We start from the raw sequence: 137,062 nt of genomic DNA on the forward strand, positions 1-137,062 counted from the left end.
CTCATTATGGCCATATTTTCTTTTAATTCTTTGAACACATATTCTTTTAGATTTTTGAACATATTTATAATAATTTCCGTAAAGTCTTTGCTAAATCCAACATCTGGACCATCTTGAGGTCAGTTTCTATTGACTCTTGACACTTTGTTGTGGTTGTTTTTACTATGGGTTACATTTCCTTGTTGTTGTTGTTGTTTTTACATATGTAGGAATTTTAGATTGTTTAATGGACATTGTGGATGATACATTGTAGAGGCTCTAGATTCTGTTATCTGCTTGACTTCTGGTATCTATTTTACCCTCAACTCTGTAGCAGCCTCTCTGTGGAAAGCCTTGGGTGGTCTTCCCCTATACATGTGCATCCCGGCCCTGAGCCAAAGATTCACAAGGGGACCTCCCACATAGATTTTTGCCTCCCACACATGCAGCTGCATCCTCTCCAGTGCCATGACCTGTAGATTGCAGCTGCTTCAGCAGCCCTGAGCTCTGATCTCTGCCTCTTCCACACAGCAAGTCAGCCCTACTCTGCTAGAACTCCAGCTTGCTGTGCTATGGTTGGAAAACTGTTCCCCGGCAGAAAGCCAAAATAATTTGGGGCACATCTCATGAGTTCCCCTTCTCTCAAGGATCACTGTCATGTACTGCCTATTATCCAATGCCTGAGAATGGTTGCTCACATTTTTTTGTCCAGTTTTATGGTTGTTTATGGCAAGAAGGCCAATCTGGTCCCAAGGATTATATCATAGCTGGACCCCTTCCTTACCTGATATACTTTTATTTCTTTCTGTTATCCTCCCTTCCCCTCCTCTTCATCCACTTAAGCCAGTTTTGTGTTTATTGGTTCAGAGGAGAGATGAAGTGGTGATGAAAGTAGAAAAACAATAGTTCCAAAATATAATTCCAAAAACCTAAGCCTATTAAGAAGGTAGCGTTCTCTGAGGAGACTGGATAAAAGCCCCTTAAGCAAGGAGACAGAGAAATGAAAGATTGATTTCTAATAGCAGTGATGAAGTGGGTTCAAGAAAGAACGGCCTGGGGCCCTGCTTCCTGGGCAGCATCCCTGGGAACATGATCGTAGAGATGGCACTACTGTCTAGGGTGTCCAGGCAAGCCATGTCCCAGCCTGTCCAAGATTTCCATGCCCTTGTTTGGCAATGAAGCAGCAGAAAGATTCCCATGGCCCCCAAACTGGGAATGGAAGTTGAGGACAGAGTCCACTGACCTGAAGTAGGTGCAGGAACAAGGTACTCCTCTGTGACTGATGAGGAAAGATCCAACCCATACCTTGCACAATGTGAGCCCCTAGAACTTAGACGCCATCCAGCAGAAAGGAAAGAAACCTCAAATTACCGAGATTAACTTGCTGCCACTCTAGCAGATTGCGAGCTCAAAAAATAAATTATTATATAAAAATAAAATACTATTTATGGTACACCTGAGTTAGTAAACTGAGATTCCTGCTATAATAGTAAAGGGCACCATTATATCTCTTTATGGAGAGCTTTACATCCATTATCTCATTTAAGCTCATCTCATTGAATGAAAGTCCATTACCTCATACTCCCTCTGATGATTCTTCTGACATACAGATGTACCTGCCTGAGGAAAAAATGATAATAAAAATGTACATTTACTCTGTGCCAGGCATTATTATGCTAAGGGCCTTCTGTCACTTAATCCTCATACTAGAGCTATGAGATATATATTATTACCTCCATTTTACAAATGTGGAAGCTGAATTTCAGAGTTAGACAATGATTGTGGTTTTTAGATTCAAACCCACTAGAAGCTTTACTTTGTATTTCTTGCAATCCGTGGGAGAAAACTAGATCCAAGAGTCTAATAGGAGCATCAGCAATATGATTTACAAAGTGAGCTTACTTACAATTTAAATAAACAAATTCCCTTATATCTGCTACAACAAACATTCTAAGATGAAATGAATAATCTTCTTGGCTAAATATTGTATTCTGGGGAGACATCAAACAAAAACTTTGTAGTTAACATTGTTCTTTCTATTCCTTTACCTTTCTGTACTTTAGTTTGGGTATTTTCTATTGGCCCATCTTCAAGTTTACGAATCTCTTGCCTCTGCTGTGTCTAGTCTGCTGCTCAGCCCATCTGAATGCTTCCTTTCAGATATTCTATCTGTTCATCCTAGAATGTTCATTTGGCTAATTCTCTGTTGAAATTCCACATTTTGTCACCATTTGTTCATTGTTCCTAGTACTGTTAAATGGTTATTTTATTTTTAAATTTTATTTTATTGAAGTATAGTTGACTTATGTGTTAATTTCTACTGTACAGCAAAGTGATTCTGTTATACATATATATATACATTCTTTTTCATATTCTCTTCCATCATGGTTTATCACAGGATATTGAATATAGTTCCCTGTGGTACACAGTAGGATCTTGATGTTTATCCATTCTATATAATAGTTTGCATCTGCTAACCCCAAACTCCCAATCCATCTGTCTCCTACCCTCCCCTCACTCATGACAACCACATGTTTGCTCTCTATGTCTGTGAGCCTGTTTCTATTCAATAAAAGTTCATTTGTGTCATATTTTACGTTCCACATATAAGTGATATCATATGGTATTTGTCTTTCTCTTTCTGACTTACTTCACTTAGTATGATAATCTCCAGGTCCATCCATGTTTCTGCAAATCGCATCATTTCATTCTTTTTTATGGCTGAGTAATATTCCATTGTATATATGTACCACATCTTCTTTATCCATTCATCTGTCAGTGGGCATTTAGGTTGCTTCCATGTCTTGGCTATTGTAAATAGTGCTGCAATTAACATCAGGGTACATATATATTTTTGAATTATATATTTTTCCTGGATATATGCCCAAGAGAGTGATTGCAGAATCATATGGCAACTCTATTTTTAGTTTTTGGAGGAACTTCCATACTGTTTTCCATAGTGGCTGCACCAGTTTACATTCCCTTAAATGGTTATTTTAAAGTCCTTGACATCCAAATCAGGTATGGGTCTGCTTCTATTGTCTCATTTTTTTCTCTTGATTATCAGTCACATTGTCCTGTTGTATTAGTTTCCTACTACTGCTATAATAAATTACCACAAATTTAGGGGTCTCAGACAACACTGATTTATTATCTTACAGTTCTGGAGGTCAGAAGTCCAAAATCAGTCTCACTGGGCTAAAGTCAAGGTGTCAGCAGAGTGGGTTCCTTCTGAAAGCTGTAGGGAAGAATCCTTTTCCTTGTCTTTTTCAGCTCTAAAGGCCACCGGCATTCTTTAGCTTGTGACCCCTTCTTCACATAACTCCTACCTCTCATTTCCATCCTTACATCTACTACTAACTCTGACCTTCCTGCCTCCCTCTCATAAGGACCCTTGTGATTTTATTGGGCCCACCTGGATAAGCCAGGATACTCTCTCCATCTCAGATCCTTAATCACATCTGCAAAGTCACTACATTCACAGGTTCCAGGAATTAGGACAGACACATCTTTGGGAGGATATTGTTCAGGCTACCATACCTGCTTTTTCTATGACTTGTAATTTTTTATCATATGCCAAATATTGTGTATAAAAGAATCACAGATGTTGAGGTTAGTCATATTTTCCCCTAGAGGGTTTACTTATCCTCTGTTAGACATATATCTTAAAGGGATGATGCCTCAATCCAATCAGGAATTGAGCTGAGTTGAGGTGAGTTGCAGCTTTAGTTGGACTCAGTACACCTCTGTTTTTAGTTATCTTGAGAGTGAGATCTATCTTGTGTTTTTGCAGGCCCTTCTCCCCAGTGAGACTCCATCCTCCAAACACCAGAAGATGTAGATCTTGTGCTGCCTTTCCAGCCCAGGCCCCCAGACAGGCCCTACCCGCCTCCATCACCACCCCTCAGTCTACCCCAGCACTTAGCAAGTATCCCATAGGAAAAATGAGCCTCGCATCTAGATTCTAGTCTATAATGGCAGCTTGAGTGGCCTCAACAGTTTCTGTAAACTAAGCTCAATCTTCAGCCTATGCCCAGACTTCACAAATGACCCAAGGAAAAAATGACCAACAATCTCAGCTCACCTTGAATGAGCTCTTCCTTCTCTGCTCCCACTGCTCTCTGATGTTCTTTAAAATATGGTTTTTGTAATTTATCCCTTTTTTCCCCCAATTGTTGCAGCACAAATGAAGACCTACTGATACTGACTACATCCTACCCAGAAGCAGAAGTTCTTTATGGATTACATTGAATGTTCTAGAAAGAACTTTGTAGTTAACACTGGATATCTCAGAAAGCTTCTTGCATCTTCTTAGCAAACATAACAAAAGACAGACTATGCATAACTTTAAATTTAATTGAGATCTTTTCCCATCTACCTGGTCTCTTGACTGTGTTCTGTTTACTTTGCTCCTGAGTGGTTACGAGTGTAAATATACTTATCTTACATACTTTGAAAATTTAATGTATTTGGTATAATAGGATTTTTTCTTACTAAGGCTTATAAAATACCATTGCAACCTCTAGTGTTTTGTATTTTTAAAATTATGTGGGACTTCCCTGGTGGCGCAGTGGTTAAGAATCTGCCTGCCAATGCAGGGGACATGGGTTCGAGTCCTGGTCCAGGAAGATCCCACATGCTGGGGAGCAACTAAGCCCACGTGCCACAACTACTGAAGCCCATGTGCCTAGAGCCCGTGCTTCACAACAAGAGAAGCCACTGCGATGAGAAGTCCAGTCCATGCACTGCAACGAAGAGTAGCCCCCACTCGCAGCAACTAGAGAAAGCCCGCACGCAGCAACAAAGACCCAATGTAGCCAAAAATAAATAAATAAATAAAAATTTTTTAAATTATGTAATTAATACTGTGAATAGGTAACAATCCCAAATGTGCAAATGTAAAAAGATATAAAAGGATATATAGTGAAGTCATTCCCATGACTTCTTCCCCCATCCACCGGTTTCCATTTCCCAACAGGTATCCATGATTATTAGTTTCTTACTTATCAGAAAAGTTCAAATGCATACACAAGCAGATACATATAAACACAATTTCCCCCTCCTTTTCTACACAAACAGTAGTATAATATGCCTACTATTTTTTTTAATTGGTCCACCTAAATTCTTTTTTTTAATTAATTTATTTATTTATTTATTTTTGGCTGTGTTGGGTCTTCGTTTCTGTGCGAGGGCTTTCTCTAGTTGCGGCGAGCGGGGGCCACTCTTCATGGCGGTGCGCGGGCCTCCCACCATCGCGGCCTCTCCTATTGCGGAGCACAGGCTCCAGACGCGCAGGCTCAGTAGTTGTGGCTCACGGGCCCAGTTGCTCCGCGGCATGTGGGATCTTCCCAGACCAGGGCTCGAACCCGTGTCCCCTGCATTGGCAGGCGGATTCTCAACCACTGCACCACCAGGGAAACCCTATGCCTACTATTTTACACTTTGCAATTTTTTTTTTTCAAACATGAAAGGGAATTTGTCAGCTCGTGTAACTGAAAAGTCCATGGCTGATAGCACTGCAGTATCCAGGGCCTCAGACAATCATATCACAACCCAGCTTCTTTCCCAGTCTTGCCTGCACTCTCCTCTGTGGTGGCTTCACTCTCAGGCTAGCACCCACCCCTCTTCCACATGGTGCTTCCCTCCCAGTCCCAGCTTCAGGATGACATCCTGACAGTTTGATAACCCCACCAAATAAGGCGTACCGGCCATGTTCCCAGTGAACCCTAGCAAAAGTCTTAGGGAGAGCTACCATTGGACTAGCTGGAATCACAGACCCATCTCTGAACCAATCACTGAGGCCAGGCTGGGAGGGTGGTGCTGATTGGCCAGGCCCAAGTCACATGACCACCTCTGGATTCCCTAGGCTGAGAGAAGTCAGTCCGACAATGGCGTGAGTCACATGGACCAGGAGTTGGGAAGCAGGGTGGTTCTCCAAAGGGATATCAAGGTGCTATGAGTGGAAGGTCCTTCACAGCTGAAAGCAGCAGATGTCTACTGCAAAAGGTGCTCTTTTGTTGTTTTTGTTTTTTTGGCTCTTTCATGCCTGGAAGCTGCTATTTTATGCCTAACACGTGTATAGCTGAGGCCACACATGGCTCCTAGCACTGGCCAATTGGAAAATGCCGCAAGGTGAAGAGGGACTGCTCTGTTTTCTTAGATTCTGTATTTGTCTATTTAATGTCTATTAACCACAGGGCCAAACTAACAGCCAAAGTTCTTTACATCTGCCCTGGGATCCTGCTTTTGCGAGCAGGTAAAGTTGTATAACAAATCCTCCAACCAATTCCGGATCCATTCCCACAACTACCTCCTTTATGTAATCCCCCACACCATGTCAATATTTCCCCTTCCCTGAGTCAACCCAGGGCCAGGTACCCTAGACATCTAGGGACACCCCTACACCCCAAATCCTGCTGGAATTATTCAAACCAGGAGTTTATCAGGTAAACACTCAAAAAAAGTGGGGGAAATGGTCAGAGACAGGAGACAAAGAAAAGCGTGGCGAGTGGGACTTTATCCACCTAAAGATACAGCTGTTCAGCTGTTCTAAAAGATTTTGTTTAAGAGGGGAAAAAAGTGGGGGGTGTTGAGAAGGGGACAGAGGAGGCTGCTGTCTAGGGGCACTGGGCCCTTTCCCTCCCTCTTTCCCCTTAAAGCAGAAACTAAAACCCACTGGCTTCAGGGAGCTAAAAGCCTAAAACAGGAGAAAAAAGGGTGAGCAGGGAATAGAGAAAAGAAAACAAAACCCTAGACAACAGGAGGAGAAAATTAAAGATTACTAAAAAATTTTTGTATATATATATATATATATATATATATATATAATATTTTAACTAATACATAATAGATATATATGTATATATGATATCTAACTAAATTAAAACAGGTCTTTAATTTGACTCAATTGGAAATCCAAAATTTATATATAAAAATGTATATATTAAAAGAATTTATCACAAAAAGATAAAAAAGGGTGCTGATTGGCTTTTGTGCATCTGCAACCTTGGTTCTAAATTAACTTTAGCATTTGCTAAAAGGTATCAACTGAGAAAACTTTATAGACTTAATCAGTACTGGGGCTCAAATTATACCTGGGGAATCCCACTAAATTTCAACATTGTACCCCCTATAATCTTAGAAAAGGGACTAAACATAAAATAGAGAAAAAAATAGCCTTTAACTACAGCCTTACCCAAGTTTCCCATAGTCATAATACCTATTGCTCTAAAAATATCTCGCATTGGGGACACACACTCTAACACAATGAATACTGAATTAAAATTAAATCTTTGGCCATTGCACATTGGCTTGATACAATGGGACTCCACAGACCCCTTAGTTAAAATAGTTAATATGGCCCATTGTAAGTTAAAAGAGGGCCTTCAAGGATTAAAAATTATTATATAAAACCTAATTAATAAATATGTGATTGTTCTCACTGCTTTTCCGTTTGATAGCCCGACTTTGCCTGTTCTGCTGGGAAAAAATAAAGGATGCTGTACTAGTTAGCTTGGGTTGTCAAGACAAAATACCACAGACTGGGTGACTTAGACAACAGAAAATTATTTTCTCAAAATTGTAGAGGCTGGTGCCAATGCAGGGGACACGGGTTTGAGCCCTGGTCCAGGGTGATACCACATGCCATGGAGCAACTAAGCCCATGCACCACAACTACTGAGCCTGCACTCTAGAGCCTGTGAGTCACTACTACTGAGCCCGTGTGCCACAACTACTGAAGCCTGTGTGCCTAGAGCCCGTGCTCTGCAACAAGAGAAGCCACCACAATGAGAAGCCCATGTACCACAACAAAAAGTAGCCCCTGCTCGCTGCAGCTAGAGAAAGCCCATGCGCAGCAACAAAGACCCAACCCAGCCAAAAATAAATAAATTAAAAAAAAAAATTCTAGAGGCTGGGAAGTCAAGGGTTAAGGTGCTGGCTGATTCAATTTCTGGTGAGGCCTCTCTTTCTGGCTTGTAGATAGCAGCCTTCTTGCCGTGACTGCACATGGTTGACAGAGGAAGAGGTATTTCTCTCTTCCTTTTCTTCTAAAGTCACCAGTCCTTTTGGATTAGGGGCCCACCCTTACGCCCTCATTTAACCTTAGTTACCTTCATAAAGGCCCTATCTCCAAGTACAGTCATATTGACGGTTGTGGCTTCAACATGTAAATCTGGGGAGGACACAAACGCTCAGTCCATAACAGGTGCCTCATGGTGGATTACTACAACATTAATGCTCTGGTCCCAGCCATGAGGGCCCCCATACCCAATATCTGATACTATTAAAATTACAGACTCTATCCAGCTAATAAATATTTTGCTCTTATAAATTTGGTTAAAAGCATTCTCTTGCATGCCTGTTTCAACAGCCTTTCAGCTGCAGTTTGCCTTCACTTCTGAAAGGACACAAGATACCTTTTCCAGGCATGGGGTACCTCAGCAGTTTTGCCACCACATACAATCTTTGCAACACGATCTTCACTGTGTTCACCTTTCTCCAGGAGCACAGGTATGGCATTATATTGATGACATCCTCCTTCAATGAGACTCATTTAACACACTGTTTATGGACATACAAGTGCAACATTTTTTAGTCCTCTTTGCGTCTGGTGGCAGTGTATTTACAAATTTTACTTCCAAATCAGCAGACACTTCCATTAGTGCCCTCAGAAACTCCTTCACTGTAGTCTTTGGCAACCTCTTCTCATGTCTCCTGGTGTCTCTACACCACTTTTTTTTTTTTAATTGGAGTATATTTGCTTTACGATGCTGTAAACTTTGCTGTGTTAGTTTCTACTGTACAGCAAAGTGAATCAGCTCTATGTATACATATATCACATCTTTTTTGGATTTCCTTCCCATTTAGGTCACTACAGAGCAATGAGTAGAGTTCCCTGTGCTATACAGTAGGTTCTCATTAGTTATCTATTTTATACGTAGTTGTATATATATATGTCAATGCCAGCCTCCCAATTCATCCCACCCCTGCTTCCTCCCTTGGTGTCCATACGTTTGTCCTCTACGTCTGTGTCTCTATTTCTGCTTTGCAAATAGGTTCATCTGTATCTACACCACTTTTGATGGCCGTAAGTTGCCCGAGAGTTTGCAATGCAAGAAACTACCCGTCTTAGCCTCATGCTGTACACTATTAAAACAACAAATAGCAGGCTACATACTGGGCTCTCCTGGAACTAGAGGCTCTCACAGACCCCCAAGACCATGACCCTCTGTACGCAGCTACCCATTATGCTTTGGGTCATGGACACTGCATCCCACAAGCTCAGCACAGCTAGAGTCCTCCCTAAGACAGGATGGAACCAAACGTGCGCTGTCTGGCATATTCCACCTGCAGGGGGTTGGGGGTGTCTTCCCCTGTCTTCAGTCCCTTGCCAGATGCCATTGTGCTGAAGGAAGTCTCCCCACTCTGAGACCCCTTGGCTCCCTGAGAAGCCCATTGGCATTAACTGAGTGAACAGCAATGCGAGTTTGTAGACGATGCGAATGGCACTGCTAACCATCATATGTGATGGAGCTCCATGGAATATTGCTGCTTTCCATTCCTTAACCTGGATGTGCCTGATGAAGGACGGGACCCAAAGGTCAACACAGTTGGCCAAACTTTAGGCAGTCATCTTCACACTGGATGCTCTGGCCAACAAATGATCCCACCTTCACATTTATTATAAACTATTTGGCTATTACGTAAAAACTGTCCCTTCCAAGGTAAAAGACTCTGGGAATCTCTTACCTCATAGATACCCAAAATATAAATCAAAATCACACATGTCTCTACATGTATTGAGGCTGCAATACAAGGCCTTGTCAGGACCCTCCTTATTCCCTTTGGGGTTACAGACGTTACTGGTAGTAACCAAGACACACATTTCACTTTTCAAAATACACAATGCTTGGCTCTTGGACAAGGCATTCAATAGAACTGCATGTCCTTAATAGGACCTAAATAGCCAGTTTAACTGAGAGAACTAATGGTCTCTTAAAATAACTCAAGATTCCAGCCCAGGAAATAAACCTCTAAATGTGTCTCTATGTTGCCCCTGGCCTTTAACCTATCTGCAAATTTTCAATCCTGTCTCCATTCCATAAGTGCTGGAGGCCAGATCTAGGCTCATACTCTGCTGAGACCCATTAACTATAGATTGTCCCATGGGCCAGGCAGCTGCTTGCCTGATATGGGACCCAGCTGAACCTAAACTTCCACCATAAACAAAGCTAAACAAACAAGTGCAGCTGTACACTTTCTGTTGATTACAGAAAGTTGGGGCACTTTCATTCGTTTACAATCCATGGGCCAAATTCTCCAAGCTCCATTGTTTCAACCAAGTGTGGCAAATGCTAAGATCCACACTAACCTGAGTGGATGCCCACTTAAAAAGGATACCCAAGTCCCATATCCCAGATGACATTGCCCTGGCCCAGGAGTTCACCACTGGAGATGCCGTCACCCCAACTGAAGACCTCACCTTTGGAAATGATTTGCCCTCCTGTGCCAGAGATGACTTCACCTGGACACTGAAACCTCCACCCCAGTGATGCCCATGGATGGCCTCTCCTAAGGTAAAAATTGGACACAGGACAGTTTTGCTTTTCTTCCTTTGATATTAGATATTCTGTTTCTGAGCTTGCTGTCTGCTTAGCCTGTGACTCTGGTATATCCCTTGCTCTCTGCCAAAACATACATCCCTAAACTCCCATGCCTAAAGGGAAATTTGGTGGAGATTATTACTATCTGTGCCATTCTAAAAATTATTAGAGATTATTACTTTCCCCAGAAGGCACCTGCCTCATGTCAGTCAACCCGTTGACCCCTTGGGGAGAGGACCACTCACTCCCCAGTGCTGTCTCCTACTTGTGCTCTGCATCTGGAACATGACCTCTCCTTCCCCTTGGTTACACACAATACCACTAATCTTTACATATACTTTGCTAAATTATCAGCTCATACACTCCCACAACATAACTGCCTGACCCAAGAAATACACCAAGATGTTATTGTCACTCATACTTTTAACATACTGTACAACTCCACCAAAATATTATTAGAGACTCCTGAAATTTCAGATCTATTTTCTTGTCTAATGCCATATAAATGGAAAACCAGTTTTTCCAGTCAGTTGTGGACTGACCTAGAAGCACTCCTTATACTTCTACCTGTGTTCCTCCTTTTTACTTTCATAATAAAATGTTTCCTATATCGTTTAGGACATCCTATGCCTTACTCCCTAAAAGTCTCCTTATAATCACCCCAAAGTTTCTTAAAGTGATGCCAGATAACCACAGGGCCAATTGTTTTGTGTTTTCTTAGATTCTGTATTTAGCCTTTTGACATCTATTAACCACAGGGCCAAATTAATAACCAAAGTTGTTTACATCTCCCCTGCAATCCTGCTTTTGTGAGCATGCAAGTCATATTACAAACTCTCCAACCAATCTCGAGTTCATATCCACAGCCACCTCCTTTATCTAATCCCACACAACATGTCAATATTTCCCCTGCCCTAAATCAACCCAAGGCCAGGTACCAGACATCCAGGAACAGTTCCTGTGCCCCACAGTTCAAAAGAATTATTTAAACTAGCCGATCCTAAGCTATTTTCCCTGCTATAGCTTGCCTTTCCTGCAGAAACCCCAGTAAAGGCTCTGACTTTGGCTTTCCCCTTGCTCATTTCTGCCTCCTGACCAAACCTGATGCTTCGCCATGTGGCCACATGTGGTGTGCCTCCTCTTCTTGGGAAACACAAGTAATAAATTCTTCTTTCAATGGCATCACTTTTCTCCGTGCTGTCACTCAGTCACTTGCCTAAATTAAAATTCTGCAGTTACAGTTGAGACAGGAGCTGCCACTGCTGAGTTCTCAGAACTGGGACACCAGGTTTGTGCATGTATGTGCATCTGTGTGTGTGTGTTAAAGTGTATGTGATATAAATTTTACCATTTTAACCATTTCTAAATGTATGGTTCAGTGGCATTAATTACATTCACATTGTTATGCAACCATCATCACTATCCATCTCAAGAACTTTTTCATCACCCCAAACAGAAACACTACCTATTAAACAGTAACTCCTTATGACACCCCCTCACTCTCAAATCCTAGTAACCATTATTCTGCATTCTCTCTCTGAATTCTAGTTACCTCATATAAGTAGAATCATAAAATATTTGTCTTTTTGTGACTGGCTTATTTCATTTAGCATAATGTCTTCAAAGTTAATTCATGTTGTGGCATATATTTCATTCCTTTTTAAGACCAAATAATATTCCATTGCATGTATATACCACATTTGTTTATCCACTCATCTGCACTTGGTTTCTTTCCACATTTTGACTATTGTGAATAATGCTGCTATGAACTTTGGTGTACAAATATCATTCTCTACATAATAGCCAGAAAGAGCTTTCTGTTCAGTCCCTTCCCTCATAAAAACCTATGGTAAATTAAACCACAATGAGATACCATAGAGTATCTACAGATAGCTAAAATGGAAAAGATTGACAATTCCAAGTGTTGGCAAGGATGCAGAAAATAAGAAACTCATACAGTGTTGGTAGGAGTGTAAAATGGTACAATCACTTTGAAAACAAGTCCATTTTTATCAGTTACCCTATGACCCAGAAATCCCATTCCTAGATACTTACCCAAGAAAAATTAATGCATATATTCACAAAACGACCTATACAAAAATGTCCATAGCGGCTTTATAATAGGCAAAGGGAAAAAACTCAAATGCCCATCAGTAGATGAATGGATTAATAAACTGTGGTGTGTTCATACAATTGCATAATCTTGTTAAAGAATAATTTTAAAAATCTAGTATAATCATGACTCACACAGATATAAAATGAATGTGTCAAAGGTTTTATTTAAGTCATTAATTAATGAGAGACCCAGAAAGATATTACAGAGTTCAGAGGAAAATTCAAAGTACCGCACGCACATATATATTCAAATGAGGAATAACGAAATGCTTTACAAATAGATGCAAAACCTGGCAGAACTGATCAAACCCACAGTGCAATAATAAAATACATCCCCTTGAACACAATTTGCATTTCTATACACAAGAATAGGTCTTTTAAAAAACTAACAGTGTTATTGCTGAGCCTGCGCGTCTGGAGCCTGTGCTCCGCAACAAGAGAGGCCGCGATAGTGAGAGGCCTGCGCACCGCGATGAAGAGTGGCCCCCGCTCGCTGCAACTAGAGAAAGCCCTCGCACAGAAATGAAGACCCAACACAGCCATAAAATAAATAAATAAATTAACTAATTAAAAAAAAAAAAAAAAAAGAAACAAAATGAACTAATTATAAAAAAAAAAAAAAAACTAACAGTGTTATTCTTTACCTCAAAGACAATGAAAGGTATGGAGCCCTCATAGAATCAGATATCCCAGAAGGGTGTGCTAGACAGCGCCTTGTTTTTCACTGGATACTCAGTAATGTTTTTTAGACCATTTTAAAGTTTTTCACAGTTTTCCTCTACATTACACAGTAATAAAAGAGAATGAACTACTGGTACACAAACAGATGAAGCTCACAGATACTATGTTCAGGGTAAAAAAAGGCAGACAAAAAAGAGTATATACTGTATGATACCAGCTTACTCTGGGGGCAGAGGTAGACTCCACAAAGGAAGCTCCACAAGAGAATCTTATGGGGTGCTGGAAATGGTATATAACTTGATTTGGGTGGTGGAGATACATATATATATGGCATATATATATAGTATATGTAAAATCATTGATTTTACTTAAGATAGTACACAAGACTCTCCCTATCCCACTTGCCCCTAAATCCAACAATTGCCATTTACCTTCAGAGTGAAGTCCAAACTTGAGGTCTATTGTCTGTTTCCTCTCGTGTACCATTTCTATTTCCCCTTTTCCTGACAGTTTCTCAAAAGTACCTTACTTAGTCTTACCAGTTTCATGGCCTTTGCCTTCAAATCATACCTGTTATTTATCTCGCAGGTATCAGGACACCTTCTGAAAGCCTTACCTTACTAAGTCTATCTAGTCTATCTCTACCCCCAGAGTAACCTGGTATCATACAGTATATACTCTTTTTTGTCTGCCTTTCCTTACCCTGAACATAGTATCTGTGAGCTTCATCTGTTTGTGTACCAGTAGTTCATTCTCTTTTTTTTTTTTTTTTAATTTTTTATTTATTTATTCATTTATTTTTGGCTGTGTTGGGTCTTCGTTTCTGTGCGAGGGCTTTCTCTAGTTGCGGCAAGCGGGGGCCACTCTTCATCGCGGTGCGCGGGCCTCTCACTATCGCGGCCTCTCTTGTTGCGGAGCACAGGCTCCAGACGCGCAGGCTCAGTAATTGTGGCTCATGGGCCTAGTTGCTCCGCGGCATGTGGGATCTTCCCAGACCAGGGCTCGAACCCGTGTCCCCTGCATTGGCAGGCAGATTCTCAACCACTGCGCCACCAGGGAAGCCCTCATTCTCTTTTATTACTGTGTAATGTAGAGGAAAACTGTGAAAAACTTTGAAATAATCTAAAAAACATTACTGAGTGTCCAGTGAAAAAACAAGGTGCTGTCTAGCACACCCTTCTGGAATATCTGATTCTTTTGGGCTCCATACCTTTCATTGTGTGTGTGCAAATCTGCCATCCTAGGTGCCTCCATAACATGGGTCAGCATTCTTATAGCTTGTGTACCCTTTGAGTCTAAATGTTAGCGGCTTTATTCTTTTGGTAAATTATTCACACCTGGGCTTTGTCCCTATCCTGCTTCCTATGTGGCCTTTTTTGCTATTAAAAGTCTGCTTAACTTACTCTGCTTTTGCTTTTTCCTACAGAGAGTAATTTAACAGCGATGCGTTTTGTTTGGCTGCACCGTGCGGTTTTGTTTTTGTAACATTTTTTAAAAAGGCAGATATCACACACAAAACAGGGCAGAAGCAGATTTTAAGTTTTTCTTAAAAGAGAAATAAATGAAGGAAGAAAAGAAAGATCTGGCATCACAGGGCCCACAGTCCCTCGTGGGAACAATCAGCTGGAACCTCAGGTACTGCACACGTCCCTAGAGGCATCTGAGTTTGATACCCCTTTCTCCGTCAATGACAATTTCCAGTTGCTCATTTAGAAGAGAATGGGTGGGGCAGAGGCCAGCGTTACCAGGAGGGTGGAGAGGACAGACAGCCAAAGCCTCAGAGACAGACGGTCAGAACCAAAGAGATCGGGGTGTAGAGCCTTGGCCTGGTCTGTGGGAACTAGTAAATCTCAGGCTCGCTTTAACTCCGGGGTTTTCAATCCCGCCACGGTCCGGTTCCAGGTACGTGCTTTACTTAAGTCTTTACCGACACCACGTAACATACTGAAAACAAAGCAGCCCAGCAGCCCGGGAAGCCCTGGGTTCAACCGTAGTCATCTGACCTTGCATTCCAGGCTCTGATTGGGCTTTGGGAATACGTGCCCTTCCTTCTCAGACCCTTACGGGGACCTCGTCCCAGCAGCCCACGGGGGCGGGGAAAGGTGCCACGGGGCGACGGTATTGGTCGGCTTCTTCAGGACGCAGCCAATCGGAATCTGCCGACTTCCGGCGTGAAGTGAGCTGGCGCGCGGCGTCGGGGCGCGGTTGCGGCGCGGGGAGTTTGGATAGTGGTTCCGCCCGCTTCGAGACTGTGGAAGAGGTGAGTGCTGGCGCACGCTGACTTACGGGCCCGTCCGCCTGTCTCAGACTCGCTCCTGGCCACGCGGCCCGGGGCCGGAGAGGAAGGCCTCTCCGGTGCCTCCCTTTGCCCACCTCGGTTCGGCTAGGCCCGCTGAGTCCTCTCGTCTGGCGAGCAGCATGGGAGGAGAGCACAGACGCACATAGATCCTCAGAAGGGGAAGCAGAGGCCCGGGGGCGGGGGCGAGCTTTCCCAGGCTTTCCCAGGGCGTCGGTGGCAGAACCGGCCTAGCACCCAGTATGTTCTTGTTCGTGTACTCCAGTGCCTACCAAGATGCCTGGCACAGAACAGTCACTTCCCAGATTTCTGGCACTACCCCCATTTCCCTCCCGAGGGATAACCAAAATTCTGTACTTTTTCTATGGCTTTCCACAATCATGAGCCAGGCTGCGTGTATTCTTAGTATCTACTGTGTGCCACGTGCCCAGCACCCCTTTACCTTACAGTTGTAGCTTCACAATGCCGCAGCAAAGGGAAATGGTTAAGGACACAGACTGTATCAGATTGCCTGAGTTCGGAAGCCGGCTCCTGCACGTACTAGCTATGTGACTATCCAGCTGTTATTTAAAGTGCCTCAGTTTCCTTTTGTCAAATGAGGGAAATGACCTATTCTACCTCCTGGAGTTTTTCTTATTACTGAACGACTTAATATATGCAGTAAGTGCTTCAAAGGGTACTTGACAACATAGTAAGGGTTCTGTTATAACCACCCAGAGAACTAGATAAGGTTGTCCTCATTTTATACATGGAGACTCTGAAGCACAAACAATTGTCTCTGTGATGAAAGGGCATTTGATGATTAAATGCTAGAAATAGGATTTGAACTGAGAACTGCCTGACTCCAAAACATCTTGCACAACATGGGGATTTCACCCATACCCCTCACCTGCCCTTAGGTTACTTGGCACTTTGGACACCTAGTGGCCTGAGATGGAGCGGGTACCTGACAGCTCCTGGTGCCACCAACGTGGGTAAATGGCACTCCTGTGCCCCTGTCAAGATGAAGGGGCAGTAATGAGAGAGACTGGGTGAGAGACCAGAAATTGGAGAAGGTGGGAGATAGAGTATTCTGTGTGAGGAATAGTAAATAGTATTAAATTGAGCCAACATTTAGTTAGCCAGGCTGCTATCAGAAAGTAGCTTGTAGTCTAGTAGGAGAAATATGGTGCATGTATCTTTTTGAATTCGTGTTTTCATTTTTTCTGGATATATACCCAGAAGTGCCAATTTCTGGATCAAATGGTAGTTCAATTGTCAGTTTTTGAGGAACATCCATATTGTTTTCCATAGTGGCTGCACCATTCCCATTAATAGTGTACAAGGGTTCCCTTTTCTCCACTTCCTCTCCAACATTTGTTATTTGTTTTTTGGGTTTTTTTTTTTTTGGCTGCACCCCACGGCTTGTGGGATCTTAGTTCCCTGACCAGGGATCGAACCTGTGCCCCCTGCAATGGAAGCGTGGAGTCCTAACCACTGGACACACCCCCCCCCCCCAGGGAATTCCCCAGCATTTGTTATTTGTAGGCTTTTTGATGACAGCCATTCTGACAGATGTGAGGTGATATCTCATTGTTGTTTTGATTTGCATTTCTCTAATAATTAGCAGTGTTAAGCATCTTTTCATGTACCTGTTAGCCATCTGTATGTCTTCTGGGAAAAATGTCTATTTAGATCTTCTGCTCATTTTTTGATTGGGTTTTTTGTTTACCAGCACCACTTGTTGAAGAGACTGTCCTTTCTCCATTATATATTCTTGCCTTCTTTATTGTAGATTAATTGACCATAGGTGTGTGGGTTTTATTTCTGGACTCTCTATTCTGTTGCATTGATCTATGTGTCTGTTCTTGTGCCAGTACCATGCTGTTTTGATTACTGTAGCTTTGTAGTATAGTCTGACGTCTGGGAGGGCAGTACCTCCAGCTTTGTTCTTTTTTCTCAAGATTGCTTTGGCACTTCGGGGTCTTTCATGATTCCATGTGAATTTCAGGATTATTTGTTTCAATTCTGTGAAAAATGTTGTGGGATTGCATTACATCTGTATATTGCTTTGTGTTATATTCTGTATATATTCCTTTTAAGGGAAGGAAAGGTAGAAAAAGAGATCCAGTGTAATTGTAGAATATTTGGGGGAGCTAAATGCCAAAAACGCCTGTGGGTCTCCATTGCCTGTAGCATAATACATGAGGCCTTTGAGCAGTCTCCTCTAACCACCTGCTAGTCTACCTCAGTCTTTGCATGAATAGTGCGTAGACTACCTTTCACAACCTCCACCCTGTTTGGAAGGTTCCAGTTGTCCTTCAAGATCCAATTCAGTGTTCTTTGGAAAACTGCTCTATGATTTTCCTGAGCTTTACCTTCATCTGGGAAGCCATAAGACTTTTAAGAAAAGACTTTATTGTAGGACTTATCCCATTTCATTGTAATTTTTTATTGACATGTCTATTTCCTGCTAGTCTAGAAGCTCATTGAAGGAAGTAATTATGTCTTGCTTATCTCTGTCCTCTAGTGCCTCCTACGATCCCTGGCACAGAGTGAAAATACAAGTCAAAATCAACTAATGGAAGTTCTTGGTGTTATGACATATAGACTTTGTTCTCTAGAATGGCAAGGAACTATTGAGTTTACTTTGTCTAAAAAGTCCTATATCTTAATGAACCATATTCTCAATGTCAAGAAAAATATTGCAGTCATAATCCTGTCTTCCAAACACTTCAGCTATTTTTATTTTTTCATGAAATTTAAATTTTAAATTTTCTAAATTTTAACTATACAAATTTCTTACTGTAACCCTAATATACTCATAATTTACTGAGTTTTTTTCAGTTTTAAATTATTCCATGCAGCTTCTCAGTCTCCATGGTAGTCATTTATCTTGTAAATTATCACATTATTCCACTCTCCTTCGTGGTTTAATAGGTGTGAAATGTTGCTTCATGCTATTAATTATTAGAAAAATTGAACATTTTTCCGTGAGGTTATTTTGTCTGTGTATATTCTGGTGAACTATGTGTTTATACTCCCTGATCATTTGTTCATAGGAACTTTATGTGTTTTTAATATTAATCCTTTATTTGTTATTTGTTGCTAATTTTCTTTTTAAAAAAATTTCGTATGTGAAAGTAGATACATTTTTAAAACTACGTAGTGTGTGTGTGTATATATATATATATATATATATATATATATATATATATAAACAATTACAAAGAAAAATTATAAAGTTTAATTTTACATTAAAATTATATAAATGTAAAGAATAATTATAAAATTATAATTACATGTAACTGTCATCCAAATCAAGAAATCTGGGGTACTTAATAGTACTCCAAAAGTATGCTTCCCTCATCATGACCCCCTCCCTACACTAGAGATAACTGTTTTCCTGTTTTTTTGTAGTAATAATTCTCTTGTCTTCTTAATTTACGCATATATGCAACCTGTAAGTAATGTAGTGCAGTTTTGCTTGGTTTTGAACTCTATAAATGGGATGGTAGTTTGTGTATTCTACGTTGTCTTTCTCATTTAGTTCAACATTATGTTTGTGAGATTCTTCTGTATTGTGGATACAGGTTTTTTAAATTTTTAAATAATTTTATAATTGTTAATAAAAATTTATTTTGTTGCCATAGAATATTCCATTGTATGATTGTGCCACAGTTTATCCATCCTGCTTTTGATGACATTTAGGTTGGTTTCAGATTTGAGCTATTAATGTTGCTGTGAATGTTCTTGTTCATATTCACTGCTGCACATGTTAATAAGTTTGTATATAACTAAGAGTAAAACTGTTGGGTCTAAGGATATGTATAGGTTTTACTTTTCAATCTAATGCCAAATTTTCTTCAAAAGTGGTTGCACTCCTACCAGTGTTTGTTTATTTATTTTATTTTATTTTTATATTTTGGCTGCGTTGGGTCTTCATTGCTGCATGGGCTTTCTAGTTGCAGTGAGCAAGGGCTCCTCTTCATTGAGGTGCACGGGCTTCTCATTGCGTTGGCTTCTCTTGTTGCGGAGCACGGGCTCTAGGCGCACGGGCTCAGGAGTTGCGGCATGCAGGACCTAGAACACGCAGGCTTCAGTAGTTGCAGCGCGTGGGCTCAGTAGTTGTGGTGCATGGGCTCTAGGGTGCACCGGCTTCAGTAGTTGTGGCACATGGGCTCAGTAATTGTGGCTCGTGGGCTCTAGAGTGCAGGCTCAGTAGTTGTGGCACACGGGCTTAGTTGCTCTGCGACATGTGGGATCTTCCCAGATCAGGGATCGAACCCGTGTCCCCTGCATTGGCAGGTGGATTCTTAACCACTGTGCCACCAGGGAAGTCCCTTACCAGTGTTATTAGACTTTCCATTGCTCCACATCCTTTCTAATATTTGATAGTGTGTATTTAATTTTTGCCTATCAGGTAGGTGTATGTATTTTCTTATGATTTTAATTCCCTGGATTATTAATGAAGTCTAGCACCTTGTATTTATGGACTGTTTCCTCTTTTTAAAAGTGTCTCTTCAAGTTTTCTGTCTTTTCCATGGAGTTGTCTATCGTTTTCTTATTTTGTAGGAATTATTTTTTCATTCCACATGGTGGTTATTTATTTGTTAGTTATATATATTGCAAATATCTTCTACTCCGTGGCTTTTAAAAGTGGATTTAATATAATTTTAGTCAACTATTTTTAAACACTTATTGTGAAATATTTTTTTACCTTTTTATTTTATATTGGAGTATAGTTGATTAACAATGTTGTGATGGCTTCAGGTGTATACCAAAGTGATTCAGTTATACATATACGTGTATCTGTTCTTTTTCAAATTCTTTTCCCATTTAGGTTGTCACATAATACTGAGCAGAGTTACCTGTGTTATACACTAGGTCCTTGTTGGTTATCCATTTTAAATATAGCAGTGTGTACATGTCAATCCCAAACTCCCTAATTATCCCTTCCCCCCACCCTGTTGTGAAATATTATATATTTCATAGAGAAAAGTGCAGAAAATATCTATATAAGCTGTGCAGGAATGGGTTAACATAGTAGGCCTGGGAACTTGGGTTTTGAAACCTTTCCTAAGGTGATAAGGTTCTTTTGCCCACCTGTGGCACTAACACTTGCTTTCATTCTGAGAATCTGAAATTTTGGTGTTAAAGTGTTCCTCTGTGACCAGCCCCAGATAAAAACCCTAGACAATGCATCTCTGGTGGGTTTCCTAGGGCAAAAACATTGCGCACGTGTAGCTGCACTTTTCTTGAGAGAGAATGTGCTCTCTGGGAGGTAGGGAGCATGTAGAAGCCAGCACATGGATTCCTACAGACTGATGTGTCTTTTCCTCTTGTTGCTCTGTTGGTGTGTCCTTACTGTCTGTTGATGTAATAAAACTTAGCTGTGAGTTAGGACGGTATGCCTGTGGTCGTTCATCACTGAACATGAGGGAGTGGTCTTTGGGGACCCCGGAAACAGCAGTTTAATGACATGTATCAAAGCAAACACCTCTGTACCTATGTCCCAGGTAAGAAACAGAACATTGCTAACACCCTTAGAAGCCTCCTGTCTGTTAACACATATATGTGGAATCTGAAGAAATTGGTATAGACGATCTTATTTACAAAGCAGAAATAGAGACACAGACGTAAACAAACGTATGGATACCAAGGGGAAAGGGGGGGTGGAATGAATTGGAAGACTGGTATTGACATATATACACTATTGATACTATGCATAAAATAGATAACTAATGAGAACCTACTGTATAGCACAGGGAACTCTACTCAGTGCTCTGTGGTGACCTAAATGGGAAGGAAATCCAAAAAAGAGGGGATAAATGTATATGTATAGCTGATTCACTTTGCTGTACAGTAGAAACCAATACAACATTGTAAAGCGACTATACTTCAATAAAAATTAAAAAAATTTTAAAAAAAGGAAGCCTCCTGTCTGCCCCTGTCTTATCCTGTACCCCAAAGATAACTATTATCCTGACTTTTGTGCTAATCAGTACATTGCTTTTCTTTATATTCAGGTGTCTCAAGTCTTAGTGCTGTTTTAGCTAGTTGGCACACGAAAGATTCTCAATTAAAATGCAATTCAGTTTTTCTAATCTTTTTCTTTTTTGTTAGTGCTGTTTGTATCTTGTTTGAGAACTCTCTTGGAGGTTATAAAATTATTCTTCTGTATTATTTTCCAGAAACTTTATTGTTTTGCCCTTTACATTTAGATCTGCAGCTCACTTGAAAATGATGTGTATGGAGTGAAGTAGGATTTAAATTTCATTTCTTCCCATGTAGATATCCGATGTTCTAGCACGATTTACTGAAAAGACTCCTTCCGTAGTGTTCTGCAATGCTACTTTTGTCATAAATTAAGTGTCTTTATATTGGCTTGCTTGTGGGTTCTTTATTCTCTTCCACTGGTGTTTGCCTATCCTAGCATCAATATCTCACTGTTTTTAAAGTAGTTTTTTAATAAGTCTTTATATGTCTGCCAGAGCAAGTCTTCTCATCCTATAGGTATTCAAGAGTATCTTGGCTAATTTTGGAATTTTGCATCTCCATATAAACTTTACACTCAGCTATTAAGTTCCTCCAGGGGGAAAAAATAGAATTTTTATTAGAATTGCATGAAGTTATAGATCAATTTGGAGAGAATTGGCATCTTGACAGTATTGTTGTCTTCCAGTCATGATTATGGTACAAATATTTGTTTGATTACTCCTTAATTTCTCTTAATAATTATTTATAATTTTCTTAATAGAATCATAGACATAGTTTGGTAGATTTATTTTTTTGATATTTAAATTTTTATGCCATTGTGAATGGTAAGTTTTCTGAAATTTCATTGTCTAACGGTTTATTGGTGGTTCATAAAGATAGAATTAATTTTTGTATATTGACCTCATATCCGGCAGTCTACCTAAACTCACTCCATTAGTTTTCTGCTGTAACAGATTACTACAGATTCAATGGCTTAAATCAACACAGATTTATTATCTTACCGTTCTGTACTTCCAAAGTTGAATGAGTCTCATTGGGCTAAAAATCAAGGTGCTGGCAATGGCATTCTTCACAGAATTAGGACAAACAATTTTACAATTTGTGTGGAAACACAAAAGACCCCAAATAGCCAAAGCAATCTTGAGAAAGAAAAACGGAGCTGGAGGAATCAGGCTCCCTGACTTCAAACTATACTACAAAGCTACAGTAATCAAGACAGTATGGTACGGGCACAAAAACAGAAATATAGATCAATGGTACAGGATAGAAAGCCCAGAGATAAATGCATGCACATATGGCCACCTAATTTATGACAAAGGAGGCAAGAACATACGATGGAGAAAAGACAGCCTCTTCAGTAAGTGGTGCTGGGAAAACTGGACAGCTACACGTAAAAGAATGAAATTAGAACACTACCTAACACCATACACAAAAATAAACTCAAATTGGATTAAAGACCTAAATATAGGACCGGACACTGTAAAACTCTTAGAGGAAAACATAGGAAAAACACTCTTTGACATAAACCACAGCAAGATCTTTTTTGACCCACCTCCTAGAGTAATGAAAATAAACACAAAAATAAACAAATGGGACCTAATGAAAGTTCAAACCTTTTGCACAGCAAAGGAAACCATAAACAAGATGAAAAGACAGCCCTCAGAATGGGGGAAAATATTTACAAACAAAGCAATGGACAGAGGTTTAATCTCCAAAATATACAAACAGCTTAATATAAAAAAAAAAACCCAATTAAAAGATGGGCAGAAGACCTAAATAGACGTTTCACCAAAGAAAACCTACAGATGGCCAAGAGGCACATGAAAAGATGCTCAACATCACGAATTATTAGAGAAATGAAAATCAAAACTACAATGAGGTATCACCTCACACCAGTCAGGATGACCATCATCAAAAAATCTACAAACAATAAATGCTGGAGCAGGTGTGGAGAAAAGGGAACCCTTTTGCACTGTTGGTGGGAACGTAAACTGATATAGCCACTATGGAGAACAGTTTTGGAGGTTCCTTAAAAAATTAAAAATAGAACTGCCATATGACCCAGCAATCCCATTAGTGGGCATATATCTGGAGGAAAACATAATTCAAAAGAACACATGTACCCCAATGTTCATTGCAGCACTGTTTACAATAGCCAGGACATGGAAACAACCTAAATGTCCAGTGTCATGAATGAATAAAGAATACGTGGTACATATATACAATGGAATATTACTCAGCCATAAAAAGGAATGAAATTGTAGAGATGTGGATGGACCTAGAGTCTGTCTTACAGAGTGAAGCCAGAAAGGGAAAAACAAATATCGTATATTAATACATATGTGTGGAATCTAGAAAAATGGTACAGATGAATGTATTTACAAGACAGTAATAGAGACAGATGTAGAGAACAGACATGTGGACACAGTGGGGGAAGGGGAGGGTGGGATGAATTGGGAGATTAGATTTGACATAAATACACTACCATGTGTAAAATAGGTAGCTAGTGGGAACCTGCTGTATAGCACAGGGAGCTCAGCTCGGTGCTCTGTGACTACCTAGATGGGTGGGATGGTGGGGGGGTGTTGGGAGGGAGGTCCAAGAGGGAGGGGATATAGGTATATATATATAGCTGATTCACTTCATTGTACAGCAGAAACTAACACAACATTGTAAAGCAATTATACTCCAATTTAAAAAAATTTTTTTAAATAAGTAAATTACCACAAATTCAGTGGCTTAAAACAACACAGATTTATTATCTTATGGTTCTGTAGTTCTGAAGTTGAATGAGTCTCATTGGGCTAAAAATCAGGGTGTTGGCAAGGCTGTGTTCCTTTCTGGAAGCTCTAGGGAAGAATCTGCTTCCTTGCCCTTTACAGCTTCTTGAGGCTTTCCTCCTCCATTCATCTGAAGAGTCTTTTAGTTGTTCTATATACACAGTTGTATCATTTGTGAACGTTAATGTTCTTGCTTCTTTCCAGTTTATTTACTGTTCTTGCTTTATTGCTCTGGCTTAAATTTCCAGTGCACATCATATGGAAGTGGTGAGAGTGGGCATCCTTGTACTGTTCCTGATCTAAAAGGAAAAGCTTTCTAAATATCACCTTATTGGAGGTTTGTTTATTTTTTAATTATATATCCCCTCTGTAGGGTTAAGGAAGTTCCCTTTTATTCCTTGTTTGATAAGAGTTTTCATAATGAATGGATTTCATTGTGAATGGATATTTGATTTTATCGTATGCATATTCTGGAGCTCTTGAGAAAAGTCATATGATTTTTCTTCTTTAATAATTTGGTAAACTATATTAATTGATTTTTTTAATGTTGCCAATCATACATTCCTGAGACAGTACAACTTGGTCATAGTATATTTTATACATGACTGGATTTGGTTTGCTAACATATTGTTTGGGATTTTTTGCAGCTACATTTATGCATAAGAATTAGCCTGTAATTTTTCACGTTGAACTGCCCTTGCAGAATTCTGTACCAAAATTATGCTGGCCTCATAGAGTGAGTTGCGAGGTTCAGTCTTTCTGTACTTTGGAATCGTTCATAAAACTGGAATTTTAAATAAATTTTTCATTTAAAAATTGGAATATTGTCATAAATGCTCAGAAGAATTCACCAGCTCTCAGGTGTTGATGCTGTCTTTATGGGTAGATTTTTAGCCACAGATATTTCTTTAAAATGGCTATAGGCTATTAGGCTTTCTGTTTCTTTTTGAGTGAGTTTTGATAAGTAAGGTTGTGAAGAAATTTGTCCCTTTCATCTAAATTTTAGATTTTATTGGCCCAAAGTTGTTCATAACAACCTATTACTATATTTTAGTATCTATATTATATGTGGTTGAGTTTCTTCTTTTAGTCCCAATATTGGTTTATTTATGCCTTTTCTCTTCTTTTTGATGTCTTTTTAATTAATTAATTAATTAATTTTTGGCTGCGTTGGGTCTTCATTGCTGCATGTGGGCTTTCTCTAGTTGCAGTGAGCGGGGGCTACTCTTCTTTGCGGTGTGCTGGCTTCTCATTGGGGTGGCTTTTCTTGTTGTGGAGCACAGGCTCTAAGTGTGCGGGCTTCAGTAGTTGTGGCGCGTGGGCTTCACTAGTTATGGCTCGTGGGCTCTAGAGCACAGGTTCAGTAGTTGTGGCACACGAGCTTAGTTGCTTTGCGGCATGTGGGATCTACCCGGACCAGGGGTCGAACCCATGTCCCGTGCATTGACAGGCAGATTCTTAACCACTGTGCCACCAGGGAAGCCCCTTTGATAAGTCTTTTCACAGAACCAACTTGGTTTATTGATTCTCTCTATTTTATATTTATTATTTTAGCTCTTATCTTTATAATTTTCTTCTTTGTATTTTCATTGGGCTTATTTTGTTTTTTCATTTTCACAAATGAAATAGATACGAGATAGATGCCTTCTGCTCATTAATTTTCATTTGTCCTTTCTAACAATTAAGGCTGTACGTTTCCCTGTAATTACTTCTTTAGTTGCGTATCACAAGTTTTTTTATATGTAGACTTTCATTATTGTCCAGTTCAAAAATATATTCTAATGCCCACTCTGTTATCTTATTTGATCCATGGTTTTTTTTAGTAAGTATATTTCTTTATTTCCAAACATGAGGATTTTCTGGATCCATCTCTCTCCTTCTTTCTCTCTCTCTTTTTTTTTTTTCTTTGAAAAATTAAAAACCTGTGGAAAAGTTGCAGGGTTAGTCCAGTAATAATAGGTCTTCTCAAGTGTGCATTTTGCATTCTAAAAATAGTTCATATTATCAACCTTAAAAATAAAATAGCCAGTTATTTTACTAGCAAAATGAGCTTATTCAGGAATGGCAGAGGAATTGCCATTTAGGACATGAAAACTATAGCAAACCACGGGTAGGTCTGGAGAACAAAGGAGAGCAACCTTACTTTATATAGAAAAAGGAGAAGTTGCGAAGGGCTGCTCCAAACCACAGTCCATTGGAGGAATGTGAGCGTTCAGGGTGGCTGAGTTGTTGGAGTTCTCATTGACTGGGCTGTTGCTCAACAACGAGAGAATCGGGTAATAAAGTAAGCTTCCCTCCGAGGAACGTGAAGTAAGCTGTGAAGGAAGGTACATGTGTGGAGAGCTCCCCCTTCAAGACTTCACAACTCCATTTTAAATGAAGTTTCCCTTTATTAATTTTTACAGTATCTTAGGTCAGAAAGAAAACATTAGTATTAGTATTATATTTTACAGTATGTTAGGTCAGAAAGAAAACATTAGTATTTTCCAAAAGTAGAAAGATTATGAACAGTCCTTATCATTGTACAACAAAACTAGAAATTTAAAATGAAATTAAAAAAAAAAGGAACAGGCCCTGGAAGATTAAAAATCTTCTATTAAAGAACTATTGGATACAAGGGAAATACAAACTGAAATAAAGGATTCCTGAAAATTAATGAAATGAAAACACAACAAATCAGATTTTATAAGACACATATAAAGCAGTGGTGAAGGGGGGAAATTTATAGCTTTAAAGACATTATAAATGAAGGACGGAAAATAAATGAACTAAATTCCAAACTTGGAAAGTTAGAAAAAGAACAAAAAGTAAGCCAAACGAAAGCACAAGAGGCTAAAAAATAATAAAGATAGAAGCAGAAATTAATGATAGAGAACAGAAGAACATGTGATTAATCAAAATCTTGTATCTTGAAAAATTTAACAAGCCAGCAAACTAATAGCTAACTTAAGAAAGTAGGAGGAAATCGCAAATGCAAAATGACAAGTGGGGGAAAACCCACTAATATAGAAGAAATTTTTTAAAATACAAGATTAATTTGCATACCTCTAAACATATTTGAATATTTATATGAAATGGATAATTATTTAGGGAAATACAATTTAACAAAATAGATCCCCGTAAAGATTACAAGTTAAATACCTCAATTTCCATAGAATAAACAAAGTTTTGAAAGAACTATCCCAATGAAAACAAAAAAACACTAGGTCCAAATGGTTTCATAGGGAAATTCTACCAAACTTCAAGAGCCTAGGTAATCACAGTGCTAATAAATTGTTTCAGATGAAGGAAGGAAAACTTTGAAATTCTTTTTTTTGAATTAGATACTTCATATTATAGTCACTGATTTAGTCATCTATCTTTAGTTGTTGTCAAGGGGCTGAAGGGAAGTAAAATTTCCAAAACACTTTTCAGTCTTCTAGATGCTCTTTGAGTTTGCTTTTTCTGAAGCAGCTTTATTGACCTACAATAAACTGCATATATTTAAGTTACGATTTGATCAGTTTTGATATATAGGAGATATCATCACCACAGTCAGATCAGTGAACATATCCATCTCTCCCAAAAGTTTCTTCATGCCCCTGTGTAATGCCTCACTCTTGCTCCCTTTCCCCCAGTCCAGAATCTGTAAAGAACCCCTACAGTTCTTTAAAACGAACAAATAACAAATAACCCAATGAAAAAGTAGGCAAAGGATTTGAATAGACGTTTCTCCAAAGAAGATACACAAATGGCCAACAAACACTTGAAAAGATGCTTAGCATCACTAATCATCAGAGGAATGCAAATCAAAAACACAATGAGATATCGCCTCACACTCAGGATGGCTACTATCAAAAAACCCCAGAAACGACTTCTGTGGTGGTGCAGTGGTTAAGAATCCACCTGGCAGTGAAGGGGACTCAGGTTCGAGCCCTGGTCTGGGAAGATCCCACATGCTGTGGAGCAGCTAAGCCCGTGCACCACAACTCCTGAGCCTGCACTCTAGAGCCTGCAGACCACAACTACTGAAGTCTGCAAGCCTAGAGTCCTTGCTCTGCAACAAGAGAAGCCACTGCAATGAGAAGCCCGCGCACCACAGCAAAGAGCAGCCCCCACTCACCGCAACTAGAGAAAGCCCGCGTGCAACAACGAAGACCCAAAGCAGCCATAAATAAATAAATAAATATATATGAATTTAAAATCAAACTAGAAAATAACAACTGTTGGTAAGGATGTAGAGAAATGAGGATTATGGAGAAATTGGAACTCGTGCACACTGTTGCTGGGAATGTAAAATGGTGCAGCTGCTGTGGAAAATAGTATGGCAGTTTCTCAAAAAATTAAAAATAGAATTACTGTATGATCCAGGAATTCCACTTCTGGGTGCATACCCAAAAGAATTGAAATCAGAGTTTCAAAGAGATATTTGTACACCTGTGTTTATTTCAGCATTATTCACAATAGCCAAAGAGTGGGAGCAACTCAAATGCCCATCGACAGATGAATGGATAAACAAAATGTGGTATGTACATACAACCGAATATTATTCAGCCTTTAAGGAAGGAAATTCTGACGCATGCTGCAATATGAATAAACCTTGAGGACATTATGCTAAGTGAAATAAGCCAGTCACAAAGAAAACAAATACTGTATGATTCTACTCAAGTAGTCAGATTCACAGAAACAGAAAGTAGAATGGTGATTATCAGAGGCTGGGGGGAAGGGGAAATGGGAAGTGGTTGTTTAATGGGCACACAGTTTCAGTTGTGCAAGGCAGAAAAGTTCTGGAGATTGGTTGCACAGCAATGTGGATATACTTTGCATCACTGAACTGTACACTTAAAAACGATTAAGATGGTAAATTTTTAATGTTAGGTGTGTTTTAGCACAATTAAAAATAAAAAAGGACAAAGGAGCCAGCTTGAAGGAATTCTGTTCCCACTGCCCATATATGAAACAATTTGAGCATCCGCATAAATAATGACAGTATGGATTACAACCCACTGAATAAATTAAGAATCCTTACTGATAGAAAACAAATAGGGAAGAAGGGAAAGTTCTTTATAGTGGAATGCCAATTACTAAATGATGATGCCAGCTACTAAAGAATGACTGGGGTTAAAAAGACCATCATTGTATAATCATATTATTTCTTCAGGTATGAATCTCCAGCGGATATGAAAACAGTTTTTTTCTAGTTATCTTTTTTATTATTGATTTCTAGCTAATTTACGTTTGGTTGGAAACATGCCATTATGATGTCAGTCCTTTGAAGTTTGTTGAGACATGCCTTGTGACCCAGTACATGGTCAGCTTTTGTAAATGTCTGTTCTTGAAAAGAATGTGTACATTTTGTTGTTGTCAAATTTGTGTTATTCAGATCTCTGGGTTGTTACTGATTGTTTAGTTACTTGTTCTATCGATTACTGAGAGAGCTAATTTTATACTAGAATTACAAGCTTTTTTCTGTTTCTTCTTGTCATTCTATCAGTTTTACTTCATGTATATTTTTTCCATCTTCTTACTTTTAACCTTGCTATACACCTAGTGTTTTAGATGTGTCTCTAATAAACAGCAAATACAATAGTTAGATATCATTTTAAAAATTCAGATTGTAATCTTTTAATCAAGGCAGTTGATTTTAATCAAGGCATGTAAATGTTTACATTTATTATAATTCATAAATTTTTGGATTAAAATCTACTACCTTATTTTTTTCTTTATATTATATTTTTCCTTTTTTCCCCTTTTATGTAGCTTTCTTACAGGTGAAGTTTTTTTTTTTTTTAATCATTTCGCCTTCTAGATTTTAAGCTACATGCTCTGTTTTTGTTCTTTAGTAGTTACTCTAGAAAGTACAACATGCATATTTATCCTCTCCAAGTCTAAAGCTTATCAACACCTTACACTCCTCCCAGGCAATACAAAGGCCTCGGAACACATTCACTCTCTTTACCTCCCTCCTCACTTATGGGTCATTATTGTTGGGTTTTTTGTTTTTTTGTTTTTTTTTTAAAGAGGAAACCAACAAATGGTTTTTTTTTTTTTAATAGTAATCTTTTATTTATTTATTTATTTTTATATTTATTTTTGGCTGTGTTGGGTCTTCGTTTCTGTGTGAGGGCTTTCTCTAGTTGCGGCAAGCGGGGGCCACTCTTCATCGCGGTGCGCGGGCCTCTTCACTATCGCGGCCTCTCTTGTTGCGGAGCACAGGCTCCAGACGCGCAGGCTCAGTAGTTGTGGCTCACAGGCTTAGTTGCTCCATGGCATGTGGGATCTTCCCAGACCAGGGCTCGAACCCGTGTCCCCTGCATTAGCAGGCAGATTCTCAACCACTGCGCCACCAGGGAAGCCCTATTGTTGGGTATTTTAACTATTTTTTTTAACCCCAGAGAACATTATTATTGTTGTTTTGTACAGGCATGGTTTGCATAAATTTAACCTAATATTTACCACTTCCTTTGTCCTTCAGTCCAGCTATCATCTGAGAACTTCCCCCCAGGCTCACTTTTCTACTACCTCAAAGTACATCCTTTAGAATTTCATCTAATGAGAGTCTACTGGTGGCAAACTATTGGTTTTTGATGATCGGAAAATATCTTTATTTTGCCTTGATTTTTTTTAATAACAACTCTTTTGAGATATAACTCACATACCATAAAATTCACCCATTTTAGGTATATAATTCAGAGGCTTTTAGTATACTCATAAGCTTGTGCAGCAGTTGTCACACTCAATTTTAGAACAGCTTTGTCAGCCTGAAGAGAAACCCCACACCCCTAGCCATTAACCCCCAATCTAACCAGCAACTGCCCCTCCCCGGCCGGCAGTCACTAATTACTCTCTATAGGTTTGCTCATTCTGGACATGTCATATAAATGGGATCATACTATATGTGGTTCCTTGTGACTGGCTTTTTTCTCTTAGCATATTTCAAGGTTCGTCATTATTGTAGCATTTATCAGTATGCTTTGGTCATTCCTTTGTATGATCAAATAATATTCCATATGGATATACACATTTCCTTTATCCATTCATTCATCAGTTGATGGACTTTGGGTTGTTTCTAGTTTTTGGCTATTATGAATAATGCCCCTGTGAACATTCAGATACAAGTATTTGTTGGAATACCTGTTTTCAGGTTTTTTGAGTATATATGTAGGAGTAGAATTGCTGGATCATATGGTAACTATGTGTTTAACTTTTTGAGGAACTGCCAGACTGTTTTCCAAAGCAGCTGCACCATTTTACATTCCCAGCAGCAATGGATAAGGGTTCCAATTTCTCCACGTCCTCACCAACACTTTATCTGTTGCTTTTATTATAGCCAGTTTTAAAAATAAAAGCTTTATTGGGATATAATTTATATACCATTAAAATTCACCCTTATGCAATTCAGTCTCAATTGTTGAAGGATATTTTTGCTGGGGGAAAAGTTCTAGGTTACTGTCAGCAGACTGAAGATATTCCACTGTCGTCGTTGTCTTTTTTTTTTTTAATTGAAGTATAGTTCATTTACAATGTTGTGTTATATTCCACTGTCTTATGATTTCCAATTTTACTGAAGAGAAATCAATTATCTGTCCAAATATTGCACAATGAGGGGAATTCCCTGGCAGTCCAGTGGTTAGGACTTGATGCTTACTTTCTTTTATTTATTTATTTTTTTGCCTGTGCCGCATGGCATGTGGAGTCTTAGTTCTTCAACCAGGGATTGAACCCGCACCCCCCTGCATTGGAAGCACGGAGTCTTAACCACTGGACCACCAGGGACGTCCCAGGACTTGGTGCTTTCAGTGCCAGGGCCCAGGTTCAATCCCTGGTTGGGGAACTAAGATCCAACAAGCTGCTTGTTACAACCAAAAAAACCCCCAAATTTTGCACAATGATGTATTTTGGTGTGGATTTATTTTTATCTTTCCTGTTCAGAATTTGTTTGCTTTCTTTTTTTAAAATAATTTATTTATTTATTTATTTATTTTTGGCTGTGTTGGGTCTTCGTTGCTGCGTGCGGGCTTTCTCTAGTTGCAGCGAGTGAAGTTGTGGCGCACGGGCTTAGTTGCTCCGTGGCATGTGGGATCGTCCTGGACCAGGGCTCAAACCCATGTCCCTTGCATTGGCAGGTGGATTCTTAACCACTGCACCACCAGGGAAATCCCTTGTTTGCTTTCTTGAATCTGAGGATTTGTGTCTTTCATTCTGGAAATATCCCAGCTATTATCTTTTAAAATATTCTGCCCCAGTTTCTCCTCTTTTTCTGGAACTAGATTTCTAGCTAGATTTATGTTAGACTTCTTACTCTATCTCCCGTGTCTTTTAACTTCTCATATTTTCCATCTCTTTCTTTAGTTTTCCGTGTATGCATCTATTAAGTCAGAAACTATGTGGGAATCTTAAAGTTTACCCTACTTTTAAGCTAACAAGTCAGCCTCTAACAGTTACTTATATGCGCGCGTGCGCGCGTGCACACACGCACACACACACACACACACACATAAATGTTTACACATGTACTGACAAGACATAAGACCCCTGGGTCAGAGATACAGATGGTTTATTGCAGCAATACCTTGCATCCATTCCCTACACCCTAATTCCCACAAGGTGATGTGATAAGGGCTAGATGATACCTGTGTATACAGTTGAGTGCATCACAGGAAAGAAACTCCAAAATTCAGAGACTCTGAGCACTCGAGGGTTTCTGGCACATCTGCACATCCTCCCTTCCAGAGAGATCACTTTTTACCTTAGAATGTAGGCAAATCTCCCCTGGGTGAGAGGGGAAGGGGCCTTGGGATTATTATCCTGAATGTAGGGAAATGTCTCCAGGGAGAGAAAAGAAAGGGCTTTATCTTTACTACTGTGAGATGTCTCTGGGGGAAGTGTGACTCCAAATCTCACCAGAGGAATACAGCAGCCAAGACCATCTGCTACTTCACATGTCCTTTGCTCAGAAGGCTTGGACCGTGTAAAAATGTGAGAAATCCATGGAACCAGATCCTGGACACTTTCTTCTGGTTTTCTCCCCACTTTACTAATTATCTCTTTAGCTGTGTGTAGTCTACTGGTAAATCTATCTGTTGAATTCTGAATCTTGGTTATTGTATCTTTCATTCCTAAAAGTTCTGTTGGCAAGGTCAACTTTATAGTTTTCTGTTTACTGCAGATATTTTCAAGCTTGTCTTTTATTTTTGTAAACATAAGTTTAATTGCTTTATACTGGTATGTCTGATACTGTTTGACTATTTCTGTTACAACTAGTTCTCATTCCTGGTGCCTTGTTTACTTGTGTGGTTGACTATTTTTGTCTGTATTTGCTATATATTGTCTTGTTGTGGGAACTATTTAAGGCCTAAGATAAAGGCGTAGTCCTCCAGAGACATTTTTGCATTTGCATTTGGAAGATGCCTTGGAGTTAGGATCACTTTAATCTAAATTCATGACTTGGATTTTTTTTTAAATATGTGTGTGATAAAAATTGGGTTCAGAAGATTCTCAGGTTTGTGGTTTCGGAGTCTCTCCCACTCAGTCCCTCAGCAATTGGTAACTTTACTTATAGATACCTGGGGATAGAAGTGAGGTTTAATTTTGGTTTACCTTTGCCCAGTTGGTATAGCCCTTTGGGGTGCTGGTTTTATAGGGGAACATTTCCCACCATGGTTGTGCCCTAACTTTGATTCTGTCCATCTTTTTCCTCCAAGGCTAGCAAAACTGATGTTCAGATTCTCAGGATTAGACAGCTGTCCACAGGACGAAAACAACTGTCAATGCTCTCCTTACCTCTCTGGCTTCCCACTTTTGGCCTGATCATTTTAACTTCTTGTCAGAGATTTACTGTATTTAATAATTTCTTTTTTTTTTTGCTTTTTTTAAATTTTTATTTTATATTGGAGTATAGTACATTAACAATGTTGTGTTAGTTTCAGGTGTACAGCAAAGTGATTCAGTTCTATATATACATGTATCTATTCTTTTTCAAATTCTTTTCCCATTTAGGTTATTACAGAGTATTGAGCAGAGTTCCCTGTGCTATAGTGTAGGCCCCTGTTGGTTATCTATCTATCTGTCTATCTATTTATTTATTTATTTATGGCTGCATTGGATCTTCATTGCTGAGTGCGGGCTTTCTCTAGTTGCGGCGAGCGGGGGCTACTCTTCGTTGTGGTGCACAGGCTTCTCATTGCAGTGGCTTCTCTTGTTGTGGAACACGGGCTCTAGGTGCACGGGCTTCAGTAGTTGTGGCATGTGGGCTCAGTAGTTGTGGCTCGCAGGCTTTAGAGCACAGTCTCAGTAGTTGTGGCGCACGGGCTTAGTTGCTCCGCAGCATGTGGGATCTTCCCGGACCAGGGGTCGAACCCGTGTCCCCTGCATTGGCAGGCGGATTCCTAACCACTGCGCCACCAGGGAAGCCCTAGGATTTTCTTTTTCAAAGATGAGTACCATGCCATTTGGGGACTTCCCTGGTGGCGCAGTGGTTAAGACTCCATGCTCCCAATGCAGGGGGCCCGGGTTTGATCCCTGGTCAGGAAACTAGATCCCACATGCATGCTGCAACTAAGAGTTTGCATGCCACAACTAAGGAACCTGCGTGCCGCAACTAAGGAGCCCATGAGCCACAACTAAGGAGGCTGCCTGCTGCAACTAAGACCCAGTGCAACCAAATAAATAAATGTTTAAAAGGAAAAAAGCTGAGTACCATGCCATTTAAATTAGTTACATTTAATATGATTATAATATTTCTAATGCTAGTTCCCACCCCGTTGTTATTTAGTATTCTTGTTTCATGTTTTTGTCAAATGAATTTTAGAAGTGTTTTTATTGAGTTTTGTGAAATATTCTTGTGCTGTTTTAATTGGAATTCTGTTAAACTCACAAATTAATTTATGAAAAACTGTTACCTTTGTGATATTTAAACCTTTCATTTAAGAACATGAAATATTTCTCTATCCAAATCTTTCTTTATTTCTCCTAGTAATATTTGGTCATTTTCTTTATATCATGAAGATGTATGTCTTTTGTTAGGTTAATTGGTAGTTTAATGTTTTTCCTTGCTATTGTTAACTGAATGCTTTTTAAAAATTGTATTTTCTAGCTCGTTATTACTACTACATGAGAATGCATTTGACTTTTGTGGATTTATATTTATCTTTTATTTACCCACTTTACTGAAGTTTTAATTATCTATTGTTATGACTGATTTTCTTTGAATTGTGTTGGTATATAATCGAATTGTCTACATGTATGATATTCTCATCTCTTCTAGTATTTCCCTTTTTGAATATCTTTGCATTGGTAAGAATGTCTAACATGAGAGTGAAAATAAGAGAACAGTCTCATTTTAACCCCTATTTTTAATGGATTCATCCTGTTGTAAAATATAAGATATTGTATTGGGTCTTGATTTTAAGTACTTCTAATTTTATGTTTTAGTATATCTGTTAGAAATGATTTGAGTTTAACAGATGCCATCTCAAATATGCATTGATAATACATACTGTGTGATTCCATATATCCATGTAAGTTCAGGAATAGGCAAAACTAACCTATGGTGAATAAGTCAGATAGTGGTTATATCTGGGGTGTATTAACTGGGAAAGGGCGCAAGAAAGCATACTGATGTGCTAGAAATGTTCTGTATCTCTATTTGAATGTTGTTCATGCAGTTATATACGTAAGTAAAACTATATTAGACATACACTTAAGATCAGAGAAGTAGTTAGAAGTAATTTTGTTTGTTACTGTAAATGTGATATGTTTCTTGCTTAGCCACTTGTAGGGTTTTTAAAAAAATGTTTCCCTTTAGTTTAATTTCAGGAGACTGTCTTAGTCTTACCTGGTTCAGTAAAGTTCCTCTCAATTTCTGGCCTGAATTATTTTTATTTGTTCAAGATACTGTTGAGATAGGACTCCTTTAATCATTTATTATTTGTCAGTGGTTTCTTTTACTACTTCAAGAAGTCTCATTCGCTGGATATATTTTTTATATTCCAGCCCTGGATTGTTACCATTCTCTTATACCTTTTCTTTCATTGATTTATTTATTCTTTCTATGTATGGATATGGTTTTCTAGTTTACTTGTTTCATTCAATAAATTTTTTTGCACTGTTCAATCAGCTTTTTACTTATTTATATTATTTTACAATGCCATGATAACTTCCTTCATGTACATGAGAGAAATTTTTAATCATTTTCCAAATTATACTTGTGACTTTGTGGTGAGTCTAATTCAGAAGCCTTATCCGTTTCTGGGCTCATTGTTCATCCCCTTTAGTATTGTGAAACTTTTCACTAGCCTCTATTTATTTTCCATTTATTTTCTTCTTTTAATTTTGTATCACTGATCTTTGCTGTTGGTGAACAATTTTTTTGTGTGTCAAACAATTTTATTGATATTTTTTACTTCTCAGTACTCACCAACTCCTTAAAAGCATTACTGCTGAAGGCTGTTGAGAAGGAAAATTGTGTACTTGCTACCATGCTTCAGAATATGACTGACTAGAGGATGCTACCCTGTGGGAATAACCAAAGAGCAGTGTAGCTTGAAAGTAGGGAATGGTGCCCCAGGGTTAAGGTTGACTACATGCCAACTATGAATCCATAATGTATCACTACAGTTACGAATCAAACACATATACTATTGAGATGACTAAATATGCATATCAAATCGTACTGTGGAATAATATTGGAAAACTCTATTAGAATACCATGGCTAGGGGAATCCCCTGGCGGTCCAGTGGTTAGCACGCAGTGCTTTCACTGCAGGGGGGCACGGGTTCAATCCCTAGTCAGGGAACCAAGATCCTGCATGCCGCATGGCACAGCCAATTTTTTTTTTTTTTTTTTTAGCTTTCTAAAAAAAAGAAAAGAATACCATGGCTAGTTTTGATATAAAAATAAATAAGGTATGCAAAATTGTAGAAAGTTGAGACAGGAACAATAAAAACTTAGAAGGAATGTGGGGAAAGGTTAAGTAATGATGCCATGGACCATTTTGTCCTGCTTTGTCTTAAGGCTGAAGGACTGTGTGCCTCTGCCTCCGTGTCAGCCATCTAATCGTTTGAGGTTGAAATTTTGAGAGGACAGTAATGTGACTTCACTCTTTATCATTTATTCTGTGAAAAACTTCCATATTGGACAGGACCTTGGAGAGAGCATACTTCAATGAAAGGCCAGTGCTTTTAAACTGGATGTAAAATGGAGAGGTGCCTTTGGATGTGCAGGGACTGTGGTCTTAAAATACTCTCCACTAAAAATAAAAATCAGGGCTCCTTGGGGAAATGGCTGATTCTAAGTCTGGGGCAAAAAAATGCACAAGATAAGTCTGGGATGTCTTTTCATTCCAGTTAGTAAGGAAGCTCTCAAAACCTACTAAGTTTATGTCAAAAGTACTGAAGAGTCAACCTGGAAAGGCTCCCACTGGGCAAACGTGAAACAGTTTGAGAATCGATAAGGATGATAATTATATTGGATTAAAACATACCTAATGGTTAATTCATGAGTTTATAATGATACTGAGAAAAAGATTGACCACCATTAGAGGCTGCTAGATAATTAACTCATTATTTTGAAAACTAATAAATAAAGGAAAAGAATCCAACATTTATCCTGTCTTTTCTATGTCAGCTGTACCACTGGGTAACAAAATAATAGATCAGAGAACATTTCTCTTGATAGAACTATTGCAGCTAATGAATGAAGAAGGAATGACAGAATTAAAATATCACTATTTTGGGAGGTTGCCTTCCAGAATGGTGAAGTGAGAACCTTGGATGTGTGTACAGATGAAACAGTATTGGATGAGTTGATAATAGTTGATGAGTTGATAAATGTTGACAGTGGGTGGTGAGTTGGTAACAATTTTATTAAGATATAATTCACATATCAGTGTGAATTATTCAGTGTTTATTAATTAGCTATTTTACCTAAAGCATTTTAAAGAGGCAGAAATCATTCCTTCTTCTGGAGAAGGTGGAACAAAATCTATATCATAATCATCTTCATCAAGCTCAGCACATGGAGATTTCCCAGTTGAACTTTCTACCAAGTTTTTCTTTTTTCACTGTTATCTAAAGTAATGCAGTTGTTAAACATAGATTATTTTAATGATTAGTGAGTGGAGTATGATATATGTAAAACTTCATATTTCCATGAATATCATTTAGTGTTGTTAATCCTTCCTTCTAAGATATATGGCATAAAGTAAAAGGAGATCTCTGGTAAACATAGAATGGGAAAGAGGGTTATAGCTCTCAGCTCAAATGAATGAGAATTGTTTACTAGCCATATATTCTGCTATCCCGTCTTCCTTTGGCCCCAGTAATTTTAAGGTGGCTTAAGCTACACATTATTCAAGGCAGTAGCTCAGCAGTGTCACAATTTGTTACACAAGAGGTGTAAATATGCTTGGTAAAAGTGTTCTTTCAGGTTGAAACTAGGTAATTATGAAGCACGGTATATTGCTGGTAAACCATTGCTGTCATTGGTGGTGCTCTTCCTTCTTTTCCCGATTTTCCCCTGAGGCAGAGAATTCAGTTATTCCTTTGTTCTTTGGGTTTTCAGTGTGCTTTGATCATTTTCTCCCACCTCACTCCCCATTCGGCTTCCATTTATGCTTCAAGCCTAGGCCAGGTCCCATTTTTCTGCAAGCCTTTTGCTAATAAGCCCTTGCCTAATGTCTTTTGTGCTTATTTTAGCATTGGGGGAAAACCAGGTCATTTGTTATTTAAGTGAGACTTCATGTAGTTAAAAATTATATATTTCAAATGTTACCGGTTGTAAATGTCAAAACAGTTTTTTGACCAAAAAAAAAAAAAAAAACTCATTACTCTGGACACAGTTGGAACAATGCTCTACCCTCCAATAAATACTGTGATTAATGGAAAGTGCATAACTCCACTGATATTTTTTTCCCTCACTTTTTAGGATCATGGCTGCTGTTCCTCAAAATAATCTACAGGAGCAACTGGAACGTCATTCAGCCAGAAAACTTAATAATAAATTAAGTCTTTCAAAAACAAAATCTTCGTAAGTATTTTGGTTGGTTTGCTTCCATACAGGCACTAACACAAGTGAAGTACCTTCTCTTTCAACTCTTTCATTGTAGAGATGAGGAAATGAAGCTGAGAGGGTCAGTGATTTTCCCACTTTGCAAATTAATGGTAGCGCATGTTTTAGCAACGCTAGGTAATGTATTGTTCAGCACCTTTGCATGGTTTCTAGCACATGGTTTTTGTTCAGTAAATATTCATTGAATGAATGAATACAAATCTTGTAAATTTGGACAAATCGGTGTTTTTAATATTTTAATATAATTTTATATCCTTTTCAAAAACCGTTTCTAAGGAAACTATAGCTCTCCAGTTCTGTTCTTTCCTCCAAGCTATATTCCAAACTCCTTCTAACAATACCTAATATTTCATAATCTTTATTGTGCCCTTACCAGGTTCTAGACACCATTCTGTGTGCTTGACTGCAAAGTCACCGTTGACCTTCATGTTACTAAATCCATTCGATGTCCAGGACTCTTGCCTCTTTCACTTTTCTTTCAGATTTCAGCATAGCTGGCAGTTTTTAACTCTTTTCCCCATAAAACTTTTATCAGAGTAGAAACAAGTAGCCACGTTTTTCGCTTACGCCGTCCCCTCCCTCTGGAGAGGCTATTAATTAAGGACTATGAGCCTGAGAAACAAAGTAGTAGGAATGGCCCAGATACTCTCAAAGCTGAATAATTAGCTTCGGAATAGGAAGAATCAGAGCATACAAAGCATAATTTAAGTTACCTTACACATTTTAAAATCAGAGAGGGAGATAGATTCTTCGCTCGCTCATTTGTGATGCAAGGAAGTAAGTTGTTATATAAATTAAAGTTTTGTATACTTGCTGGGTTTGTATACTTGCTGGGTTTTGTATACTTGCTGGGTTTGTTGAAATTAATCCATCTAATTCAGTTTTTCAATTATTTTTCAGAGGTTTCACTTTTAAAAAGAAAGTATCTTCAGCCAACGATGTATCTGTAACTAGTGTGTCAGTAGCAAAAGCTCCTGTGTTGAATGATAAAGATGTTAATATTACTGAGGGCTTTTCCTTCAGTGAACCTTTTCCCCACACCACAAATCAGCAGACAAAGATCAATGACTTTAAAAATACTCCAGCTGGACAGCAAACTAAGAGAGTTGGTTCAAAACCATTATTGCCAAATTTGTCACAGGTTCCTCAGGAAGTTTTATGCACTACCCAGAACACACTGGTTGTAAAGGAATCCTGCGATGCTACTTTCAAGAAATTAGAATTTAGTTCTTCATCAGATTCTCTTATTACCTTCAATGATTGGGATGATATGGATGACTTTGATACTTCTGGAGATTCAAAAGCATTTGTGACACCACACCAAAACCACTTCATAAGAGTAAGCACTGCTCAAAAATCAAAAAAGTCTAAGAGGAACTTTCTAAAAGCACACCTTGATAAAACAAATACAGTAAAGACTGATTTGACTCCTTCCTCCTCTGAGAGCAAGCAGGCATATTTGATTAAGAAACAGAAGGATGACTCAGAATGGTTAAATAGTGATGTGATTTGCATTGATGATGGCCCCAATTCCGAAGAGCTGATAAATGAAGATACTCAGGAAAATCACCCTTTAAAAACTCATTTGGGAGAGGAAAGAGGTAAAAATTATTGTTTTATTTCATTTCAAAAGGTTGTATTAGTTTATGCAAAACTAGGCATTGGGAACAGCAGCAAATATGACTTAGCTTTTTTTTTTTTTTTTCCCAAGCCAATAAAATCGCTGTTTATTGGCCTATTCTTGAATTTACTTAAAACCCACACATGACAGTCATATAATGATTTAGCTTTTGTCCTTAGGATGTACAGAAGTGCTTATACATCCTAAGCACCATCTGTTGGCCACGTTCTTGAGGCAGGGCATACTAAGGAAATGAAAGATTTTATTCTGCTATTTATATAAACAACAAGGATAGCTCCGTGATTTTATATATGAAGAAATATGTAGAGGGACTTCCCTGGTGGCGCAGTGGTTAAGAATCTGCCTGCCAGTGCAGGGGACACGGGTTCGAGCCCTCGTCCAGGAAGATCCCACGTGCCGCGGAGCAACTAAGCCCATGAGCCCCAATTACTGAGCCTGCACTCTAGAGTCAACGAGCCACAACTACTGAAGCCCGCGCACCTAGAGCCCATGCTCCGTAACAAGAGAAGCCACCGCAGTGAGAATCCCGCGCACTGCAATGAAGAGTAGCCCCCTCTCGCCACAACTAGAGAAAGCCCGTGTGCAACAACAAAGACCCAACGCAGCCAAATAAATAACTTTAATTAATTAATTAATTTAAAAGAAAGAAATATGTAGAGAATATAATGCTTAGTGAAATAAGTCAGAGAAGGAAAAATACTATATGATATCACTTACATGTGGAATCTAAAAAATAATAAAAATGAATCTATATACAAAACAGAAACAGACTTGCAGACATAGAAAACAAACTTACGGTTACCAAAGGGGAGAGGGAAGGGGGAGGGACAGATTAGGAATATGGGATTAACAGATACAAACTACTATATGTAAAATAGATAAGCAACAAGGATTTATTGTATAGCACAGGGAATTATACCCAATAGCTAGTAATATCCTATAATGGAATATAATCTGCAAAAAAAACTGAATCACTTTGCTGTACACCTGAAACTAATACCATATTGTAAATCAACTATACTTCAATAAAAAGAAAAGAAAAGAAGGTCCATAGAAGTTAAAATGGCTTCTTAATGGTCTACTGGCTGGTTGGTAGTAGAAATGGGATGTGAAACTAAGCCTTTGTGTTATAATTCTTTTATGGTTTGTACCACCTAATGTTGATGTATAATATGATCTAATCATGCTATTAAAGTATTGTAAATTACATGCAAATTGTTTTCTGTTTAGGTCTCATAGTTATTAGATGTCTAGAACTTAATAGCTGACATTAGCCATATGTGGAGGTACCCACATTATGAAACAGTTGTAAATATGAGACAAATATTTTTAAACACCTGAATCCCATCAGGGTTACTATAGGGTGAGAGAGGACTGAAAAGTGATTGATAATAAGGAAAAGTGTAGTCTAACCAAGCATGTTGCTATTTATGAAGAGAAAATTTGGTAAAAGGTAAACTAGAGAGCAACAGTTTGGCAGTGTTTTCCCACATAGTCAAGAGAGAGACACTCTGGGAGACTTAAATAACTAAGACACCTTTGTGGTAAAGTAGAGATTGTTTATCTGTATAAACAACAGTGTTTGTACAATTATCAGGCTTACTTGTACTTTACCCTTATTTAAGTGTGAATGAAAAACAGAGAAACGAAAGTACTGATAATAAGGATGGGTTTCATAATTTAACCAGAGACAGTCATGAAAATCCTTAAGCAAATCATCAGCCTCAATCCAGCACTCATTGTACTTAATCCAGTTGACTCAATCATGGTTTATGAAGAAACAAGGCAACACTAACGTGTGAAAGGAGAGAACTTGTATCGCACAGAGTGGTGTTAGTGCTTATGACTTGCTCAGAGCACTCACTCACAAGTGCTCACACCCTGTTCTTTCTGTCTCATTAATATTAAAATAACCTATGTTTATCAGCTGTTTTTTTGTACTTTAGATAATTGTGAAAAGAAGAAAAACTTGGAAGAAATGGAATTACATTCAACTGAGAAATCTTCATGTGTTGAGCTTGATGAAGATGATTATGATATAGATTTTGTTCCACCTTCTCCAGAAGAAGGAAAGACTTCAGCCTCTTCATCCTCTTTAAAATGCTCTAGGTAAAATAGTTTATTAATTAATAAACATTGATTCTGGGGTAGCTGAAATAATTTAATTTAGTTATGTAGTATCATCTCAAAATTGATTAATTTCATGCTTCTGCACAATTTATTTTGTATCCAAATGAAAGCATCAAAAAGTCCCTATTTATTTACATTTTATTTAATTGTTGGTATTCTAAAGCTGTAAAGTTCCATTATGATTCATTACATGGGACCTCTAAACAGTTTTATGTAATTGATCTTGGCATGTGAGATATAGTCCTAAAGATACTATATTTCCAATCTCATGTACCTGAAATGACCCAAAACTAACACCTTATTTGTGAAGTGACTTAGTAAGTAATGTGTTCTTCTTCATCTTCTTTTTTTTTTTTAATTTTTAAAAAAATCCAAATAGAATTGACTATTGTATTTGTCATTCACTGAATTTTGGTAAATTAGTGACATGATTGTGGTTAAGTGGTAGTATTATGGGAAAAATAGAGTCCACATAGTTCATTAATAGCTGAAAATACTAATAGTCTTTGTTACCTCCATCCTCACCCCAGTCTAAATCACAGTTCAGTTGAGTGGTCTGGTATATACTCTGCTGTTAACCATATTTTGATGAGAAACAAATCCCTCTAGTATATCACCTGCAGGCAGGAAGGAGGTGTTTGCCTGCATAACCTAGTTTTCCCTAGGTTTTTGTTTTAACAGGTGGGTTGAGATGTTTAAAGGGGTGGGAAAGGTTGAAGCATGATTGCTGTTAGACAACAAAACAGAAAAACTGTAAGAGCTCCCCTCTTTCACCTCCCAATAGAAATTGAGACAGAATTGTAGAAGAAAAACTGAGCAAGAGTTCATATAGCATTCATCAACATTCTCTTTTAACAGGAGAAGTAGTTGAGGCCTAAGGAGGAGCAGGGGATTGTCTGGGGTGATAATTAACGGCAAATGGACTAAGATCCAGTGTAGGGTTATTTCCTGGGCCACACCATTCCCTGTTGACTGCCTGGCTTTTTTCTTTGTTTATTAAAAAAGTGTGTATTGCACAGATAATATTGTAACCACATTAACAGGATACTTACTGGTAGTCTTACAGTCCAACAAACCAAACATTTTCTGTATCCACATTAAGTTTTTTTATTTTTTTTTAATTGAAGTATAGTTGATTTACAATATTATGGTAGTTTCAGGTATATAGCATAGTGATTCAGTTTTGTTTTGTTTTTTTTTCAATTATATTCCATTATAGGTTGTTACAAGACATTGAGTATAATGCTTTGTGCTATACAGTAAATCCTTATTCCTTATCTATTTTGTGTCTGTACTCCTAATTTGTTCCTCCCCCATTCCCTAGCCACATTGTTTTGTTTCTTCTCTACGTGTGTATATGATTTTTACATTGCCATAATCAACATGTAGCTGTAATTTTTCAATCTGCTTTTCTTTTAACGTTATTTTTTAAACATTTTCCATATTGCTACATAGTCATTATTTTTATTCCTTTTAATGGCTACATAATTTAATGAGTTGTCATACCATAATTTATTTTACCTAGATCTTCAGCAGTTGGAAAATGGTTGTTTCCAAGGTAAATTCTCTCTATATTTTTCCATTGCAACCTAGTATACATATTTGTATACATTATAAAACTAAAATAGAAGTTTCACAAATGATACTATATGTGCAGTGCACACAAATTTTCTGTTATATTTTATTTCATTTTAAAGTGCTGGTTGTGACTTCTGAATTAATTTCAGAGGTGTAATGGTCAGATAACATATGACAGAAAAGAGAACATGTTTTTGTAACTCCTGTATTCCTAAACCTCTTTAGCTGGGCCTCAAAATCCTCCATCTTCAGACCCCAAATTACCTTTACAGCTTTATCTCCAGTTATGCTCTTACAGTAACCCTAAGCTCAATAGCCTAATGAGACTTATAACATAGTTATTCATCATTCTTTGATTTAGTTAGGAGATTGCATTCCAAAATCCTGCTTTAGAAAAGTACAGTTGATTCCTGAATATCGAGTAAATAGAATTGTCTTTTTTATCTCTCCTTTGTAAGCTGTCACTTTCCCATACCCATCATTCAAGGTTTCCTCAAATCCTACCTTCTTGGCAAAGCCTTCTCAAGTTCCAGAAAGTGTTATCTTTCTTTGGATTGCCATAGTACCCTCTCTTTAATACTCCTTTAGTACTAATTTATTTTGTTACTTTTAAAGTATGTTTTATATCCAATCAGACTGACCATGTTTATATGTGTTAATATTGGGGCCAGGGTCTTCCCTGGTGGCACAGTGGTTAAGAATCCGCCTGCCAGTGCGGGGCACACGGGTTTGATCCCTTGTCCAGGAAGATCCCACCTGCCACGGAGCAGCTGAGCCCGTGCACCACAACTACTGAGCCTGTGCTCTAGAGCCCGTGAGCTACAGTTATTGAGTCCACGTACCACAACTACTGAAACCCACTTGCCTAGAGCCCGTGCTCTGCAACAAAAGAAGCCACCACAATGAGAAGCCCACGCACCGCAACGAAGAGCAGCCCCCACTAGCCACAACTAGAGAGGGCCCGCGCGCAGCAACGAAGACCCAATGCAGCCAGAAATAAATTATTAATAAATTAAATAATTTAAAAAAAATATTGGGGCCAGAAGATGGAAAACTTTGAGGGCCATCTAAAGAGGTTTTAGAATAGAGGAGATAGAAAGACATGTTTCTCTTTTCTGTTACATAGCATCTGACCAGTTGTGGAAAATATTAGAGGAAAAAGTATGCATTTGGTCTAGTCTATACTGTGATCGGTTTAATATTTTTTAATTTGTAGTGTGTTGAAGGATCTCGACACCTCTGACAGCAAGGATGGTCTTAGCACATCAGAAGACTTGTCAAAATCTGAGAAAATGACTACACAGCAGCCTAATCAAGAAACCTGCACAAGCTATGATGGTACAAAAGTGTTTGGGACATAACACGTATTGTAACTGCTTACTTTTGAAAACAAAAGTAAGGTTGTATTCTTAACCTGTGACGGTATAGTACACGATGGCGAGCTCATAGTTCCTTTTCCTGTAACAGTGAATCATCCGTAATAACCAACCACCATGGGTTAACCATTGTTGCTCAAACAGCTCAGAAACCGAGAAACTTGTTTTCTCACAAGGTGACTTTCTAACAAGTAACATTTTCAAAATAGACAATGAATTATTTCTCCTACTGAACCAAAATTTTGCCTTCCTGTAACTTTAATCTTTGTGAGATAAGTCTGAAGCGCCTAGCGCTAAATAATGTTAGATCTTTTACCTCTTCTTTATAGGTACTGGTTTCTGGACCTTTCATCCTCCTGGTTCTCTGGGTTTGATTCTTGGTGTCCGCTTGAAGTTTAATACTTTTTGTTTGTTTGATTTGTCTCTAATTCATTTTTAAATTTTCTATTAAATATCTAGTATAAATAATCCAGTAGCACTACAAGGCTTTGAAAAACAGCTGCCTCCTTTCCCACTCCTGATTTCTACTTCCCAGAGGCTTTTTTAGGCTTGAGATTTGTGTCCTTCTATTCTGAAATTTTTTCTGGTATCATTCCTTTTTATTTTCTTTCTTTGTTTTTTCTTTTCTCTTTCACTCTTCCTGGAACTTTAATTATTGGGCTACTAGACCTCCATTAATTAACTTTTCTATTTTTCATCTCTTGCCTTTTTGCTTTCTGGGAGATTTCCTCAATTTTTAAATTAACTCTTTGATGGAATTTTTCATTTTCATCAAATTAATTTCCAAGAGCTGTGTTGTATTCTCTGAGTATTTCTGTAATGTTTTCTATTCTTGTTTGATGGGTGCTGTACTTATGGTGTGTGTGTGTGCATGCACACGCACATGTGTAGTGATCTCTGTGTGTTGTTCCTGTTTCCTCTGAATTTCTTTTTGTTTATTTTGGTCTCTGAGTTTATTGTTAGAGATGTTCCTGAAAAACCTGATGTTGTAGGCACTCTTCTAAGTGCCTTAATATTAACTAATTTAATCCTCACAATGATCCTTTAAGGTGGTTTCTGTTATCCTGTTTTACAAATAAGGAAACCCAAGTACAGGAGAGTTAAATAATTACTCATGGTCATAGAGTTAGACAGCAGCAGAGCTAGGATTTGAACCCAGCAGTCTTGAGGCTCTTGAGTTTACATTGATAGCCACTGCAGTATACTGTTTCTGCCTCATTAAGTTTCACTGGTAAAATGGTTAGTGAGGACGAGAGCAAGGACAGAGTCCCACAGAATGTCATTAGCGGCCTCCCTCTCAGCTGACATCAGTCCCTTCATCACCACTTCTTGTTCATCTTGTTACACGTCTGCCTTCAGACTGTGTTTCTCTCCCTTGTGCACGGGGATGCAAAAGACTCAGTCATATGACTCTAGAAGTTCAAGGTCTGAGGCAGCAAGAGGGAACAGGTGGGACATTGGCTGTAGAGTGATGCGGACCTAGTATACAAGCCTGCCTCTTCCCACTCCTGGCTGGGTGACTATGCCTAATTAATTAAGCTTCTTTGGACCTCAGTTTCTTGTTCTGTTAAATGAGGAAAATAGTGTCTGCCTTGCCCAGTAGTTGTCAGGATTCAAGGTAAAGTGCCCAGCACACTGTAGACCTTCAATAAATGGTAGCTATCATTATCTGCTAGTCTAGTAATCCTTTCAAAGAAGGAAATACGTTGAGATGGCTGGTTTATTTTTATGAACTCTTGCTAACTCTATAATTGTTTCCTCTTTTTCTTAGAGCTCACAAAGCAGCCATTTGATAACATGTTCTGGAATTTTGCCTTGAATTAACTTTAAGATCACCAGCCTGAAGCTTTTGGCATCCCTTTAGAATTTTTTTGAAAATTAGAACTATGTTTGCTGTCTTCACTCTTCCATCACCTCTCCTATTCACTAGATGCTGCATGCATCAGTGACATTTTCTTCGCAGGTTTCCTTTGTACTCTGAGGTGTAATCTGTCTAGGCGAAGAGGCCTGAGCTCCTTTCCAGTAGCTGTATCTCTCTGAGCCTGTCTTGGTTTTCATTTCCTTTGGACTGTTGTTTATGCTCCTCTCTCCAATCCAATGCCCATTCTCCTTGCAGAGAAAACAGATGTGAAACAGGAACCCAGCAAGTCCACTTTTACCATTTCATACTTCATGACCCTATTTACATCAGCCAAAACTAGTAAAAGTCCACACCCCCAGGTCATTTTCACAAAGACTCATGCGTCCCATCGTCTGTGTTATGTCCCCGCCACCACCCCCGTCTGTCCTCTTTTCCTCTCCTTCCTGCCCCTTAGACCCTTCAACCCACTGCCCTCAGTCAACAATTTCCCAGTAGCCTCATTCTCTTCTCTGATTGTCTTCTGAGAATACTGTTGCCTCCGCAGCCCACCTAAACTGTTTATTTCTCCTGCACACCTTAGGCCCCAGAGGTAGGTAGGCATCTTCCTTGCTTCCCATTGCTACCCTAACCCATTTTTTTTTTTCTTTCCGTCATATAAAGCCACCCCTCCTTTGACATTATTTCTTAGTTACATAGCTGAAATTTAAAAGTGTGAAGTGGGCTGGCCAGATTCAGATGTCCAGACATTGTTATCAGGAATTTCTCTCTTTCACACCTGCCTTCTCTCTCTTCTCTTTCATCCCATCTCTCCATCTCAATCTCCCATTTCCTTCCATCTCTGTTTTCTGCTTTTCCTTGTGTTGGCCTCATTTTCAAGCTTGTGTTTTTCTCCGTGTGGCAGAGATGGCCACCAGCAGCCTGTCCAACTTGTTAAAGAGAGAGGTCCTCTTTTCCAGTCAGTCGAAAAACTCTTAGATCTAATTCTCATTGAGCTGCCTTACATCAGATGCCCACTGAGGACGTGGGAGTGGGGATGGGAGTAGTCTCCAAAAAGAAAGTCCAAGTGCTGTACTGTTAGGAAACACTGGTTGGCAGGCAAACCAGAGCAACAGGTGGGGTTCTTACCTGTCCATACTTTATGATGTACTTTGTATGGGCATGGTGAGATTTACACCTGAAGTTAGTAAAAAATCATAAACTTTTGTATCTTACAACAACTTTGGTTACCCTAAGAGAAATAATAAGAATTAACATGAAATGAAAGGATAACATAGTTATGAGCTCTTATGATCTAGAATAGAGACAGTATGACTTCAAATTGTTTCATAGGCAGATAATGGGAGAATATATGGTTGTTTCTAATCTCGTTTGTAAACTACTTCAAGTTTTACATGCATGGCTTTCAAATTTTTAAGTCTTTTTTATTGTTGACAAAAAATATTAACAACATAAATACTTTATAGCTAGACAGATAAGTTTACAGCAGCAACTTATTCGTGTGATGGACCATATCTGTAAATTAGTTGACACTATTCCTGATGACAAGCTGAAAACTTTGGATTGTGGGAACGAACTGCTCCAGCAGCGGGACATAAGGTATCTTGATTTTTCTCCTTCTGGAATATATCTGATTGTGTTTCCACCACCACTGTAAGTCACAAATGTATAGGGCAAGATTTCCAGGCATTCTGGCCAGGAAATTGAATAGGATAATTATCACTTTGTCTTTTTTTTTTTTTTTTTTTAATTGGAATGTTGTTGATTTACAATGTTGTGTTAGTTTCAGGTATACAAAAAAAGTGATTCAGCTATACATGTACATATATCTATTCTTTTTCAGATTCTTTTCCCGTATTGGTTATTACAGAGTATTGAGTAGAGTTCCCTGTGCTATATACACTGTGTCTTCAATTTATTACTTTTTCAAACTGTTCCTTTAACATTTGTATTCAAATTTTTTTTTTTTAATTTTTATTATTTATTTATTATGTTTATTTTTGGCTGTGTTGGGTCTTCGTTTCTGTGTGAGGGCTTTCTCCAGTTGCGGCGAGTGGGGGCCACTCTTCATCGCGGTGCGCGGGCCTGTCACTATCGCGGCCTCTCTTGTTGCGGAGCAGAGGCTCCAGACGCTCAGGCTCAGTAGTTGTGGCTCACGGGCCCAGTTGCTCCGCGGCATGTGGGATCTTCCCAGACCAGGGCTCGAACCCGTGTCCCCTGCATTGGCAGGCAGATTCTCAACCACTGCGCCACCAGGGAAGCCCCTCAAATTTTTAAGATTGGAAAAAAGAGGATATATTTTGCCACAATTTAGCATGAAAACTAAAGATAAACTTGTGTGCCTACCATAGCTGACTACTTATAATTAATTTGATATTCTGTGCTCTCTCTTCAGAAGGAAACTCCTAGCTGAAGCAGATTTTAATACGAGTGATGCCATTGTTCTTGGCTCATTGTGGAGATGCAGGCCTGATTCACTTGGTAGCTCTGTGGAGGATATGGCATCTGTTTCCCCACCTTGTGCATTTCCAAAGGGTGATTCCTGTCCTACAGGGAATTCTGTCAAGGAGTTCACTTTTCCAAACCTTTCCTCAAATTCCGTTTCTACTGGGGAGTGTTTACTGACTCCTACTCCAGGAAAGACAGGATTCTCAGCCACCACCAAGAATCTCTTCGAAAGACCATTATTCAATTCCCATTTACAGGAGTCCTTTGTAAGTAGCAACTGGGCTGAAACACCAAGGGTAGAAAAAAGAAATGAAAGTTCTTATTTCCCAGGAAATGTTCTCACAAGCACTGCTGTGAAAGATAAGAATAAACACACTACCTCTATGAATGACTTGGAAAGAGAAATCCAGGCTTCCTATGATATTGACAATTTTGACATAGATGACTTTGATGATGATGATGATGACTGGGAAAATGTGATGCATAATTTAGCAGCCAGCAAGTCTTCCACAGCTGCCTATCAACCTATTAAGGAAGGTCGGCCAGTTAAATCAGTATCAGAAAGAACTTCTTCTTCAGCCAAGACAGACTGTCTTCTGGCATCTACTGCTCAGAATAAAAACTTCTCAGAGTCAGTTCAGAATTACACTGGTAAGTTTAAAATAAATTGCTGATATTTTATATGAAAACAAAACTGTCCAAAATAGGAATTGTATAAGAAAAACCATAGCAAATCATCATGGCCTGAAAACGACATTGTTTCTATGCAAATTTCTGCTGATAATATGAATGACAAATCACAATTTCAAAAGCAAGTTGCTCTATTGTCTCTGTAGCAGCTGTAGTTTTATAAAATGTGTAATTATAACCTATTGTAGTAAAGCTCTAAAGTCATTACAAATGTGCTTTGCCTTTAAATTAACATTTTTTAGTCCCTAAAACAATAAAGCTCATGAGGGCCAAGTTTTTAATGATTATGGGGGATGGATAAAAAGCAAAGCTGAATTTATGTTAAAAATGTAATTGTGTGTATTTTTAGAATTCTGGATTGATGAGAACTGATCAGTTTATAAAGTAGAGAAACATGTTTTATGTCTTCAAATATTAAAATTTAGGCAGCCTAAGAAAGATAAGTCAGAAATTTCTTAAATCAGTCAAGTTATTTCTTTTGGTCTAGAATCATTTTAATTCATTCAACAAATATTTATGGCGTGCCCACTGTGTGCCATGTTCTGTGCACAGGTCCTGGTAATAGATGAGTAATGAAGAGCTCCTGCCCTCTTGGAGCTCACAGTTTACTGAGAGAAGTTTTTGGAAGAGTGAAATTAGCCGTGGTAAAGGCTGCAGAGAAAACCCAAAATTAATTTTAAAACCTTACATCGACCCTATAAAGTTATCAAAAAGTGTTTTTTTTTTAACTGAAACAAGTTCATACGTGTAAGGTTTCGTAAAGTACAGTCCTCCCTGTTTTTGCCATTGATGACTTAATGTCACGGAGGTTGTTCTTACAGTTCCTCTGTTGACCTTTAAAATAACCATTAATGGATTTATTTTTGTGTCATGTTTGGGCGTGTCATACTTGGTGTTCGCAATTATCTTTGCGGTGGTTGAGTGCCGGGGTTGATGTAACCGCCAGGGCTGGCGTGAGCACCTCTTGTTCTCTGTGCGGAGCCAGAGTTGCAACAGCGAGGAGGCAGCATGGGGGCGGGCGCGAGAGATGCCATGGAAGAAGAACCAGAGGAAGTTGGGGTGATTCTGCGGTTTCAGACCCAGTGACTGGGAAAACCGTGGCACTGTTAACAGAAACAGGGAAGTCAGGAGGCAGGCAGATTTGGAGCAAAGCTGAGGAGGGCTGTTTTAAGGCTTGTTGAGCATGAAGTGTTGAGAAGTCATTCAGGTAGAAATGTCTGGCAGACAGTTGGAGGTGCGTGCAGGACTGGAACTTAGGAGGGCATCCATCAAATCTTACGAAAGAGATCTAGGCGTTGTGTGCACACCAGTGATGTTTAAGGTCATAGGACTAGGAAAATTCAAAAAAAAAAAACAGTCTAAAGAGCCCAGTCCCAAGTGTCTGAAAGATTCCCAAATTTAAGGGGCAAGTGGAGGAAATGGAGCCAGGAAAGGGAATTTAAAGCAAGTAGAAAACCCATGATTATCTTGAAGGTCAAGAGAGAAGAAGGAGAGAATAAATAGTAGTGGTAGATGCTGCAGAAAAGTCAAGGAAAGACTTGAATTTGGCCCTTAGGAAGTCTCTGGTGGCTTTGACACTGCGCAGCGAGGAAACTCTGATAAACAGGTAAAGAAGGATGTGCTGCAGGGAAACATACACCAATGATTATGCAGGGCAAAGGGTTAAAATGTTAAAACTGATTTGTTACAGTAATGCCGATTTCTAACATTGATTATTTTCTTAGACAAGTCGGAGCAAAATTTAGCATCCAGAGATCTGAAACACGAGCGTTTCCAAAGTCTTAATTTTCCTCATACAAAAGAAATGATGAAGATTTTTCATAAAAAATTTGGCCTGCATAATTTTAGAACTAATCAGCTAGAGGCGATCAATGCTGCACTACTTGGTGAAGACTGTTTTATCTTAATGCCCACTGGTATGTATTTTTAGATATGAATTGGCAGGAATCCATTGGCAGATGTTAAATGAAAGCCCTTTAATAAAAATAAAAAGAACCTACACAGTATTTCTATCATTTAGGGACCTCTAAACCTCCCATGCCATAGTTAGGAAAGTGTATCACCTCAATCCTCTATTCTAGTTGTTGATATGATAGCATTTATTGCCCTTTTAAGATTTTCAACTCAAAGCTCATTGTGTTGAATTGATCTAGGATTTTCCTTTGGGAATTTTTCTTTTTTCTAGTCGAAATTAGCCTGGAGCATGAACCAAAAAATTACTGTCAGAGACCACTACCATTTCTGGCAGTTTATTTGGTACAACCTAGTGTTGTATGGTGGTTAAAAATCATCAGCTTTGGAGCGATGCCCTAGGCTTAAAGCACAGCTCTGCCACTTATTAACAGTGTGGACTCGAGCAAGGCACTTCACTCCCTGAACCCCAGTCTCCTCGTGTGCGCAGTGGGGATAATACCAACGTGCCCACTTCACAGAATGTCTTGAGGATTAAGTGAAAAGCATTGAGTGTAGTTCTTTCTTGTCCTCAGTTTTGAAGAGATCTAGGACTTTTCATCATGCTATTAAAGTTTATAACAACTGTTCAATGATTTATAGTCATCTAAGTAAGAATATTAAATAAGCCATTAGGATAAGAGGCATGGGGACATTGTAAATCAACTATACTTCAATTGAAAAAAAAAAAAGGCAGCAGCAGCATTGGGAGTTTGGAGTTTCATTATTCACATGTAGTCTTCCCTCTGCCTTTTACTCACCTTTGTTGTGACCTTCAGCAATTAGTTGTTGCCATCATCATTAAGTAATGTTGCCTGGGTATCTGAATTTTTTCAAACTGATTTTAAATTTTAGACAGTGTTGGTTTGTTTAATCAGCAGCATTCCATACTTCATTAACTTATTCAGACTGTGTCTTCTGATTTGACTCCAATTTGGTACTCCAAAACTGAAGCTGGAGAGGACCCTGGCATTGATCTCGTCCAGAGGTTTGAGGTGTTGGTTCAATGGTAGAATTCTCACCTCCCGCGTCCAGTGGTTTTCATGGTTTTCCATTATCCTCTAGGGTTTCAAGGGGGCATTTTTCAGGGTCTTTCTCAAGTAGACTTTTAAAGTAATTCTGTTGCATTTAAGTTTCCTGCCCTGATTCTTGCTTTTGCTATGATATGCACCTACATAAGATGTCCCAAGAGATCATTTTTACACATTTAAATTGACCAAATATTTTGGCTCATTCAAATACGGCATATTTTGGCACCATGGAGAATATCGCTTGGTGTCCTATTAGTTAATTACTTTAAATATTATATGTAATTTATATGGTAACTTTTGCCTTCATGCTCTCAAAGTAGAATCTGACAGATTTTGTTGTTGTTGTCATTTCTTTTAGGAGGCGGTAAAAGCTTGTGTTACCAGCTCCCTGCCTGTGTTTCTCCTGGGGTCACTATTGTCATTTCTCCCTTGAGATCACTTATAGTAGATCAAGTCCAAAAGCTGACTTCCTTGGATGTAAGTTAAAACACTACCAATTATAATAAAAATGCTAATAAAAACATAATTTAAAAACAATTATATTTCAGTACTCTGGGTAACCTTTTTCATTAAATAGTTCATGGATTATAAGAATAAAGCACGGCAGTTATATTAAGTTGTACATTTAAGAACAAGTCTTTGAGAATTCTGGTACAGATAACCTTCTGGAGTTCAGTCTGATTTTACTCTAGAAGAATGTATTTTGGTAAGAACTTTTAACCTGTATTTTACTGATGTAAATTTTTTTTTTCTAATATGGAAGGATTTCTTTTTTTACTCCTGTCAGATCAGCTTAGTTCTCTCTCACTCCCTTAATATCTTAAAATGCATACACATGTGCATGCCCACACACATATGTCCTTTTTCCTCCTGGCTGAGGTTAAGAAAGTGTATGAATGCAGTCTGTTAAATCCTACATACTGTGATCAAACAGAACTGTTTTCAGCGTTATGAACCACCACCCCTCAACAAGACCACTGGTTTGATTTTTCTTCCCAAGGATGTCTCAATACAGTGATGGAAGCTATTGTTCAGCCATTCATGATGTTATGGTCCTTTCATTGTTGTTATGCATTAAAACCCAAAAGATGCATTTACCTAAAAAAAAAATGTGGTCATACATTAGGACTGGAACCTTCTGGATGCTGAATTCATATTTATCTTACTTACAGATATGAAAAGCTAAGGAAGTAAAGAAACGGGAAAAAAGAAAAGAAAAGGAAGTAAACAATGGGAAGAATATTTGACTTATGGTTAACAAGGGTTTTTTAAAAATATGTACTGATTACTTTTTATTATGTTGAGATTCTCTTTCCTTTGACAGGTGTGATATGTGACTTGTAAAATATTTATGAAACCTACGGATAAATGTAATCTTGAGTCAGATGAATGGGTAAAATTTAAATTGTTTACTACTTTTATGCTTAGATTCCGGCTACATATCTGACAGGTGATAAGACTGACTCAGAAGCTACAAGTATTTACCTCCAGTTATCAAAAAAAGACCCGATTATAAAACTTCTTTATGTTACTCCAGAGAAGGTTTGTATTTATATCATTATTTTAAAATACTATATTAAAGCTGTTTTAGAAAAACAACCCAGTTCTCCCTGCTGAGTAAGGAAAAACCCAATCTTTCCCTTCTGTGTTTCTCTCCTTTACTACTCACATAGAATATTTCACTTCTAGTCACCAAATGTATGGAGGTTTTTCCTTACATCAAGCGGTTCTCTGTCAACTATCCAGAGATAGTGTCAGGTCCCACAGGTTAAGGGCTCAGTCCCACAAGATTCTTACCACTCTGCTTCAGGGCCCAATCCACAGGGTACCCGCAACTTCTGTCTGACTTGGCTACAAATCAGAGGTTCCCGTGACCTCCTCCTGCTTGAATTCAGTGACTTGCAAGAGCAGCTCACAGAACTCAGGGAGACACTTACTTACATTTACCAGTTTATTAAAGGCTATGGTAAAGGACACAGATAAACAGTCAGATGAAAAGATACACAGGGCAAGGTCTGGGAGGGTCCTGAGCACAGGAGCTTCTGTCCCTGTGGAGTTGGGGTGCATCAGCCTCCAGTACGTGGATGTGTTTGCCAACCTAGAACCTCTCTGAACCCCATACTTTTGGGATTTTATGGAGGCTTCCTCACGTAGGCATGAACAATTATTGACTCCACTTCTAGACTGACTCCCTTCTCTGGTGGATGGGGGTCGGACTGAAAATTCCAAGTTTCTAATCATGGCTTGGTCTTTCTGGTGACCAGCCCCCACCCAGGAGCCCACCCACAGTTGCCTCAAGAGGACAAAAGATGCTCCTAGTGCTCTTTTTTTTTGGCTGCATTGGGTCTTTGTTGCTGCGCGTGGGCTTTCTCTAGTTGTGGCAAGCGGGGGCTACTCTTTGTTGCCGTGTGCTGGCTTCTCTTGTTGCGGAGCACAGGCTCTAGAGCGCAGGCTCAGTAGTTGTGGCTCACAGGCTCAGTTGCTCCGTGGCACGTGGGATCTTCCCAGACCAGGGCTCGAACCCGTGTCCCCTGCATTGGCAGGCGGATTCTTAACCACTGCGCCACCGGGGGAGTCCCGCTCGTACTGCTTTATCACTTAAGAATTTACAGGAATTCCAGGAACCCTGTGCCCAGGAACTGGGAGCAGAGACCAGTGTATCTTTTCTATTATCTCATAAAAGCCCATTAGAATATGTATATTTAAAATTTTTTGACATAATTTCTGATGTACAGTTTAGTGCAAGAATTCCTGTATAACTTTCACCAGGAAACCCCAAATGGTAACATTTTACTGTAGTTGCTCTATCATTCTCTCTCTCTCTTTTTCCCTCGAACATTTGAGAGTAAGTTGCAGACATATCTTTTTAACCCTAAATACTTCACTGTACATCTCCTAAAAACAAGGAATTCTCTTGCATAACCTCAGTACAGTTATCAAAATTAGAAAATATTCATTGATGCAGTACTATTACTTTATCTGTAAACCTTATTCCAGTTTCACTAGTTGTCCCAATAATATCCTTTCTAGCAAAAGAAAATCCTAGATTATGCATTGCATTCTGTCTTTCATGATTTTGACAGTTTTGAAGAGTGAAGGCCAGTTGTTTTGAGGACTGTTCCTCAGTTTATGTTTCCTCCTGATTAGATTTGTATTCGTCATTTTTGAGGGGAATATCACAGAAGTGGTGATAATGTTCTCAGTGTATCCTATCAGGAGGCATTTGGTGTTGATTCATCCTATAATATTACTGGTGATGTTAGTTAACTTCGATCATTTGGTTAAGGTGTTGTCTGCCAGACTTCCACTGAAAAATTATTCTCTTTTTTGTGATTATTAATTACAAAAATAAATGTAATTTTTTTTTGTAATTGTAGGTATCCTGTTGTGGAATACTCTTGAGACTATGTAAATATCCTATTACTCATCAGACTTTGACCCAAGAGTTTTATCATCCATTGACGATTCCCCATTAGTTATTATTGTAGTGGGTGCCAAATGATGATTTTTTTCTAATTTAGTTGGCATTCTGCTGTAAGGACAGGCTTTTCCCTTTACCCACATATTTATTTGTATCAATATGAAATCATGGATTCTTAATTTATTCAGTAGGTTATAATAATTACTATTATGTATTTTGATGTTCTAATTGTCCTAGGTTTGGCCAGTGGGAAAGCTCCATCAGACTGGCTTCTGTGACCTTTTGACATGTCTATCAAGACGTGGGTGCCAGAGATGGTCATTGCTACTGGCATGTCATTGCTTCCAGGCCCAGTTATGGACAGAGCTACAAAATATAAATATATGTACATATATATATGTATATATGTACATATATACGTATATATTTCCCCCAGACAACACACACACGTAACACATGTCTCTAACCCTGCTACCACTGTAAACATGTGGTGGCTCGCAAATACACTGAGGCAGAAAAATTCTTTTAGAGCCACTGACCTAATACAAAACTGTTTGCTAAATGTGGGTAAACATTCTAAAATGCCTCATTTGCTATTTCCTATTACTTCTAATTCTATTCGTAGATCGAAATCAGAACCAATTTTATGTGGAGGTTTTTTTTTTTTTTTTTTTTTTTTTTTTTTTTTTAATTTTATAGCTACTTTATTTATTTATTTATTTATTTTATTTATTTTTGGCTGTGTTGGGTCTTCAGTTCGTGCGAGGGCTTTCTCTAGCTGCGGCAAGCGGGGGCCACTCTTCATCGCCGTGCGGGGACCGCTCTTCATCGCGGTGCGCGGGCCTCTCACTATCGCGGCCCCTCCCATTGCGGGGCACAGGCTCCAGACGCGCAGGCTCAGTAGTTGTGGCTCACGGGCCCAGTTGCTCCGCGGCATGTGGGATCTTCCCAGACCAGGGCTCGAACCCGTGTCCCCTGCATTAGCAGGCAGACTCTCAACCACTGCGCCACCAGGGAAGCCCTATGTGGAGGTTTTAATACAACTTAAGTCGTAGTGGAACTTAAAGACAACCAAATCCTTAAGGTGATATGTTTAAGTATTTTTAAATGTCTGATTAATGCATTTCTGGTCTAGGTCTGTGCAAGTAACAGACTGATTTCTACTCTGGAGAATCTGTATGAGAGGAAGCTCTTGGCACGTTTTGTTATTGACGAAGCACATTGTGTCAGTCAGGTAAATACTGTTCTCTATGTCTTGAGGTACCAATAAATTGTACTACCAACAGTATATATATTTTCAGAGCCAAGAGAAAAAATATTGAGTGAATTATTCTGCTATTTCACTGAAGAATAAGGTGGTTCTTAATATAGTGAGCAGTGTTTGCTTTATATAAGGAAGATCCAAATAGCCTGAAAAGCAGTATTTTGTTTTTTTCCAACTAGTGGGGACATGATTTTCGTCCAGATTACAAAAGAATGAATATGCTTCGCCAGAAGTTTCCCTCTGTTCCAATGATGGCTCTTACTGCCACAGCTAATCCCAGGGTACAGAAGGACATCCTCACTCAGCTGAAGATTCTCAGACCTCAGGTGTAAGTTGTCGAAAGTTATTAATTTTAAAACCCTGGGGCAGTGGTTCCCAGATTGCTGCACATTAGAATCATCTATGGAGTCTTAAAAAAATCCCAATGCCCAGGTTGTACCCAATGCCAATGATATCAGAATGTGGGGGGCTGGGAGCCAGTATGGTTTGTTTTTTGTTTTTTGTTTTTTTGGCTGCATTGGGTCTTCATTGCTGCGTGCAGGCTTTCTCTGGTTGCGGCAAGCGGGGGTACTCTTCGTTGTGGTGTGTGGGCTTCTCATTGCAGTGGCTTCTCTTGTTGCAGAGCACGGGCTCTAGGCATGCGGGCTTCAGTAGTTGTGGCGCGTGGGCTCAGTAGTTGTGGCTCGCGGGCTCTAGAGCTCAGGCTCAGTAGTTGTGGTGCACAGGCTTATTTGCTCCGTGGCATGTGGGATCTTCCCGGACCAGGGCTCAAACCATTGTCCCCTGCATTGGCAGGTGGATTCTTAACCACTATACCACCAGGGAAGTCCCAGCCAGTATGTTTTTTAAATTCCCAAGTGACTCCAATGTGCAGCAAAATTTGGGAGCCAGGACCCTGGGGCTTTTCTTCGCTCACTGAAATTAAAACTCTATCCCAGTACCTGTTTTGGAAATAGGGATAAAGTGCATGCCATACCTGTTAAATCCTAGGATAGTCCCAGTAATAAACTAGCTTTTATTTATCCAGTTTTGGCTCCCGTATATCCTAGAGTATACATGATGAAATGAACAGATGAACCTGCTTTGTCATTTTCCTCTGACGTCCCAGCTATATCCAGGATGTTGAAAACAGTTCAGAAACTATGTATACAGCTTTTTTAACTTTGTTTTCATCTGAACAGCAAAGTGCTTCTTATTGCCACCAAATCCATAATTATTCAATAGCAAAAACTACTATAAAAAATGTCCCCAATATAGGTTGCACTGAATTATTTTGTGCCTCTGTATGACTTTGTAGAGACAGGTACATTCTCTGACGGGTTAATTTACTCAGCGAATATTTACTTAACAGCTGTTGTCTACCAAGGTTAAAATATTTTTTCCTTCTAATTTATTAGTGGGTGCTTTAAGGAATGGAATGCTTTGAGGAATGGAATTAGTGGGTGTTTTAAGGTCTGAAGGAATAATGACTAATGTATTGGGGTGAATTTTTAAAGCTTTGTTAATTTGGAAACAAAGAGAATAAGCTGGCTCTGTAAATATTATAACCAGTAAGAACAATAACAGCATCGCAGTGGGTAATGAGAAGAACTCTAAGTGCCATATGAGGGGACATGAGGGGGTTTGAGATTAAGATAGCTTCAGAGGCCTTTGCAGATTAAACTGGCATTCTTAAGCCCAAGGATTTTAGAGTCCTCAGAATTTTGTGCGTGTAATCAAAAAAATTGGAATGCAAATTTTTTTTTTTTGGCTGTGTCGGGCCTTCGTTGCTGTGTGCGGGCTTTCTCTAGTTGTGGCGAGTGGAGGCCACTCTTTGTTGCAGTGCATGGGCTTCTCATTGTGGTGGCTTCTCTTGTTGCGGAGCACGGGCTCTAGGTGCACAGGCTTCAGTAGCTGTGACACGTGGGTTCAGTGGTTGTGGCTTGCGGGCTCTAGAGTGCAGGCTCAGTAGTTGTGGCACATGGGCTTAGTTGCTCCGTGGCATGTGGGATCTTCCTGGACCAGGGCTCAAACTTGTGTCCCCTGCATTGGCAGGCGGATTTTTAACCACTGCGCCACCAGGGAAGCCCCAGAATGCAAAAATTTTAATTTAATCTTACTTGCAGAGGAGTGTTTGTATAAAATTTGGGGGAAAAAGATATTTTCTTCCATAATTGATTTACATTACAACATTATATTTAAGGTGTCTTCAGGTTCTAGTGAAGAACCCACGTGCTAGAAATTTGCTTCTACAAGTACTCCATTGATCTATAAAAGCTTTTTTTTAAATAAGCAGTGTTTTTAGCTTTTTTCCATCAGTTTATGCCAGATGCAATCTACTATTCTTTTAGATCAGTAATATTAATTACCAAATGCCCATAGTTAAAAGAAGTGATATAAATTCAATTCACCTTTTGAATAACCTTTTGAAAGTGTAGAATTTGTCATTTTTGTTTGAGTAAACATTGCACATACAGGTTTAATATCTTTTCCTAGTAATGTGCGGGGGAGGTCTGCTTGGAAAAGTAATAGATTGTACATTTCCTGAGTCTAGCATGTGGTGCCCTGTGCATATTTGGCACTCAGTAAGAATGAATAAATGAAACATATGGAGGAACTTTGGTAAATGTGGGTAAAATATGAAAATTTGGGCAGGTCTGTTGACTCAATATATTTGGTACTTCTATATTTGGGAGAATTTAAATCCCTAAGTGGAAGTAAAAGATTTTAACAAACACTTTCTGTTACATTTTTTTCCTGATCTTCTTTTCTGCCCATAGGCCTCTTGTTTGGATTAAATTTCCCAAATGCTGCTATGTCATGGCCCTGGTGAAGGCATGTGCCCCTAGGGTTGAAGCCATGGCCCCCATGCTTCTCTCCTACTGCCAGTCTGTGATAATAGTCTTCATCTTCGGGAAATATGAGGATGGAAATAAATAAAATGGATTGACTTTATTCCTTTTCCTTAGGGCCTTAAAATACGAACTGAGAAAGAGAAAAGAGATAGACATTTAGACAGTAAATACAACAATAATACTATAATACAACAATAATAGCTAACACTTACATACCTAGCCTATACAATGTGCCAGGCACTGTTCTTGGCATTTTATGTGTATGACTTATTTATCCACACAAAAGTCTTATGAGGTCAGTACTCCTATTTCCCTCACTTTATGGATGAGGAAACTGAAACACAGAGAAATTAAACAGCTTAAACAAAGTCATACACCTAGCAAGTATTGGAGTGAGAACTTAAACCCAAACAGTCTGCTTTCAGAACCCTTTAAATACTGTACCAAATGCAGAATGAAGTAAGTGGTGATTAGAGATGTAAATGGACTGCTGGAACTCGGAAGGCAAGATTGACTGTAACCCAAAGTAACAACTAACTGTTACGAGGAGGGGTCAGGTAGGGTTTTATAAAGGAAGTGGACTTTGTAGGAACAATGGTCTTTTTAAAGTTTTAAATGGCTGTACTGAGATATAAATTACATACCTTACAATTCACCTATTTAAAGTATGCAGTTCTATGGGTTGATGTTTTGCTTTATTTTTCGTTTATTCACAGGGCTGTGCAACCCCACCACTACCTAATTTTAGAACATTTTCGTCTCACTTAAAAGAAACTCCATACCCATTAGCAGTCAATTCCCACTATTCCCTATTGCCCCAACCCTAGGCAATCACTAATTACTTTCTGTGTCCATAGATTTTTGCCTATTCTGGGCATTTCATGTAAATAGAATCATATATTATGTGGCCTTTTGTGATTGGCCTCTTTCACTTAGTATAACATTTTCAAGGTCCATCCATGTTGTAACACGTATTGGTATTTCATCCTTTTTTTATTGTATGTATATTCTATGTTTTTTTTATCCATTCATCATGTAATGGATATTTGAGTTGCTTCCACTCTTTGGCTGTTATTAATAATGCTTCTGTGAGCATTTGTATACAAATTGTCATGTGGATGTATGTTTTTATTTCTCTTAGGCATATACCTAGGAGTAGAATTGTTGGGTCATATGGTAACTCTACATTTAATCTTTTAAGGAGCTGCCCAATTATTTTCCAAAGCAGCTGCACCATTTCACCTTCTGTAGTATATGAGGGTTGCAATTTCTCCACATCCACACCGACACTTGTTACTGTATCTTTTTGATTATACTCATCCTAGTGGGTATGAAGTGGAAGGTGAATGGCATTTTAACAGGTGAAGAGTGAGAATTCAGGGCTGAAGTTTCTGGCATGAAATTACAGGTCAGGCCCAAGGAATGGTGGATAATCCATTGGATAAGAAGAGAAATATAAAGGGATGACCCTAGAAAGGTGGCTTGTGGCCAGATCTGGAGGGTCTTGCATATCATGATGGTAAAGTGTTTGGACTCTCTTATGTAGGCATTTTGACCTGGGGAGCGGCTTGATCTGAACTCTATGGTTGAATGATAACCATGGCAGTGGAACAGAAGATGGAGTGGAGGAACAAGAGATTAGAGGCAGGGTGGCCCTTTAGGATCCCAGTTGTAGCCATCTAGGAGAGAGATTGGCAACACCAGAAGAGGAAGGAAGGGACAGAATCCAGAGAGAAAGCAGAGTTGAATCAATGAGACTTAAACGAATTTTGGAAAATTGTACCACTTGTACATTTTTTAACTTGACACCTAAAATTTTTCAACGTGACTTTTTTTGTTTTTTGTTGTTTTGTTTTGGTTTTTTGAGGGAGTTCCCCAACCAGGGATTGAACCCAGTCCCTCAGCAGTGAAAGCACGGAGTCCTAACCACTGGACCACCAGGGAATTCCTCAACATGAGTTTAAATAAAAAGAACAGTGGTCTGTTGTAAATAACATTTTTAAACAAAATTGTTACTTAGCTCTTTTAAATGTATCCAGTAGACTATAAACATAATATAGCAATTCTGTACCTTCTTTCTCCCACTTATAGAAGACATAATAAAAATTTTAACTCTTTAACAGGTTTTTTAATTTCCCCTTTTCTTTTCAAACTCATATTTCTCTTTCAGTTTCCCTACAGAATTTTATCCTAATTTTATCCTGTTTTTATGCATGAAGCCTGTTGCTTACTCTGTCATATTTACCTGCAAGAAAAATATGTATATAAATTATTTTTAAATTTCCTATACCAAAATTTTTGTCCTAATTGAATTATATGTAATCATTAGTAGTACCTGACTGATCAGAATAGCTTAAATATTTTTGAAAATAATTCTTAAGTATCAATTTTGATGGGGAATGTGTAACTTAATGAGATAGGACTTCTTCCCAATTAGTACATATATCTATGGATGAATCAAGTCTGTTCATATTTCTTATTTTTATAGGTATATTTTATAGCATTGAGAAATGTTGCTCACATAAACATGTAGATAGGAATGGAAAACATTTTATTACAGTATTAACTCTCAATTATTTGAATTCCTTCTGATGTAAATGCCAAAATTATATGATGATCTGTCATCAAAAATTATTTTTAATGATCTGTCAGCTGACATCTCAATTGAGTCCTGCAAATTTTGTGAAAAGCGAAGAATTGAAAACCATCTGACTGACAAAATAAGTCAGATCATTAGTTACTCACTTTACTTTTTCTGGGAAATATACCCTAAAAAGATGCTTTACCAAAACTTTTCTAATGACTATTAAGTATTTGTGTTACTCTTTCACTCAGGTGAATCTTGTGTCCAGTATATTTGAAGGAGTTGGGGAAATCAAAATACTATTAGTTTCAGTACACCTTTCCTAGTATATTTTTTACATTTATTTTTAATCAGATGATATGCTTTTCTTTTTTTTAAATAATTTTCTTTATACCAGTCCTTCAAAGAGCTTATCTGTCTGCTGTGTGGAGGGACTCCTAATATGCTTTCCTAGTCCTCAACTTTTTTTTTTTTTAGTATTTATTTCTTTAATTTTTGGCTGCGTCGGTTCTTAGTTTCTGTTACTAGGATCTTCGCTGGGGCATGCTGGATCCTCTGCTGCAGTGAGCGGGCTCATCGTTGCAGGGTGCAGGCTTCTCTCTAGTTGTGACACATGGGCTCAGTAGTTGTGGTGCACAGGCTCCAGGGCGTGTGGGCTCTGTAGTTGTGGCACAGGGCTCTCTAGTTGTGACCCGCATGCTCAGTAGTTGTAGCGCATGGGTTTAGTTGCCTGGCAGCATGTGGGATCTTAGTTCCCCAACCAGGGATCAAACCCGCGTCCCCGGCATTGGAAGGCGGATTCTTAACCACTAGACCACCAGGGAGATCCCTGATATGCTTTTAAATAATAGTTTTGTCAAAACTATTCAAACAATGACACATGACTACCATATAACCTAACTGGCAAAGCCAGTTGTCATTGCCAAACCAATTGGCCAAACTTATTTTCTTACCTATAAAAAAAAATTCTAACTTTGTTTTTCCAGTTCACATAAACTACTTAGTGCGTATCCTCATGACAGTGCCTCAGTTCCAAGAGCAACAAGAGCTGAGCGCAAATTGATTCCATTTCCTGACACATCACTTAAAATGACATGAGTTTGACACCCTGGACCTAAAAATATTTACCATTTTAATGGCAACATCAGTACTCCCTTTGTGAAGATATTTTGGAATCCAAAGCTTTTTTAGAAAAGAAAATATTGAGATATAATTGACACACCACAAAATTCACCCATTTAAAGGTTAGAATTTAGTGCGTTTGTTTGTATTTTCAGAGTTGTGCAACCATCCCCCGAATCTAAGTTTAGAACACTTTCATCACCCCAAAAAGAAACCTAGTACTCAGCAGTCACTCCCCATTCTCTCCTCATTTGTGCCCATCTTCTTTCACTTAACCTGTGTTCAAGGGTCATCCGTGTTGTAACACATATCAGAACTTCATTCCTTTTTATGGGTGAATAATCTTCCATTGAATAGGCATTCCACATTTTATTTATCCATTCATCAATTGATGTGAACTCTCTCTATCTAGAATATCTGTTAATTCCAAACATCCCATTTTCCAACAGGCCAAGTAAGATATGTTATATGTAATGAACTCTAAGAGACTGTTAACTTTCTCATTATAACAAATTGTGTGAATGCAGTGGACCCTTGAGCAACATGGGTTTGAACTGCATATGAACATTCACAAACAAAAGGTTTTGTGTGTACCTGTATTTTCATTTCTCTTGGGTATATACCCAGGAGTGGAATTGTTGGGTCGTATGGTAACTATCTTTAACCTTTTGAAGAACTGCCAGACTGTTTCCCAAAGTGGCTGCACCATTTTACATTCCCACCAGTTGTATAGTGGTTTCTGATTCCACCAGCACTTGCTGTTGTCTCTCTTTTTTTAACCCAAAGCTTTTTTTTTTTAATGTATAAAACATGGTTCTGAAATTAAAGTGTAGTGTAAAATGTAGGGAAGAGCAGTAAAGCCATCCTTGTGTATAATCATTTCAGCATTCCTATTGGTAGGGAAACTCATGCACCATTCCCAACTTAAGCCCAAATCATATCAAATAAGTTTCAAGAATATCTACATCATTTGTATTCCTGGGCAATTCTTTTTATGCCTTAATTTTATCAGGACTGCAGTTTCCTTTGCTGTGGCAGTGATTGTAAATGATTAACAGAACAATCAAAAGAGTCTATGGGGGGCTTCCCTGGTGGCGCAGTGGTTGAGAATCTGCCTGCCAGTGCAGGGAACACGGGTTCGGGCCCTGGTCTGGGAAGATCCCACATGCCGCGGAGCAACTAGGCCCGTGAGCCACAATTACTGAGCCTGCGCATCTGGAGCCTGTGCTCCGCAACAAGAGAGGCCGCGATAGTAAGAGGCCCGCGCACCGTGATGAAGAGTGGCCCCCGCTTGCCACAACTAGAGAAAGCCCTCGCACAGAAACGAAGACCCAACACAGCCATAAATAAACAAATAAATAAATAAATAATTTAAAAAAAAAAAAAAAAAAGAGTCTATGGGCATATCAAGTCCTTTATCTACCGTCTTTTTTGCCACAATCTGCTACACATTCTTCTGCCATTTCAAGCACTAAAAGATCTCTGAGTGTTTTGTACATATAAACGATATCTTTTTTTAATGGATGTTTTTCAGCACTTTTTAAACATTTATTTTATTTATTTATTTTATTTATTTATTTTTGGCTGCGTTGGGTCTTCGTTGCTGCGCGCGGGCTTTCTGTAGTTGCAGCGAGCAGGGGCTACTCTTTGTTGCGGTGCACGGGGTTCTCATTGCGGTGGCTTCTCTTGTTGCGGAGCACGGGCTCTAGGCATGCGGGCTTCAGTAGTTGTGGCTCGCAGGCTCTAGAGTGCAGGCTCAGTAGTTGTGGTGCATGGGCTTAGTTGTTCCACGGCACGTGGGATCTTCCCGGACTAGGACTCGAACCCATGTCCCCTGCATTGGCAGGCAGATTCTTAACCACTGCACCACCAGGGAAGCCCTAAATGATATCTTAAGAGGGATGGTTTCAAAGTACTGTTTAGCAGTAGTCTCACAAGACTCTCAGAGTAATGTGTTCTATGACAATAGGAATGAAAGAAGCAACTTCATAAAGTGAGAATCATCTTCTCTCCCACCACCTTACTCTCAGTATATCTGAAATCAGAACACCCCAATAAAGGCCAAAATACTTTATTCCTGATGTTATACTTTACCCTTAACAGAAATAATGTAAAACACTTAGAGACATGAAGCCCTACCAAGAGTTTCTGGTATTTGGATTAGAGAAAGTTTCATCTACACCCATACTATATTTCAATTTGTTTTGTTTGGTGTACTGGAGGTTTTTATGTCCAAAACAATGCACAGTGGTAAAGTTGAGAATGGGTGAAGAGTAAAATTTGTTTGTTTTCCAAAAGTGAGAGACAATTATAAAAGGAAAAAACGGGGCAGGAGTAACAAGCACGGAGTTCTGACTACAGGCATTCTCAGATCCATCTTTTAGGGGGAAATTCATAAGTGTGAAAACAGAGGATCTGGAAATTGATTCCTTTAAAATTGTCTTTGCTCATGTACCTTTGGAAAGTCTTTTTGAACCCTAGGGGTATGCACACCCCGACTTTAGACCACTGACCTGAAAGAAGTTGAACTGTGGTTTAGAACTCTGAAAAGAGGTCTAAGCTGGGGGTGAAAGTTGGGACTCACAGGAATGATATTCGGTGCTGTTTAAAGCAGTGAGGGTGAGGTCCCTGAAGAAGATAATATAGGGGAAGAAGAAAGAAGAGCCAAGCATTTTGGGGGGTGATTCTCATTTAAGGAGTAAGCAAGGAAAGGAGAGAAGGAGAGGAAGAAATCAAGAGAGGTAAGGGGGAGAAACCCCACGGGTGTGAGCACTAATAGAGTTTTCGGTAAGGATAGCCAACAACGTGGAGAGGTAAGAGAATGAGGTCTGACAAAAGACCAGCGTGCGTGGGGCTTCCCTGGTGGCGCGGTGGTTAAGAATCCGCCTGCCGGTGCAGGGGACACGGGTTCGAGCCCTGGTCTGGGAAGATCCCACATGCCACGGAGCAACTAAGCCCACGAGCCACAACTACTGAGCCTGCACTCTAGAGCCCGCGAGCCACAACTACTGAGCCCCCGTGCCACAACTACTGAAGCCCGCATGCCTAGAGCCCGTGCTCCGCAACAAGAGAAGCCACCTCAATGAGAAGCCCGTGTACTGCAACAAAGAGTAACCCCTGCTCGCCACAACTAGAGAAAGCCCAGGCGCAGCAACAAAGACCCAACGCAGCCAAAAATAAATAAATAAATAAGTAACTAGCTAACTAACTAACTTACAGACCAGTGCGCGCACCAAATGCAGTTGAAGGATTACCACTGCCTACTGCATAACCTTCTTATCTGTATTGCAGCCCCTTCAGGAACACGACTACTGCCCTCCACATGTGAAGTGTTGCGTTCTTTAGTCCTAAAACTAAATGTTTATCTTATCAATGGCAACAAAACCTGGACCCATCTAGCTTGGACTTAGATAGAAAGACAGAAAGACAGTGGTTTTATTCCCCATCTTTCCTCCCTCTGATCCCCACCCACTGTCTAGAGGCAACCTCCTTACCACAGGTTATTGCTGTTCATGGTCTCTTTGTTTCCTTCCGTCCACCCAGGCACTGAGATGTCTTTGTGCTCTGACTTTAACTCATTAGATAGTGTTCTCTCTCCTTCCCATGGCAATGTTGGAACCTGGCACAGCTGGAGGGTGTCGTCAGGGCCAAGGGCCCTGTAACAATTCCCTTATCCTTCAGTTTTTAAAAGCTTTGGTAGGATTTCCCTGGTGGTCCAGTGATTAAGTCTGTGCGCTTCCACCACAAGGGGTGCGGATTCCATCCCTGGTCGGGGAACTAGGATCCCGCGTGCCGCATGGTGCGGCCACAAAATAAGTAAATAAAATAAAAGCTTTGCTAAAACAATTTTGGTAGAATGGTAATGGCAAAAGCCAGAATGGAAATGATGAGAGTTGAAATTGGATGTATGGTTGGTTGGTTGGGGGCATGAGTCTTCTTAGAAACTTGCCTTTGGAGGGAAAGAACGAGGAGGGATGCCAGCTGCAGTGGAATGTACATAGGGTCAAGAGAAGCTTTTGTTGGTTTTAGGATTGGGGGTCCTGGAACATATGCAGAGATAAAAGGGAAGAGTTCACAGAAGAGACTGAAGCACAAGAAAGGACATAATGGAGAGGAAGAGCTCACTAAGGAAGTGGGAAGAAGTGCGGGACCAAGAGCAAAAGGCCAGAGAAAGAGGAGCACATCTGTCTCAGAGTCAGCCACGCTTCCCTTGGGCGCATAGCCAAAGTACAGTGATCAGGGTCTGTAGGCTTGAGCTCCTGCAGCCCTGCAACCAGCTCCTCGCTCTTCTGTACACAGTCAAAATTTGGGGGTGTTGGTGGCCTAAAGTTATGTATGTTTTCTCTATGATTTTCTTAATCTTTTAAATAACGTTTTAGCCATCTCTGCTTTTAATCCACCTCATCTTGGAGACTGGGCTCCTGTCTTTTCTGCAGGTTTTTCTCTTCTGCATTCCTTCTGATTCTTTGTTAACTAGTCCCGTAGACATTCCCTCCTTATCACCATTCTTAATCCTTAACCTAACTTCTATCTGTGTTTTATCATGTAAGCTGCCAGTAGCTATATTCAATTTAAGACAACTTGATAATTAGGTTTGCATTGTGGAAAATCAGCATTTAATTTTTGAAGATGGCTAAAACTATATTTTCTCATAATAACAAAATTTTATGTTTGTGACTTCTTTTAGGTTTAGCATGAGCTTCAATAGACATAATCTAAAATACTACGTGTTACCCAAAAAACCAAAAAAGGTGGCATTTGATTGCTTAGAATGGATCAGAAAGCATCACCCACGTGAGTACAGCCATGTGATAAATCATGTCTAGAAATAATAAATGTTTTTTTAGTACCACAATTGAATATATAAAATTGCATATTAAACATTTCTTTTCTCATTATGATAGCACTAACTTGCTATTCATAGAACAGAATATTGCAACTCTCTCAATTCTGGAAATTATAAAATCTCATTTGGTTTGTTAACAATAAACCCTAACAAAAAGTATATTAAATACTCCCTCCTACACGCCTGTATTGTAATTCATGGTTTCACTGTCATTCCTCTGGCTTCTATCAGTTAATGAATTACAGAGCTCTGTTTTAGTGCCTTCTCCCAAGTGTGTCTGCCTTTGAGTTATATTAACTAAAACGAGATTCTGAAATTCATGGTAGTTTTCCATGTAACCTCTTTTCTACTTTTCCATGGAGAATTTTTTTGTTAAACATCTCTATTTCATTTTCTTTAATTAGTATACGTATTTGTTTGAATAAATCAAACAATGCAGAGATAGACCAAGAAAAAGTTAGTAATTTCCTTTTCCAGTCCCCCCCTCCCAGGCACCTAATATAAATAATAGCTTGTGTGTGTATCTGTATCTTTGGCTCTGCCACAGAGAGATGACTTTTTCTTTAATACCTTTTATTTTTTGATTTTAAAAATAACATACATACAAACAGCAATAAATATAGTGAAGAGAATTTAGAAAGCAACAAAAAAAAAGAAAGAATCAAAAGACAAGCCTTACCATAGGACAAGTCACGGTTACCATTTTGGTTTATCTCCTTCCAATAATTTTTGTATGCATTTTTCTTTCCATTAGCATACTGTATATACAGTATTTCTACCCTTACCCTGTTTTATATTTTGAACATTTTCTCATGTCGTTTTAAAAACTTAGAAAACACTTAATAGTTGCAATATGTTTTAAACAGTATTTTTTTTTTTTTTACTCCTCTTGGGCTTTGCTTTTTTTTAAAAAAAATAAATTTATTTATTTATTTATTTATTTTTGGCTGTGTTGGGTCTTGTTTCTTTGCGAGGGCTTTCTCCAGTTGCGGCGAGCGGGGGCCACTCTTCATCGCGGTGCGCGGGCCTCACTGTTGCGGCCTCTCCCGTTGCGGAGCACAGGCTCCAGACACGCAAGCTCAGTAGTTGTGGCTCACGGGCCTAGCTGCTCCGCGGCATGTGGGATCTTCCCAGACCAGGGCTCGAAGCCATGTCCCCTGCATTGGCAGGCAGATTCTCAACCACTGCGCCACCAGGGAAGCCCCGCAATATGTTTTAGTTTATAAATTCCTTTCTTAATTATTGTCCTAATGCTGGCCCTTAAGATTTTTCTAATTTTAAAAATTATAAACAAAACTTCTTGTATAGTAAGTCCTTGGATCACTTTATTTCCTAGATTTGTTTCCTAGAAAGAAACTGAATCAAAAGGTAGGAGCATTTCTAAGGCTCTTGATAGGTATTGCCATATGCTTTCTACAAAGTTTGTGTAAGAGTGCCTTTCCATTTTATAGCAAGTGTGAAACAGGGCCCAGGGTTCCTCCAGGTCTACCTAAGGAGTTATTTGGAGGGACAGGATTAAAGGTTAAATCTTGTCATTACCAGTGCATGTGATCCGTTGCTTGACTTATTCTACCTATGTGGTTTTCCTCTGCTGTAAGAAAACTATGGAGAAAACTATACCTCTGTTTACAATTCAGATATCATAATGTAGGTTGTGTTCTTTATGTTAAAAGTCCTCGTTTCACAGTACTGTTTTGGTTTCTTGGCAGATGACTCAGGGATAATTTACTGCCTCTCCAGGCGAGAATGTGACACAGTGGCTGACACATTACAGAAAGATGGTCTCGCTGCTCTGGCGTATCATGCTGGCCTCAGTGACTCTGCCAGAGATGAAGTACAGCACAAGTGGATTAATCAGGATGGCTGCCAGGTAACATTTTTAAAAATAAACAAAGGAAACAATATTTTATAGTATATAAGCCACCTCATACATGTAGGATGAAAATTGTTTTCACCTTAAAGATAGTAAACATCAAAATAAGGCACATTTAAAAACTGATGTTTTTTGAGACATCTAAAGTTGCTTTTTCTTTCTTTTTTTTAAAATTTATTTTATTTATTTGTTTGTTTGTTTTTGGCTGTGTTGGGTCTTCATTGCTGCATGCAGGCTTTCTCTAGTTGTGGTGAGCAGAGGCTCCTATTCGTTGCGGTGCTCGGGCTTCTTGCTGCGGTGGCTTCTCTTGTTGTGGAGCATGGGTTCTAGGCGCACAGACTTCAGTAGTTGTGGCACGTGGGCTCAGTAGTTGTGGCCCACAGGCTCAGTAGTCGTGGCTCACGGGCTGTAGAGTGCAGGCTCAGTAGTTGTGGTGCACGGGCTTAGTTGCTCTGTGGCATGTGGGATCTTCCTGGACCAGGGCTTGAACCCATGTCCCCTGCATTGGCAGGTGGATTCTTAACCACTGCGCCACCAGGGAAACCACTTTTTCTTTCTTAAATCAAAAAAACTTTTTATTGAGATGTAATTCACATACCATACAATTCCCCCTTCCAAAGTTTACAAGTCAGTGGAGTTTAGTACATTCACAAGGTCGTGCAACCGTCACCACTGTCTGATTCCAGAACATTTCATCATCCCAGAAAGAAACCCCATATCTACTAGCAGTCACTCCTCACTCCCCTAACACCCAGTCCTTGGCAACCACTAATCTATTAACTACTACTAATCTGTCTCTATAGTTTCCTATTCTGGACATTTCATATAAATGGAATCATACAATATGTGTTCTTCTGTGACTGATTCCTCTTACTTAGCATGTTTTCAAGATTTATCCATATTGTAGCATGTATCAGTACGTCACTCCTTTTTGTGGCTGGATAATATTCCATTGTATGGAAGTACCACAGTTTGTTATCCATTCATCAGTTGGTAGACATTTGGGTTGTATCCACTTTTTTTTTTTTTTTTTTGGCTGCATTGGGTCTTTGTTGCTGCGTGCGGGCTTTCTCTAGTTGCAGCGAGCGGGAGCTACTCTTCATGGCAGTGTGTGGGCTTCTTATTGCGGTGGCTTCTCTTGCTGTGGAGCACGGGCTCTAGGCACGCGGGTTCAGTAGCTGTGGCTCGCAGGCTCTAGAGCGCAGGCCCAGTAGTTGTGGCACGCTGGCTTAGTTGCTCTGCAGCATGTGGGATCTTCCCAGACCAGGGCTCGAACCCGTGTCCCCTGCACTGGCAGGCGGATTCTTAACCACTGCGCCACCAGGGAAGTCCCTGTATCCACTTTTTGACTATTGTGAATAATGCATCTGTGAACATTTCTGTACAGGTTTTTGTGTGAACATGTTTTCAGTTCTCTTGGGTAGATGTAAGATTGGAATTGCTCAGTCATGTGGAAACTCTTTTTAACTTTTTGAGGAACTGCCAAACTGTTTTGCAAAGCAGCTACAAAATTTTGCATTCCTACCAGCTGTGTATGAGGTTCCAATGTCTCCATCTCACCAACACTTATTACTGTCTTTTTTTACTATATCCATCCTAGTGTATGTAAAGTGGTATCTCGTTGTGATTTTTGTTTGCATTCCCTAATAACTAATGATGTTGAGCATCTACTTCTGAGAGGATAAATTTGTCACCCAAGTAGATCAAGAAGGAAGCAAGAACACTCTAGGGCATCCCATACTGTGGCAAATATGAAACTTGGATAGATCTCTCTACATACAAGGATGAATTTGAGGAGAATGACTAATAATTTTTTTGTAGCCTATGAAGTTTTCAGCTCATAAAAAAAGAAATCATTACCGTGAAGATTCAGAAGGAAAAGTATCTCCCAAAATTATTTCCTGAGGGAAAACAAAAGGAAATCTTAGAGAATATCAGCTTAATATCCTCATAAAGATTTAAGAAGACTTGACTTATATGAACTAGAAACAGTTTGCCATAAGAAGATGTTATGAAGAGGCTGAGATGAAGGGATAAATAAAAAGTCAGTTTGTCCAGATAAGAAAATACAAGAAAAACAAAACAAATAGAATTATATATCAAGACACAAATGGTTTAATTCAATGCAGACATTTGAATCAGTGATGTAGTGAATAACTTGAGAATGTGAAGGGGAAAAAAACATATGAAAATTGAACGGAAAAAAAAAAAAATTATTGGTAGCTGGGAGAGTAGGGGTTCAGCCTAAGAATAAGTATACCCAAAAAAGAAATAGGGATAGTTGAGATCGCTAGAGTAGTCAAATGTATTATAAATAAATACATAACAAATATGTAACAAATTTAAGAGTTATCTCAAAATCACTGGGGAAAAACTTACATGTAGACATAGTTCAGAACATTTTGTTTGATTTACAGTTATAAGAAATTGTATTCATGAAGGTAAAGAAATAGTTTACTCAACAAAGAACAAGAGGGACTTCCCTGGTGGCGCAGTGGTTAAGAATCCGCCTGCCAATGCAGGGGACACGGGTTCGATCCCTGGTCCAGGAATATCCCACATGCCGCGGAGCAACTAAGCCCGTGCGCCACAAATAGCAAGCCTGCGCTCTAGAGCCCGCGAGCCACAACTGCTGAGCCCACGTGCTGCAACTACTGAAGCCCATGTGCCTAGAGCCCATTCTCCACAACAAGAGAAGCCACTGCAATGAGAAACCCATGCACCGCAATGAAGTGTAGACCTCGCTCGCTGCAACTAGAGAAAGCCTGCGCACGGCAACGAAGACCCAACGCAGCCAAAAATCAATCAATAAATAAATAAAATTTAAAAAAAAAAAAAAAGAAGAACGAGTAATAGACTTGCCTGAGACAGTTACACTAAATTAAAAACACACACACACACACAAAAAAAAACAGAAGCAAACTATCTCCAGAATCAGAAGAGGAAAGGCTGGGACTGAAGAGTTTCACGCCAGCTCATTGTCATTTATGTCGGAAACAATAGAAAGGCTTTTTCAGGTATGTAAAATACTGGTTTATTTTCACTGACATAACTGTAGAAGGCATTCTTCCCAAATTAATATGTAGCTAATCAAAATTGCAGTGTTTTCTTCCTTTGATAAACTTTTCCCAAAGTTTGCCTGGAAGAATATTCAAGTGAAAATAACCAAAAGAATTTGGCAAGAAAATAATAACACACGAACACTGGCTTTGCAATATGTTAAAGATCAATGGAAGAGAAATCCAGAAATAGACTGGAAAACAGGTAAAAACAATATATGATAAGGAAGGCATTTAAAATTAATCAGGAAAGGAAGATTATTCAACTAGTGGTACTGGTTACCTGATGGGGAGAATCGTTCTGAGTCCTCATATCAAAGTTAATTATAGGTAAATAAAGGTACAGATATTTTTAAATGTATGCACACTGAGTGAAAGAGAACCTAAGCTTAAAAACAGCCCAAAAGGAAGTAATTGCTAGAAATGATTAAAAACCTAAACAACTAAACACTTCTATATCTGTAAAACAAAAATTAAAGGCAACAGCAAAATGGGAACTATAGCTTCCTCAAATAAAACATAATGAAGAGCTTGTAAAATTGTGAGAAGAAAAACATGAGTCTCAAATAGTAAATTACGCAAGGCTATCAAGAAACTGTTGGAAAGGAGGAACTACAGAGGGCTAAACACAAAATTTTTAAGTGCAATTTTGCTAATAATCAAAGGAATTAAAATTTAAAACAGTGAGATCATGTTTACCTCTTGTATTAGCAAACTTTTATTAACTGTCGGGGACAGTGTTGTCAGAGACGATTTCCTGTAGTACTTGTGAGAGCCTTTCTGGAAAACAGTGTGGTAGACCATATTTAAGACCCTCAAATCTGAAACATGGGTGTGGAATTTACATCAGTGTTATTTTTAATAGTAAATAGCTTAAATGTCCTGAGAGCATGATTGGTTACATTATGGTACATCCCTGCCATTAAAAAATGGTTTATGAAGAATTTTTTAATGATACGAAAATGTTCGAATGTTAATGATGGATAAATGTAGGGAAAAATATAATTCAAAAGTGTGTAATCTCAACCATAAAAAAATTGAATAGAAAACTAATAAGAAAAAAGAAAGCCAATTTTTTAAAGTTCTTTAATTCTTTATATATAGTATATTCTATAACATACATACATACATGTATACATATTTTTATATATAAAACACTTTGATCAAATATATAGTTTTTTTAATTGGTGAGCTTTTTTTTTTTTAATCTAATTGTTTCTGCTCTCAGAGTAGCTAATCCTCACAGTCAAGGTATAATAATATAACCAACTGGACAGCCTTGATCTTACTAGATTTGTGGGATAGAATAAAACTTGGTTGTTTTTCTTCACAAAGATACGTTGGTAGCCTGAAGTTTTTTTGTTTTTTGGGTTTTTCTTTTTTGTCTGCGTTGGGTCTTCGTTGCTGTGCATGGGCTTTCTCTAGTTGCGGCGAGCAGGGGCTACTCTTCATTGCAGTGTGGTGGCTTCTCTTGTTGCGGAGCACAGGCTCTAGGTGTGCAGGCTTCAGTAGTTGTGGCACGTGGGCTCAGTAGTTGCGGCGCACGGGCTTAGTTGCTCTGCGGCATGTGGGATCTTCCCGGACCAGGGCTCGTACCCGTGTCCCCTGCGTTGACAGGCAGGTTCTTAACCACTGTGCCACCAGGGAAGTCCCTAGCCTGAAGTTTTAAAAGCAACACAGAAATAAAGAAGGAATTAACAACTCCACAAAGCCAGTATTCCCAGTTATAAGAAATAAAGAGTCTCAGAAGGCGTTGGTGTCACAGTCACCTCATGAGCTTGCAGCCTCCCTCACAGCCCTGTGCTCACCCGACCTTGGGAGACGCACCCAGGCTTCTTGGAAACCTGTGCGCCTGTGGGCTGACACACCTTGCTTTACAGCCTCTCCACCTGCTCTCCCACCTCTAGAGACTACAGTAGACTTTCTCTTTCCAAGGAGATTCGCCTTTGATCGCAGTGCCATAAATTTAGACGGATGGCTGACCTAAAGTACAGGCCACCAGCATCTCCAGCATTGATGAGCACCCCCGTCTGCCATCCATGGCGTGCAGTTCCTAGCTGTGGTACTTACAGTTACTGAAATCATGTCATTAGCCTCAGTCTGGCTGCCAGATTGTCCAGTTGCTTTTGAAATACTATTTTTGAAGTAGCAATTCATTTTTTTAGGTGGTAAAAAAGGCTTGCGGCTTTATTTGTATAATGTAATTTTGCCTGGAGATATAATATTTTTGGCTTGGTTATAGGTCCTAAATTTGCCACTGAAATGGATAGGCTTGAAAGAGATTTTTTACTAAAAACTGATATATCAAGCTCCTGAAATTTAGCTATCACCTTGCTTCCACTGAGTAATTTGCATAGGCCAAGATCCACGGTCTCCAGCCTTTTTTCCCCCTAGTATAAGCAACTCTCAGACTTTTGCCCACATGAGTTCCAATAAAATTTTCACAAGTTTTGACTCTGAAATTAGCTGATGAATAAAAGGAGCTGGTGTGTGATCACTTGCTACCACTGGAAAAACGGATAGTAAGTTCTCACCTGGAGCAGGTGAGAACGCCACTCTTCCTGAATCATTGGAAAATCTAGCAGCAGTGACCTCTAAAAGCCCAAGCCCTGGGAACAACCAGAGCTCCTGAGAAACACAGTTACCGGGGCAACAGGGATATCGTGGCTGGGTGAGCCACACCCCCACACCTCCATATCAAAAACATACGAGAGCAAACAGTGGTAACACATCAGGAGGCGACTGCTGCTGATCCTGGCTCCCTTGGTGATAGCACCAAATCACACAAGCAAGTGCCTGCCACACCGAGCTTCTCTTTACTTTCTTGGGTCTGAATAGAACTGCAAATTATCAATATGAAAATCTCATATTAGTCATGCTAAATAATGGAACCAAGTTAAGATATTAGACTCTTATATAAGGAGTACATTTTAAAGTAAAATAGAAGATAAAGCTTCTAGAAGCATCTATCATTAAAATGTTCCTTTAGGGCTTCCCTGGTGACGCAGTGGTTAAGAAACCTCCTGCCAGTGCAGGGAACACGGGTTCAAGCCCTGGTCCGGGAAGATCCCACATGCTGCGGAGCAACTAAGCCCGTGTGCCACAACTACTGAGCCTGCACTCTAGAGCCCATGCTCCACAACAAGAGAAGCCACCACAATGAAAAGCCCACGCACCACAACGAAGAGTAGCCCCCGCTCAACACAACTAAAGAAAAAGCCCGCGCGCAGCAACAAAGACCTAATGCAGCCAAAAATTAATTGATTGATTGATTGATTGATTGATTTAAAAAATGTTCCTTTAAATGCATTATGAGCCTAATAAGCTTTTGCTTTTACATCAGGTTATCTGTGCAACGATCGCATTTGGAATGGGGATTGACAAACCTGATGTGCGATTTGTGATCCATGCATCCCTCCCTAAATCCATGGAGGGTTACTACCAAGAATCTGGCAGAGCTGGAAGAGATGGGGAAATCTCTCACTGCCTGCTCTTCTATACCTACCACGATGTGACCAGACTGAAGAGGCTTATACTAAGTAAGCTGAGCTCCATCGGGGACACATGCTGTCCTCCTCAGTCTCGTGATTGTCATCTACCCCTGCAGTTGTGGTGTTTTGGGTCCAGTTTTCCTTAAAATAGAGGCACTTAGATAGATATGGAAGTTTTATTTTAGTTCATGTTTATGATAAAAGTATTACATGCTTGTTATGTAAAATTCAAATGATACAGATGTGTTGAAGACTGAAAATTTTCCAAATCATGCCTCGTATGCAGTCCTGCCCTAAGAAATAACTCCAGTTACTGATTTCCTTTGTATCCTTCCAGGCCCGATTTATGCATGCATCCTTGTATGTAACATATTTCAAACGTGCAGAAAGGTAAAATGGAAAAAAATAATGAATTGTCATGTACCACCGTCCAGGTTAGGAAATAAAACCCCTACATAGCCCTCTCCTATCTCATCCCTTTACCTCTTCATTGGAGTTAGGCAATATCTTATATTTGATATTTACCTTTCCCAAATGCAAGTTTTTTACAATATAAATGCGATTCCATTATATGTGCTTTTTTTTTTCCTAAGATGTAGTTGATTTACAGTATTATATAAGTTTCAGGTGTACAACGTAGTGATTCACAATTTTTAAAGGTTATACTCTATTTATAGTTATTATATAAATGTGCTTTTTTAATATGTATATGTTGACCTGATTTTTTTTCCAGTCAACACTAGGGTGTAATTATGACTCCAACTAGTACACATAGCTTGACTACATAGAATTCCATAGTATGGTATTCCATGTTTATTGAACCAGTCCCCTTCTAATAGATAAATAAGTAAAATTGCCTCTTTTGAGACCACTTTTGAATGAACTCTGGCAGAGATACTGAGCACGGGAAATGGCACTTACCAAGCTCTGTGCCAAGTAATGTTCACCTTATTTGCTTGTAACCACTAGCTTTTGAGATAGTCCCATGAGAAAAGTGAGCTTCAGAAAGGTTTTGTAACTTGCCCCCAAGAGCAGCAGCAGCGGTAAGGGGAAGGGTAGTGATAATGATGATAAAGTTTCCTTAGCACTTACTATATGCTGCTGTCTTAAATGCTTTACGTATATCACTTCATTTAATCTTCACAACAACCCTAAAAGATACTAGTATTATTCTCCTCGTTTTACAGAAGAGGAAAATGAGATACAGAGCTAGGTAAGTGGCAGAGCCCTGATGGAATCCAGGTTCATCTGATTGCAAAGTCCATGTCCCTTGCACTATACCAAGATAATTCTCAGTGCAAAAATGAAACTTTTAAACTTAGTGCATCCATTTGTGTTTTTAAGCAGAACCTATATTAAGTTAGGTCCAAATAATTTAGTATTTAAATGCTAAACACTCAGCAACCATTTGAAAAAAATAATACTCATAAACCAGAAAAAAAATTTTTTATTTCATTTTTAACTAACAACAATTGCTTACAAATGAAAAGTATGTACATGTTGTTCTCAAACCTTGGAATCAGATTGGACACTGCCACCCTCATTTCCTGTTTCACATTGATTTTTTGGAGGTACTTATTTTTATCATAGCAACTGCCAAAATTTCAGCTTCACAATGTCATTAGAAGGAAAGTAGCACATCATAAACTACCTCCAACTAGTTGCTTGTGTGGTGTTCAACAGATGTCAGGTATTGCTGTGTTTCCCTTAAATTTAAAACACCTGCCAGCACCCCTGTGCGTTCATTGCAGCACCCACCCCAGCCCTGGGGGGTCCTTGGTACATAGTTTCAGAACCACTGGCTTAACCACTTTGATCCCAGATACTCAGGGAGATGCACAGCCCACTGCCATGGCTCCATGCTCCGCTTACTTTGGATGCTGGGTTCAGTACATTCTTGTCTGATAAATATAGTAAATATAATTCAGATATTTATCGTTGGGAATAATGAAGAGCTGCAAAATTTTTTCAGCTACTCCTGACAACCTATGTTTATTCCTGCAAAACTACAATCTTGAAGATGAACATAAATATTCAGTTAATTATAATATAGATTCATGTCATGTTGATATATAATGCTATGAATAATGTTATTTCATTTAATATTTAAAGTTATATGAACCTATTCTAAATATTTCTGTGATATTCTTTTCTATTTTTCTACTCTAATAAGTATGTTTACTATGTTCTTCATCTCTTTTAGTGGAAAAAGATGGAAACCATCATACGAAAGAAACTCACTTCAATAATTTGTATAGTATGGTACATTACTGCGAAAATATAACAGAATGCAGGAGAATACAGCTTTTGGCTTACTTTGGCGAAAATGGATTTAATCCTTATTTTTGTAAGAAATACCCAGATGTTTCTTGTGATAATTGCTGTAAAACAAAGGTAAAATAAGAAAGTTTTAAATTCTTTGTGATAAGGAACTTGACAAGATTTTTTTTGTTTCTTCTCTTAATTTAGAAAAGTTAGATACAAGTTAGATTGCAGTAAGTGGGTCCTAGGGATTTTAACAAGGGGACTATGGCTTCCTCCCCATGTTAATTGGGAATAGAAACATTTTAATAGTATTTCTGTGGAATATCCGTAGAACTAGTATTTCTGTGGAATATCCATAGAAACATTTTAATAGTATTTCTGTGGAATATCCGTAGAACTATTTTAATAGTATTTCTGTGGAATATCCGTAGAACATTTTAATAGTTTTTCTGTGGAATATCCGTAGAACTAGATAGTTCTACGGATATTCCACAGAAATACTATTAAACAGACTGGACCTGTTTTGGTGGTTTATAGGATATTTAAGAAATATCATTAATCTGTAAATACCCAAAAAGATCCAACGTGGGCAGGTAGAATATTTTACATTCAACTCTAATTATATTTAAACATCTTCATTCTCAAAAGGGTTATAACTAGTGTACTATGTGTTTGAATTCAGATCAATTAGATTACTCTGTAAACTGGTTTTTAAAAAACTGTAAAGAGTAAGGGCAATAGCTTCAGGATGAGTTTGCTATCATCTGTCCTAAAAATAACTTTGGGAGGTTGTTAAATTCAGTCGTTAGGTACTGTGTTGTACCTATCATGGTAATTCTACGTTTTAATGTCTACTGTACTTCACAGTTTACAGAGCATTTTCACAGTTGATATATTATTTGAAATATCTGCAAGGTGCTGGGGATTCACATATGAACATGATATAGGCCAATTCACAGACGGGAGGGGAGACAGACATGTATGTATTCATATCACTGTGATACCGTAGGCAGCGCTAGCCAAGCAGAGGGTGATTTACTGTCTCTTGGGGTGGAATCTGTGGATTTATGGCCATCTCAACCCACCACACCCCACTCTGTAAGCACTGCTAATCAGTTCACTCATTCAACAAATATTTGTTGAATGCCTGCTCTGTGATAGGCAATGTTCTAGGAGTTTGGGATACATCACTGAACAAAAATATAAAGATCCCTACTCTTGTGGAGCTTACATTCTAGCAGAGGGAGGCTGAATAAAGACAATATACATTATAAGTACATGTTAAGAGGAAAGAACTTTGATGAAAAGTACAGCAGTGTAAGGAGTCAGGAATGATGAATGGGGTGCAGGATGCAGTGGCCCAGGGAAGTCTTACTGCAAAGGTGAGACCTGAGCGAAGACTTGAAGAAAGGAGTTAGCTGAGCAGCTCTCAAATACGGATGTTCTTCGCTAAAGCCAAAACCAGAGGCCCTGAGGTGGGGGGCATGCCTGTGCCTTTGAGGGGTAGTGAGGGAGCTCACGTGCCTCCCCAGGGGGAGAGGTGAGGCCGTCCAGAACGGTGCCTGGAGGGCTGAGAAACTGGAAGAGTGGAGCAGCCCTCAGCCGAGACGTTCGGGGAAGGCTGGCAGGGAAGATCAGGAGTTTGGTCTGGGGTGTAGTGAGTTAGATATGTCTTGGATCCAGCAATTCTGAAGAGAGGCTGGTGGTACCATAACTCTGGGAGTGGTTGGTATATAGTTGAATTTGAAGTCATGAAAGCAGATGAAATCTTCACTGGTATAAGTTTAGACAGAAGAGAAGAAAACCGAAGACTGAGCCCTGAGACTTGAAGAGGTTGAGGAGAAGAGGAAGAACTAGGAAAGGAGACCAGGAAAGAGAACAAGTGAGGTAGGAGGAAGACCAAGGCAGCTAAGCGTAGGAATGCATCAGGGAGGAGGGAGCGCTACCTAGTCACCTGCTGCTGCCGAGCCAAGTACCATAAGGACCGAGACGTCACCGTTGGGTTTAGCACCGCAGAAATATGGGACCTGGACTTGACCAGTTTCAGTGGAGAGGGGCAAAATTGGAGGCAGTGCATATGGAGAATTCTTTCAAGTTTTGCTTCAAGGATGAACAGAGAAATGAAACCGTAGCTGCCAGGGGAAGTGGAGTCAAGAAGAGACAGGAGAAATAATATATTTGTGTGCTGATAGGAACGTACCTACGGAGGATGGAAATTGATGTGTGAGGAGAGGGAAGAATTGCTGAAGCAGTGTCCCTGAGTAAGCAAGGGGGCTTGGAAGCTAGTGCAGAAGGACAAAGACTGGCTTAGACAGGAGCTTGGGTAGTTCGTCTATAATAACAGGAAGAAAGAAGAGAAAATGCAGGGCAGGTGCTGGGTATGGACGTAGTGAAGGAAGTTTTGAAAGTTCTCTTCCGATTGTTTGTTTCCTCAGCAAAGTAGGAGGCAAGGTAGTCAGCTGACAGGACAAGAGTGGGGATTGAAGAGAAAGGAGAAAGTGTGAAACTGTCATCTAAGACGGGGTCAGCAAACTTTATCTTAAAGGGCCAGAGGGTGGTAAATATTGGCTTGGCCAAAAAGTTCATTCGGGTTTCCGTAAGCTCTTATGGAAAAACCCAAACGAACTTTTTGGCCAACCCAACATTTCAGGCTTTGTGGGCAGTCTCTGTCACAACTACTCAATTCTGCTATTTTAGCCCAAAAGCAGACATAAATTACAATAAATACACCGATTTTTCCATAGTTGTGTTCCAATAAAATTTGATTTACAAAAACAGGCATACAGTTCATGGGCCGTAATTTGCTGACTGCTATTTTAAGAGAATGAGGGAGAGATAGACTAAGCATGTATCATTGATTACCTGGCAGCGTTAAGGATCCACTTGAGGTTTGTGGCCCTGTACTGAAAGTGAAAACAGTCGGCATAGTTGTGTGTGTTTCTCCTGCCAAGTTCAGCTACACAGGTGTAAGCATGGAATGGTGGAGAACTGGATCTCATGTGTTTTGTCAAACAGTGTGACCCAAGGGCAGGGGAGTTGAAGGTATATGAAAGGTTATGTTATAATGATCGGCTCTGGAATTGAAGCTGAACATCTGAGGGCGAGAATCAATGGATAGGCTGTCCCAGTGGATTGCTGGAGTCAGAAACTAGATGGCGTGAGTTAGAAAGGCAGGAGGTAGCGGTCGGAGAACAAAAGGGTTGCTGATACTAGTAAGGCTAGGTAGTGGGTGTGACCATGGGAGTGAGGGGCTGACATATGTGGAGGACAGGATCACTGGAGTACAGGAGATCAAGTTGCCAAAGGCCAAGGTGTGGGAGGATCATCTCTGTACACTAGTCACCAAGAATTAAGGCAGGAATGATGTTGGAGAGAGTGATGGGGCACTCTTTCGTGATGATGCCAGATAGAGCCTCAGAATCACTACCAATTGTTAGTATAGGACAAGAAACCTATTTGTCTTCAGGACTGTGGTGGATGAACAAGGATTAGAAGGTAGAGGAACTGCATATACAGAGGCACAGAAGCATGATGCAGCTTTTGAGAACTGCAGGTGCTTAGTATTGCTAGGTTAGAGAACTAGGATAGACGATAGCAAAAGACCACATAGTAATGGTAGGCAGAGTTTGGAGACAACTGAGGGGAATGAGAAAGGGAACTGACCGGAGGTGATAAAAAGGATTAACTGTGGCACCAAAGACCCAAAAGAGATCAGAACTCATACATCTGCATGGTTGGACAATGTTTTTCATCCCTAAAGGTCACCATCCAGTAAGTGACCAAAAGAGGTATGAAGGGTTTTGAAAGAAAAAGAATATTTCTACCCACAGAGTGCTCTCAGGTAACTGTCTGTGAAACAGAAGTGAAATAGATATAGTAGAGTGCTAATTATTCTAGACACAAGGTTAATATAAGAACTTAGAAAAGAATGAACATTTGAAACTTCCTTGGTTTTTGGTCTTGGTTTTAGTCTGGAAATGGTTTATTGTGGGACTGTTACAGTTAGTATTAAATCCTAGCGATCTAGGTATCGGTATCTTAATTATAGCAAAAGGTAATCTCTTTTTATTCATAGGATTATAAGACAAGAGATGTGACTGATGATGTAAAAAATATTGTAAGATTTGTTCAAGAACACAGTTCATCACAAGGAACAAGAAATATAAAACATGTAGGTCCTTCTGGGAGATTTACTATGAATATGCTGGTCGACATTTTCTTGGGTAAGTCATCTGTTTTATTGTTTGAGTTACATCGATTAAAATGGAACATCTAGGGAATTCCCTGGTGGTCCAGTGGTTAGGACTCTGCACTTCCACTGCAGGGGGCGCAGGTTCAATCCCTGGTCAGGGAACAAAGATCCCACAAGCTGCACGGCACAGCCAAAAAAAAAAAAAAAAAAAAGTTGAATCTCTAAAGAATTCATTACAAGTACATAGAAAAAAATCTCTTCTATTTTCTTATAGAAGCTAAGAGTTTTAGAATAAAACCTTTTTGAGTAACAAAAGAAAATCAGTTTTTATGAATTATTACCAATTATTTTTATAGAATTTATGTAAGTCCCTAAGATGAGTTTCCACAAACAAAAAAGAAAATAATAAAGTTTATACAATTTCATCTGAGTGAATGGAATATAACTTCCCTGGAGAATTACCCATTGACTGACTTCCAGTTCAGGATGGCAGCCTGAGCATAAGTTTCTGTCTTCTTTTTTCGCTTGAAGCCCCATTAAAATAGTAGCAAGGAAATAAAATGAGGATTAAATCCATAACAGCATAGAAAACCAGAAAGAGACCATCATCAGGTTAGAGGTTTTAAAAACCTTTAACGAAATGGATGGAAGCATATTGAAAAATTGAATGAAATGCAGTAAATCACAGTGCACAATAAATGTAGAGAAAGTTATAGCAGAGGGGCTGTCAACCAGGCAGAACCCCATTATCACCAGGCCGACTCAGACTTGGAAGCTCAGAGGCCTGGGGGGTGGGAGTAAAAGCAGAGGAGCCAAAAATAGGAGGGGACAGTTAAAAGAAAGTCTGCTCACAGAAGAACTGCATGGAATACCAGCCTTCAGTTGATTCTAGAACAAAGGTAAACAAACTGCTTGAGGAGTGGAAAGACAGCTGAGCTGGGGGCCAGCGCCCCTAAGTGGCATTTGGGGGCCACCCAGCCCACTTACCCTAAAGCAAACCTGGTAACTAGATATCCCCATTCAGGGGAGGAACTTGGGGGGAAATAGACCTAGATATAAAATAACAAGAAATCCACCTAAAAGGTTTAACGTGGTCCCTAAAGGCTAAATATAAATAGACAATCAAGGGGACTTCCCTGGTGGTCCAGTGGTTAAGAATCCATCCTGCAATGCAGGAGACGCCAGTTCGATCCCTGGTCAGGGAACTAAGATCCCACATGCCGCGGGGCAACTAAGCCCACGCACCACAACTACCGAGCCCGACTACTGAGCGCACATGCCACAACTAGAGAGAAACCCGTACACTGAACGAAGAGCCCGTCCACTGTAACTAAGACCTGACGCAGCCATAAATAAATAAATAAATAATCTTAAAAAAAAAAAAGACAGTCAAGAGAAAGACCAAGGGACTTCCCTGGCGGTCCAGTGGTTAGAACTCCGCACTTCCACTGCAGGGGGCGAGGGTTTGATCCCTGGTCTGGGAATTAAGATCCTGTGAGCCGCGAGGTGCAGCCAAAAAGAAAAAAGCGAAAGACCAAATAAGTAGTGTATTTGACCCTGGGGATAGAGATAATTTAGAAAATAAGCAATAGCTTTGGGGATGTGGGAGGGGAAACTCCTGATTAGTATCTTCATAAAGACTTAAATAATAATAGAATGTTACAGAAAATAGAGTAAGAGCTGTTAAAAATTTTAAATGATTGACGCAAGTAAATTTAGTGGAAAGGTTGGAAGATAAAGTCAAGAAAATTTTCTTAAGACCTGAGCAAGGGCTTCCCTGGTGGCACAGTGGTTAAGAATCTGCCTGCCAATGCAGCGGACATGGGTTCGATCCCTGGTCCAGGAAGATCCCACATGCCGCGGAACAACTAAGCCCGTGTGCCACAACTACTGAGCCTGCACTCTAGAGCCCACGAGCCACAACTACTAAGCCCGTGTGCCACAACTACTGAGCCTGCACTCTAGAGCCCACGAGCCACAACTACTAAGCCCGTGTGCCACAACTACTGAGCCTGCACTCTAGAGCCCACGAGCCACAACTACTAAGCCCACGTGCCACAATTACTGAAGCCCACGCCTAGAGCCCGTGTTCCGCAACAAGAGAAGCCACTGCAATGAGAAGCCCGCTCACCGCAACTAGAGAAAGCCCACGCGCAGCAACGAAGACCCAATGCAGCCAAAAATAAATAAATAAAATAAATAAATTAAAAAAAAAAAAAAAAAAGACCTGAGCAGAAGGCTATATGGAAAATGTGAGAGACAAAATATAGATCAATTCTTAGGAGATGTAAAATCTGACAAATAAAATTTTGAAATAGAAAGTAGAGAGAGGGAATTATCAAACCAATGATAAAAGAAAATTTCCCAGAATGGAAAAGAAAAAAACCTTAATTAAAATGCCCACTTGGGGGGCTTCCCTGGTGGCGCAGTGGTTGAGAGTCTGCCTGCCAATGCAGGGGACGCGGGTTCGAGCCCTGGTCTGGGAGGATCCCACATGCCGCGGAGCAACTAGGCCCGTGAGCCACAATTACTGAGCCTGCGCGTCTGGAGCCCGTGCTCTGCAACAAGAGAGGCCGCGATAGTGAGAGGCCCGCGCACCGCGATGAAGAGTGGCCCCCGCTTGCCACAACTAGGGAAAGCCCTCGCACAGAAACGAAGACCCAGCACAGCCATAAATAAATAAATAAATAAATTTTTTTTAAAAATGCCCACTTGGGGAGTTCCTTGGTGGTCTAGTGGCTAGGATTCAGTGTTTTCACTGCTGTGGCCTGGGTTCAGTCCCTGGTCAGGGAGCTGAGATCCCACAAGCCGTGCAGCATGGCCAAAAATTTTTTTTAAAATGCCCACTTAATGCTAAATAAGATGCTTTATAAGATGAAATTTAAGAATACCAAGAGTAACGAGATGTTAGGGAAGAAAAACTTTTTCTCCACTCTGTTATATTTAATTGTTGGGGACATTAGCAAGAGAAAAGACAGATTTAATCACGTATGTGTGGGAGTTCATAGAAAATGTGACTCAAAGGGGCAATTAGAATTTGAGGCTTGTATACCATTTTAATAGGGGAAGTAGAGGCAGGGGAAGGGTTAGGAGGAAACAAATGATTTGAGGGAAAGATAAATGGGCCCTTAGGAGAAAGATAGCAGGGAGACATGGCAGTTTTTGTGACAGTGTCTGTTTAGGTGTTGTGTGGAGACTTCTCATCTCCAATGATAAGAGTCAGTTTTCTCTGGTTGCCCCTGGGGAGGGGATTTAAGACAACTGAGTTCTTTTGGGAGTCTCTGCTTTTTGGCAGATGGATTTCAGAAATTCAGGTACCTTCTGCTCAAAATAATTTTTATGCCACTGTGGCATGTTCTGGACCCCTTCAGAGATACTGCAGAAAGCTTTGGAAAGAAAAAACAAACCAAAACCAAACTGACATCAGATTAATGTCAGTAGCCCTGGAGACTAGAAGGCAAAGAATGTGATATGATGTATACCATAAACAGAGGAACTGACCCATGGGTCCTGTGAGAAGAAATCCCAGAGTCACAGCTATGCAGCAGGTCCAGTAAGCAGTCTGTACAAATTGTAACAGAAAGTCGGGAAAAATAAGTCCCAAGCAATATAGAGAAAGAACAAGAAATGAATTTTTTTATTGATGACAGTAAAGAACACAAATGTTACTTCTCAACAGCAGAAGGAGAAAGACACTTAGAAACTCCTGGGGAGGGACTTCCCTGGCGGTCCAGTGGTTAAGACTTCGCCTTCCAATGCAGGGGGTGCGGGTTCAATCCCTGGTCGGGGACCTGGTTGGATCCCGCATGCCTCGGGGCCAAAAAATGGAAACATAAAAAACAGAAGCAGTATTGTAACAAATTAAATAAAGACTTTAAAAATGGCTCACAGCAAAAAAAAATCTTTAAAAAAAAAAAGAAACTCCCGGGGAAAGATTATAAAAGAGAGCCAAGGTAAAATAGAAAACAAAGGAAATGGCTGCATGATTTTGAGTAATTAATAAAATATACAAAAAAATAATCCGTTTGTCTGAATACAGTGAACATCCTCCTTAGAGTTGCACAAGAGTCATGAGTTCTAAGTGGGGAAGGAAGCTTGTTGTAATATAAATGTTGCTGATTAGCTACAATAGAGTCAATGTATAGACTTAAACATGGTTAGAGAACAGGGCAGGATATAGACGTTAATCTTGATGATGTAAAAATAAAAGTACAATAAATAAAAATAAAAGGGGGGACTTCCCTGGTGGCGCAGTGGTTAAGAATCCACCTGCCAGTGCAGGGGACACAGATTTGAGCCCTGGTCCAGGAAGATCCCACATGCTGCGGAGCAACTAAGCCCCTGCGCCACAACTACTGAGCCTGCGCTCTAGAGCCTCCGAGCCACAACTGCTGAGCCTGCGTGCCACAACTACTGAAGCCTGCGTGCCTAGAGCCTGTGCTCCGCAACAAGAGAAGCCACCGCAATGAGAAGCCCGCACACTGCAACAAAGAGTAGCCCCTGCTCACCACACCTAAAGAAAACCCACGCAGCAATGAAGACCCAACGCAGCCAAAAATAAATAAATAAATTTAAATAAATAAATAAATAAAAATAAAAGAGGAGTATATGGACAGCTTGGGGTGCTGGTAGCCTCCTACATAGTGGGGAGGGAGAGTGGTCAGACACTCTAAAGTTACCCCAAAAACCAATAGATGAACCAGTATTATGTAACTAGCAAAATTCAGGGCAGGGTAAAGTGAAGAGGGTGGCATAAATGAGGTAAAGCCTCATCTTTCATTGTGAAGGGTCAATATATAAATGTCAGGTGGTGATTCTGGCCAGTGCAATGACAGCAAGAGTATGGGTTCCATGCAGAGGTAACCACCAGAAGAGCTGAAAACAAGCTATTTAAAAAGTGATTGCCGGAACTTCCCTGGTGATCCAGTGGTTAAGACTGTGCTTCCACTGCAGGGGGCGCGGGTTTGACCAGGGATCAGGGAACTAAGATCCCACATGCTGCGAGGCACAGCCAAAAAAAATTAAAAATAAAAAAAATTAAATTAAATTTTTTTAAAAAAGTGATTGCCTTGGAGAGGAGTGAGACTAGGGAGGGGAAGGGTGGAACAGAGGAATGTTGCTTTTAATTATAAACCCTCCTGTGCTATATTGTATTTTTTTCCTATGTACATGTATTACTTTAATTAAAAATCTATAAAGCAATTAAAAAATTAATAGCCTAGACTGGAGTAGGAAGACGGTTTGTTCAGTTTCTCAGCTGTGTCTCCTGGATCTGCACATTTCTCAGGACAAAGCAACTTTTAATGCTGGTCTTCCCTTTCTGGATTCTTGCCTTCTCTTAGTTTGGACTCTTTTGGGGGTACAAGGGGTTGCAGATAAAATAATTTGTTATAAGAATGATACATGATCATTCTACATTATAATATGTAGAAAACCAAAAAATACAAATAACTCCCCAAAAAACTGCTGATGTTTTAATGTGTGTTTGCTCACAATCATATATTTATCATATTGTATGTATAGTTTCTGTCATTTTTATATAACAGGATATAAGCATTTCCTTTTTTTTTATTCTTAAGTAGTTTTTAATTTATATTTTATCATATTGATTAAATGTATTTAAATAGTTTTATTTTAGGACATATTTTTCTATTGTAAATAGTGATGTGATAAATAGCCTTTTAAATACACCCTTGTCTACATCTCTATTTGTACCTTTCATGTAGATTGCTAAGTCAGACATTTTTCTGACACATTCTTCAGTTTCTCCTTAGCTCTTATGTGTTTTTTAAGAAAATTGTTTATGTTTCGTCCAGATTTCGTAGTTATCCTCAACACTAGGGTTGGTCCACATCAGCCAGCCCATAACCAGAGCAGTAGTCCTGCCCCAGGAATGTGACATTTCAGGGATACAAATCACTTGAAGAAGGAAAAACTTGAATCATTCAGCATCTATGACCAGAAGCCATCTGAAATTTACAATAATGTAATTATTTGGAACTCTTAAAATAGAGCTAAAGCTTTACAAAGTAATTGTTAATTCTGATTATAATCAGTGTCACAAGCCTTCTTAAGTCGATTGTTATAATAAAATTGTGAGGCTTCCCTGGTGGCACAGTGGTTAAGAATACACTTGCCAAGGCAGGGGACACGGGTTCGAACCCTGGTCGGGGAGGATCCCACATGCCGCGGAGCAACTAAGCTCGTGCTGTGCAAGTACTGAGCCTGTGCTCTAGAGCCCACGAGCCACAACTACTGAGCCCACGTGCCACACAACTCCTGAAGCCCACGTACCACACAACTCCTGAAGCCCACGCGCCTAGAACCTGTGCTCCGCAACAAGAAAAGTCACTGCAATGAGAAGCCTGCACACCACAAGGAAGAGTAGCCCCCGCTTGCTACAACTAGAGAAAGCCTGTGTGCAGCAACGAAGACCCAATGCAGCCAAAAAAATAAATAAACAAATAAATAAAATTTTTTTAAAAAATTGTGTTATGATGAAAACATTAGTCATTAGTGCAGCGTGGATGTGAAACCAAGGATCCAGCTGGGGGTGGGACTCAGTCAGTGGGAGAAGGAGGGAAGTATACAGCCTTGTGGAGTGTTATACAACAGTGATATGAAGCTATTAAGGTTTATATGAACTATGTCTTTGATTTGTTTGCTCTAATATAATTTTATAAGCTGTACATGCAACATGCTAAAATGATAAACTTAATTTTGCTGCTGTTTTTGGCCAATGCACGTTATAAAAAGATGAAGAGAAGTACATACAATTATTTTAGCGTTCTACTCAAATATTCTTACTTCATGGAAACAAGTGTCTATTTGTGCCATGGTTTTTCCTGCGGAAGAGCTTAGCTATCTCATTTACCCAGACCTGTCCATAAATGGCTTTTTTAGCCTCTTCTATTACAGTTATGATATACCTACATTTACTAATCTAATTTCTCTTACCTTCTTACCAGGGAGTAAGAGTGCAAAAATTCAGTCAGGAATATTTGGAAAGGGATCTGCTTATTCAAGACACAATGCTGAAAGACTTTTTAAAAAGCTGATACTTGACAGGATTTTGGATGAAGACTTATATATCAATGCCAATGATCAACCAATTGCATATGTGATGCCTGGAAATAAAGCCCAACATGTACTAAATGGTCATTTAAAGGTATGGTATTTTAAATGTTTATTTTATTTTATTATCTCACAATGAGTAGACAGAACTATTTCACTGCAAACTCAAGTGTCTTTTCCAAAGCTTATGGATACTGAATATATATATACTGTCCTATATGAACATATTCTATTCTTAATTTAGAAAGAGATCTTAAAATTGAACCCAAGTAATGTAACGCCTGTCAAAATGAATTGAATGGGTTGTCAGATCATTAAATCATCATATATTCATTAAATAAACATTTATCAGAAAGCTAGTCTGTGCTGGCACAGGAAATATAAAGATGGAGAATATACAGCCCCATTCCCAAGGAACTTACTATCTACTTGGCATAACAGAAATACCCCCCAAAAAATGTAATTAAGCATTGAATAAAGCCTCTATGTGTATGCACTCATTCCTGTGCTCTCATTTTCTCTCACAAAGGTAGACTTTATGGAAACGGAAAATTCCAGCAGTGTGAAAAAACAAAAAGCTTTAGTGGCAAAGGTATCTCAGAGGGAAGAGATGGTTAAGAAATGTCTTGGAGAGCTTACGGAAGTCTGCAAATCTCTGGGAAAAGTTTTTGGTGTCCATTACTTTAATATTTTTAATACTGTCACTCTCAAGAAGCTTGCAGGTTGGTGTGTGTGAGTCTTCTGTTGCGTGGCATAAATTAATAGGCTAAAAGTTAATCTTGCTAAGGAACTTACCAAGAGCAGTAATATATCTCAGTCTTTTTTTTTTTTTTTTAATTTATTTATTTATTTATTTTTGGCTGTGTTGGGTCTTCGTTTCTGTGCGAGGGCTTTCTCTAGTTGTGGCAAGCGGGGGCCACTCTTCATCGCGGTGCGCGGGCCTCTCACTATCGTGGCCTCTCCTGTTGCGGAGCACAGGCTCCAGACGCGCAGGCTCAGTAATTGTGGCTCACGGGCCCAGTTGCTCTGCGGCATGTGGGATCTTCCCAGACCAGGGCTCGAACCCGTGTCCCCTGCATTGGCAGGCAGATTCTCAACCACTGCGCCACCAGGGAAGCCCTATATCTCAGTCTTTTTGATCTCTGAATTGAAAGCTCAGAAAAACAGTTTAAACTCATTCTTGAGATAAAATATATTTTTTAAGATATACACAGTACTTTGTTATTCAGACATATGGTATAATTTCAATCTTATACTTCAGTCTAATGCTGCATGTTAAGATATGGATAATTCTAATCGCTAACACCAGATGTCACTTGATGAATTTGTGTGCATTATTTGCCTGCCTTATGATGTTTAACTATGTGTGTACACGTCTTTGCAATGCGGAGCTAAGTTCCTTTTGAAAAGAGATTTTGTTTTATGCTTCTCTGAATCCGGATCTAGCACACTGCTGTGTCTAAGTATTTTTTGATAAATACTTGCTGACGTGAGTTATTTCCATGGCTTCAGACAGCTCAACCCAGAATTCTAATAGTAAAGTCCCTGGAAAATAAGTTGGCCACATGGTTGACTGACTAGTGTACATTTCCTTCCACCCTCTTCCTTCATAAAAACTCACAATCATCACGTTCTCTCTCTTCCATCCCCACTCCTGCCACCATAGGTCATTACAGTATTTCATCAACTCTAAAATGCCACATTGTTATTTTATGGACTATTGAGAAAGAAAAAATTCTACTAATTAAACTGTGACACAGTGCTTTTATTGAAAGAGTTGTTTTTACTTTATTTAGATTTTTATCATATATAACTGTGCATATATGGAAAATGCATACAATCAAAGTAGATTGATTTAAGTACTTGTAAAAATTCACATTCAAAACCTGACTCTTCTGAATCATTTTTTGAGTCAGTTGTCCATGTCTTTGTTTTCCCTCATGTCACCAGGAACGTGATACAGCCTTTTTAGCATGCTCCACTTTGCTCCCCAAAATTTTAATCAAAATCCTTGTCACCCGTTCTGATTTGATGGTGACACTTCCTTGATGATACCAGAAAGTGTCCGCGGGAGGCTGCACGTCTCTCAGTAACACAAATGTAACACTGCTTCATCTACTTCAGGTCATGTAAAGCACTTGGTTGTTGCTTGCAAGAAACTGTGGAATTGTCATTTCCTCCAGGACATACAATTTGCTTTGTTAATGCCAAATTTATCCCCCGTTACTCCGTTTCTGAGCTTTTCTGCATGCACATTTTCTCAATGCTAATCACAGTCTAGTCTTTTCTAACACATTTCATGTGCAGTTCAATTCAACATGTGAGGAACCAGCACTGCAGTGGCGCTGTCGGCATGCCGGCAGCACTGACAGCTATGACTGAGTTCTCACAGGCGCAGGCAGTGACAGCACAGCTGCCATTTGGCCGTCAGCACTTGTAAGACGCCTCTTAACCTCAGGAATGCCAAAACGCAAAAAAAAAAAGAGTATATCTTAGAATCAATGAAATGTAGTATTTTGTTCCTAGGCTATTAGTGAAGTTTCCTAACTGGTCTCCTTATCTCCAGATAATGAACATGATATTCATTTTAATCTTCTAAATACTTGGCTAAAATTCCAAGAGCTCTCCAGATAAAGTACAAATTCTATCAGGAATCTGCATTTCTTTTTATTTTATTTATTTATATTTTTTGGCCACACCCTCACAGCATACAGGATCTTAGTTCCCCAACCAGGGACTGAACCCACACCCCCTGCAGTGGAAGTGTGGGGTCTTAATTACTGGACCGCCAGGGAAGTCCCAGGGATCTGGGGCTCCCCCACTTTATCTTCCAGTAACCCTTTCCATAAACCTCCTGGTCTGTCCCACAGGTCTGTTCTTTTCCTCTAAACGTAGAAATGATGTTACAATCACAGATTTGAAATCCACCCTTTGCTCAACTCAGATACATGGGAATTATTACTCCCTCACTGCCCATAGCCAGTGCATCAATAAATCCTACAGACCCAGCCTCCAAAACATGTCTCCACTACTACCCGCTAGTTCACAGCATCCTCTCTCACACCTGTAGTGGCTTCCATCAGGCTCCGGTTTCCCTTCTTTCCCTTACAATCCATTTCCTGTGTACAGCAGCCAGAGTGATCTTTAAAATAACAGGCTTGTCTAGCTATAAGACTGTTGTGCCTTCTCTATGCAGAAGACTTTTTTTTTTAATTTATTTATTTAATTTATTTATTTTTGGCTGCGTTGGGTCTTCGTTCTGTGCACGGGCTTTCTCTAGTTGTGGCGGGGGTGGGGGCTACTCAGTTGTGCGTGGGCTTCTCATTGCAGTGGCTTCTCTTGTTGTGGAGCACGGGCTCTAGGTGCACGGGCTTCAGTAGTTGTAGCACGTGGGCTCAGTAGTTGTGGCTCGCGGGCTGTAGAGCACAGGCTCAGTAGTTGTGACGCACGGGCTCAGTTGCTCCGCAGCATGTGGGATCTTCCTGGACCAGGGCTCGAACCCCTGTCCCCTGCATTGGCAGGCAGATTCTTAACCACTGCACCACCAGGGAAGCCCTACGCAGAAGACTCTTAATGGCCTACTTGTTAAAGGCAGAGTACTTGCTTCACCCACGTGCAGAAAGACCTGAAGAACAGGTTTGGGTTGGGGGGAAGTAAGAATTCAGTTAAGGCCTTACTGAGTAGGGTATACAAATGTAGAGTGCAGGGGAGAAGTCAGAGCTGGAAATACAGATGTGGGCCTTCTCTGCAAACAAGCATCACCATACTTGTAGCTAGACAAGTCTTGCTTGTGAGAACAGTGGGCCAAGAGCAAAGTCCAGTTACCTCTGGGGCACACTGCCCAGGAACCCGCACTCCGCTTCCCCCCACGTCCCGTGCTCCCTCCCATTCTCGGCCCTGACTCCACACACCTTTGCTGCTGGGATTGGACCACGGGCTCCTGCCCTCTGGGCCTGTGCGCTGCCTCTGTCAGCATTTAACTGCCTTTTAGAAAATCAGCCCATGTACCCGGTGCTCTGCAGATAGTTGGCACTTAACAAACATGTGCTGAATGGGTGAATGAGCATAAATTCAGTGGGTTTTCTCTGGGTGGTAATTTAAATTTCTAATTTTATGCCCATGCACAGAATCTTTATCGTCTGATCCTGAGGTTTTGCTTCAAATTGATGGTGTTACTGAAGACAAACTGGAAAAATATGGTGCAGAAGTGATTCCAATATTACAGAAATATTCTGAGTGGACATTGCCAGGTTCAGTATACAGCCAAATATGGGTTTTCTGAAAGCCTCTTTTAATGTTAAATGATGCATCTCACTGGATTAGAATCATGTGGTTTCTGGCTTGTGTTAATGGTCCCTACACCTTGTCACACTGACATCCAGGTTCTCAGAGCAGACCCCAGTGGTGTGCCGGGCACCTCTTAGAGGACACCGGTGCTCAGGTCCCCCAGGGGAGACCAGTTACTGAACTTGCTAACAGGATCCAGAGGACAACCTTTGGGCCCAGGAGTTGCTCATTCTGTTAAGGCAAGTGCCTGAGGAATCTGGAGCCCTGGGTGCAGATCACATATCTGCGACCGTCTCACTCTGTAATCCTTGGTAGGCCACACATAGCCTCTTTGTTTTTCAGTTTCCATGTCTGAGGACGGGAAGTGTTATCTGACAAGCACGTCTAAAGTTTAAGAGTGGAGTTTAAATGTTTTGGGTAAATGAACATGTAATTGGACTACTGGAGAATCTTACTGTTATTAGCCACTGAAAGAATCTGCCCGAGTGAGTGCATCATTAGCGGACGTTCCCAAAGGTTGCTGGAAGCCTGTCATGTAGCACCTCTAACTACAAAGCTCAACACTGAGCTGTAGAAAGCATGCGCTCAGGGAAAATCGAGAACAAAGAAAGATTTCGTTGTGGGAGATACAGGTGCAGGAGTCGGGCGCCCTCCTCCAGCGTATTGCCACATGCAGACTAGCCAAGTGAAATGTTTCCCTGTTTCTGTAACGGACCACGGGAGGGGTCCTTCTCAGAGTAGCAGGATGAGACATGAGTGAGCATGCATTTCACGTTCTGTCTCTCCACAGTCGTGTTTTATCCATTGACAAAACGCCAAAGAGTCAGGTTTTCGTTAATTCCTCTGTATGGTAATTATTCCATAAATCCTTACTTCAAATACATTAACCTCTTGGTGGGAACTTAACGTTTGTTTAGTATAGTAACTTGTTTGGATAGGGATTTTTGCCCACGTAAGGTAGGGCTACTCTGCGGAAATAGCCCACAGTGTGGTCGTGATCACTCCCACTTATTGAGGGAGGACAGAGCCAAGAGCTTTGCCTATTTTTTGTCATTCAATCCTTATAACACTGATTTTATTTTGTTTTTTAATTTATTTTTATTTTTTTATATATATATTTTTTTTTAATTTATTTTTGGCCACGCCACGTGGCTTGTGGGAGCTTAGTTCCCTGACCAGGGATTGAACCCAGGCCCACTGCAGTGAGAGAGCCCAGTCCTAACCACTGGACCTCCAGGGAATTCCCGAACACCCATTTTAGAGGTGAAAAGTGGTGAGGCCTTTTCATTTCCGCAAAGTCCCGCAGCTGGGATGACAGCACTCTTCACCCGAGCTGCACTGTCTGCCCGTGTGCCCTTCCTACCATGCAGTAAGGTAGGGTAGCCTGAGGGTGAACCAGACCAGCCAGGAAATATCTTCAGAAAATGAAGACCTGGTCACTGTTAACCTAGAAGGAGATTTCATGCTTTGGGTGTGCCTTGGGTTGCAAATACCTATGGAAATTACCATCTTCTTTGCAAATGTGTGCTTTCATACAGACCCATTTCCTGCGTAGTATGTGAAATGTTCACAACTATTATGCAAAGAAGAGTAAAATGTGGTCTAGAATTTTCTGACAGCCATTTACTAAGTAAGTATCGCCCAAAGATGAGGTGCAGGACATAGGTATGTTTTCCTTATGTTGGACTTATTTTTTCAGCATGCGTAAAACTATAAATAAAATTGTCTTTTGTTTAGCACTTTATACTTTTCAAAGAACTTAACAGGATTAATTGCCCAAACAATAACAGGGACGTGGGCTACAGAATGTGAGCTAATAAAACCTGACGTCTCTGGTTAAGTTAGAGCATCACACGTTTTCTTAATGAATTCTGAACCCCTTTCTTTAAAAATAAATTGCCATTGACTACTTTGGGGCTTTGTGAAATAAAAGAAGTGCTCAGTTCTTGTGGGATGTTTGAATCCAAGTGGCAAGATGCTACAGGAAAGCAGCTGGGCTTTGGCTGAACTGCACCCCTGTGCTGTGTATCTGTGCGTAGACTATAACCACACTTGGATCAGCATGGCATCACTGGTAAATGTCTACATTGTCCATTTGTAGCTGAGGACGATTCCTCACGGAGAAGCCCCTCCAGCAGCAGAGGCACTGGAAGAAATGCCCCTGAGGAGCTGGATGAGGAAACACCCATATCTTCTCACTACTTTGCAAATAAAACCAAAAATGAAAGAAAGAGGAAAAGGATGCCAGCCTCCCAGAGGTCTAAGAGGAGAAAAACTGGTTTCGGTGGTTCCAAGACAAAAGGGTAAGTTCTGCCACCTTTTCTGCAATGTAGGGTAGAAGGGAGAAAAATATAAAAGTACAGCTGCTCTGATTTGCTTTGAAGCATTTATTAAAATAAGCCATTGTTAAATGTTGCCTCTCCCGTTTGTGGAGTGAGGATTAAGGTCTGATCCCAAACAAAAACATTTGTTTCAGATTTTTAAGATATCTACTCCTAGGTTGATGATCACTAAAGTTTTCTAGTTTGCAAAAACTTCTCCAATTTTGACATTACCTTAGGAAAAAAACATTTTTTTTTTCTGCCAGTTGCTCTTAAGTTAATTTTCCACCTAAAATACTGTAAATCATATACTAGCTGAATAAACAAAGGGGTTTTTGTTTGTTTGGTTTTTGTTTTTTTAAAGTTTCTTTTTATTTATATATTTTTTTTGGCTGCGTTGGGTCTTCGTTGCTGTGCACGGGCTTTCTCTATTTGGCGGCGAGCGGAGGCTACTCTTTGTTGCAGTGCGCGGGCTTCTCATTGCAGTGGCTTCTCTTGTTGTGGAGCACAGGCTCTAGGCACACGGGCTTCAGGAATTGCAGCATGCGGGCTCAGGAGTTGCTGCATGGGGGCCCTAGAGCACGCAGGCTTCAGTAGTTGTGGCTCCCGGGCTCTAGAGCGCAGGCTCCGTAGTTGTGGCGCATGGGCTTAGTTGCTCCATGGCATGTGGGATCTTCCCAGACCAGGAATCGAACCTGTGTCCCCTGCATTGGCAGGAGGATTCTTAACCACTGCACCACCAGGGAAGTCCCAACAAAGGGTTTTGTTTTCTCATCACTCTTATGCTTTCGCCAATACTTGCCACACCGGTTCTATTGCTGCAGAATCTGCAGGGCCTCCACCCGGAGGCTCCGCACACTCCCTGCCGTTCAGTAACACCTGGGAGAGCCAGCCTCCCAAGCTTTACAGGGTAGCAGAGAAGAGGCCACAGCAGGAACCCCAAGAGGTCAGTCCAGCCCCGCCATCTTCCCTTTCCTACATCTGCCTGGCTGCTGAGCTGGGTTGCACCCGCTTTGGGTGCTCTCCGCTCAACCAAGGCGGAACAAAGATAGCACTACTGTCAGGTCCTGGTGACGATCCGGACAGCGTCTTATTTCTTCATAATCACACTGCTTCTGACAGCCCCTTTTTCCTGGTTTCTGCAAGGACATGCTCTGCCCTTGCCTTGTAGGTAAGGTCTGGTAGGATTGTGATCACCCCGTCAGTCTGGAGAATGTGGCCCCAAGCATCTATGTATTGTAACAGAAATGCTTACAGGAAGAGGGAACAAGTCCTCAGGAAACTTGTGCAAGCTGTTGTGTTTTTCTTTTTCAGTTTTTCTACCTCTTTTCCTTCTGGGTAATAAAGACCAAAAATTGAGTGGGGGAAAAGAAAGGAAGGCAGATGTTACCAAATTGTCATTTCCTTGTTAAGTCCATAAACAAACATCTTGTATGTGCTAATCCGTCTGTTGGGGTACAGAAATTAAAGGCATTAGTAAATATTAGTTTAATTTTGTGGGTTTTATTTATTTTAATTCTATTTAAACTTTTAAAAGAAAAAAACTTCACCCATTTATCCTACACCCACCCCACTCCAGCCTCTTGCAACCACCAATATGTTCTCGCATCTATGAACTTGGTTTATATATATGTATATATATATATATATTTAGGTTCCACATTGTAAGAGAGGTCATACAGTATTTGTCCTTGACTTATTTCACTTAGCATAGTGCCCTCGAGGTCCATCAATGTTATCGCAAATGGCAGGATTTCATTCATTTTTATGGCCGAATAATAATTTTTGTGGTTTTTAGTGTGCAGTGACCTGCAGATGCTCTTCAGTAGGGACATTTTCTTATTTTCTTCATTTATTCCCCCATTTTGGGACATACTCATTTCCTCAGGCACTCACACAGAGTAGAAGACCTTAAAAGGCCTCTGTCCAACTCCCTGGGATTTATCATGAGGAAGCTGAGGCTTCCTGAATCTTCCCCGGGGAAGGCTTAGGTGAAGCTGTCCCCAGCCTGGTACCAGTCTCACAGGTGGGACTGGACACTGGCTCCCCCAGGCCTGCCTGGAGCACTTTCACTGCTGCACGTGGTCCACGGAGATTCCTGAAAACCCATCATGATCTCCTCATTGTTGCTAGTTAGAACAAAGTAAACCATTGACTCCCTTATTGTTTTCACAACTTTTGTTGATAAGACGGAAGCACTTTGCCCTATGGCCTAGAACCTAAGCTAGTAAGTAGTAAAACTCATATTTGTCCAAAAGCCAGTACCACTTTTGATGCTATTTTTTAATTAGCCCGTGTGTTTAAGGTGGGATTATTTTCTAGTCCCTACTGGCTAAAACCAGGAAGTAGTGTAACTTTGCTTTACCCTGTAGCAGCCTCTTTGTATCTGTGCCCCGTTACCCTCGTTTCCACTGAACCACTCTGCAAGGTGGCTTCCCACGTGTCCAGGCTGCTCACCTGGCTGAGGATCCACGCAGCCACAAAATAAACGTGGCTCTTTGCCAGAACCCTTAACACCCCACCCTACCCTCAGAGTTTCACATCTTCAGAAGAACACGCAATGAACTGGTTGTGTTCTGGGCTCTGAGTGGGAGTAAAATGGATGGCTCTGGTGAAATAGAGGCTGCTGATGGCAGATTCATTCTGCAAATCAACATAAACAGCAGGTTTTTGCTCGGGACTTAATTTCTCAGCAGGAAATCAGCATAGGGAAATTTAAGGCTGCTTCTCTGCTGGTTTAGCACATCTTTGCCAGTTCTGCAGTAAAACTGCCCTTGAGCAAGAGTTTTTAAAAAACCACTCTTCACTCAGCCCCACCAAAAGGTCATTAGCAGACTGGTGGCCCTGATACCCGGGCCCCTAAATTCAGAGATCAGATCGGAGGCCACTTGTGTGCCCTGATGCTAGGGAATTAACACCAGGCATGAATTCAGCCTGGTTATAATGGGGCGGGAAATACTCGTTTAGGGAAAGGCTAACATGCTGACCCTGTGATTTTTTTTTTTTTTTTTTTTTTTTTTACCATTTATTTTCAGGGGAGAGAAAAAGCTGTTACCTTCAGATCAGTGGGGGAAGTGAGGTGCTGGAAGGACTTTGTAATAGGCTGTGGCAGGGGCCTCTCACCCTTTTTTAAAGGCAGCGAGTGGGAGGTGAGAGCAGGCAGATCTTGGAATGTAGACCAGTGAGCGAGCCCCTGGCAACGGGGCCCTGACAGAGATGTGCCAGGTCCCAGCTGCTACGGGACCCGGGGAACCACATCTGCAGCCTTTCCCTCGGCAGGGCTGGCCAGGAGGAGGCTCGCTCTGCTCTGCTCTGCTCTGCTCCGTCTCCATCCACCCACAAAGCCCCCTTCCTCTGGACTGTGGGAGCACAGTAATTCCACAGTGTCTATTGTCTGGGCATTGAGGCCTTAAAACAAGGTATTCTCACTTCCTTTCTGTGGTCGGAGTAGATGCGGAGTGTGGATCTCAGCTCAGATGCCTGGAGGGAGGCGTGGGAGAGGGAGGGGTCTGTGAAAGGGTAGAGAGAAGGCACATGGGGTTGGGCTCAAGTCACAGAATCCTTCACGTTTTAGGAGGACAAATGTAGGACAAATTGGTGTAAAGGGCGACAGTCCTTTACTCCTTGAATTGTAAAGGAAACTGACCCCATCCAGGGCCATTATAGGCAGAAAGTGCACAGAGACATGGAACACCAAGGAAAATCATGGATTATATAGCTGCATGCAGGTTAAGAGAAAACTGTTCACTTTTGGTTTTATTTGACATTTTAATTTTCTTTTCTTTGTCGCATTTTAGGGGGTCCAGCACATGCAGAAGGATACCTTCTAAAACGAAATCCTCCAGCATATTTGGACCCAGTTCAGCTTTGCATGGCTCTCAAGCGGCATCAGGAGTCAGTAGAAAATTGGGGATTATGGCTCCACCAAAGCCTGTAAATAGGCCGTTTCTTAAGCCTTCATATGCATTTTCATAACAACCAAATCTCATCTCAGTGTACATAGATCTTAGTTGTTGTTTGTCAGCATCTGACCATCTGTGAATATAAAGCTGTTAGTTTCATTATACCATTTGTAATTTTTATCCATATCTATTAATATTTAAATAAGTGCTTGGGGTGACAGTTCTTATTTTTAAAATAAACATTTTCTTTTGAAACGCATGCATGATTTGCTGCCACTGCAAGTGTTGTGGCCGTCGTTTCTCAGAACATCTGAAGCAGCAGCTGAATCATCTCAGTGAGAGAAATTTTAAGTACAACATCATGAAACACAGAAGCCAAAGAAAAAGACTCGCATGGGACAGCATGAAACTGTAAAACTTTTTGTAGAAGACAATGTAAACAAAATTAAAACATAAATGACAGAGAAAAAAGGGAAAAAATACATGGCAAAGGATTAATATCCATGATATATGAAGAGTATCTATAAATCATTAAGAAAAAAAAGACAACCTAGTAGAAAAATGAACAAAGGATGTGAGTAGGCTGTTCTCAGAAAAGGAAATGCAAACAGCCCACAAATATGTGAAAAATGCTCCATCTCCCTCATTAAAAGTACCAATTAGAACAATGAGATGCCATTCTCTTGCCTAGCAAATTGTCAGCACTTAGATGATATTCCGAATCTGGGGTCCACAAGAACAGGGTCAAATGTTAAGAATGTATTAAATGCTGGTGACGTCCTTTAGCATCAGGGAAGCCATACTTTTCAAGACCCCTCCCTGAATCGGCTGATGGGCCAGCAAGTCTCACAGTGGGATTTTGGCACCTCTTTTCGGACTTCCAGTCCCTCATTTTTGGAGACATCTTTTCTTAGCTGTCATGCAACCTTGGTGATACCTGTTTGGTGTCCCACTTCTCTCCTTGACCTCCGTCAAGAGGGTAGAGCTGAGGAGACCTTGCCTGGGCCAAAGGTGTTGGAAGACAGAGTTGGCTGGAAGTCTGTGGCCTTGGCCTGGAGACGGTGCTGAGGCAGACCCTGCACCCACCCCGAGGGGCTGCCCTTGTAACTGCACGCCTACCTCCTGCCTCCTCCACCTGGGCCCTTGGGCCCTCGTTTAACGCAAGAGACTGGCCAGACAGGAGTCTGCTGAGGGCCATGCGCTGTTAACCTCCAGATGCCTGCAAGAGCTGACATTTTCAGGAACCATCTTTCCGGCAAGCTCTGACTCAAGTGGCCAGAAGAACCTCCTTGGGGTGAGGAGAGGAAATGGAGGGCAGAGTAGCCAGTAGTCGAGGCTGCTGGGATAATGTCGCTGGCCTGAGGTCGCCTTGGAGAGTTGGCAGTGCACAAGGGTGTCTGGCAGGAGGTCACACCCTTCTACCCTTCAGCAGCTCTGGCTTTGGGGACAGAGGGGGCAGCCTCTGCACAGAGCTGATGCCACAGACATTGGGTCACTTCCCGGCTCTGACCTCACTCGTTCATTCATTCCTTTACTGAGCCCCTCTTCTGCCCGGACTCTGGAGCTAGCTGTGCCCTCGGCAGTGCCCACTCTGCCTCCAGGGGCTCCCGGAGCAATGGGGAGGACAGGCGAAGGCAGTGCAGTGGGAGCCCCAGGGTGGAACGCAGAGTCTGTGAGCAGGGCCAGCACCACCCCCACCCCTGTCACCTACGCCTTTCACCAAGCACTGAAGAGGAACTCGCCGCAGGAACCTGAAGCCTGGAGACCTTGGAGTAGCCCGGGGTCAGGCAGGCCCCACACCCACCTCTTTAAAAATGTTGGGTTGCGGGGCTTCCCTGGTGGCGCAGTGGTTAAGAAACCGCCTGCCAATGCAGGGGACACGGGTTCGAGCCCTGGTCCGGGAAGATCCCACATGCAGCGGAGCAGCTAAGCCCATACACCACAGCTACTGAGCCTGTGCTCTGGAGCCCATGAGCCACAGCTACTGAGCCCGCGTGCTTAGAGCCCATGCTTCGCAACAAGAGAAGCCCATGCACCGCAACAAAAGAGTAACCTCCACTCGCTGCAACTAGAGAAAGCCCGCGCACAGAAACAAAGACCCAGTGCAGCCAAAAATAAATAAATTAATTTTTTTAAAAAATGTTAGGTTGGAGCAGGGTCTGTTCAATTTCTCAGTCCCCAGGAGCAGCCACAGAAAATGCAAGCAGCCTCCTTCAGTTCAGCCTCCAGCTCCCAGAGAATGCAACCGTGTCCATACAGGGCCATCTTAGGAGGACAGAAGCACACGGACTTTCCCTGAACCAAAACTGGGACCTCTGGCAGCTGAAGACAGAGGTGGTGATAGCAAAGCCAATCCAGGCTGGGCGCTGGTAGGGGTCCTCCATGAGCGCCGAAATCACCACCACCTGGGAGGAGGGGCGGGGACAAATCCACAAAGGAGCTCCAGCCTAGGACCCTTCACTGGCCTGCCCTCCACAGGTACAGGTAGGCCTGAGGGTGGGGGCTCGGGCTCTCCCACCCTCGCCATCACCCCTCTGGAGGGCACAGGAAGGATTAGAATCTGACTCTCCAGCTATATACATACCTTTCCCAGCCCCTCTCCCCTCTCCAGAGAGCTGACAAGTCCTTGCTTATCTCCAGGGACAGGGAACCCACTATCTCACTGGAAGAGAGCAAACATGGAGAGCCCAGTCTATGCTGAGGACTGTTCAGGCATTTTCACACACAGTAATTCACTCCTTTAATCCTTCCACCAGCCCTGGGAGACAGGCACATGATACCAGTCTTTTCTTATGCAGAAACTAGAGTTCAGAAAGGTTATGTAATTGCCCAAATCCACACAGCTAGGAAATGGTGGTAATTAGGGTAACATACATCTCAGTTTGCCCTGAAGAGTCCCAGTTTGCATCTGCTGCCCACGTGTAATAATTAAGACAGCTCCCTTTCATTCTTGAAAGTGCTCCAGTTTAGAAGATAAATTATAAGGAATCCAGGTCTATGCTCTTTCCCTGAACAATCCAACCTCCTCTCCCAACCCCATTTTTCCACCCAAAAAGCCCCAGGGCCTGCCTGCTCAAAACTTCAGGCCCCTGGGGCAGGCCCCAGGGACAGAAGCTGCAGAATTCTCAGCCAGCACAGCTAAGCTGTGGTTTTTTTATCCAGAAGAGGAAGCAGAGGCTGTGGTCCAGGCCCTCTTGCTCTTCTTAAGAAACTGCTCCTCCTATGGCTTGGAGCTGCTGTGAGCCCCCAAGGCCCAACCTGTGTTTGGGAGGCTCCCAGAGTGCCCCCCCCACCAGCTCTCCTGCTCTGAGCAGCAGCCTGGGTTGGTGGCAGGGGTGAATCTCACCCAACCCTGGGCCCCCATCCTGACAGAGGCCTCTGAGCAGAGGGACAATGGCCCCTAAGGCCTTTAGCGGAGGCCAGGGTGGAGTCCCCAGGAGGCTCCAGCAGTCACTTCTCACTCAAGGCAGAAATCATGTCCCCCACGTGGCATCACGGATAGGATTTGGAGAAGCAGGCTGGTGGGACGTGCTCGGGGGACCCAAGCCTCTACCAGCCCCTGCTAGGTGCCACAGGCCATGGGCCCAGCCCCCGTTTGCTAGGAGTCAAGGGCTCAATTTCCACAGTTGTGCCGGACACCACCAGAGCTGCTAAGACAAGCACCCTTGGCCTTTAGAAAGCTCCTGCCTTTCAAAAAACACTCACTCTCCTGTTCTCCCCACCCCCAGACCGACTTTCCTCAGCCAGACCCGTGTTCCCTGTTGGCAAGAGAAGAAGGAAGAAGGAAACAGAATCCCATAGAGGTTAGAGTGGACTGCTGGGCCCCTGTTCTGGTTGCGGGGCAGAGGACAGAGGACAGGACAAGAGGCTAGCCAGAAGCCTGAACTTGAGTCCACACAACCAAGTGGTTCTGAGGAAGGGAGGCATTTCCCAACCAGGGAGGAGGGCCTGAGGCCGTGTCCCTACTGCCTGCACGTGTGGGGGATGGGGTTTTGGTGTTGTCACAGCTCCACCGTGTGGTTCCAGCATCCCACAGAGAGTTTGGTGACCATAGGTAACCTGGATGGCCCCTCAGCCTACTCGGGATGCGGGAGCTCACTCCAGAGGGCCTCTGTCTGTCCCTGTGGGTCCCACACGCACGGCCTGTCCTGGTCCCACATATTCAGCCCCTGCCAGGAGCCTCAAGCTCCCACAGAGGTCGGGCCCTGGCCCCTGCCCAGCTCTGTGTGGGAGCAGAGCACACAGGTCCTTGCGTCCCCCTCCGTGGGGCAGGAGCTGGAGCCAGGTACCGCACGGGAGGTGACTGGACATCCAGACCCGGTGACCTTCACTGCTCTCGGGACTGGTCTGAAACCCCAGCCTGGAAGGAGGCGTGTTTGAGAAACGAGAACTGCAGCCGGAGTCCCTCTCACGGCCAGCACCCCGGAGCCTCCTCCCCAGCGAGGGGCCCCCAAGCCTTTCGTGACCTGGGGAGCAGGGAACCCTGCTAACCTCAAGACGGAAGCATCAACCTCTGCGGCGGCCGTGGTTTGACAGTTACTGCGAGAGCAGGCCTCCCACGCCAGCCCCACGAGCCTACCAAGTGCAGACCACACGTACCCTGCCACGGGGGACCGCCATCCACTTGTCACCGCCTGGTCCCGGCTCCCAGCCCAGCGGTCCTGCTCCCTTCGCACTCACTGGGTGACCTTTGCAAGCTCTGTGGCCTTTCTGAGCCTCAACTTCTCATCTGCACGGTAAACGTAGCCGCTGGCCCTGCCGCCCGAGCTGGTTGCCGGCACCTCTGGTCAGAGGTCCCACAAATGTTTGCTGGGCCAAACACAGAGACCCAGGCATGGCCCTGGCACTCAGCGAGGTCACAGCCAGGGAGGGAAACAGCGATTGCTCACCCCGGGGGAAGGAGAGGAGAAGCAGCCTTGGGGTATGGGGGTGCTGCGGGAACCCCCAGGGGAGACCTAGTCCAGTCCAGGGGGCACAGGAAATGAAGTTTGAGCCTTGGAGAATGAGTAGGAATTCAGAACATGAGAAGGACACCCCAGGGAACCGCAGGGGTAAAGGCTGGAGGTGTGATGGAGCTTGGCCTGAGAGGGGACCTCCCCGGGGTTAAGGACGGGCTGAGGGAGGTGGAGGAGCGGGAACCTGTCCCCAGGGAAGGCTCTGAAGCCAGAGAGACATGATCTGATTTGCCTTCGAAAAATTACTCTGACCCCAGGGTCAGAAAAGGATTGGAGTGGGTGAGGCCGGACGCCAGCAGACAGGCAGGAGGCTCTTCCAGCAAGAGAAGTAGCAGCTCTCAGGGTAGCAAGGTGACAGGAGTTGACAGATCCCACTGGCCAAGGAGGGTACATGGGGCAGGGACAGGGGCTGTTGACATGCTTTGAAGACATCCCCGAGAGATAGCGATCCCACATCAGGGAGACCAACAGTCCTGGCCCTTTGCAGGCAGGAGGACGCTTTGTTGCCTGAGGGGTCAATTTGGGAGCCCCTGGTCCAGACCCCAGTGCAGCCCCCCTGGGGCCCAGGATCTCCTGCGATGTGTGGGGTATGCATGCGTGTGCGCATGAGGGTTCTGTCCAGCCCACGCTGCCTCCTCCGAGCTTGGCAAGTAATTCCTCAAAGGCCACACCAACACCCCACAAAAAAATGCCAACTCTGTGCTAATGTATTTTTTATATTTAAGAGCATGTGATGGATGCTCTGCTTATTGACCTAGAAAGTCATCCACAGCATGTTTTTGAGGAGCCGAACAGAGTCCTACTCCTTTGCTGTAAATCCATGCCACCCTGCTGCCCAGCCTGGGACCCCAGGTCCCTCTTGGGCTGCAGGAAGGGCCATGCCATAAGGGACAGCACTCGGCATTATATGTCTCTTAAATGACAGCTCATTTTTTTAAAAAGGGTACAGAACAACATGGCTAGTAAAGATTTTATTTGTCACTTTACCTGTGTGTGTGTGTGTGTGTGTGTGTGTTTAGATAGAGAGGGTTGCTCACCAAAATATTAACAGTAGTGGAATTGAGATGATTTTTACTTTTCTGAATTGCTTGACTTTTTACAAAAAAACTCTATCATTTTTATAATCAGAATAAAGCAAGGGAGAGCCACTCGGCCACCTTGGGGTTTGGCTTTGCTCCAGAAGGGCTGTGGGGTCAGAGCCCCCAGTGGACTAGGAATAGGCTGTGGGCCTGGAGCAAGCACCCCCTCCCAGGGCCAGCCCAGGGCCAGGGCCAAGCGAGGCCAGCAGGCGTCAGTGGAGTTGAACTTGCACAGGGTGCTGAGGCTGGAGTGGCTTGTGGCCTCTAGGCTGGGGAGCCCAGGGTCCGGCCATCACCACGGGGGCCACTCTGCCCATTCCTGAGCAGAAGGCAACACTTCCCCACCTGGCCACCCTTCTCACTTGCAGGGGATGAGTGCCCTGTGCTGGGTCACCTGCCTAGGTACCAGTGGGGAGCACAGCAGGAACTCCAGCTCAAGGAGAGGGTGCTGCACGGGGGAAAGGAGAAGGGGGCCCCAGGTGGCCTGCAAGGACCCCCACCCTACAAGTCCTGCCACTCCCTCCGCAGTCCTTAGCTGAGGTCTGTGCTTTGCCCCAGACTGGGCTTCTGGCTGGAAGGACCTAGCACACAGCAGGTGCCTAATAACATTTGTTGGATGAGTGGGTGAAGGGGCCGCTATGAAGGCACCTGCCTAGATGGCCCTCCCCATGAGAGGATAAGATAGGAGGATGCGGACGGGGGGCTGGCGCCCACTGGATCTTAAAATCCCGCTGCCCACTTGGCACTGCCAGGCCTGTGGGGAGGCTCCCCCCTTACTGCTTCTGTTGGCTTCACCAAGACAAGTGAAAGTTGCCTTCCAGTTGGCCTCAGTATTCACTTAGATTTCCTTTTGTATGTGTGCATTGATGCTTTTGATTATTGGTGTCTTACTCATTCTCAGAAAGCTGGCCGATTTCCCCATTTATTGATTTTCTGGAGTCCACTCACGTGTGGGGAAGACCAGGATGCATGGAGGACTTGGAATTCAAACTTTAATCATCGCTACCTGTGCAGAGCTGCATCCCAGCTGAGAAGGCAGAAGCCTAGGTCAGTGGTTCTCAAAGCTTCAGCATCTCTGGAGGGCTGGGTAAAACAGCTTCTGGATCAGAAGATCTGGGCTGGGGCCTAAGGGTCTGCATTTCTAACACGCTCCCTGGTGATGCTGAGGCCACCAGCCACCCCGGGCACACTTTTTTTTTTTTTCTTTTTGACTGTGTTGGGTCTTTGTTGCTACGCGTGGGCTTTTTTTAGTTGCAGCGAGCGGGGGCTGCTCTTCTTTGCCGTGTGCGGGCTTCTCATTGCGGTGGCTTCTCTTGTTGCGGAGCACGGGCTCTAAGCACACGGGCTTCAGTGGTTGTGGCGCGTGGGCTCAGTAGTTGTGGCACACGGGCTTAGTTGCTCCTCGGCATGTGGGATTTTCCTGGACCAGGGATCGAACCCGTATCCCCTGCATTGGCAGGCCGATTCTTAACCACTGCACCAACAGGGAAGTCCCCGGGCCCACATTTTGAGACCTGCCTAGGGCAGAGGAAAGGGCACCAGGAGTCAGCCCTCAGGGTGAATACAAACCTCAGCTGCTGGGAACTTAGCTTCGGGCCTTGGGCAAGGCAACCTCTTTCATCCTTGGTTTCCCCCGCAATGTCAGCCAAGCCTGTAGGGTGGGCCGGAAGCCTCCAGAGGGTGTTTAGGAATGTGCGGGTGGAACAGCCTTGCTTGGTGAGAGCTATTAGCAGGAAGGGGTCTGGTGTCACGGAAAAGCTCCTCCAGCACCCAAGTACGTCTTCAACAGACTCAGCAACAGGGAAGCAGAAGCAGGAACGCTGTTTCCCGCAGGCGCTTTGCAGAGAACACTGGAGGTAAAGGAAACCTTAAAAGTGGTGGAAAGAGTGTAAGTTGAGATTTCCCAGTCCTTGCCAGCCTGTGGAGTCAAATGGGGTCACATGACCCCCCAAATTTGCTGGAGAGCGGAGTTCTGTCTCCCTGCCAAGCCAGGCAAATGCCACTTCATGATACAGTCCGTTGGGGATTTGAGATAGGGGGCTTGGGGCGCCAATGTGCTACAGAGGCTTTCCAGAAAACCATCATTACAGCATCTACTTAGAGCCTGGTCCCTTTGCCTCGACCCTACAACATCCAAAGCCAAACCTCAGAACAGAATGGGGCCAGTCACCCCGCGGGCTGTGTTTCACCAGTTCATAGCAAGGAAGACTATCAAATGGCTCTGGAGTCAGAGTGCTTGAGGTCAAAGGCCAACTGAATCCATTTATTGTGTGACCTTAAGTAAGTTACTTAACTTCTCTGTGCCTGAGAGTGATCATAATAGCATAACCCTATGGGATTGATTGTTATGAGGGTTTAATGAGATAATGCGTGATCAGCAGGTAGCACACTGCCTGACACTCACTGAACATGAACTTTTGTTATTGTAGCATAGACCCCCCTATGTTTGTGTTGTCTGTTGCTTGTATCTGTGCAGAAATTGGCGAATAAACTGCATGTAGTCCTCACTCAGGTCAGCCATTCTCAACCTGATCCTTTTTTTGAAATTGCTCTCTCAAGAAAAGAAGCCACCACCTGAGAGGGCAGTCCTGGAGAGGATGACTTCACCCCGTCTGTACTGGGCACGTGAGAGCATTGGGATGCTGTCTGTGAGAGAGAGCTGCAAACTTTCCAAGAATATGGAGATACAGGAGAAATCTGGTTATGGCTTGACTAATAAGATGGAGGCAGAAACACAAGATTCCATTGGATGCATCAGTGCTTGATACTGGAAGGGGAATGGCGTTTTACTGGCTGAACTTGTTGGTCTGATAGAGAAGGAAATGAGGGGAACTGGGAGAAAACGAAGATCTTGAAGAATATGGCTTGAGATCACTAAAAGAATAGGAGGCAAAATTTGGTTTCTCTAATATTTCTGAAATTGATTACTCTCCTTCTGCAATACAGCTTTCTGGAAGTATTATAGAGAAAGAAGGTTTATCTAACATTAAGTTGAATGTAGAAGACTTTTGGGGGCTTCCCTGGTGGCACAGTGGTTAAGAATCCACCTGCCAATGCAGGAGACACGGGTTCGAGCCCTGGTCCAGGAAAATCCCACATGCTGCTGAGCAACTAAGCCCATGCACCACAACTACTGAGCCTGCGCTCTAGAGCCCAAGGGCCACAACTACTGAACCCGCGTGCCACAACTACTGAAGCCTGTGCGCCTAGAGCCTATGCTCCACAAGAGAAGCCACCGCAATGAGAAGCCTGCACACCACAACAAAGAGTAGCCCCCGCTCACCGCAACTAGAGAAAAGCCCGCGTGCAGCAACGAAGACCCAATGCAACCAAAACTTAATTAATTAATTTTTTTTTAAAGTTATAAAAAAAGAAGAAGACTTTTTGAATCCTTCCACAAAGCTGTCTGGATTTCATATTTGTATTGACAAAGGAACTTTTGGTGCCATAAGCCTTAATCCTGACAATGCAATTGAGAAGAGGAAGCAACATGTGAAATCTCTCTCCAGGGTGAGAGAATAAACCTGACACAGGAAATGCAAGTGCAAGTAAATGTTTAGTAAGTACACAGGATGCACATGTTGAATAGATAAAGTGGGTTGGTAAAAGAAAATCATGCACATGTAAGTGGTTGGGTTTTAGAGATCAACCAAGAATAATTTAAAATTTTCTTTTGTATTTGAGATGTAAATATTTTTCTTTCTAATTAAAAAAAAAATTCCTGTAACTGCCGAACAGTTAAAAACTTTAAAGCAGTAAATGAATTTACAGAAAGCAAAAAAAAAAAAAAACCTCCTTCAGGCATGGACACATCCAGCTATATAATCATCGTAAGCAACCAGATTCTGGGTTCTGGAAATTGGCAGACAGCACCTCCTAACATAGGAGGTCTCAATACAGACTCTAGGAACCCCTGGAAGACCCAGGGATGGATGTCAGAGGGTGTATAAATCTCTAAATTGTATGTACTCTTTTTGTATGTCTGTGCAGATTTCTGGGAGAAGGGCCACGACTTTCTTCAGATGGTCAAAGAGGCCAGCACCCCTAAAAAGTTAAGAGATCCTGCCTCAGAGAGGCTGAAGAAGGCCTCAGCAGGCTCCCTGGACAGTACAGCTCCTCCCAGGAACACACAGGGGCTCCCTGAAACCAAGACCCAGGACTCAGCTAGCTCTGCACCTCCTTACCTGAGAGCCAAGCCTTCTCCAAAGTGAGGAGAGGACTCAACGCTACAAAATGGTGAGAACAAAGTAGGAAGTGTAAACCCCAGGCAAAAAAGTCTGATGACAGTTCTCCGTAATGACCAGCTGCCTGCAATCTAGTGGGGGAGACAAGCCTCGGGGAAGAGGGAGGGAGCTGCCCCATCACAGATCAAGCAGATGGTGTGCTCGGCGGGGTGGCTGGGACAGCCGGAGGATCGGGCATGGAGAGGTGTGCCGAGTCCATGGTGCAGCTCAGACTAAAACAGCCGAAGGAGTTGCAGAACAGGGTGAGTGCAGGCTCTGGGGCGTATCAGCCACGTGAGCCCTTAGCTTCCCTTAGCCTCGCTTCCTCATCTGAAAAATGGGATTTGGTGGAATGGTGGTAGATACCTGGCCTGTCTCCTCCTGGGCTTGCTGTAGAGCCAAGAAGCCCGTGCATGTTGTGATGGGTTCAAGGTCGGCTGCAGCAGCAGCTGGGGCCTGGGTAGCCTGAGTCTGAATCCCAAGTTGGCACTTCCTCCCTGGGCGCTCCTGTGTCTAATGGGGTCAGGGTGGTCCTGCCACAGGCTCGCTTCCTGGACTTCCCAGAGCATGGCGAGCGCTGGGCAAGCCGTGGCCACCGTCCTCATTCACACGCTCAGCGGGACACCCTTGGGGGCTACTGTCAGCCCCCCCTGTTTTGGTAAGAGCTGTGCAAACAGAGGGCTGGGATTGAACAATAGAGAGGACTCTAGGTGGGGGTGGGAGAGGAGGAGGAGGGGGCGTTTAGCAAGGAAAGAGCAGAAATGTCCCAGAGAGAAAAGCAGTTGCAGCTTTATTATGGGGAAGGATGAGATTCCTTTTCCCCATCTCCTCACAATAATACTCCAATAAAGTATTTCGTGTTTCCCTGTGGAATGGATCTATTCCGAGCTCAGCAGCTCCATTACAGGGAGCCTGCACTTCCCAAGCCTTTGCAGGAATCCACCCTCACCGCAACCTGTGAGAGGGTCCTGCTAGTCCCTGAGGCAGCTGAGCCCTGAAACCAGGCAGGGTTGAGCCCGGGATTCTCCTCAGGCTGCCTGATGTCACCAGGCTGGTGGGGCAGGACGAGAACAGGCCAGGGGCTAACAACACCCAGGACATGCTGAGAGCTCGACCCAGCTGCCCAGAGGCTCCTGGCCCATCCTTTTTTTTTTTTTTTTGACCAGGTCCCACTGCCTGCAGGATCTTCCCTGACCAGGGATTGAACCCGCACCCCTGCGGTGGAAGCGCAGAGTCTTAACCACTGGACCGCCAGAGAAGTCCCTGGCCCATCCTCTTGATGGAGGGTCAAGCTGCACTGCCCTGTCATGGCCCAAACCGCTCCCGCAGCCCCTTCCCTGGGCAGGTAGGGGACCCTCCCAGAAAGGCCTGACCGATCCTTCTTTAGCCGTGATCCCAGATTCCCCACCTATTCTGATGCTGCTTCCTCACCAGGACAACTCAAACTGCCGCCTGGCCCAAGGTCCTGACCAGGTCCTGGGCTGGTGATGAGGCGTGGCTATGGGGCAGTGGGTGAATGGGGTGAGGCAGGTATGAGGGGAAGTGGGGTTACTCCTCCTGGGAGGGCTGGGATTGGTGGTGTGCCTCGTGGCCTGGCCCCCCTCCCCAGTGACGCTCCAGACCAAATTTCCCCAGGGGAAGGGCCACAACCATATCTTCTCTTCAAGACCCCAAGATGGGAAGTGAGCTGCTCATGCCATAGGCAAAGACCTTCCTGCCCTCTGAGGTTGGCTGCCCTGATCCCGAGGCCCCATATCTGGGGTTGGAATTTCCAGTTCTTCAAACCTGTCTGTTCAGCCCTTCAAACCTGTTGCTGACTTGCTACGTGACCTTGGGCAAGTCACTTCCCCTCTCTGGGCCTCAGAATCCTCACCAATAGAATGAATGATCCAATATGCCCACCCACTAGGACATTCCAAAACTATGAAATGTTCATAGCCATGTGATTTTACATAATCAGAGATGCATTCCTTTAATCTGACAAAAATGTAAATGGCCCTGGTAAATGGCTCAGCAGTCCTCAACCCTGGCCTGTACACCCACATCACTTGGGATGGGAAGGGAGAGGTCCCACCCAGACCCACAGAATCGAGTCTCTGGGCCTCTAGACCTCTGGGTGGGCAGGACCTGGAGATTTGCATTTGTTAAGAGGCTGCCTAGGAGAGGATTTCAGACTTTAGAAGGCAGAGTGAGGGGAGAACACAGACTCTACCTACAAAGTGAGCAACAACGACAAATTATGAAGAGAATGAGCCGACACACTAAGAAGACAATCTCCAGAGCAGTGGCCTCCAGGGCCCTCCGTCCTCATGAATCCTGGGCTCCCTGGGACATGGGAGTAGGACACAGGCCTGGCTGGGCAGAGGGTGTCTGGGGTGCAGGGTATGTGAGGGATGGCAGGAAACAGAAGACCTGTGCCCCCAGCAAGGGTGGCCTCGGTTGGGGGAGTCTCCCCCAACCCCTGCATATTTGGGCTCCCAAAAAGCAGACTAAAAACAACACAGCTCTCGAAACCGTCCTTCTGGGGGAAGGCAGCCTGGTTGCCGTGTGAGAAGTGGTGGAGTTGCTCCACCAACTCTGCAGGAGTTGCTCAAATTAACTGAGCAAGATGAAAAGAACTCGCAAGGCCACCCTGCCAACTGCCAGGAAGGGGAAGGAAATCTCATGAGGGCACGGCTGGAAGGAGATGGGGCTGAGGATCAAAGGCAGCTTCCCTGAAACTAATAGCTTCAAGAGAGAGAAAAGTTAATGAGAAGATGAGTCGGATATAAAAAGAGCACAGAGGAGAGATGATTAAAAAATAGCATCAGGGGCTTCCCTGGTGGCGCAGTGGTTAAGAATCCACCTGCCAATGCAGAGGACATGGGTTCGAGCCCTGGTCCAGGAAGATCCCACATGCCGCGGAGCAGCTAAGCCCTTGCGCCACAACTACTGAGCCTGCGCTCTAGAGCCCGCGAGCCAAAACTACTGAAGCCTGCGCGCTTAGAGCCCGTGCTCCGCAACAAGAGAAGCCACCTCAGTGAGAAGCCCGTGCACCACAACGAAGAGTAGCCCCCGCTCACCACAGTAGAGAAAGCCCGCGCGCAGCAACAAAGACCCAACGCAGCCAAAAATAAACAAATTAATTAATTTAAAAATATATATATATATAGCATCAGGAGTTGCAAAGAGAGCTTGAGGAAAGGACACACACTGAGGACCCAAGCAGGACCACTGCACATCTAAAAACTGAGTTACAACACAGAGCCCAGGTCTGAAAAGCAAATTCATGGCACAGAGAGAAACTTGAACTAGTCACAGTGAATTCAGAGAAAGAGGACACATAAATTCAAACAACTAAAGAGAAGATGATCATTGTGGAACACAGACCTTCCCACCTCAGAGGGCTTGGAGTCCCTGAAGTAGATTATCCAACAGCTAAAGCAAAAGATGTTTAGAGAAACTCTCCCTGAAACAAAGGGAGAACCCACTGTGTTGATTGAAAGGGTACAAGAGGGATTCAGACTGATGGACACCGGGAGCACACTGAATCCCATGGAGTTGCTGGACTTTAAGGATAAAGAAAACAACCCTTTAGGCACCCATGAGGAAAAACCAAGTCAACAACGAGGGGAGAGAAAAATCTATCTGACCTCATGAAAGGAAAATAAAAATGGAGTCAGTATTGCTAAGGGAGCTCTCTAAAATGGAGCCGGAGGCCACTGAGGGAGTGTGACTTAAGCACGCCTCAGCCCAGATGGAACCTTCTTGTGTTAACACAGGCATCCAGAACATCTGTCCAATGTCCCAGAAACTCCAGATACTTATTGGACCCTTACCCTCAAATAACTCATGACAGCCAGTACCTTAAGGACAAATATTTCCTTTCTTGCGTCAGTACAGCCTCGTGGCTTTTCCCTTTACAAGCCCCTGACTCTTCCTCTTCCCTGGAGCACTCTTTTGGTTTTACCCAAGTGTGTGTCTCCTGACTTAAAATCCTTAAGACCCCAAATAAACTCTTTTCTTATTTGTAGCCTTGTGAGGGTTGGTTTTTTGTTTTTTTTTTTTGGTTGATAGCCTCAGATTTTTCCACAGCAACATTCAAGACCAGAAGACAAGGGAGCTGAGTGTTCAAAGTGGTATGGAAAGGGGGAAACCAAGAATCTGACACCCAGTGAGGTTGTTTGGATTCATAGACAACATGGAAAGGGTTGAGGAAAATAGCACCCTTGAGCCTTTTTTTGAAGGAAAAAAAAAAAAACATACTCAGCCGTGAAATCTAGCTAACCATTAAAAGTGTTCGTTTTGGGGAGTTCCTGACAGTCCAGTGGTTAGGATTCGGCACTTTCACTACCATGGCCCCAGGTTCAGTCCCTGGTTGGGGAACTAAGATCCCGCAAGCCACACAGCACAGCCAAAAAAAAAAAGTGTCCATTTTTTCCAAGGTAAAATCATGACTCTCAGACAATATAAAATGAACACATGTCAAAATTTTTATTAAACTCAAGTAATTAGGGAACAAGTAATATTTTCCAATTAAGTAATTAGGGAACAAGTAATATTTTCCATGTAATTACTTAAGTAATTAGGGAACAAGTAATATTTTCCGGTTGATTCAAAGGAAAATTGGAACAACACACACATATATAGGCAGATAAGGAATACTGAAATGAATTTACATAGGATTTACAGCAGTCAGTTGTATTCCACTGGACAAAATCCCATTTGCATTTCTGATGGACAAGCCCTACTCTAGGTTTTCTACAACTTAGATTTGCTCAAAGACAATGAACGGCATGAGTCCCTAAATGCAGGACACCCACCAGTCTTTTTTGTTGGTCTAATTCAAAGTCCTTCACAGATTTTCCTGATTCAGCCAAGAAATGACTCCGAATGCAAAACTCAGGGGCACAGTGAGCTTAAAAAATGGAATGGAATCTATTTAAGTACAGAACTAAGATGAAATACTAGGAGAATTATAGTTGCAGAACAGAGTGTAAGTGTTATAAACCTTGACAAAGTGAAAATGTTAGCATCAAAATCAGGAGCTGTAGGGTGTGGGGAGGGAGGATGTATACAGGAAGTGATCATCTTTTTCATCCCAAGAAATACTGAGCCTGCCCAAAGTGAAGGGTTTATTTTTTTTCCCCAAGACTCCAATCTCTTAATGAGTTTCATAATTTTTTTCTTACTGTTAGAGACATTCATTATGAACTAATATCTCTGTGGAAAGTAAAAATTTATTTAAGATTCAGCAATTTTTTCATTTTCTTTCTGTTAAACTCAATTAAAATTAAGTAGTTTAAAATATAGCAGGTGTGGTACAATCCCATTTTTAAAAATTATTTCCACCTATTTACCTTTCTCTCTACCTGTACCTCGTTGTCTCTCCAAAGTTCTCTGTGTACAGATGACGTTCACCAAATATTAACAGTGAATGATGGGCTGTATTAAGCATCTACTCTGTGCCAGAAAGTTCTAGGAGCTGAGAATACAGCAGAGAACAGAAGAGATAAAAATCCTTTGCTCAGGAAGTTGGCATTCTAATGGGGGGATTTATGGCTTCCTTCTTTGTACTTTTCTAGATTGCTTGTTTTGTCTTGTCTGAGAACGAGCATGTGTCATTTTTATATAAACAATGGTCATTACCTTCACACACACCTCAGATGATTCTTCTGAATAGCCGGAGTTGAGAACCACTACATTTTAAGCTGTATGAGTCATTAACACTTTAGTGTAAATAAGGCTTTTAGGAAGGTAGCATGAGGACCCAGAGTCTCTGCAGATCCCGACCTGGGCACCTAAATCCTGGGAAGAGCTGAAGAGGGGAGTTGGTTTCCAGGGTCTTCAGCCCCTCTTGGCTGGAAGAACCATTGAGCTTGTCTCCTGGCCCCTCGGCCAGAGTTTCCTGTCCCTGTCCTGGGATCCTAAGCCTGTGAGACAGATGCCCATTCTAACTGGCCCTGGACCCAGGCAGCTGAGGGCCCGGCCCAGCCTCGGTAAGTGTCTGGGACATGCCCGGCCAGGGTTCTCCTCCCTGTAGCCTTGGGGGCACCCAAGCCCCATCTGACTCCACTACCCTCACCTCCCACTCCCACCTCTTGAGTGCAGCCCTGACCCCATCCTTCTCCATTTGCACCCTCACTCTAGCCACCCTGGCCTAAGTTCGCCTTCCCCACACCACCCGGCCTTTGCACATGCTTTTTCCTCCACCAGAATCCCCTTCCTACCCTCCTTCCCTCACCCCTAGATCCCAAGACCCCCTCTCTGGAGGCCTCCCTGACATACCTCCCAAACCCACAGGTCAGGCCCCTGCCCCCTTCTGTGGGCTGTGACCCGCCCCGGCCCCCATGGGCCAGCCTGCTCTGCTCAGCCCTATGGCCCAGTGCCAGCCGGTGCCTGGTGTCGGGGAGCCAAGAAGGCATGTGAGTGAGACTGGGCCTTGGCCTTTTACCAGTAGGGTGACCTCAGCCGGGTCCCTTGTCCTCGCTGACTGTTTCCTCATCTGAAAAATAAGGACATTGTATGTTTGTTTTTTTGGTTTTTTTTTTTTTTTTTTGGCCGCTCTGTGTGGAGGCATGTGGGATCTTAGATCCCCAACCAGGGATAGAACCTGCGCCACCTGCAGTGGAAGTGTGAGATCTTAACCACTGGACCGCAAGGGAAGTCCCTTTTTGTTTGTTTGTTTGTTTTATAAATTATTTATTTTATTTTTGGCTGCGTTGGGTCTTCGTTGCTGTGCGTGGGCTTTCTCTAGTTGCAGTGAGTGGGGGCTACTCTCTGTTGCGGTGCGCGGGCTTCTCATTGCAGTGGCTTCTCTTGTTGCAGAGCACGGGCTCTAGGCACGCGGGCTCAGTAGTTGTGGCTCGCGGGCTCTAGAGCACAGACTGAGTACTTGTGGTGCACGGGCTTAGTTGCTCCGCAGCATGTGGGATCTTCCCCGGCCAGGAATCGAACCCGTGTCCTCTGCATTGGCAGGCAGATTCTTACCCACTGGGCCACCAGGGAAGCCCTGTTTTTTTTTAATAAGGACATTGTAAATCTTCTTCATGGGGTCCTTGAAAGATATAAAAAAGATAACATGTATTTCTTATTTTAAAGTTTATTAAAAGAATAACAATGAGATATAAGCTTAAAGGAAGAGGGGAAGTGAAAGGGGGAAATCATCAAGTCAGTAACGGAAGAAAAGTGATAAAGAGTTTAATTGGGAAAAAAAGTCCAACTTTTCTGAGGGGACAGAGAATCCCTACAGAACCCACTGAGGGTCTGTGGGTCCAGGAGGTCGGACACCATCAGACACCATGGAGGACCCCGGGCAGGGCTGGGTCCCCGACCTCCAGACCCAGTGGGAACTTCCTTCTCAGACCCCCATGCCTTCCAGCTCAGCACCCCCTGTGCCCCTTAGAACCCTGGGAAACATCACCCCACACAGTATCCACCAGCTCCCCCAGAAGTTCCCTCGAATCGTTTTCTCTATTCACGTAGTGAGCTCGCTGAGCAAACGCAGCTCTGGGGCAAGCCCCCATCACCCGTGGGTGAATTGAGGTCACCGCCACCCCAGCAGTGCTGGGTGAATCTCCAGGCAGGCGGGGGCTGGGGGGGCGGAGGTGAGGGCTGGGGCTGTCACCCTGTGTCGCCTGATGTGCCTCCTCCTCCCTCAGAAAACAGCGGCGTGAACTCTTCCCCTCGTCTGCCGTGGGCGCACACAGAGCGTGTGACAGGCAAGGCCGCAGCCTGAGCCCCTGCTCCTCCCAGCCCGCAGCTCCCCCACCTTCCCGAACCCACCCGGCCTCTGATCTGCACGCCCACAGTTCCCACCGGGCAGAACTTAAAAGTCACATTCACCTCTGTCGGACACCTACTCTGTGTACCAGGTGCTCACCTCACCTGCGAGGTAGGTAAATTGTCCCCATTTTACAGATGGGGAGACTGAGGCAAAAAAGCAGCGAATGGGTTGCTGTAGGCCACACAGCTGGGATTGGCAGCCCACCTGGCTCTGAGGTCTTCCAGCTCACCTTTCTGCCCCAGCCCCGGTACCCAGCAGGGACAGAGCAGTGTGATGCAGAGGCTGAGTGAGGCTGCATGGGGAGGGGGCCTCTGAGGGACATGGGAGCCCCGGCTGCAGGGTTTATGGCAGCCTCTGAGGGATGGGCACAGAGGAGCTGCCCCCTCCCCTGTGAGCACACTCCAGGGACTCTCGTTCTTTTTCCGGACTTGCAGCACTACACTGAGGGGACGCCCAGAATCCCTGATCCCCCTCCCCCACTGTTGGATACGTAGGTTATTTCTAGTCTTGCTAAGACAACAGTGCTGTGATGACTACCCTTGTGATGACATCCTTTTGCATGCCTCTGTGTGTGTGTGTGTGTGTGTGTGTGTGTGTGTAGGATAAATTCTCCAGGGCTCCGGCAGGCCCCACAGATGGGATGCTGGGCCTCTCGCCAGGAGGACACAGTTTCCAGGAGGACCCCTCAGCTGGGACTCACCCAAGCTCACTCCAGAGCCAGCCAGTCCCCAAGAGCCAGTTCCCCAGAAAGACTGCCCAGAACCACCAATAGCCTTTCCCTATGCCAGAGATCTGTTTGGTTGGCTGGTTGGGTTTTTTTAGCCAAAGGGCTGTGCTGGGCTACAGCCTTGGGTGCACAAGGTACAGAGCTGGTCTGGGCAGATTGTTATGCAACTCAAACAAGAAAGCAGAGCTTGGGGAGCAGAGAGGTTCCTGCTGGGCTGCCTGCCAGGGAATAAGGGGATGTAGGGGCCCCACCCATGCAGAAGGCCTGAGGGGTTCAGGGAAGGCGCAGTGACCACCCAGTCCCAGGGAAATGGGTCCAACCATCGCCCCAGTCCCGCAGCCCCATTCCCTGCATTCCTGGGAGTCCGTCCAGAGTGTCTACGTGAGCTCAGAAGCCAGTCTGGGCAGGTACTGAGACTGGATGGCCATTTCCTTCCCCTTTGCCAGCTCTGGCCCCTCAGCTGCCTACACAGGGTCCCCCACTGATGGAGGAACATCCAATGGGGCCTCCCATGTGCCCACAGCCCTGACCCTTCGGCATGGTAGTGAGCTCTGTGACAGCAGAGTGGGTCTGGGTCCTGGGTGCCCAGCACAGAGCCTGGCACACCACAGATGCCCAGTGCTGTCCCCACTGAACACCCTGAGAGCGGCACACTGGCAGGGAATGGGGACAAAGCCGTGCCTGGCCGAGGGCCCCCAAACAGGACCCGGCCTTGGGGAGGACAGGAAAGGGGGGTTCCATCAGCACTTCAGCCAGAGCTACCAGCAACAAATTAACGAGGGAGGAGGAAGAGAAATGAAGAAATCCTTCCCCCAGAGCCTGAAGCCACTTGGGGCAAGGCTGGAGGAGCCCAAGCCAGCTTCCTTCAAATGGTGCATATATTATATGACATTCCTAGATAGAGAGTCCAGTTTCTTTCACCTTCTTTTGTGCATTTCAGGAATTTTTTTAGCTAATTAAGGGCTCTGGTGCCTAGGATTGGGGATTCTAACAAGCCTGGTTTCAGACACAAGGCTTCAGGTGTCCCTGCTCACTTCTGTTCTTGGTAAGTTTTCCCTTCGTCTGTGCGCCAGGGCGAGCTCATTAAACAAAGTGGCCATGCCCATTGTCTGCTCCCTGACCGCCGGTGAGGAAAGACTGCTTCAATGACAGTGTCAGAGGATGCGATGGATCACACTGCAGAAGTGCATTCAACTCCCCTGCAGACACACTAATCAGGAGGTGACACAGAGCCGCGCAATCCCCAGTTTCCATACACATCGATGCCTGGCAACTAGCATGTTTTCGTTTTACTCCAACTGCTTCCACCCTTCGTAAGTGGAGGCTGAAAAACCAGTCCATTTCGGCAACTCCTGATGGTCTGCTCCGGTGAGGATCGGGGTCGGCCCACCTGCTGCTCACTGCCGGGTGCTGAGAGCAAGCCTCCGGGCCTTTGCCTGCGTGTCCCTCTGCCTGGGGAGCCTCCTTCTACTATCCTTTTAAAAAGAGGTAGAATCGTGACTGTCACACATATATAAAAATGAACAGGTGTTAAAGAGTGTATTATACTCCTAAATCAATAAGAGAGGTATTTTAATCAGTCCAAAAGAGAATGTGAAGAACAGACACATTTATTGATCAGGACTATTGAAATGAATGTGGACACAGAGGCAATACTGAGGAGGGGAAGTCAATCTGTTCTGCAGGTCGGTTCAGACTCTACAGTGTAGACAGGAATTAGTTTGAATCACTATCAGTTACCTGCAATTTGCAGAGTTGTAAAATAGCCGTCATAGACTGGAATCCAATAATCCCAGGGATGTCCTGCAAGTTGAGATAATGCAGAGCTTTTCCACAGATTGTACAAAGACTCGCCTACAGCCTTGACCACCCAACGTCCTTCAACTGACCTGCTTGAGGCCACGCCTCCTCAAGGACGCCCTCCCTGGCTCCAGGCGGGGTAGGTGCCATCCACTCAGCTCCCCCAGTCCCTGCAACTTCTGATCACACTGTCTCCTCCGTCAGACAATGAGATTCTTAAAAAAGAAGTTGCATCTTCTTGGGACTTCCCTGGTGGTCCAGTGGTTAAGACTCTGTGCTTCCACTGCAGGGGACATGGGTTCAGTCCCTGTTTGGGAAACTAAGATCCTGCATGCCTCGCAGTGCAGCCAAAAGTAAATAAATAAATAGAAGTTGCATCTTCTCTACCTGTCATTGTGCCTGTGAGAACTCAAGAGACATTTGTTGAATGAATGAATGAGAGAACAAAGGAACAATACAGGGTCCTTAAACCAAGGTGGTCCACGGGGTGCCCCCATAAGACAGTAAAAGACCTGTGATGCAGCAGCTGAAGGTAAGCAGTGCCTCGTGAAAATGTGTACGTCTCCAGCTTCATCTTATTAAGGGCATCTCAGAAATAAGGCTCTGAGAGCAGACAAGCTTGGAAATGCTGGGTTAAACATAAACAGCTTCTTTGCTTTTTCCCTTTTCATCACAGCACATCTGAGAGCCTTTGGTATATCAGAGTGCCCTATGAATCTCTCAGAAGGAGAATGCAATGTTCCAGCATTTTCCATGCTTATCGGATGGTGAAGCAAAGTTCTTAAATGGAGCAAAGGCAAAGGTTCTGGAGAATTCACATTGAGAAACACCAATTTAATCCAACTGACTTGAGGTATTTAATAATACATAAATTATTATCCCCTGGGTCAGAATTCTGGCTCCAGCATTAGTGTTCCTGTGGCCTTGGACAAGTTAATGTCCCTGCACCTCAGTGTTTTCATCTATAAAATGGGACTAAACTTACTTCAAAGTTGCTGGGGGGGATCAAGTCAGTTACCGTGAGGAAAACACTTAGCATAGAGCCTGGTACAGGGTGTACTCAATAAATGTGAACCATGTCATTACTGTTTATAAAAACACGAAGGGCCATTTATTGACTGCCTTTGCATCATCTCACTTGATCCTCACAGCAAGCCTGAGGCCAGATGAGGAAGATGAGGCAGATGAGGACAGAACATTTAGGAGGTGAAGTCACTGGCCCAAGGCCTTGCAGCCGGCAAGCGTCCAGCATTCTTGGACCAGGCGCGAGGCCCTAAGAACAAGCTTAGCCAAGGGCTTGGCATGAAGTAGTTGCTTAAGAAAGACTGGTTTCTCCTCTCCCGCCCTCGTCCCTCCTTCCCTTACAGCCAAGAGTCATGCTGGGCCCCAGTGTGAAGGTCACCCCTGGCCAGGGTTGTGGTGGGATGGGCAGTGCTCAGGCCAAGGGCTCCCGGGTTCACGGGCAGCGAAGGACCCAGGCTGAGCCTGGCCTTCCTCCCCACCCCCAGCTGAGACGCTCCCTGCCCTTTCTCTTCATCTTTCCCCCAAGCCGGCCCAACACGTCCCCATGGTTATCTGGCAACTTGAGAACCCAGGGGTCCCTCCCTGCTCTTCAGCCATCCTGGTGACAGAGCTTCACTCTCAACTCACACAAGAGGCTTAAAATCGTTCTTGATTTTAAGAACGAAGCCTGCGCCCTGGGCCTCGAGCTGGCCACTGGCCAGGCCACCTGGGGCTGCCCACAGGCTAAATGCAGACCTACACAGAGCCCCGCCCCGGGCCTGGCCCAAAACACTGCCCCGACTGAAGGCTTGCTCAGAAAAATGACTCAGCTTGAGTGCTCAGACACAATTTTCCACGTTTTATGGACTAAAGGTGTTTTCATAATAGCCGGGGATGATGAGCCAGAAGCAGGCTGTAAACAGAGCAAAAAAACCCGCCCTGGTCTGAGGCCCCACACACAAGCAGGGCCGCTGAGGCTATAAGCTTCTCCACAGTGGTGGCAGGGCCTCCTTCATGCCCGTGTGCCAGGGGCTCCTTCCTTCACCCTGGCAGATAGCACAGGCCCTGCCCACCCCCCACCCCCAAATGACATGGAGACTCACCCAGGCCACTTCCTTTACTGAGGAAGGAGGTGAGTAACAAAGCTGGTCCTGCAGCCTCAGCGGCCTGCTGGATCCTCCCCAGGTGCCTCACGCCTCCTGTGAGTCTGGAGGCCAGTGTCCTGGGACCATGAATCTGGGGGCCCTGCTCTGAGCCAGGGTTGGGGTGGGGAGGTGCCACCGCACAGGCAGGGAAGATGTTCCTCCCCACCAGCGATGACAGTCGTGGTTGGGAGAAATGACACACACGTGCTGAAACAACTAATGGTGTTAAACTAGGAGGATGGTGCTTAATCCTCCCTAAGGCATCAGATGGAAGGGCTGCAGGAAGTGAGGCGGCCCTGCCGGCTCACTCCCCCCACCAACCCCTACTCATTCATTCATTCATTCATTTGTCAGGCACTTTCTAAGGGCCCACCTGTCGGCTTCACCCCAGGCCTTCCCATCTCAGCAAATGACACCACCAGCTACTTTGGCCAAAAAAAAAAAGGAGTCATCTTTGATCCCCAATTTTTCTGATCCATCAGCAAATCCCGTCTGCTTTACATCCATTACACATCCAACATCAGCCCACGCCTCGGCCATGCTGCTCGCCTCTGGCTTGGACACTGCAGCAGCCACCAACTGGACTCTTGACCCTTTGCCTTGGCCTCTAAAATCCATTTCTTCACTCATCAAAGTGACCTCGACACAGCATCATTCTGACTCCACCATTTCCTGTCTTCAAGTCCTCTACTGTGTCCTACTAAATATTAAAACTTTGGGGACTTCCCTGGTGGCGCAGTGGTTAAGAATCCGCCTGCCAATGCAGGGGACATGGGTTCGAGCCCTGGCCCGGGAAGATCCCACATGCCGCGGAGCAACTAAGCCCATGCGCCACAACTACTGAGCCTGCGCTCTAGAGCCCGCGAGCCGCAACTACTGAAGCCTGCGCGCCTAGAGCCCGTGCTCCGCAACAAGAGAAGCCACTGCAATGAGAAGCCCGTGCACCACAAAGAAGAGTAGCCCCCGCTCGCCACAACTAGAGAAGGCCCGTGCGCAGCAATGAAGACCCAATGCAGCCAAAAATAAATAAATTTATTTTTTCAAAAAACCTTTTAAGGAAATTAAGCAGACCACCTTCAGCATCAGGCTATAAAGAGATAAAATGAACAGAAGAGAAGAAGGGCCCAGAGGTGGAACTGTGCATAAAGGAGAACTTGCTATATGATGGGGAGGCATCACCAACCAGTGGGGAAAAGACAGACTCTTTTATAAATGGTGTTGGGACAAGTGGTGATCCATATGGAAAAAGTAAAATTAGATCCCCAAGTAACACCACACACACAACTCCAGGTGGATTCCAGGCTTACTTGTGAATAACAAAATTTTTAACACATTTAGAAGAAAATCTAGGAGAATATGTTTATGACCTCAGGGTAAGGAACGATTTCTTTTTTAAACAAACCTTTTGTTAATTAGACTATGCATTTAAAAAGTGCACATTATAAGTGTGCAGCTCCATAAAATTTCACAAAGTGAACCCAGCTTTGTACTCTGCACCCACGCCAAGAAATAGGATGCAATCAGCAACTCGGAGAGCTTCCCTGTGCTTCTTGATAGGGAAGAATATCGTAGGTGCAAAAAGCATCAGCTGTGAAGGAAAATATAATGAGTTTGATGACATTAACATTCAAATCTTCAGTTCAACCAAAAATACCATAAACAAGATTGAAAGATATGCCACAATCTGGGAGGAGATACTTGCAATACATATGACCAGCAGGAGATTGGTTTCCAGAATATATAAAGGACTTCTGCAAATCAAGAAGAAAGACAACCAACCCAACAGAAAATTCAGCAGAAGTTGTGAACAAATACCTCCTAGGAAAAGAAACCCGTATGTATGGCCAATAATCATATGAGAAAAGAGGCTCTACCTTGCTGGTATCAGAGAAATGTAAATTAAAACAACAATGAGATATTATGTCTCACCCATCAAATTGGCAAAAATTAAAAAAACAAAACAAAACTGGTGCTACCCAATGTGGACCCCACGGCTGATGGAGGAACAGATAAGGCCACTTGACAGGGGCATGATGTGGTATCTTGCCAGGTTGAAGGCAAGCATATCCATAACCTAGCCTTTCCTCCCCCAAGTACAGACTCTACAGAAGCTCTCATCTGAGTGCCCCGGGAGGGAAATTGGAAACATCATCAAAGTAAGAGACAGTCATGCAGTGGAAATGGCCTGTCAATTAAAGTAAGCAAAATAGAAGTGAATTATCAATTAGATACAGCAAACAGGACATGTGTGCAAGGCAAGACATGAGAGGTGGGAGCAAAACCAGAGCCTTCGGGAGGAGGGAGAGCCCACCTGAAGGGGCTGACCATGGGGAGGTGAGACACAGGCTGGGCCTCGAGCAAGCACGGGGGAGAATTTACACATGAAGAAATGGGAGAAAAAAAACTTTCTTTCTTTTTTTTTTTTTTTTTGTCTCACTCATTTTACAAGTAATAAAGGTAAGCTCCAAGAAGGGAAATGACTTGCCACATTGGGGACCAAGCTGAGATGGTAAGTGGGCCTCACCTGCAATTCTGTGCTCTTTCCCTTCTGCCCCCCATCCCCTCCTCCCCATGCAATGGCCCCACCTCACAAAGGGCTGGACCAGTGCAGTAGCCCCCCTGCCTCTTGTTCTCCACTCTGCACATGGCCTCAGAGGCTTTCTTAGCCCAGCACCGTAGTCACACAGCTTCCCTGCTCAAAAGCATCTACAGCTCCCCACAGCTCCAAGTCCAAACCCTTAGTGGTCTCCTATTCGAGGGAGTGATACAATGTTTACTAGGCTCACAGATTCTGTGGGCCAAGAATTTGGACAGGACTCCGAGGGGCCAGGTTGTGTCTGCTCCAACAGCATCTGGAGCCTCAGCTGGAGGACTTGAAAGCAAAGGGCTGCAACCCTGAAGGCACCTTCATTCCCACGGGGTGATTGATGCTGGAGACGGATCAGCAGAGATCTTAGCTGGGCACTGGCTGGAACTTCTACATGAGGCCCTGCTGTGTGTCCTGGGCTTCCTCACAACATGGCTGATGGGGTCAAAGTTCAAGAGGGAGAAATTGAGAGAGAAAGAGAGAAAGAGAGGCAGAAGACATCACTTTTTATGACCTAGCCTTGAAGACCACACTGCGTCACTTCTGCATTTTCTTCATTAAAGCAACTACTAAGTCCTGCTCGATCTCAAGGAGAGGGGAAATGGAGAGGGAGCAGCAAGCTTTTAGAAGACCATGTGGGACCAGAAATATTTCTGTGGCCATTTTTAGACAGTAGACATAGGAAAACACTAGTATTTAGAGCTGAGCTGGGGCAGATTCACAGCAGGCCTTGAATAGGAGCCTCTCAGACCATGTGCAAAGTGGAGAACAAGAGGCAGGGAGGTCAATGAGGAGGCTACTGCACCCGGTCCAGGCCTTTGTGAGATGGGGCCATAAGGGCTGGGAGGAGGGGATGGGCTGGGGGGCAATAGAAAAGGCACAGAATTGCAGGTGAGGCCCAGTTACCATCTCAGCTTGGTCCCCAACGTGGCAAGTCATTTCTCTTCTTGGAGTTTACCTTTACTACCTGGAAAATGAGTGGCACAAAAATAAACAAACAAAAGAAGGAGGTTTCTTATTCATATTATGGACCCTTTGAGAATCTGATGACAGGAATGAACCCTCTCCTCAGGGGAAGAAAGATGCACTCAGGCACCTACACGTGGAATTGGGCTGAGCCTTCTGCAGGGCTCAGAGTCAGCCTAGCTCAGTAGTTAGGGTGGGGCCGCTGGACCCAGAATGTCTGGGTATGAATCCCGCCTCCACTCCTCACCAGGAAAGAGAACTTGGGTGAGTGACTTGACCTCTCTGTGCCTCTGTTTCTCCACCTGTAGCAGTTAGCAATGCGTTTGGCTGTAGGTAACTGAGGACCCCAGTGTTCACTGGCTTTGGCAAAATGGCGACTCTGTTCCTCTCATCTGGAAAAGCCCAGATGTATGTGGTTGCTGGTGTTGGTTGGGGAGCTCAGACAGAGGATTTTTTTTTTTTTAAGCCTATTTTATAAATTTATTTATTTATTTATTTATTTTTGGCTGTGTTGGGTCTTCGTTTCTGTGCGAGGGCTTTCTCTATTTGAGGCAAGCGGGGCCACTCTTCATCGCGGTGCGCGGGCCTTTCACTGTTGCGGCCTCTCTTGTTGCGGAGCAGGGGCTCCAGACGCCCAGGCTCAGCAGTTGTGGCTCACAGGCCTAGTTGCTCTGCGGCATGTGGGATTCCCCCAGACCAGGGCTCGAACCCGTGTCCCCTGCATTAGCAGGCAGACTCTCGACCACTGCGCCACCAGAGAAGCCCAGACAGAGGATTTTTGTCCCTTCTCTTAGAAAAGCTCAGGGGAGGGGAGGGATAAATTAGGAGTAAGGGATTAACATATACATAACACTATATATAAAACAGATAAACAACAAGGATTTACTGTATAACACAGGGAACTGTATTCAATATCTTGTAATAACCTACAGTGGAGGGGCTTCCCTGGTGGTGCAGTTGTTGAGAGTCCGCCTGCCAATGCAGGGGACATGGGTTCGAGCTCTGGCCTGGGAAGATCCCACATGCCACGGAGCAACTGGGCCCGTGAGCCACAGCTACTGAGCCTGCGCGTCTGGAGCCTGTGCTCCGCAACAAGAGAGGCCGCGATAGTGAGAGGCCCGCGCACCGCGATGAAGAGTGGCCCCCACTTGCCACAACTAGAGAAAGCCCTCACAGAGAAACGAAGACCCAACACAGCCATAAATAAATAAATAAATTTAAAAAAATAAATAAATAACCTACAGTGGAAAAGAATCTGAAAAAAAAAATATATATATATATAATTGAATCACTTTGCTGTACACCTGAAACTAACACAATATTGTAAATCAACTATACCTCAATTAAAAAAACAAACAAACAAAAAAATTCTTCACCCTGAAGACCTGCCCTTGAACTCATTGTCCGGAGTGGAGGCACGTGAACCACCCACCTGAGTGAGGGTGAGTGATGGAGCATCAGCTCAGTGGTTCTCACCCCCGACGGGACCTATGGAAATGTGTGGGGACATTTCAGGTTGCCACAGTGATTGGACATCTGCAAGGCAGGGAAGAGTTTTACATGAAGCATTGTTCCCCCCAATGCCAAAAGCGTCCCCCTTTGAAAAACTCTGAAGCTCTTCTGGTCTCTATCGCGGGGGCAATGAAGAAGGAAGGGTGGGGAATGCGGGCAGGTCGGCCAGCCCACGGCACAGACAGAGGCTGCTGCGAGGCGCATGGGTAAGTGCTCAGGTCAAGGCACAAGCAAGGGACTTCCCTGGTGGTGCAGTGGTTAAGAATCCTCCTGCCAATGCAGGGAACATGAGTTCGAGCCCTGGTCCGGGAGGATCCCACATGCCACAGAGCAACTAAGCTGGTGCACCGCAACTACTGAGCCTGCGCTCTAGAGCCCATGAGCCACAACTACTGAGCCCTCGTGCCACAACTACTGAAGCTTGCACTCCTAGAGCCTGTGCTCTGCAATAAGAGAAGCCACCACAATGAGAAGCCTGCGCACTGCAACAAAGAGTAGCCCCTGCTCGCCACAACTAGAGAAAGCCCGCACGCAGCAAAGAAGACCTGATGCAGCCAAATATAAATTAATTAATTAATTTAAAAAAAAAAAAAAAGGTGGGTTATACGGACTTCCCTGGTGGCGCAGTGGTTAAGAACCCACCTGCCAATGCAGGGGACACAGGTTTGAGCCCTGGTCAGGGAAGATCCCACGTGCCGCGGAGCAACTAAGCCTGTGCGCCACAACTACTGAGCCTGTGCTCTAGAGCCCACGAGCCACACACAGCTACTGCAGCCCATGCACCTAGAGCCCCTGCTCTGCGACAAGAAAAGCCAGCACAATGAGAATCCTGTGCACCGCAACAAAATAGCCCCTGCTCGCTCAACTAGAGAAAGCCCGTGCGCAACAAAGAAGACCCAATGCAGCCAAAAATAAATAAATTTTTTTAAAAAAGAAAAAGGCACAAGCAAATGTTGGGGTCCCCTGAGGGCCCAGAGACTGCAGATGAGGCCCTCTGAGACCAGAGCCCCTGGGGCCCTGCCAGGCCTCATGGCCAAGAAGAGACTCTGCAAAAAACCAACCACAGGACCAGAAGGTGCACGCAAGTGGGGACACAGAGCTTCTCTGCTTGTGCGCTGGTTTTCCTCGGAGCATCTTGCTTCTCTTTGAAGCCTGCCTTACCCTCGAGAGGGCCGCCCAGAGCGTCCCACCACATCCTGCTGTGTCATGCCACATCCCACCGTCTGTCCCCAAAGGAATCCTGACTCAGCATCAGACGCAGCAGGGCAGGTGAAAGGAAGTGGGGGAAACGTCACTGCTGCCTGTCACCACGTCCGTCCGCTGGCCCAGTTCCCAGCAGTCAGGGAGTCAGCAGCCCCCTGTGGCCAAAGCCACAGCCCCGCCAGCGGGCCAGCAACATGGCTGGCAGGACACGTGCTGCCTTCAGGACTGGGGGATGGAGAGGTCTGGGGAGGACGTGTGTGTCCCCCTCCCCCCTCCCCCCCCAGGCCTGAGGGACAGAGAACCAGACCTCACCATTCCTGGGGTGGGGGGGTGGGCGACCCGGCCCCACCCCAGCCTGAGGGTCACCACCCTGGGGAGCAGGTCAGGAAGTCGGCCCTCTGCTCACAGCTGGAGCCCAAACCCTAGGCTTTGTGTACTTTTGTTTAAAGATAGTGGGTTTTGTTGTCGCTATTCTGATGATAAAAGCAAATCCAAATCGTGCTCACTGTCGAAAGTTTGAAAGGCACAAAGAAGTAAAAATCCAGCCTCCAGCCGGTCACCTAGGACAACCATTCTCAGCCTGTTGGCATATTTCCTTCCGGTTTTTTCCGTGTGTGTGTGTGTGTGTGTGTGTGTGTGTGTGTGTGTGTGTGTGTGTATACAAGCTTCGTTTTACATACTATCTTATAATCAGCTCCATTTAAAATTTTAAAACTATATTATTTTTGTTTTAAAACACTATAGATCAGTCAATGCCAACTCTTCCTCCTCCCACCCAGTTCCACCAATGTCCCCTTCCCGAGCATCACCCGTGTGATGTGGGTGAGAACAGAGAGCGGTGGTCCCAATGAATGGCCCTTAGGAAGCCAGAGGTGGGCACTCCTTTCCAGAACCTGTTTCCAAGCAGGAGATTTGCTGATTTACCCACCAAGTCCCCGGCCACACAGGGAATTCCCTCCATGAGTGGGAGGGGGCTTCTGTCCATAGCTCCCCCAACTAACACACAAAGGAGGCCACAGGACGTGGGCGCTGGGGGCTACTGTTTGGGAACTTCTGGGCTGTTCCTCATCCCTCTTGCCCTTCCCCAAATTCAGGAGAAACCAATTTTCTCACCCTCCAAGGTTGGCCAAGGTATTTGAGTTCTGGTGACTACAGAGCCAGTGTGAGATAGACAGTTTCCTGCAGGAAGGTATGGGTGGGTCACAGGCTGGGCTTTTAGAGCTGGAAAAGTCTTCGGATAATTCCAGCTGCCCTCCCTGAGGACCTGTTGTGTGCAGGGCCTCATGCCAAACATTTTATAGAATTAGTTCATCCCATGCATGTGACATCTCAGCAGGGGAGGTATTATTATCCCCATTTAATGGATGAAGAAACTGAGGCTCAACCAAGTTAAGCCACAGGTCAGCTTCCTTATGGATGCATCAGGCATCTGAGGCCAAGAGATCAGAGATAACCTGCCCAGAGTGGGGACCAGCCTAAAGCAAGTCTTGTCCCTTGGACTGAGCCTGGCTGCTTCTGTCTGAGAGGACTGGGGACTTTGCCTTGGACACAGGCCAGAGACTAAGGCTCAAACAAACATGTCGGGCCTGCAACCATGTTCCAGGCACCAGGCCTCCCCGACATCTGCCCACTGCTGTCCCACTGACTCATGGAGCCCAGAAAGTCCAAATTTCGTAAGGTCAACCCAACCACCCTGGGACTTCACCCCCTGTGCTTGTTGACGTGAGGGGCTATAAAGGCTTCTTCTGCTGGGCGTGTGGGCACAGAGACACACACACGTGTGTGCTCTGTCTCCCAGACCAACTGTCCAGTCACAGGCCAAGGCTTCTGGGCCAGGAGTGGGAAGACCAGAGCTCCAGACCCTCCCTCCCCCAAGAATGCCCCGCGTGACCTTGGCCGGGTCTCACTCTCTTCCTGAGCCTCAGCCTCCACATCTGAGGAATCCTAACCCTGTGATTCCCAAGGGGCAGGGATGGTGTAGACACATTTATTTTGCCCCGCACTCAGGAATGGCTCTTCCACGAGCAATAGCCATTTACGTCTCACCTCATGAGTGAATTCTGGTAGATTAGTAGTGACTGTCTGGAACACTGTGGAAAGGAGTCCACAGCTGTGTGGTGATGGATTAGCAATGTCTGCCATGGGCTAGGACAAAGAAGTGGCGGCATGTGTGATGTGTGTTTGCCATAATGTCATTCCCCAAGTGTCTGTCCCAAGTGAACCTGCAAGGAGTTCATTTGGGGAAATGTTCCCCACAGGTGAGGTGCCCCAATAACCTCATTTCTGGGAAGACCGAGTCCTTGGAGAAATTATGCAACTGTTGAGAGGGGATTTTACATTGGTTCATGCTTTCCATAGCCACTTCCTGTCCCAGATAACCAGCTCCAGTGTCTGCACTGGGGTTTATCTGTGAGGTCACCGCTACTTTGAGGTCTCCGATTCCGAGGACTCCTGTCTCAGAGAACAGTGTTCGTAGGCTGCCTACTTTCCTGGCAGTGCCCCTGCTTCTAAATGCCCCCATTACCAAAACTTACACCCCCTTGTGACCCATTCTCGGTTGACATGCAAATTCAGACCTGATTTATGTGGCTGAGATGGCAGAACACCTGACCCTCCCAGGAGTGCATGATAAAAGCAGAAACTTAAGTCTAGCGGTGGAATTCCAGACATTGTGGCAGGTAGATGGGGACACATCTGAGGATGCGGGGATGGTTTGACATTCATTGAATCAGCCCGGCCAGTGAGTGGCTTCACCCCACCTTTGTCACTGTTTGCCCAACCCTGAGCAGGTCTCTGCTGTATTTCCTCCTGGGACAGTCTTGTTTGGCTCTGATAGATGATTCCACTCCACCCTGTTTCCCAAGCCTCCTGGGTTGTAGGGCTCTCCACCCAGTGCTGAGGGCCAAGGGAAGAGCCCTATGCTGGTCAGTGGCTCTAAATCGCGGAGAATGACTTGGGCAGTTGTAAGCAGATAGGGTAGGGGTTCCCTGGAGAAAAAGAACCAGGCATGGCTTTCTTGACATGAGAGAAGCCATTTTTGGCCTAAGCCATTTAGTGATCTAAGCCTGGCCACAGTGCTTGCCCTTGAAGAGGTCTCAGTAATTAATGATCTTAAGGGAAGTGAGGGAATGCAGGAACAAAGGAAAAGCAGTCAAGAAACAATAGTTCAGCGATAAAACAGAGTCCTAGTCCCTCCTCAAGGGATACACATCACAACCTGATACACATCTTTGAGTTCTGCTGGAACTAAGGCCCCCACCCAGGTGGAGGATGGTAACTACATGCCGAGACCCCCAGATTGGTCAGAACCTAAGAAACGATGATGACTTTTTCTGACCCTTGTGACTTCAGTCAACTAAAGCTCGGACTCTGTCCACCTTTGCCCCAATTCTATGCTAAATTCTCCTCTGCTCAGGCCCCTTCATGAATATGCATGTCCCCTTAGCTTAGAAGTTTCCCAGTTTTGCTATTTGAAGAGATACTGCTTTGGGAAAGATCCCCGGTATTCTCCTCACTTGCTGCAAGTAATAAATCCTTCCCTCTTTGACTTGGTTGGGTCTTTTGGCTCTACACCCACCAAGAGGCAATCCCAGTTAGGGGGTAACACAGTGGGGAGCCTTCTACAGGACCCCAGAATTTTCCTGAGAGAAGGAATCCCACTTCCACCCACTGTATGCGGCCTTTCCACAACCCCTCACAAAATGGATGCTCAGTTTCCACTTAAATGCCTCCAGAGACAGGGAACTCAGTTGGAAGGTTTGGAAATTCTAGGTATCTTTTACTTCTTCTTTGTGTTTTTAGGTAGATTCAAGTTTTCTACAATGAAATCATTCATTCAACAAATATTTATGGTGGGGTGATTAATTGGGAGATTGGGATTGACATATATACACTAATATGTATAAAATGGATAACTAATAAGAACTTGCTGTATAAAAACAAAACAAAAACAAAAAAACCCCACAAATATTTATGGAGCACCTACTATGTGCCAGGCACTGTTACAGCCATTGAGGAACAGCAATGAGCAAAACGGATATAAATCCCTGCTCACATAGAGCTGACATTCTAGTGGGAGAAGAAAGGCAACAAACAAACAGATGAGGAGAATATAGTGTGTCCAATGGCGAAAAGTGCTGTGAGGCAAGGGAGGGGGAGTGGGGAGTGCTGTTTGCATTTTAACATACTGGAGGCAGTGAAGGTGACATTTGAGCAAAGTCCTGAGAGATGAGTGGTCACATGGGTGTCATGGAAGAGAGGTCCAGACAGGGAACCACCAGTGCAAAGGCCCTGAGGTAGGAATGCAATTGGAGTGATAGAGAAACAGCAGGGAGGCCATGTGCTGCAGCCAAGTGAGCCAGGGGAGGACTGATGAGATGAGATCAGGTCAGGATGGCACAGGGTGGGATGGATGGTGCTTACATATGTATAGCTTTTGTAATGTAAGAAGACAAATTGTTTAAACAGGAAAGAGTTAGATTCTAGTAGAAGCACAAACCCAGATGAAAAGAATACCCAAATCCAATCATGGTGAGCCAAGCAAAAACCACACAGGGAACTACATGATGGGACCAACATTTCTGGAGCTCTAACAGTGCCTGGCATGTCACCTGGGACCATAGGGACAGGCTAACTTAGCTTTTTTTTTTAAATGTATTTATTTAATTTATTTATTATTTTATTTTTGGCTGCATTGGGTCTTCATTGCTGTGCGCGGGCTTTCTCTAGTTGCGGCGAGCGGGGGCTACTCTTTGCTCGGTGCACGGACTTCTCATTGTGGTGGCTTCTCTTGTTGCAGAGCTTGGGCTCTAGGCACGCGGACTTTAGTAGTTGTGGCATGCGGGCTCAGTAGTTGTGGCTCACAGGCTTCAGTAGCTGTGGCGCGCAGGCTCAGTAGTTGTGGCGCACGGGCTTAGTTGCTCCGCGGCGTGTGGGATCTTCCTGGACCAGGGCTCGAACCCATGTCCCCTGCCTTGGCAGGCAGATTCTTAACCACTGTGCCACCAAGGAAGCCCTAACTTAGTTTTTAATAACCGTATTAATCTAGGAAAAGAGAAACCAAATTACCATGCGGGGTGAGAGGCATAACAGAAAGGGCTGGGCTTCCTGGGGCCTAGTAGGGTGTGAAGGGGAAAGGTGTTTGCATTCTTAGGCCTGGCTCCAAGGTGGGTATGGAGTGTGCCCTCCCCTGCTCCCTTGGGCGTGTGTATGCCTCCCGGGACCCTCACAAGGAGAGGGTCTCTGGCAGGCAGTGGGAGTACCCAGGCATTGAGGGCCAAGGCATTTGTTATACAAGCCTTAGTGTGAGTCAGCCCCAGCAGTCCGGTAGGCCCTGTGTGTCCTGATCCTTGAGGGCCATTCAAAAGGATGGCAGCCA

General features: G+C 42.6%; 1 protein-coding gene, 1 non-coding gene and 1 pseudogene across 5 annotated transcripts; all 3 read left to right on the forward strand.

Annotated features, from left to right (window-relative positions):
- Positions 1-15,562: 15,562 nt before the first annotated feature.
- On the forward strand, positions 15,563-111,373 carry BLM (BLM RecQ like helicase). 4 transcript variants are annotated; one of them, XM_059915371.1, is made up of 24 exons: positions 15,563-15,639; positions 39,340-39,441; positions 40,384-41,084; positions 43,072-43,234; positions 46,050-46,171; positions 49,534-49,666; positions 50,463-51,166; positions 52,930-53,121; positions 54,545-54,663; positions 55,615-55,728; positions 58,743-58,841; positions 59,051-59,199; positions 70,099-70,205; positions 71,967-72,127; positions 78,533-78,728; positions 80,884-81,074; positions 85,021-85,168; positions 92,106-92,305; positions 92,741-92,933; positions 96,339-96,461; positions 98,600-98,801; positions 102,617-102,752; positions 109,657-109,802; positions 111,315-111,373. In XM_059915371.1, exons 2-24 carry the CDS (start codon positions 39,344-39,346, stop codon positions 111,331-111,333), a joined length of 4,416 nt encoding a protein of 1,471 aa, XP_059771354.1. In that variant the 5' UTR covers positions 15,563-15,639; positions 39,340-39,343; the 3' UTR covers positions 111,334-111,373. The 4 variants fall into 4 exon arrangements, with proteins under 4 accessions (XP_059771354.1, XP_059771356.1, XP_059771355.1 ...); XM_059915373.1 differs by lacking the exons at positions 92,106-92,305; positions 92,741-92,933; XM_059915372.1 differs by lacking the exons at positions 109,657-109,802; positions 111,315-111,373 and having other exon boundaries at positions 102,617-103,190.
- Positions 85,227-85,299, forward strand: TRNAG-UCC (transfer RNA glycine (anticodon UCC)). The gene has a single exon. It is a non-coding gene; the product is annotated as a tRNA-Gly (tRNA).
- Positions 111,343-112,827, forward strand: LOC132359110 (EEF1A lysine methyltransferase 2-like; annotated as a pseudogene).
- The last annotated feature ends 24,235 nt before the right edge of the window (positions 112,828-137,062 follow it).

Source organism: Balaenoptera ricei, chromosome 2, assembly GCF_028023285.1.
Source record: "Balaenoptera ricei isolate mBalRic1 chromosome 2, mBalRic1.hap2, whole genome shotgun sequence".
NCBI classification, from domain to species: Eukaryota; Metazoa; Chordata; class Mammalia; order Artiodactyla; family Balaenopteridae; genus Balaenoptera; species Balaenoptera ricei.

Excerpts from the sequence above, each read along its gene's own strand:
- BLM (XM_059915371.1), top strand. The coding sequence starts at position 39,344 with ATGGCTGCTGTTCCTCAAAATAATCTACAGGAGCAACTGGAACGTCAT. Across the intron at positions 43,235-46,049 it reads TCCTCTTTAAAATGCTCTAG|TGTGTTGAAGGATCTCGACA; the intron begins GTAAAATAGTTT and ends TTTAATTTGTAG. Across the intron at positions 81,075-85,020 it reads ATAATTGCTGTAAAACAAAG|GATTATAAGACAAGAGATGT; the intron begins GTAAAATAAGAA and ends TTTTATTCATAG.